The sequence below is a fragment of the Ruditapes philippinarum genome, unplaced genomic scaffold (genome assembly GCF_026571515.1).
Source record: "Ruditapes philippinarum isolate M1 unplaced genomic scaffold, ASM2657151v2 ctg1901_1_1_1_1, whole genome shotgun sequence".
NCBI classification, from domain to species: Eukaryota; Metazoa; Mollusca; class Bivalvia; order Venerida; family Veneridae; genus Ruditapes; species Ruditapes philippinarum.
In genome coordinates this window covers 1-126180 of record NW_026865272.1, presented here as the reverse complement: position 1 = coordinate 126180, position 126180 = coordinate 1, and the positions used below count along the sequence as shown (strand labels likewise).

The window sequence follows — 126180 nt, the reverse complement described above, 5'->3', positions numbered from 1 at the left end:
AGAAATGAAAATACAAATGACTTATATTTCATTGTCTATATGCCCACTATGATATAACACGAAGCAATTCTAAATAGCATTCTCAAATGTATAATGTATTATGTTTGAAGTTTATTTGCCTGGATTTATTCTAGAAATATTCGTTGACAGTTTTTTTCTATTACATATCATTTCTCAGAATAAATCGATAAGGACACTGATTTACAGGTTTAACCAGAGTTTTTAGGCATAAATTTAATTCTGTATTTAAGTGCTTAATTGAAAGTAGAAAATCTGAATTATATCAGTTTGGGACGCAAAATATTTTGCTCTACAAATCTCGAACTTGTATGGAACAAATTTTCTCTGTTATATATTTTGTGTTTTGTTTTTGTTTTGTTTTTTTTTTCTAAAAGAAGCCTTAATGTCTCTCCGGTTGCATGTCCGTCGCATTCAGTGCTGCAGCACTTTGATTATTTCTGTTTTCCTGTTAGAGATTCAGACCCTTTCTCATTGGCCTTTAGCTGAACAATCTTTTGCTACTTTAGCATTTAGTTATGTTATTGCCAATAATATTGTAAGCAAGTGAAGATACCAATTTATTTACATTTGCTAGTATACTTTTATGACAAAATTATTTCACATGCAGCGCAACACCTTTCAGGTGACCAGCATCAACATACTCTATATCTTTTATCAAAACAGTATCGCACTTATGTTTGCCTTTCCCAAATAAAGACATGTATTGTTCTCTGAGGTTTTATGTGCATGACCAACCAATCAATAGAGTCAGCCCAGCCTGTACATCTAGGAAGTCTGTCAACACTTAAAATAGTTTGCTACTCAATTATATTATTTTAATCTCTAAAACCATTAATTTAACAATGGACAGCAAAACCAGTCTATATTATTTTAATTTCTAAAAACACTAATTTCACAATCGACAACAAAACCAGTCTATAGACCCTTTCATTTAAGACCGTATTCAAGTTGTCGCCCTTGGATGACGTCATTGGGGGATACGGTGGACAATGCCGATACGATTAAGTACAATAAAAAGAGGGATATAAAGATTTTAATCCTAACTCTTGTAAGATGGGCAGATTGGAATTGCCAAAATTTTGTGTAATTGAATGAGATATTAAATAAAAAGGAAGGTCAAATGAATAAAATATTTACCATAATAACGTTAACGATTTGTTTTAATAATAGACCATATATTGCTGGGTAACTGATCATGATTACCATTTTCGTTAGATTCTTAATAATGAAAATTTTACCAGGCAGTTAAATCGTACTAACTTGCTAATACCAGAGATATAGATAATGTATCTATGTCTCTGCTAATATACAATACCCAAAAGATATTTTGAGTTTCAAAAATGTAAGGATTCTGTAGTTTCGAAACACGGCTGCGTAATAATTAATTGCAAGATACTGCATGGTAACTTATAAAAAATCATTTTGATTTAAGCATTACTAAGACAAAAAAACAACAACATAAATCTATGTAATTTCCAAAAAAAAAAAATGTAAAGGCATAAAAAGTAAAATTCTTTTGAATGTACTTGACTGTATACTATTTGTGTCTGAAAAAATGCACTCTCAAAAAAATCGTACATCACACCAATATATTTAAGCTGGTAAAGTAATATTTTCAACTGGATGTTTTTTTTTTAATTCATACTCAGCTTATCAAATATTAAAAAAAAAAAAAAAAAAAAAAAAAAACACGTTCACAGAAATTCGTTAATTCGTTATTAACTGAATTATAATTTTATGTATTTTTGACTGTGCCAGCTGGTTGGACTCTGGATCGAGTATTAAATCAGTAAGGCATGACCAATAATGTCCCTAGGATGATCCATAACAAAATTCGGACCATACATATTTTGACAACTAACAAAAGTGACGTAATCTGATGTAATGTTATAACTCTAAAAAAATGCACCCTGGTGATTTATGATATCACAGCCAATTAAGGGCCGCGTGTATATACAACATATGCACCCTGTTAATAAATATGTTACGGCCCAGTGGCGCTTATATACACATCTTTTTATCTATGAAATAAGTAACTGGGAAAAGGTGTCTATTTTTATAATCATAAGAATAGATTTTTAATATCAAAATTATCTTAATATCTTCTGGTGCGAATCTAAAATTATAAAAGTCATTGCCAGATTGTTTTCCCTCTTTCCGGAATATCTATAAAATTATATCCTTCACTGGTTCTTTGAAATATTTTTTATACGGCATAATGAAAAAGAATCAGTAAGTATTGGCAGAATGCATTCTGTTATTGTTCTATTAAAGCTTGAAAAACAATCATTTAAAGACATTGGCAATCTTATCACAAATACGCCGGAATTTTCTAAATGACTGAAAATAACACAGAAAACTAGAAAATGACCATTTAAATTTATAATAGGCAATTTCAGTGTGTATGGGTGTTTATAAAATATAAAAATTTGATTTAGTTACTAGCTTCAGAGACATAGATAGCTTCTTATCCTGGCATTAGAGCAAATCTAGATCTAATAAATATATTCACTTTGAAATTTCGCTGTTTCACTCCGTAGCGAGAATTAATCTCAATCTTTGTTTTTGTATTTTTTTCTATTGTCTTGATATTGAATTTATGTATGCATGCGTAAGTTTTACATGGTAGAATCATAATTGAACGATCAGTATTTACGTATTTAACTTTTCAATAAGCTAACATTCTATGCGGCCTACATAGTTTTATCCCCCATTTACGTCACATCCGGTAAGGGAAGTAACTCTTCCCTGACTGTTATCGCTTAAATGAAAGGGTCTATTAACTATTTAAATCTCTAAAACCACTAATTTAACAATGGATAACAAAACCAGTCTTAATTTCCCAAATTCACCAAAGTAATGATTAATGAAAGTTAAAGGGACTCTGCTGAGGTGTTATGACATGACTGGACTGAAAATATCTTTTCAAGATTAATCTACTTTTTGATGGGAATCTAGACCAATAACTTTGTTTTCAAACTTTCTGATCATTTGCTTGCTCCGTTTTTAAATTTTACGTTCTTAGAATTTTGGACCTCAGTCGAGTTTCCTTTTTTCAGAAATATGAAATGTTGGGTGCATTTGGAAGACAATAAGCAAAAGAAGTGTTCTTGCTCTTTCGAAATTTGACTGAATTATTTTCTGCTCAGTTAATACCCATAACAATGCAACCTTTTTTTAACATAATTTTTTTTCTAAAATAAGTTTAAAGTACTTTTAACAAAATCTAAAATTTATCCATGGGCCTTTTTTGGGCTGCCCGGGAACGGAAACAGCCATTTCTGAAAAACTTTTAAAAAAGACAAAAGGGGGGGTGAAACCTAGGGGTTTAAAGACGGGGGTATGTTAGGTTTCTGGGGGTTTTGAAAGGGGTTTAGAGACCTTTTTAAGGGGTTTTAAAGGTTATTTTTAAAAATTATGTTTATTATTTTTAATCTTTTAAACAAAAAAATGTAAAATATAAAAGGGATGTGTTTTAATATAAGGGCAGGGAAATCACAATTTGGTTTCTCGCATACACCAACTACTTTCGCCAGTGAAGTTTTCCCATGATTCTACACCAAAGTTAAACTAAACTTGCTGCTTTCTTAGTCCTTTGTCCTCTCTTTTTACTACCAGATTTCACTAATGGAGTATCCACTTCAAAATTTTAAAACATTGGCAAATTAAAGGCACTACTAAAAAGAAAAAAAATGCCTTTAATCCCTTTTCAAAATTTTCCCAAAATTTTTTTTCCAACGCAATTCCCACTACTTCTGGGTTTAAAGTTTAAACAAAATCTTTAAAATTTTTAATCCTTTTTTCGTTTTGAAAATTCCCTTTTTAAATATTGAAAAACTCTGAAAAGGATTTTGTAATATTCCTCAAGCACTCTGTCTTTAGTTACTTCCACACTCTGCACCTTTTGTTTCAATGTCTCAACCTCGTACCTCAAGTCCCCTATCTGTTTCTGATAAAACTCTTCTTTTTCTACTGCCACTGACCGTTCTTTGTGTAATTTTCCGAGTTTAGTTTTCAAGTTATCAATCAATTCAACCTGTTCTTTAGAGTTTGAGGCTTCTTTCAAACGTGCTTCTAAATGTGATATTTTATGTGTAAGCTCCATGTTTTTCTGAGCCATAGATTTCAAGTCTTGCGTCAAATTCTCATTTTGACTTTTAAATGATTGAAGATCCTGAAGCTGAGAAAACTGCGAGCTCTTTTCACCAGATAAATGGTCGTTTTCTGAAGACAATGCTTCTATTTCTAACTTTAGATTTGTGATTTCTCTTTGTTGATCTTCAACTTTTACATTCAATACCTGTAATAAACACATTTGGACAAGTATAAAAACGAAAGTGTAATAAAATTAACAAAATAAAATCAGTGACTACTTAAATTATAATTTCAAAGAAGGTTCAATTATTTAATTTGATAATTCAAAAATAAAAGACATTAAGACTAATGACACATGTTGAGCATGTCATACTTATAAATATTTTCCGAACCTATGTCACATTATGTATATACATAACTTTAACTATCTTAAGAAATGCTAAGGAATCCGTTTATGAGGCCAAACTTTCTTGTATATTCTGTTTAATATAATATTTTGTTAACACTTTCATAATGACAGATGGATGATGCAATGGAACAAGGAAATAATACCTCAACTTTTTCATTGGCTCCTGATAACTCATTGATACGTTCCATGAGCTCTTTGTTTGTACTCTCTAGTTGACTTACATCCTGTTTCAGCTTTAAGGGTACAATAGAAAACATTTACAAGTGTTAGCCATGATTCCTATTATTGCATCAATAGTCACTTTTTGATATTTAAATCAATGTACCAGTACATATACAAATATTAGTAATAATACAAAGGACTATAAAGTAGTCACTTTTTCAAATTATCTAGGAATTCTAAGCTTATGATCAAAGATCAAAAACAGGTCACTTTAGCAATATCTAGGTCAGCTGACATCAAAGTTCAATTTTACATCTAAAACTGTGTACATGGTCCTGATCCCATTGCTAAAATATGAGAATTAATTTGACATTGACAGTCAAGATTAATTAAAGGTCAAGGTCACATCTGAATTATTCAATGTTTGTTTGGTAGAAAGTCTTGTTTTGTCCAAGTATAAATCAAATCTGTACATGAATTACAAAATTATGACAATTTAACCAAAAGTTCAATAATCTGACCTTGGTGGCGAAGGTCATTTAAAGTTCAAGGTCAGTTTAACCTGTCAGAAGATCCTGTTCAAAAGGTTGTTTTGTCCAAATACCAAGTAACAGTCAATTATAGCAAATATCACAGACACAAAAAGAACTTGGAAAGTTATGATCACGGTTTAAGTTTGCGAACACAGCCATAACTGTTACAATACCTCTATTATTATATTTTCCAAAAAAAGTTGACCTAAAAACGGGGTGTCTGTGGCCGAGTGGTTAAGGTCGTTAACTTCAAACCATATGCCTCTCACCGCCTTGGGATCGAATCCATCAGGAAAATTTCAATTCATACATATAAGAAAGCTAGCTTATGGAACATCAGAGGTTCTACTCAGGTGCCTGTTTGTGCCTGAAATAATGCACGGAGGGGCACCTGTGGTCATTCTTCACAATTAAAGCTGTAAAGTAGCCAAATGACGTCTTCTGTGTTGTGCAACTAAACAGCCCCATCTACTCCCCCTGCAAAAATATCACAAATACACATATATAATTATAGTCAATGTTTTTAAACAATATTCTTGCTCTACCTGTACAATATATTCGCTCATTGCCTTCTCTAAATCTAATTTTTCTTGAACAACCTTCATCATCTGCAATATAAAATACAAATGAGCCGCTCCACGACAAAACCAACATAGTGGGTTTGCGACCAGCATGGATCCAGACCAGCCTGCGCATCCGCGCAGTCTGATCAGGATCCATGCTGTTCGCTTATCAACTCTATTACAAGTGGAGAAACTGACAGCGAACAGCATTGATCCTGATCAGACTGCGGGGATGCGCAGGTCGCAAACGCACTATGTTGGTTTTGTCGTGACGCGGCTCAAATGTCATTGAAGCATATAGCTTATTAATATATGTCTTAGTGTAGAAAGAACATCCAAAGGCACTGTTCTAGAATAAGTCAAAACAAATTGTCAAAGTCGAGCAAATGACATTATCAAACCAAATCAGCACGAGTAGCATGAGTTCACCCAGGAAGTCTCAGACAGAGTGTTCAAAAGGTGTCAGCTGGTATTCAAACTTTTGTGCTGTTCTTCAAAGCTGCACACCTCCAGATGAGCCAAAATAATTCAAGAACAATACTGAGAAAAATGTACTAAAATTTTAAGAAAGGTAAAAACATACAAGATCCAAGTGATATTTTTACATGTTATTTGCGGTTTAAGACTGCTTTTGAGGTATTTTATCACCATATTTCTAGTGCATTACTAACGCAGTAAGGGCTGTTTTTGCATATGTTGACCACATTTTGGTAATTTTCTTGGATTGTAAGTGCCGATTGCAATAATTATGTAAATTGCTTTATTTGTTTATCTCATAATATTTTACTTTTAAATACATTTCCATAATTACCATGAATCTGGAGGCTGATGCTGCTTAAATATTGATAAAAAAAAAATACTTACATTATATTCTAGAAAGAAGAGTTTTTACATTTTTAATTAGATATCTTCTGCATTTTTTTCCAGTAAATTACATGTATCACATTGTAGTAAGATTTATTATGATATAATTGTATACGTACCTGTAATGTCTCTGCCTTGCCTTACACACTTTCTTTCACAAACATACAATAATAAAAGCAATCTACATAATGAGCCACGTCACGACAAAACCAACATAGTGGGTTTGCGACCAGCATGGATCCAGACCAGCCTGCACATTCGCGCAGTCTGATCAGGATCCATGCTGTTCCCTATCAGTTTCTCTACTTGTAATAGAGTTGGTAAGCGAAGAGCATGGAACCGATCAGACTGCGCGGATGCGCAAGCTGGTCTGGATCCATGCTGGTCGCAAACCCACTATGTTGGTTTTGTCGTGAGGCGGCTCATATCTTCTTTCTCCCAGGACATCCATCCTTAATAAATAATACAGTTAAATAGTCATTGCTCATACTACTAGACTCCAACAAATATAACAACTTGTTAAATGATGCCATGCAGATTTATTCATGTGACAATTTGACAGTTGGACTGAATTTGGACAGAGATTATTTTCTTAGTTTGCAAACTGTTATCAGACACACGTTTTCTTCTCCCTGTTGTAACGATACAAATATTTCATTAGTCTAGACAATGATTACAATCGTGCTCCAGCTTCCACTCAACAGCCATAACATCTTTGTAGTACTCTAAATTCATTTCTCTGTTGATGTACATATCATTATGTACGCTGAAATTTTACTTTTAAATCTGCTTTTCCTTTAGACTACATTTTAAAGTTGTACTTCAAAACATGAACCTATTTTCTTCCATCAAGTATGTTTTTTTTTCTTCTATTGTGTTAAGATTTGCTTCTTGACTATATAATTTTATCGTCTTTGGAATAATGAAGATTGCTGCCATTCTCAGTGTTCAATGAGTGTGTCACTTTACAGAATACAAGGCTGGTTGTGTTCTTCATTTCATGTAACAGAAACACCCCATCTGTAAAGTAGGACAGCGATTGCAAAATATTTTTTATCAAACTTCACTGTATACAGACTGCACTTGACACATCAAATGATAAATGTCAATACAACAATTAGAAAACACTTCCTTTTAGATAAATGCAACACATACACATACACTTGGTTTTATTGGACGTCCTATAATATATATTTTGTTCTATAAGATGCTCTGTTGTCGCATTGTTTCTACGTTGCTCGACACTTGCCGTATCAGTCTGCTCAAAAATAGATAGAAATGATGTCACTTACCTCTGTCACAATACACTTTCTTTACTTTGAAACACCACAATAAATTTCATATTCCCTTTTCCATTGGTTCGAACTATTCATTAAAAACGTGAAAAAAATATTTCTTCAAAACCAAAAATGTAAAAATCAGTTGGGATGGCAAAGGGTTTCAGTAACAGTAACTTGTATATATATAAACGTATTTAGTCAAAATGAAAGTTTTGTTATCTTGACAGGTCCACTCAATGTAGCTGAAATGTATTGGTATTTAAATATAATGAAAATTAAAATCTGCTCCTGTTTATAGTCATCTTTTATATATAACAGTCATAAAGATCTTGGGTAGATGTCATTAGAAAATGGCAATATATGTGTTTCAATACCTCTTAAGAATATGCCTGAACATTTAATTATGATTCTGACCTATGTAAGTGATAAGGATTAAAACAAGAGCTGTCGGTAGGACAGCACGCTCGACTATTCTTAGTGCTTGATAGTCAGAGAGCCTTGATAATGTAAAATTTTCACAAAAGGGCTAATTTTTTTTTTATAAATCCATGTTATAGGCCTTGGAGAGAGTCCTATTATGCTTCTAAAGAAGTGTATTAAATTTCAACCTGTTTCAAAGCAAGATGTCAATGAAATATGAAAATATTTGAGGTGTTATAAAAACTTTGACATAAATTACAAGTCGAAAAAGGGGCATTTTTCTGTCAAAATGCTTGAAAGGGTTACCTCCTCCTGACTACAGGTTGGGGTCATGATGGTGAACAAGTGTGTAAAATTTCAAAGCCATATGTCAAGGACTTTGAAAATATTTTAGGTATTACAAAAACTTTAACATAAGTGGTTAAGACGACGCTCTGGTGACTAGTAAAGCTCTACTTATTCATATCAAATAGTTGAGCTGAAAAGTCCTATATGCCATGGTTCAACTTTTTCATTAATTTTCTTAGCTTAATGAGCCATGGTTGTTTATGTTTCGACTTGATAAATCAAACTTAATTATCTGCCTCGGAAAACAAACTACAGAATTTATAAAACAATATTTAAACATGCTTACCAATTAAATGTCAGCTTTCGTTTCTCGATGAGGAAAATTAAAAAGATGGATGTTTCTCAATACAAATAATATGCTTAAAAGGGCTTATATATTTCACCGGAATAAAAATGTTATGTCCATATAGACATTGTCATTTCTAAACCAAATGGCTCTTATTTAAGTTACTTTCATAGAGGACTTCTGCACAATGTTATATAAGCTTTATGCCTTTTGGAACTAGAAATCTGTCTATAGGACATGGATGCCCCTGCCATACGAATTTTTTTATATCCCAGTACATCCTTGACCTAGATGTTGCATGTGACACAATTTCTAACCCTAGTGAAGACATCTGCCAAAGTTTTTAAAAAAATTATAAGCCAAAGAGTAATGCAGACATAATGCACACTTTGACCTTCATTCTCTAACTGCAACTTTGACCTTGAAAAATATAGACATGGGTTTTAAGCAAGGCACATTGACTGGTGGAGACATATGCAAACTATTTCAATAATTCATCTAGTACCAACAAAAATATACATGTTATACAGACATGGTTTGTAGAGAATCATTAGGTAATATCACATGCAAATAAACAAACTTTTAGTGTTTAAGCTTCAGGAAAATTCTCTTTAAGTTTTATCCTTACAAGAAAGACAGCTAGCAAACTGAACCCTAGGAATATGATTTGATATGTCAAATCCTTAAGCTCTGAAAGATAAAAAATAACTCAAGCAAAATGATTTCAATGTACCAGTACTTATGTTTTCATGTTTGTCTATATAAAGAAGTAACCATAATGATGGGGCCATTGTTACCCAAGGAATGTGATTAATATACCTTTCATAGAAAATGGTTCGGAAATGCTACATACCAAATACATAAGCTTTGGGGTTCTTACAAGATTAACAAGGATCATATTTTCCAATTTTTCTTTTGGTCAGTTAAGTGACTTCTTGTGCATTAGACACTAACCATTTATAAACTGTATGTTAAGGAACACTTTATGGGTTTTTTGGGGGAAAGTTTTATATAACCTACCAAGTTGTTTGAGAGATGCTGTTTAAAAAAATTGTAAGACAGATAACAGGTAGGTTTAGACCAAAATCAGGTGATCACAAAAAGATATTTTTGCTCGGTCAGCTAAAATTTTCTGCACTTATTGATAACTGCACAAAAAGTTAACAAACAAACATGCTTTTATTAAATTTATTAAATTAAAAACTACAGTGACATTTAAATTAAAAACTATTTCCTCTTGAAGTGTTCAGTAAAGAAATGTGTATATATATATAAAATAAATATAATAGCAGTTAATAAAAGTCATTGATTGCAATTCTTAATTTAAAAAAAAAACCAAAAAACCAAAACATGTGTTCCTTTATGGTTGTAAGCTTATTTCTGTTCAACATTTTCAAATTGTGCTGCCACCCGAGAACTCACTCTATCAGCACTTCTTCTAGCATGCCCAACTTTTGTACTGCTGGTTTTTGGTCTTGCTCTCTCCTTGTATAATGAATGGTTTGAATCATTTCTATGGTCTACATGACTATTACCATTTGATATCTTACTTGAACTGCATCTTAATGGTTTATGTTCTATAAAAGCGCTCACATCCTCAGCACTGCATCTAGTTGGTTTATCTGCATTTTCAGCATTCTTTTCATTAAAGCTGCAATGCACTGGTTTGTGCTCTATATATGCACTAATCTTTTCTTCTGCACTTAATGATGTTGCTGCTGGAATATCTTCAATGTCCTGGTTATGTTTACCCTCTATATGTTCAATAATTTTGCTTGCACTGCATCTCTGTTCACTTCCTCCATTACCCATACTGTAAACATTACAGCTACCTGACATAGATCTCTTGCTAAATTTATCATTTATTAACTGATCAACTTCTGGCTGCTCAGAATCTTCTGTCTGCCTATCAACTTCTGGCTGCTCATCATCTTCTGACTGCTTCTCTGATGCATCACTCTGAGCATCATTATCATTAAGACTGTTCTGGTGTTGTCTACCCTCTATATAATCAATAATTTCTCTTGCACTGCATCTCTGTCCAATTCCTCCATCTGCATTACTCCTTCTTGACATATATGTCTTGCTATGCATATCATTTGTTAACTGATCAGCTTCTGACTTCACCTCTGATGTATCACTCTGAGAATTATTATCATTAGCTCTGTTCTGGTGTTGTCTACCCTCTATATAACCAATAATTTCTCTTGCACTGCTTCCCTGTCTAATTTGTCCCTTTGCATTAAACTTATTAGTGATATAACTTGGCAAATGCTTTAGTCTGTAATTTTTCACTGTATATGAATTAATTCTTTCCACACTATCCTTAACATATCCCAGTGATTTTGGTCTTGGTATCCCAGGTTTGCTGGCTTTAAATTCATTACTATTTCTTCTTAAAGGTACCTTTTCAATGGTTGCCCTTGCAGGTGTTAAACCACACTTATGAGTGCTAGGACTTGGCGTTTTCATTCTTCTGTCAGTGTTCACTATATGAGTGTTAAGACTTGGCGTTTTCATTCTTCTGTCATGTTCACTATAGAAGAGTTAATTTTATTCACACCACCTGTAACATGTCCCCATGATTTTGGTCTTGGAATACTTGAATTGATCTTGTTTGCAACTGGCTGTTTTTCAGACAGAAAAGGGCCATCACCCTTTAAAATAGATTCCTCTGGTATTGATTTCCTTTTCTCACCTAAAATTACTTCATCTTTCCAGTTCTTACATCTGTGTATTTCTGATATATGAGCAATCACCACAAATAACTTGTTTTTCTGTTTTGCCTCCCTTACCTGTTCAACACTTTTCTTGCTGGATGTAAAACATACAGATGCATCTACATCATTGACATCAGTGCCATAATTCTCTTTCTCCAAAAGATTGCTAATTGTTGCAGCTGTCCTTTCTTTATCATTATCACTATCTATAACATCAAGCTTTGATACAAACTCAGCATTTGTCACAGGTTGTGACTTATGATCAGACTTATGAGAGCTAGGACTTGGTGTTTGCATTCGTCTGTCAATGTTCACTACAGGTGAGTTGATTTTATCCATTCTACCTATAACATGTCCCATTGATTTTGGTCTTAGAATACTCGGTGAACTGATCTTGTTTAAAGTTGGCTGTTTTTCAGAGAGACAAGATTCATCACTCTTAAAAAAAGTTTGCTCTGGTATCGATTCTCTTTTCTCTCTTGAAATTCCATTGTCTGTCGTTTTCTTGCATCTGCGTATTTCTGCCATAAGAGCATTCACCACTAATATCATGCCTTTCAGTTTTTCATCTCTAGAAAGTTTAGCTGATTCTGGTGTTGCCTCTTCAACATTTTTCTTCCTGGAAGTTTGACATACAGATGCAGGAGCTGGCCATTCATTCATTCTTGCTCTGTTTTCTTTCACGTGCTTGATGTTGCTTCTAATTAAGCTGCTAATTTTTTTTCCATCAGACCTCAAACCATCAATTGCTTTAGTTTGAACATCTCCTCCACCTTGGAAAGATTTCCTTCTATTCTTTACATACGAGTTTTCATAAACTTTTGTTGACTGTTGGTCGGTGGCAGATATCTTGGGTGCATCTGTCTTCACATCATGTGCTCTTTGTTTGAATTCCTCCTCAAGCTCATTTTCAGACTCTCGAGGAACAGCATTGCTATTCCCAATATTTCTATGTGCAACATCAATAGATTTATATATAAGTTTTGGTGAGTTCCCTTCAGTCATTTCAGTATCAAATTTATTGATGTGATGTTTGACAATCCCCTTTGGCATGTAAATTGGAATCCTTTTTCTAGTCCCATAACTATGTTTCTTTCCTCCAAAACGATTTACTAACTCACCAATATCCTTTCTTTCTACAGATGCAACCTGCGATTGCTGCTCAATCGTTTTAATTGGTTGAATAATATCCAGTTTACCTAGTTCATATCTACTTATTTTATCTCTTCTTATCCTTCTCAATCTAGCAGGATCATACTCATTTCTAATTGCTTTAATTCTCTCCTCTTCAAAAATTAAATTCACCCTGTCTACTCCTCTCCTTACTTTCCCCTGTATAAATTGTACAGGAACATTGATTTTATTAGCAATGTCCTCTATTGCAATGTCTTTCTTACATTTAGTACTGTCAACATCTGTTCCGACCTTTACCTTTCTTACCTTTTCCCCATGTTTACCATCCTCCATACATTTAAAGGCATTTATTCTATCACTCACTCTCACTCTCATCCCATCAGTATGATCTATTCCAGTACATTTCTCAGAAGCTTTACAGCTCTGTCTTACCTCATCTCTATGTTTCTCTGCCATCATTGCATTGATTTCATCTGCTCGCTTTAAGTACTGCTCTTGAATAGTTTTGATTTTGCTCTTACTATTCTCTGCAAGAGAATGAAGTTCATCACAATTTGATGTGGATTCCTGAAAAACATAAGTATATTAGGCTTTAGCAATATGAAATTTTCTTCTGTGATTCTAAATACATGTCATATGTGGACACACATCTATACATTTACTGAGTATGTGTTATTTTTCTAGATTCTTCTCTCCCGTCTCTTAACTCTACCTCATATCTACGCGAAACAACGCACTCTCGACCCCCCCCCCCTTTTAGGCCTCAAATTGTGAAAAAATGTCCTATTTGGGTCCAAAAGATACATCAGGGGGTTGCCAGAAGGGGGATGTGCCCCTCTCTGTTTGGGGGGTTTGAAGGGGGCGTTAGTCCCCCTCATCGCCAAGAAAATTTTGGACTTGTGAGAGGCTACAAATGACCCCAGGTCGATCATAAGGTAACATGTAACCAACGCTGAAAAGCCTTTGACTCTATCTCAATCTCTTGAGAAGTTGCAGCACTTTGAAATAAATTTTGATGGAAAAAATCAAGGCAAAATAGTGATTTTTGGCAATTTTGAGATGTCCCCTCGTTGCCATGGTAACAGGAAATTTAAGACTGAGCATGTCGTTACAAAGGCAATGGTCCAGTCAAGATTTTAAAGTTACCTCTGCAGAACAAACACCTCTACAACAACATTATAATTTATGTCCTAAAGTAAGACTTTACAATAAACCTCTGTAGAGCAATCACCTCTCTACAACAACATTTTCATTACTTTCCCAAAGTAAGACTATAAATTAAATGTAATCCCTGCAATCACCTTTTTAAAACAACATTTTATTATCATTTTTCCTACATTTCTCAAGGGATTTTGTTCAAACTTCCATAGAAGCTTTGTCATTAAGTGCCAAATGACCTTGACCTTGACCCTACAGGACCCAAAAGCAGGCAGATGAGCTGGCAGGCATGCAACAACCTAGATAGTTTCTGTTTTATAACTAAATAAAGTTTGTTGTGATTAAAAGGATATATTACACTAATAATTTAATTTAATGGAAAAAAGGGCCATAATAAGGTAAAAACTTATCCCATCACAAAACCCCAACAATAGGCATCAGTGCACTTGAAGACAAAGAATCTGTGAAAGTTTAAACAAAATCCCTTGAGAAATGTAGAAGGAGTTGGGAACAGAAGAAATTGTTCACTATATACTCTACATAAGGAAGAAAAACAAAGGGCCATAATTTAGGTCAAAATTTATCCAATCACAAAAACCCAACAAAAATCATCAGGGCACTTGATGACAAAGCTTCTGGGAAAGTTTGAACTAAATCCCTTTAGAAATGTAGGAGTTGCACAATAGAAGAAATTGCTCACTATATACTCTATATAAGGGAAAAAAACAGAGGGCCATAATTAGGTAAAAAATTATTCAATCACAAAACCCGACAATAAGCACAAGGGCACTTGACAATAGGGCACTTGATGACAAAGCTTCTATGATTTAAGTTTGAACAAAATCCCTTGAGAAATGTAGGAGGTGTTGCGCACAGAAGAAATTGTTCACTATATATTCTATATAAGGAAAAAAAACAAAGGGTCATAATTAGGTCAAATATTATCTAATCACAAAACCCTGACAATATGCACAAGGGCACTTGATGTCAAAGCTTCTGTGAAAGTTTGGTCAAAATCCGTTGAAAAATGTAGGAGGAATTGCACACAGAAGAAATTGTTTACGCCCGCCCACCCGCCTGCCGATCCAACCGCCCGCCCGCTGACATACCTCAATCTAATAACCAGTTTTTTCCTTCGGAAAACATTGTTAACTAAGGTCACTAGTCCTCTGTTTTGATAAACAACAAATAGAGGGCATAGATATCATAAACAGACATTTTAAAGCAGCATGCCTCCAGATTAATGATAATTTTCATGAAAATTTAAAAAATGTCTTTAAAGTATAATTTTGATATTGTTAAGGGAACATAGAAAGTAATTTACATATGGCAACAAAACTTACAATCAGTATAAATTACTGGAAAAAGGTCAAAATATGCAAAAACAGCCTTTACTGTTAAAGTAACACAGAAGAAACATGGTGATATATATGTTACATAGTAGCAAACTAATATTTTTGCATATAAATGCATTATTGTATATTACGTATATGTGTATTTCTCACATAGCCATGTTTATATCTAAAATGTTGGTTTTTTCATATAATTATTTTTGTTTTCAATTTTTTTGTGAATATTGTTTTAATTAATACAACAAGAGCTGTCACAGGAGACAGCGAAGCTCAACTAATAAAATACTGGACACAGTAAAAAGACAAAACTATGAAAGAAAAATCAATTATGTATAATTAGATAGATAGATAGATAGATTTATTTCGGCATAAAGGTAAACATGTTACATGATAAACAAACACAATATAGATAAAACAATTACAAACTAGACCTATCACTGAAGGTGATTAATACCCCCACCAGCAACTTTTTGAAAAAAAAAAGTAGTCTGAAGAAAACTTTCAACACAAACTATCAACTGTGTACAAAGAAATATTTCAATTAATTGTAATCCCAACTGGGTCTCCAAATAAGCTTGCTTTTCACAAAGTTTGATTACAATATCTCATTCCTAACTCTAGTTATTGTCCGGTAACCATTTTTCTATTTTTAGGAATGGTGACCTTGACCTTGACCCCAGGGGGTCCAAATGCAATACCAACCCAGGTCTTCATATAAGCTTGCTATACACCAAGTTTGATAACAATATCTCATTCCTAACTCTAGTTATTGTCCGGAAACCATTTTTCTATTTTTAGTAATGTTGACCTTGACCCCAGGGGGCCAAAAACAATACCAACCCAGGTCTTCATAAAAGCTTGCTATACACCAAGTTTGATTAAGTTTGATTACAATATCTCATTCCTATCTCAAGTTATTGTCCGGAAACCATTTTTCTATTTTTAGTAACGGTGACCTTGACCATGACCCCAGGGGGTCCAAATGCAATACCAACCCAGGTCTTTATATAAGCTTGCTATACACCAAGTTTGATAACAATATCTCATTCCTAACTCTAGTTATTGTCCGGAAACAATTTTTCTATTTTTAGTAACAGTGACCTTGACCTTGACCCCAGGGGGTCCAAATACAATACCAACCCAGGTCTTCATATAAGCTTGCTATATACCAAGTTTGATTACAATATCTCATTCCTTACTCAAGTTATTGTCCGGAAACCATTTTTCTATTTTTAGTAACCATGACCTTGATCTTGACCCCAGGGGGCCTAAATGCAATACCAACCCAGGTCTTCATATAAGCTTGCTATACGCAAAGTTTGATAATAATATCTCATTCCTAACTCTAGTTATTGTCCGGAAACCATTTTTCTATTTTTAGTAACGGTGACCTTGACCTTGACCCCAGGGGGTCCAAATGCAATACCAACCAGAGTTTCCACATAAGGTTGCTATATACCAAGTTTGATTACAATACCTCGTTCCAAACTCTAGTTATCGTCTGGAAACCATGATGTGGACCGACCGACGGACGGACCGACCGACCGACCGACCAACCGACCGACAAGCTGACTCCTATATACCCCCCCTAAACTTCGTTTGTGGGGGTATAATAAATGAATAAATAAATAAATGAATAAATACTATATTATGTCAACCATGACATGTTCCCAAAACCAAGGATAACACATAAAAGAGCAAGCTCTTATTTCCATTGTGGTCCTTAGCATTTGGTGGCATGACATAGAGAGGTATTTCATAAAAGAAAAAAAAAATATCACAAATTATAAGATAAATCACATTAATGAAGGATATCATTTAAAATTATCACAATTTAAGATTGTACATGTAAGATAATGTAAATAAAAAGTCAGTATCACATTAAGAAATAATTATGTGCATATTAAGAAAAGATTACATTAAAAAAAATCATCACAGTAGTTATGAGTATGTAGGGAAAGAACATGCCATAAGATTAGGCTATTCAAAAAAAGATAAAGTTATTAAAGTCTTAATAAAAAATTTAAAACAAATTTCAAAAAATGAAACAGTAAACCTAATCCAAAAAATAATTCAATAAGAAAAATGAAAACATAAAATTTTCTTGCAAGAAATTTTAAGAAAAACACTTACATGCTACTTAAAAAGTGCATGCTTCTAAAAAAGTGACTTTTGATGGCTACCTTAAAACGATGAAATTTGTTAATTTCAGTTATACAAGTTGGAAGACTGTTCCATAGTTTAGCACCAATAAAACTAAAAGACTTTGACCCGGAACCTTTAACCTTAGGAAGACAATACCCTCCTTTTTTGCTCAGTCTGGTGCAATAAGAATGCATAGATTCCTGAGAAACAAAATAATCACTTAAGTACTCTGGGGCCCATGATTTGGTTTTTAACCTTAAAAACGTGACATAACATGATTTGTTCAACTCTTTTACAAACTGGTAACCAATTAAGGGATTTAAAATGGGAAGGGCCAATATGAACTTTGGAATCAAGGTTTAGAAAAAATCTCATCATTTTATTTTGTGTTGTCTGTAATTTATTTTTCAAGACCTGAGTTAAACCATTATACCAGACACAGCAGGCATAGTTAAAGTGGCACTGAATTAATGAATTGACAAGCAGTTTTTTGGTATGCTGTGTAAGGAAATTTTTCTTACGGTAAAGGAACTTTAACCTGGCGTTAGCCTTCTGAATTACTGAGTCTGCCATGTAATCAAAGGACAGGTACTGATCAATAGTAACCCCAAGATATTTGATGGATGTGGATGCTTCTATTGCAGTGCCATTACTATTTATGTTAAATTTGGAATGTGACCTGAGTTTCTGTTGAGACCCAAACACAATGGACTCAGTTTTACCTAAGTGCAACGATAACTTATTATCAATTAACCATTGACTTACTGAGGGCAAATCTTCAGATTCAGAAATTTCCACCTCAGAGATAATTTTTCCAGAAACAAGTATTCCAGAGTCATCAGCATATAGCAATAGTCTATTTTTACTACTGCTGACATGTCATTGACGTAAATTAAAAAGAGGAGGGGCCCAAGGATTGAACCCTGGGGAACACAACATGTTATACTTGAAGTGGAAGAAAAACTACCTGACACATCAACAAGCTGTTGCCTCTCAGAAAGATACAATGTATGACCTAAACCACCTTATGATGTCATCACCTAGACCAGAAGCTTGAAGCTTCATTTAGAGAATGGAATGGTCAACAGTGTCAAAGGCTTTCTGTAAGTCTAACAGAGCCATACCTTCCACATTACCCTTATCAATTTCATGCCTTATGTAGTCTGTCATGTAAATGAGACAAGTATCAGTGGAGAAACCATTTCTAAAACCAGATTGGAATTTATACAACAGCTTATTTTCTTTAAAATATGTTTCAACTTGGTCATAAACTACCTTTTCAAGTATCTTGGAAACTACATTTAAAATTGACACAGGCCTGTAGTTACCTACAGAAAGTTTATCATTCTTTTTAAAAAGGGGGACAACTCTAGCAGTCTTAAGATCATCAGGAACTACACCTTGGATAAGAGACAAGTTGACAATGTGGGTTATAGGACCTGCAATTATAGGTGACCCATCCCTGACAAACCGGGAAGGTATACCATCTAAGCCAGTGGCTTTGCTAGCACTTAGTGAATTTAAGTATTTAAAAACTTTGCTTTCACACAAAAGAGAAAAAGAAAAACTATTAGGATAAACACCTCTTTCCGCATAAAATGAGTTTACAGTAACCTGACCAAATCTGTTTACACAATTAGGAAGTTTTTCAACAAGTTTACAAGCAACAGTTGTATAGAAATTGTTAAAAGTCTCAGAAACAAGTTTCTTATCAAAACAAACCTTTTCATCAATTTTTAAACAAATATTAGAACTAGATGAAGAAGATCCTTTCTTTGGTGGCAGCCCAAGATTTTTGAGAGATTTCCATAAAGATTTAGAATCATTTTTGTTCTCCTCAAGTTGACTAGTAAAATAATTTGATTTTGCAGAGTGAACTTAATACTGCACCTTATTTCTGAGACCTTGAAACAAATTAAAATTGTCCAATGTTCTGTTACTTTTATAAATTTTAAAAGCTGTATATCTATCACTGATAGCCTGGCCCCATGTTCACAAAGATTTAAGGATCAGGATCAAGATCAGGATCAAATTTAAAAACTCAAATATTCTCCATTATTTATTCTCTTAGATTGAATTTTCAGTATTAACTTGATAAAACTGGACTTGAAATACCACATAGCACGTTTATGAAATTTTAGAATGAATTTATTGTGATTTTTACAAGAAATAGGTATTTTACAGTTGATCCAAATTTTGATCTTGATCCTAAAATTGATCCTCATTTTGATCCGTTTATTTTTGCATTTGTTCTCTTATTTGTTGATTTTATCCCATAATTGGATGGTTTTTTGCAAATAAGCAATTATATATATTTTGAATATGTTCCATTTAATTCTAGCATAACACTGTCAGTTTTAGTTTTATAAAACAATGAATATAAAATCAGGATCAACTGATCCTGATCCTGATATTTTCTTTGTGAACACGTGGGCCTGAAGAGTTAATCCAAGGTTCTGTTCTTTGTTTCAACCTAGTTTGTTTCACTCAGGAGCAATATTGTTTATTACTGATAAGAAAATTTCTTTAAACCTGTCTCATGCTTCATTCAAATTGATTCACTAAGTAATACGGATTCCAATCAGTAGATAATAGACTAGCTTGAAAGTCTTCCTTATTATACTTTTTTAAAGATCTTAGAGTAACATTATTGTGAGAACCAATAAAAGATTTAGAGAGCTTCCTTGTACAGTAAATCATGTTATGATCACTAAATGAAGTATTTATAACACCTGATTGAGAAATTTTATCATGGTCAGATACTAAAATTAAATCAATAGTTGTTGAACTTGTAGAACAAATTCTTGTAGGTTCACTTATTAACTGATTAATATGAAACATATGAATAAATGATTTAAAACACTTTAAAAGAGGATAAGACTTGTCACTAGACACATCTGTATTAAAATCACCAAGTAATAATGTTTCATATTCTAACAAGAGCACCGCTAGGCGGAGCATTATATGCCCGAAAGTACTCTTTTTTTTTAGTGAGGAAGACATTGGAATTAAACACAGTATTACTTCCTTCAAAAAGCAATCCTCCTTTATAGCTGAAGAACATTCATGTATATATGCAGTTGCTGTTTTCAAAGCACCACCATCAAGTTGTTATCTTGTAAGTAAAAATGCTAAAACGGATGGACACCAAGACGTCAGGGGTATAAAGCTGTTAATCCTATAAAATTTTACAGCTGTAGTTCGATTAATACTTGAGTTATTGAGTGAAAACTGTTTCCAGTTTAAAGGTGATAGTCATCCCTTGATCTTTGACCTTGTGACCCCAAAATCAATAGCGGTCTTCTACCCAATATGAACAATCATCCTATGAAGTTTGAATACTGTGGGTCAAATGGAACTTAGGTTATGCTCCAGAAACCAATTTCAGTATAAAGCTAATAGTGACCTTGACCTTTGGCCTTGTGACCCAAAATCAATAGGGGTCTTCTACCCAATATGGACAATCATCCTATGAAGTTTGAAAACTGTGGGTCAAATGGAACTTGAGTTATGCTTCGGAAACCATTTTACGTATTTAGCTAATAGTGACCTTGACCTTTAACCTTGTGACCCCAAAATCAATAGGGGTCTTCTACCCAATATGGACAATCATCCTATGAAGTTTGAATACTGTGGGCCAAATGGAACTTAAGTTATGCTCCGGAAACCATTTTCAGTATTTAGCTAATAGTGACCTTGACCTTTGACCTTGTGACCCCAAAATCAATAGGGGTCTTCTACCCAATATGGGCAATCATCCTATGCAGTTTGAATACCGTGGACCAAATGGAACTTAAGTTATGGTCCGGAAACCATTTTCAGTATTAAGCTAATAGTGACCTTTGACCTTGTGACCCTAAAATCAATAGGGGTCTTCTTCCCCATATGGACACTCATCCTATGAAGTTTGAATACTGTGGGTCAAATGGAACTTAAGTTATGCTCCGGAAACCATTTTCAGTATTAAGCTAATAGTGACCTTGACCTTTGACCTTGTGACCCCAAAATCAATAGGGGTCTTCTATCCAATATGGGCAATCATCCTTTGAAGTTTGAATACTGTGGGTCAAATAGAACTTAAGTTATGCTCCGGAAACCATTTTTCAGTATTTAGCTAATAGTGACCTTGACCTTTGACCTTGTGACCCCAAAATCAATAGGGGTCTTCTACCCAATATGGGCAATCATCCTATGAAGTTTGAATACTGTGGGCCAAATGGAACTTAAGTTATGCTCCGGAAACCAAATTGCTAACAGACGGACGGACGGACGTACGTACGGACGGACGGACGGACGGACAGACGGACGCCAGGGGGTATAACATAATATGCCCGAAATTCTTTCGGGCATATAAAAAGGCATTGTTAATAGAGCACACTGAGTCTAAAATAGAATAAAATGTTTGCTGTGATAATACACCACATAAAATAGGTTTTGATTTAGGTAAAATCAGTTCAATCCAGGTTGCTTCAAGTTCTGTATGAGATAGATCACTCCGGTTGTTGAACGACAAATCTTTCCTTATGTAAATACATACACCACCACCATGCCTGTTGCGATCTTTTCGTTGTACACAATAATTTTCAATATAAATTTCAGAAATTATAGTAAAAAATAACATTTGTTAACATAAATTCCAAGTTCAAGGGGGAAAAATTCTGGAAAAAGACATGCTAAAGTTATGAACCTTGTCACACAACATGTGTGTAATGATAAGAAATATATATTTGAAGTTTGAAGTAGATACCTTAAAAAGTAAAGAAGCTATAATATTTCTTAAAGAAAATCCTAACTTAAGTTCAAAGGGAAATAAATAAGAGTTATGAACCTTATCACATAAGATGTAATTGATCATAAGGAATAAGTATTTGAAGTTTGAGGTAGATACCTTTAAAACTAAAGAAGTTATAGTAAAAAATAACATTTTTCAAGTAAAAAAATCTAAGTTTATGGGGAGTAATTGGGAGTTTATGCAATATTGGTGCTAGATTTATGAACCTTGTTAATTAACATGTCATTAATGATAAGGAACAAATATTTGAAGTATGAAGTTGATCCCTTACGAAATAAATAAGTAACAGTAACAAAGGAAAATTCTAAGTTCAAGGGGAGATAAATCTGAAAATACTGGTGCTAGAGTTATGAACCTTGTCACATAAGATGTGGTTGATGATAAGGAACATATATTTGAAGTTGATACCTTAAGAAATTGAAAAAGTTATCGTGAACAATGTTTCTCTGCACCAAAACTTTAATCTGAAATCTGGACACGGACACCGACGCTGACACCGGGGCGAGTAGGACAGCTCTCAATATACTATGATAGTCGAGCTAAAAAACTAAAACATTTTTATTTTCAAAAAGATCAATCTTTAAACTGATAATTGTCCATTGTATACATGAAAGTTGTTACATAAACAAAATAGGTGTTTTGAAATATACTGCAAAATAGTCTTTAAATGCACATAACATGTAATTTATTACTTGAATCTTGAATCTTTTTACCTTTCTTAGAGTCTTACATTTTTCTCAAGCTTGATTTTCTTGAAATATTTTGGCTCACCTGGAGGCATGCAGCTTTTAATTTAAAGACTTAATTTAAAAAATCTTCAAAACTATAATCTAATTATCTTGCTTCTTTAACTTTTTACACAATCAGCACTATTTTCTTGACAGGTGATAAGCATCCCCACTATAACAACATTGTTAAACACATGTTTACCCTTTCTACAGAATGTAAAATTTAATCATTTCTAAGGCTTATTGTGCCTTTAACTATAAGTCTACAATTAAATTCATCAAGGTAATTCCAAACAAACAAACAAACCAATATATAAAAAAAGAACATTAATGTGTGTTTTTTTTGTTTTGTTTTTTATTCATGGAAATAAATTCTACATAATTATAGAAGTTTTATAACATTTTCAATAAATGCTATATAATAGTTTCTGTTTTGTTCAATATTTACCTCTCTTGCTAAAAATGGCGGCCATTTTGGGGCTCAATATTCTATAAAATACAATTGATAAAATATAAAATCAAAGCACTGAATGTACTGATGGGGAGGCTATGAGAGAATGTTTCAGACTTATAGTTTCTTTTCTTTTTGCTTAAAATATGCTACCAAAATAAAAAGATATGCACATTGCGCTATTTATCCTTACTGTTGTGTTCAACCATTCATATATATGGTTAATGAGGTTGACTATTCATTTTGTTAATATTCCAGAACATTTAATTAAGGTCTACATTCGGACTGTTAATCATGCAAATTTTGAAAAACCTAAACTGTCAATAATAAAATGACATACCAGCAAGTATGACGACTGTTCATTATCAGATAACAATAACATTTTACAACTGACGGTTCCTTATCAAAAATATTCTAGGACTGTTCATCATAAATATTTTATGTCATTTTAATATTATTGAATGATAATAACAACTGCAGTGATGCAACATTTTTATTGAACATAAAAATTATGCACGTTTAGATGTACCATAATTGAGATCAATAAGATACTGTCTTGTGATGAGTATTAACATTCATGCTCTACGGACAGAAGGTTGTCTTCTTCAGAAGCAAATCTCGAATAAAATCACGTTTCAGAAAATTAATCCATTTCATTACTGACGGCGTCGATAATATTAAAGCTAAATATTTCTTGAAAAAATACATCTCTGCAAAAAGCTTATTCAAAACTGAATCAACCTAAGTGAAAATTGATCAGGAAGTTATATCTTCTTTTTTTACCGCCAACACTCAACACTCACCAACTTATGGTAGTTAATCGATAGATTCTACGTGTATTTTTTAAACCTCACTAGCTTGAAATATATACTGCGGAAAAAATCTGTTGTTAACAGGGTGTGCGGTTATTACGTAGGGTTTTCCCTGTCGACCATTTCCCGCAAATAGATGAGAACATCGAAGCCGTCAGTGCTATGAATGGTGTTATAAATGGCGTGTTTTGGAAGTTTTTGTTGAAAAACTTCTCCAAATACCTCCAGAGGTGTGCACGTCGCGGAGAAGGCACACGGAAGGTCATAGTCAAGTCATCATTAAGTACAGAGGTGATTGGTTGACCCGTCGTGACTTACTCTGGAGGTTTGGCGCTAATAGATGCCGTTTTTGTTGTCGTCAGTCAGAAAGTTTGATGCCTTGCCGGTTTGTCGTCTCCTTTTACCACCAAAAAGAACGAAGAATGGGCCTTCCAGGAAGAATCTGCTTGAAAAAGACGTCCCAGATGCTATAATCTCGGACATATGGTTATTCCGGCGCCGGAGTTTAAATAAACTTAAAACACACACACTTTTGTTGAAAACAAACAACATCACATTTTCTGTAGTAATTTTTCAAGTGTTGTAAAATGAATAAGAAGTAAATTCCTCTTATGCCCGCCCATTATTTTAGTAGAACACAACCATAAAAGTTCTTTTTTATTTATTTTTCAAATAAACATTTATCACTTCAGCGCGAGCAACAAAATATCGGTTTCAAATAAAGTTTCGTAAAGATATGTTAATGACTTCCCGATGCTCGACTGTAAGTAATTTGGATATGTATGCGGTTTTTTTTGTTTTTTTTTTGTTTTTGTTTTTTAATTAAGCTTCTTATTCTTTAATATTTTTTTATGTATCTCATAATCTGTATTGAAAATTTGAATTTTATTACAAATGGACTATCAAATTATGATGTATGCCCCTAGAATTGAATAAATCTTTCTAATTACACAATACGGGTCATTTACTGATCTTGCGTCTTTCTCTGAAATACTTATTTCCTTGTTAAACATATTTGACCAATATTTCTGTCAATTCAACTGTTCACTTTACTTCCGATTTTGTTGTAGACGGAAACACATGTTTCTATTTGTGTTTTCTAATCAATTCGAATCTATAATCAGTTTAATGGGTATCACCACGGGTAAACGACTACTAGGTACTTTGGTCATGTTTTTGTACCACAAATATTTGAATGTTTCTATTGGGATTAAAATGAGCATAGTTAACTAAACAACTGTTTGTATAAATTCCTGACCTGTCTAATTCTAATTATGAGATTAGTGAATATATAAGACTTTCACTACAAAATATTCCTAAACAAAAGAGCACATGTTTAAAATTTATTCCTATACAAATAAAAGATCAGAGTAAGGGATCTGTCAATTACCAAAGAATACTTTTATGTTAAAAGTTTGATTAATGAACAGTTACTGTAAGATGAAAAATAAGTTGCATTTTTTATTTTGCTAATATAAAATGTAATATTGTGCTGGTTATTTTGTCGGAGGTCCTTAGGGGTTTTGTGTTAATAGTTTTTTTTCGGCGATAATGGTTAAAGAATAAAATGTTTTTAAACTATATGTTCATCACCATCAGTGAATTTTTTAGTTAAATGTATGCAAAATATTTACTAAACAGCTATATGATTTAGCGGTTTCATGAGCGTTTTCCGCGTACAGCCTCCTGGGGTGTACAAATAAGTTAGTTTTCACTTTAGTTATCACGCAAGCATGATCCATGTCTCTGATGTAAGCGACAGTTTACAATTATTTGTCTTTAAAAAAATATTAAGGACTATTAATAGTTTATAACAACAAAAGCACATGCATGATATTGAGAATACGTAGTTGCAACGTTTAGTTAATGACCCATCATAAACAGTTGGTCGCTGCGTAGTAATTGGAAAAATTGTTATCAAAATAATAAAGAATATTTGCCCCTGAATTAAAAGCATTTACTTATAAATTTTCATTTATGCTTTTTGTTTAAAAAATATGGATAAAGTTATTATTTTGAAGGGTTTTCATACCAGAACTATTTAATACAGACGTACGTAATATGCCTAAACCTGATTACCGCGGCAGTTCCATGTACGTACGTCACGGAGTAGTGATTTAAACAAAAATCAAGAATTTTTCAGAGAATTATTATCTTTACAAATTGCAGATATGAAATTAAAAGAATGAAAATATTTTTCATATTGTAAATGTCTGTGATGAGTGATGAGTCAGCTTAGAAGAAAAATCAAAAGTACTATTTTTTGACCTGATTACCGTGGCAGGTCATGACGTCACGGAGTAGTGATTTAAACAAAAAATGCAAGAATTTTTCAGAGAAATTATTATCTTTACAAATTGCAGATATGAAATTAAAGAATGAAAATATTTTCAATATTGTAAATGTTCTGTGATGAGTGATTGAGTCAGCTTAGAAAAAATCAAGGTACTATTTTTTGACCTGATTACCGCGGCAGTAAGATTTGACAGACAGTTATTAACATTGGGTCGGCATAGCCTCCCCAAAAAATAGTATATAAATAGCTGATTTACATGAATTATCTGATTCTTTTAATATATGAAACAAAATATTAATGTATCATAGTTTGGGGACATTTCTGTTGAAAATGTGTCAGAGTTAAAATGTATATTACAGTCATATACATGTACAGTGCGCTAACTAGAGTGCAGGTATCAGTAACCCGCACTCAAGAGTATAGTAAGTACACCCATTGATTGGCTCATTTTTTCTGGGGATTACTTATTGTGATGGCAGAGAAAGGGGTATCTAGAGAAATATCATATTCAGATGCTTGTTCATTGGTTACTTTTTTCTCAATTTTATATTGTGACAACAGGGAACGTGTTTTTATTTTTGCTTATCATACAAAACAGCAACAAAATGTAAATGATTTTTTAATCAGTTTTCATGAAGATGATCAATAATTATGAGAGAGATGACACCTTCCGCAAAATGAGTTCACCATGGGGATGAAATACCGGGTAATAATGCTATAGTGAACAGCATCTATCAATACCTAAGTCAGATGCAACAGGGTATCAATGGAAACAGAATCAAAGGATCAAATTAAAACCAAACCACGAGCAACAAATAGAGAAGCAACTCATTATTACCGGAAGTCCATCAACATACCACAATGTCATGATAGTCTGTATAAAGGGAAATACTTTAATAAATTTGTGTTGAATAAAATTATTGACTGCAGTAATGCTTTCTTGACTTCTAGACAAATGTCTTCAAACATAGCAAAAAGAGCAATCACCTGCCTATTCAAGTATACAAGTCAAGGGGAAAATTCCCCAATACAACTTTAGCGACAATTACACTACCACACATTTTAAGCTTAAAACCCTTAATTAAACCAAACTTACATGAAATCAATGCTATCTCTTTTAAACATTTAGTGAAATTGTTATTCATTATTTGATATTTTGTCTACATAAAGAACTGTTCATTAGTTTATTTTTTAAAATAATTTTTTCTTCCAGTATTTATTTGCCTAAGACATAATATGTAAGTGGAATCAACAAATAAACTTCGGCTGGTATTGCATGTTGTTTTATTGCATTATTTTTCAGTCACTTTATTAACAGAAATCTCAGGCAAGTATTTTATATTGTATTGACACCCTACAATAATGCAATTTCATATCCCTAATAAAAGATTTACTATTTTCAAACTGAGTTAGAGTTTGCTGACAGCAGCGATACAAGCAAGGAAAATATAACTGCAAAAAAAAAAAAAAAAAACAAAAAAAAAAAAAAAAAAAAAAAAAAAAAAAAAAAAAAAAAAAAACATATAACCCCCGGTAACCGTACTGGTACTGCAGTGATTTTGCAAGTACTGGTACTGATACTGAATTACTCTCACCAAATTTTGCTACTACTGCAAACTGTCTTAAAAAGTGGTACTGCTACTGCATTGCAATGCAGTACTTTTGGGTTTGCTAAAAATAGCATCAATTTTTCTCATAAAATAAAGCTGTAAATAACATTATTTTATTTTTGTGAAAAAGTAAGTTATCTTAGTTTGAAGTTTGGATATAACACATTATGTAACAAGAGGGTCATGAGAGCTCCATATTGCTTAAATCAGAGTTTATACAAAGTTTTGTGCACTAATGCAGGGCTTTTTTTCACAGGTTGGGGAAGCAGCCCAGCCCTTAATTTTGGGGAAAAATTACACGGTATATTTGCAAAAGGGGAAGAAAAAACTTGATGTAAATTCAATTTTTGGGGAAAACTGTCTGATTTTAAAGAAATTTTCTTTGGGGAAGCAGCCCTATACTGGCCCCTGTTATAGAAGGTAAAAAGGCCTTGTAATGTTAGTGTTACATTATAGGCGCATCAATGAAAATGACGTTTTTTTATTGTTAACTGTTCTTATTTTTAATATGTGATAAATAGAATATTAAATTTGTGTAGATTCAATACTAAATTTATTGAGCTTGTTGATTAAAACAATATTATGCTTGCCAACATAATATGATTTTACTCACTTGTCTGATAAATTTCAGGGATTTTTTTGGCTTATTTTATAGCTGTTATTGGGTCATTTTCCCAACTGAAAATAGTATATTATTTTCCCAATCCACAGGAAAAAATTCCCAATTAAAAGTTACAAAATAAAAATATTGAATAAAAATTCTAAGATCTTTGAAAATCAGGGCTCCTTCACTGTAATAGTGCTTAAAATGTTTGAAGATGCCATCCTAGACAGTTATTGTTTGCATCCATTTAATCATTGTAAAATTTCAGTCATGCATTTTTTCCCAATTCTTAACAAAACACTGCTAAATTCCAATTCCATGTGGGTACGGGTTCATAGTTCGTCTATTTATTACAAACAGTTCTTCAATTCCTCATATAATCCACTGTTAAACATTATTATTGTTATAAGCAATGTTTAATATTTTTGGTTTTGATACAGTGTTATTTGGGTAGATAGTCGAGATATCAAATTTGTGAATGTTTGTAAATAGTATAAACTACATGTCCTGGTTTGGAAGATAAACTCGGTACGAAAATCAGTGTTTTGGGGGCATTATTTCATTTATTTGATTTATGTATTCTGATGAATCTCTGCATATATAATAAAACTTCACCTCGATTTTCCTCATGGTATCAACATATAAAAATAGTTATATTTAGAATACTAAATTGGGTAATTTTGAACGAGGCCTGGCGACAGAGGTACGCTAAAAAGGATATTTTTAACGCGCGCGAGTAGATAATTCCGGCTCTTTGTTTTTCTTCTTAAATGAGTAAGTTAAAACGTAAAATAACATGTTAAGACATTTTTTATTATTTCTTTCCTGTTGATTCATTTCAAATAAAAAATATTTGTTACCAAAATTGTTGAGCATTACGTTAGTATAATGAATATCTATGCACATGATAACACGATATTTATATGCAACGTACTATGTAACATATAAATCATTTTTACGTAAAAACACATGCATTATCATTTATTAATGTGTAACGAAATATGTAGTTAAAGAACTCGTGATTCAAATTTATTTTTTCTTAGCTTAACAGAGTGAAGAAGAAATTAATTTATTGGTATTCAACCTACACATTAACATATAAATGGAGCATTTAACATCAGTTGCAACAACTTTTACAAATTTCTCCATAACCCACCTCTAAAGATGGAGCAAATAGTGAATCAGCCTTTATTCTGAGAAGATAGCCAAGACAAAAGTGAGAGCTGATATTTTCATCAACACAAGAATGTATACACCAATATAACGTTCTGTCATGCGCATTATACCAAGGAGTATCAGAGTCAAATGTCATATAAAAGAAAGTATCCCTGGATTGCGGGGCTCCTCAAAAAATGACCATCTGACTCAAACAAACAAATAGGAATTACAACATAACAATATATTTTATAAGCAATTGCATTTGATAAAAACAAAAAAAATAAAACAGGAAAAAAGTCCTGTGTATATATATTATAAAATAATCTTACCAAACTGACAAGCACATTTATTCCAACCATAGGTTGTCGATTATTCCAGCGGATAGGTGATGTGACCATGCCGTGAGCTTGATTACGATTTAATGAAGTACGGCATTAAACTTTGCATTTAATTATAAAAAGCCTAGTTTATCAACCAGCCGAAGTTATCTCCCCAACCAGTATACATTTCAAGTTTAAAATATGATAAACAAGATCGACAAGAAAAGGCGGCATTCAATGAACGCAGCCCCCACCCGACCCAGCAACAAGCGCCAGCGGCAAGGAGCCCAGGAGGACCCCAAAGAAAAACAGGACAGGGCATAAGGCAGAGTACGGGCAGGCAAACCACTACATCAGAATACATAATTAGTAACTTATAAGGAAATAAAACAAAACAAATAAATGATTTAATATAAGGCCCATAATGTCAAAAGGCACAGGGGAAGGGGACATGAGACACGGGGAAGGGGGGGGGAATAAATAAAAACTAGGGACAAAGGGAAGATACTTACCGTAGACGAGAAACAACAAGAGACACGAGCAAAAGTGTCACCAAAACAGTATAAAACAACATAGACATACATCTGAGGAACACAGAGGGGCGCCGTATTATTAAGAACCATACCTGATAAATACTTTAAGTTTTGAGTCAAAATGTTGCGTTTTAAATAAAACAATACATTTTTCATTTTATACTGGAGTTGACTTCTATATTCACATTTACAAACATTAAGCATTTCATAATAGACATATAAAAGTCAAAATAGAGTTCACATCTTAAGTTATGTAATGCTTGAAAATGGAGGCTTTAGGTAATAGAGTAAAGATGTTATAGCCAAAGTTTAAGTTCGCAGACAGACACAACCAATAATGTACTCTTATCTATAATGAGGTATGCATAATAAAAACATGTAGAGACCAAAAAAATTAATTGGTTATATCATAACAGATATATACAGTTGTAAATGTATTACCTCAAAATCTTCAACTTTCTTCTTAAGCACTTTGTTCTCATTGACAACCTCTTGAACAAACTGTAATGTCTGTATATGTTTATTTGCCAACCTGTCCTCCACTTCAAACTTTTTCTCACGTGGAATTCTTTCGCCTGTGTTGTAGCAATTCTGCATCTTGGTATTTGATGTGTAATACGTACAGTACCAAATAATAGAGATGGATATTGTGCACGTAGAGGGTTTGTTACAGACGGTTGTAATACAGACAGAAGTCTGCACTTTAAACCAAACAGTCAATTATATAGTTTGTCAAGTCTTTTATCCGTAATAACTAATGTGTGTCTGAAATCACACAAAAATACATTATGCTAGTTACATTTTACAACATGTTATAAATTAAATAAAGTCATAGATAAAGGAATATATAATATACATCCTGATCCATACAAATGAATCTTCTCTTGATTTAATTTTATCTTATTAAATATCACTACCATTTACCTGAAATTTTTCAGAAAAGTTATAAAAATAATCATATTTATATATATCAATACGGTTATAGATCTATTAACTTATCTTGTAATATAAAAAAACATCTTAAAATCTGTATCCAACAATTCACACTAACAGTCTTGTATCTGACACTGATGATTCTTACTATGCCATAAGGGCCAGAAGTATCTATTATCTATATATTTGGCTATACGTGGGGGGGGGGGGCAGGGTTTGACCCCAAGCGTCTGCTGCGGTTCAATCACATTTGCAACTTACAAAACAAATAAATATATTCAGTTTAAATAAAATGACAACTAATTATCTTGTTTCAATCATGCTATAAAAATACATAGTAAGTTCAAAATACAAATTCAACGTCAAATGAACCATCAATCTGAATTAAAATCGAAAGTATCTTACATAGCAACTACTCGAAATCTTTCTCCATTCGTAAACAACTGAACCTAAGAACATTAAAGTGAATATGTATGACCCTGTAAAATAGTCCTGTCATATATACCCGGTATATATAAGTATTTAGAGAAAATCATAAATATACTATGTTTTAGAACAAAAAGTCAAATATATCTAAATTATTTCAGTAGTTTAGAAAATAAGAAAATAAAAAAAAAGCAAAAGAAATTTTATTTAAACTAACCATGCGCATTAATTTCCAACAGTAAAATTAAATAACTAACGAATGATATAAATTAACGCTGTCGTCTCGAATTTCCTCATTATTTAGTAAAAACACAAATTGTATTGTAATAGTTACAAATCAATATTATCATGCAATAAATAACGATATGCATGAAATACGTTACAAAAAGATAGTGTTTCCGGAATTTTGCACAAATAGATTAAAAAGTAGAATGTGCGTTGTTATGAAAGAATGCCTTTTCATAGCCATTTTAGGCCTAGTTTAGGAAATTTAGCATTGCTTAATGGGAAAAAATATTTGGTACCTTTTGAAACCTCTTTCATGCTCTTTTGGCATAATATTTTGGATTGTGCAAAATTCAACCAATGCAAATATCATTCAAAGCAAAAATACGTTTAAATTTGACAATGAAATGTGTGGAAACATCTGTCTGATACCATAAGTAAGTTGGAATGAACTCCAGTAAATTGGTCAGTTTTGATCAATATCGATCGTGTATTTCAGTTTGATTGGGAATTTTTTTTAAAGATCGGGAAAAAATAAGCATATTTTCCATTGGGGAATTGGTCTGATAATCTAACATATGGTGACACAAGGAAAAGGCATGGTTCATGGAAACAACAAAGTATCAAAATTACTAAGTTAACAAGAATAAACAGACATAATTAATATGTAAACTAATAACACATATTAATTTACATTAAAAGAAAATTGGTAAAAGATATTTAATTAAAGAACATATTAGGCAAATAATTTGATATAGGTTAAGGTCATTTAACAAATCACAAATTTTTGAGAAAAAGAGTAGAAAGAGAAGAAGACAAAAGTTTATGATTACTTAAGATGTTTGTTTGTGTGTGCCTAGACCAATGACTAATAATTTTAAGTTGGACATTACGAGAATCTCTTTGCGTTTGTATATAAGTGTAGACATATCCAAATAGTGATAGTGTTGAATTTGCAACCGTGTTCATACTGTTGATTAATGTGTTCTTTACCTGAAAAAGAAGTGTTGTGTGGTTTCTGTATCACCATATTATGCAAATTTAAGGAGGCCGACGACTATTTTTTTTTTTTTAGAAAATATATCCATTTAACATGCCATACAGTAGTGATACCCGCTATATATAGTCGTGTATGGTAGATTTGTGTTGTTGTTTTCCTGTCGCCGTATTTGAATTCGAACCTTCTTTATATCCCAATTGGGCTTGGATTTTAAAATAATGTTTTCAGAGCTGGGGCGTGTCGTTCTTCTAGAGAGTAAAGGTTCCAATCAGATAATGTTTGATGAACAAAAGAATATAAGAATCTTACACCGGCTGCCGGTACAGACCGGCCGGAATATCTAGCTCGAGGGTAACTGTTTACAGCGGTAACGAGGCTCTGCCGAGTTTCCGCTAAACAGTTACCCGAGAGCTAGATATTCCCGTCTGTACCAACTGCCGGTGTTTGATTCTTTTTCTTGCATATTACATGTCAATTATTTTCGGAACAGAAATTATGAAAACTCATATTCTCATTACGCACTTTTTTCTTATAGTAGCGTATGAACATACAACTTCATTCATAACGGAAAAATGACGTCATCCTAAGAACGCGATTCATTCATAAAAGTCGCGCGTCAATGACGTCATTTAAAGCACGCGACTTGTCTTACATGGGGGGTGTAAGACAGAGTTTTCTAGCACCGGTGTAAACGGTAGATAATCCTGTCTGAGATGCAAGAAGAAAATAAACTTGTACAGTACGTGAACGTTTCTGGGATTATACGCATTTCTAAGATTGTAGGCCCTGCACTGTTATTTCCGACCGGATTTAGTACTTATGTTCGGATTTACCTTGTGAACACCAAAAGTTCATATTTCACTCGTGGCTGCGCCACTCGTGAAATATACCTTTTGGTGCTCACTCGGTGAAATGTATTCCGATCTTACACTGAACTAAACAAATATCCTCTATTTAATAAAAACGATATTACACTAGTGAAATAACACTTTGACGTGACGTCATTTGCGCTATATGGAAACATAGCGCTAAAGCGCGCTAATGTTAGCGTTACACTATGGGCGCGTCATTGAAAAATTACTCATTTTAACAGTTTACTGTTCTTATTTTACATATGTGATAAATAGAATATTATATTCGTGTAGATTCAAAACTAAATTTATTGAACTCGTTGAATAAAACAATATAATGCTCGCCAGAGGCTCGCATAATATGATTTAAACTACACTCATTCAATATCCTCTATTTTCTGTAGAGCGACGGTCAATCTGAATGGGATTTTTTACTGAACTTGATAGTAAAATAGGTTAACTTAAGGCACCAGGAAGTTATAATCATGAATGAAATTTTGTTTTCATTGCTGATATTAACCAATCGTAAACGTCGAGCTATTTTCTTATCATTTCGATTTTTTCAATGAATAATATACGGGGGCGACGTACACGTCACTTGATATAGGTCTCTTACTTATGTAACTGTTACATAAGTGTTACAGACAGGTCACTGACCTTTTCCTTCAGTTTTGGCAAAGTAATCGAAAAGAAAGTATATTTATGTAAAAACTTTTAGAATCAAAATTTTGTGGAGGCGTTGTTAGTACATATTAACCTTTACAATTCATAATAATGCATGGTCAAGTGCGTTCTCGGCTGATATCTTTATCTGTTTCACAAATCGACTAACAATATGTCATTCATTCAACAGCTTTTATGATAAACTTTTAAGCCCCTTACTTATTACTTTAAAGTGTGGAAAGTTTGCATGATTTACAATTTAAACTACTCAGTCAGCCTCTTGAAAGGTTTTATTTCTTCCCAAATAAGATTACATTTACTTTTTGAATATGATTTCGAATGAATGACTTTATAGATCTTTAAACGATCAACTTATAAATGCTTGATTACTAACATTCAATATGTTTTCTTTCATATTATTGCATTGGTTGTATAAAGCTCCATGTTGATTGCACGAAATGATAATATGAGCCGCGTCACGACAAAACCAACATAGTGTATTTGCGACCAGCATGGATCCAGACCAGCCTGCACATCCGCGCAGTCTGATCAGGATCCATGCTGTTCGCTTACCAACTCAGTTACAAGTAGGGAGACTGATAGCGAACAGCATGGATCCTGATCAGACTGTGCAGATGCGCAGGCTGGTCTGGATCCATGCTGGTCGCAAACGTGCTATGTTGGTTTTGTCGTAACGCGGCTCATATGTTGTATATAATGATGTTTACTATATGTACAAATTAAGGAAATAAAAATTCTGTTTTGTTCCTCTGATCACAACGCACATATATGTGCATCGTAAATGTCTATATGTGCAAATAAAATTCAGGGCCATTCAAATTCTTGTCTGAAACTGTATAAGCACTGAATTTACAATGCAAAAAAATCTACATTCTAAAATAGTAAGAGCTTTGCTTTTAATTACCAAAGATCGGTGTGTTTTCTTTCTAAATTGATATATTTTCATTCTAAATTGATGTATTTTCTTGCTAAATTGATGTATTTTCATTCTAAATTGACGTATTTTCATGCTTAATTAATTGTACATATATAGAGGATTTTCAAGTTTCTTCTATAAATACAGGATTTATTTTCATCGAGTGGTATGAAAATAAATATTTCACGAGTGGCAGTATCCATAAGTGAAATATGATAATTTTCATACCCCAAGATGAAATTTAATCCTGTATTAATAGAAAAAAAAACTTGAATTTTCTGTTTATTATATACTTTTCCTTGTTTTTTAACCTTATGAATAGGAAGAGTTCCCTTTTAATTCACCTTTTATGTATTGGCTGAATTTAGAAGAAAGTACTCCGGCAAGACACCCGTAAAAATACGGAAAATATGTTTCACTGCAGTAAAAAGAAATATTTTTTTACAATGAAAATAAGGAAAATAAAATTATGCATTTTATTTCATCAATATTTCTCAATATTTCATTTAAAAGTAAATATTATAATAAATTGACGTATTTTCATGCTATATTTATGTATTTTCGGTACTGTGCTACCTTTTTTTCTTGATAAACAGTTACATTATATGGTAAAGAGAAATAGAATTAATACTGTAGACAAAGGAATATATCATATATTTATTCTGCTGTACAAATCTATCAACATGGATTAGATATAACATACATATAATAGTGATGCAAAAAAGATGCTGTTCGGTACCGCCTTTCCGGCTTTTATTTAATAATGAAAGCCATACTTGCCGTGCTTCCGACAAGGTTAATATTGAAGTCACTATTTTGGCATTTTAGCTATCTTCACGATAATCCTGGGGTATGTAAAGGGTGAAAATGGTGGGTAGATAAAACTCGAATAAATTAAAGTCGTGCTCGATTCATTGAACTATAAAATGCATTTTATGCTTTTTTGCTTTGTTATTAATTTATTCATTTTTTAATGAAAATATTATTTTTTACAATACAGTTTAAAAAGGCCTTTTTAATTGCAAGATCATGCATATCAATATTATTTGAATTTTGAATAAATCAAGGGAAAAAACGATAAACTGATAGATTGATCCAAGACTGTTATTACAGATATAAAGCTCCATGATTGATCAACTCCAACGAATTTAATAACACAAACGCTGAAACTATATATAAAGTTGTTATTCATCTTATTTCTTATATATATTTTTTTACCTTTACAATTTGCATTTATGGGGTTTGCTTTTTCAATAAGTTAAAAGTTCCGTTTTTTTTCTTTCACCTGTTGTTTTATTTTTTTCCCTCGGACTTTTCCCTCGGACTTCATGCGACGAAATCTTACAAGGAAGTACACGTGTTATTTTATTTGTCTGTGTGATAAGTGAATGGGCTCTTTTATGATAAGATTAGCATCAATTTGTACAACGTGTAAAATATTTAATAGGGGATAAACACCGCGGGGGTTGAAGATGGTATCCTAATAAAACAAATCAACACTTTTATTCTATTATCCATCAACTTGGAACGACATATGTTTTAGTACCTCGGGGTTTAACTGACAAATAATGTTAAAAGAAAACAAAACAAAAAGTCATAAATTAGTCAGCGTCGCTTTGAAATATATTTATTGCCAGAGATCTTTATCTTTTTGAAAAATTAACACGAAATTTTAAAGGTGAAAATGTCATCCATCAACTGCACGAGAACCCTCTATACTGATATGCGGCTGATTGTATTTTTAAAATTTATTCTGGTTATCTATATTTCTATTTAACAAAGAAAAGAAAAAGATTGTTGAATATTCTATTGTGAACTGTTTAATTTTTAAATAATTTGTAATATGATTTTTTACGTGATTCCACATATAAGAATGGTTTATACAGTCATATCACCGAAATCAAAATATCAATTAAATTTAATCAATGTTAACTATGCATTCGACTGAAATCAAGTCAAGATATACGAGAGGAAAATAAGATTTTATGTTTACATATTTATCTTATAAAATCAATCCTCTAATAATACATAATTCTTACATTACAAAAGACAGAACAATTTTAAAAAGGGGAAAAAACACTTTAGGTTTTTAGGTTTTCACAAGACCTTTGAGACAGTTTAATTGTAGAAATTTATCGTTATCTTGCACATATCCCTTAGAAACATATGTACGTTTATGATAAGTATGACTACATGTATTTAATTTTGTATCGAAGACAATGCAATGTTGTTGGTGGTGTCTTTTTATTTATTTCTGTATTATTATTATTCATTATGATTATTTTCATTATTTTTTATTTATTTTCTAATTTTATTTATTTATTTATTTTATTTTATTTTTGTCTGCGGGATCTGAAAAATGAAATATTTTCTGGTACGTCAACTATTTGTTTGTAAATTATTTTGAATATTTCATACATTCCCAACCAAATTATCTATCATCTGGTTTCAAGTACGATGCTTAAGAATTTTAAAAGATTTGACATTGCGTTATTTGAGGAGTAAACCTAAAAGATAACCAGACTATTTGCAGAGTGTAGTTAAGCAGGGATTCAAACATATGCCAAGCGCAGATCTTACACATCCCCTTAACACTTGATCGCTAAAACAAACACGTGTTGCGGCTACGCATTGCAAAGCCCTTGGGGCCACTTCACTTTAGCAGTTAAGGCGATGACATTCGATTGGTTAAAGTGACATAAATGTTTATGTTACATCCCATGCACATTATAATAAAACTTCAGCAGGATGCGATTTATTTCAAGTATTATGATGCATTTGAACGGATATAGTTAACATATATCTAAAGCTCGCATATACACTCGATCGAATAAACAATTTCACTAAACTTGAACAATTTGAAGGACTAAAATATTACATTCCAAGAAGTAAAGGACTATATATTATGGAATAATAATAATAAATCAAGTGGTTAAACGAAATAAAAGTGTTCTGTGATAAATTAAAGAAAATGGCATCAGTACTTGACGAACTTATTGAGCGGATTGTGATAGCGCAGACGTCATTTAGACGCGCGTGCGGTCAAATTATGATGATGAACCGCGTTATCTCGGACATGCAGAAACGTTACGAATTAGCGATGAAGCAACATGCACGTGCGTTCCGATATTCACAGCGCGTGCGGATAGCAGTATTGGAAGGAGTCCGGAATATGTACTACGAGTATGCACGACAAAAAGCGGACTTGATTCTCCATCTACGAGATCAGATTCAGCTCGAACAGGAATATATGGCTGCACACGAAAACGATACAGAATTCGGTGACGAATATCACGACTATGGAGACGAATACGACCTGTCGGATTCAGAACTGGATTATTCAGATATTGATTTCTCAGATTATGAGGACGAAAATGAGAACGAAGCAGAAAGTGACTCGAACTTTTACTTTGAAACTGTTCAAACGGGGTCAGCGAATACAGAAGAACGGAAAATTGAGAAAATAGACAATGAAAAAGACCTAAATGGTACCGAAATTAGTATAGACAGTGCATTTCTAGATGAAAGTTTCGTGGAAGATGAGTCATTTAGTTTATAATTAAAACTGTGTTTTCAGACTGCAGATAGAAGTGTAAAATTCAAGAAAAAAATCAAAACTGTGTTTTCAGACTGCAGATATTAGTGTAAAATTCAAGAAAAAAAACATCACTCAGAATAAGTGACTTTTATGTCAAAGGCAGCTATTTTAGCTGTTTTCTCATTAATAATTGAATGTCTTTTATGTGGACAGTAAAGTATGGAAATTCAGACACGAAATCCGGATGATTTATTTATTAAGAAAAATTAGAAGTTTGTGTGATTATCATTATTGTCAACAGGTTTCTATATACATGTACATTTGCATTAGCTTTGTAAAATAGAGCAACAACAACAAAATTCTGTTGTATTGTCGTGAAAGAAATCTTCAATAATATTTCATTTAAAGATGAAAGAAAGCTATATGCATTGTATTTCCATAATGCATACACATTTTTATGATATATTTTTGGCATGTTTGAATTTGGTAGTTTCAGCTGTTATCGCCCTTGATATAAATTGGTTGCAAGGTTTAAATCATACAGTATCCTGTTTTAAAATAGAGGAAATGATTCAAGTTCGGCCTGTTATCTATTTTTTTTGTTATTACTTTTAAAGTTAAAAAGTTATCTAACATTATATAGTGAAACTACTCACTCGTATATTTTATTATTTTGCATGTGTATCTGTTATTTATAAAATAAATGTTAATTAAAGGATGTTATATGGTTCATAGTGTTATTTGCTTTATATATGTTTTATTATTGCATATCAGACTGGCGTTTCCGTGAGTTACCGCCCAATGGGCGGGTCACCTCGGGACGGATATTCCGATCCGAAAAATATTATTATAGTCTTTGTTTTAGTCCTGGTATCAACACATGATAGAAGTTCTGTCGTATTGGTTTTTCTTTTATTCTTAATTTCTTATAGCAAAGGCATATAAAAACCTATATATAGTAGTTATATACAGACTGTTTTAAACATGTTCAGATCTAAAATCTTGTTATATCGGAACCGCCCGATTAGTATTGTTTTAATGTTAGATGTTCTAAAAATGTCACTATAAATAGATTAGTATGTGCATTCAACGTGTATGCGAAAAATTAATGGCGGTCCCATTATATGAGTTGTCTTAAGTGCTGAATGAATAGTGTGTATGTTATTTAAATTTACAATATAGTATTGTTTTAAAGTAAAAGAATTCCACTAATTCTATATCTGCAAAATTGTCATAAATAATATGACAGAATAGGTATATTGAGTATAATTATATCATTTTTAGTTATATTAGCGAGCGGTGTTCTACATATCTCCACAAATAATAAAAAAACTTAAGATAAAGAAAATCTTCTTTTAAAAATAATCGTGTCTAAGATAATATTTGTCCTCCGCCTTTTGTAAAAATGGCGCTGACCCCCACATAAGTATAATAAGTTATTTGACATTCACCTAACTACCTGACAGTGCTGACCGCCCCAACAGTATAATAAGTTATTTGACATTCACCTTACTAACTGACAGTGCTGACCATTCCATCAGTAGAGTAAGTTATTTGACATTCACCTAACTACCTGACGGTACTGACCATTCCATCAGTAGAATTAGTCATTTGACATTCACCTAACTACCTGACAGTGCTGACGGTTCCATCAGTAGAATTAGTTATTTGACATTCAACTTACTAACTGACAGGGATTAACGTTCCACCAGTAGAGTAAGTTATTTGACATTCACCTAACTACACGACAGTGCTGACCATTCCATAAGTATGATAAGTTATTTGACATTCACCAAACTGCCCGACAATTCTGACCATTCCATCAATACAGTAAGTTATTTGACATTTACCTAACTACCTGACAGTGCTGACCATTCCATCAGTAGAATATATTATTTGACAATCACCTAACAACCCGACAGTGCTGACCATTCCATCTGTAGAATTAGTTATTTGACTTTCACCTAACTGCCTGACAGCACTGACCGCCCCATCAGTAGATTAAGTTATTTGACATTCAGCTAACTCCGTGACAGTGCTGACTGTCCATCAGTAGAATTAGTTATTTGACATTCAACTTACTAACTGACAGGGATTACCGTTCCATCAGTAGAGTAAGTTATTTGACATTCAGCTAACTACCTGACAGTGCTGACTGTCCATCAGAAGAATTAGTTATTTGACATTCAACTTACTAACTGGTAGGGATTACCGTTCCATCAGTAGAGTAAGTTATTTGACATTCAGCTAACTACCTGACAGTGCTGACTGTCCATCAGTAGAATTAGTTATTTGACATTCAACTTACTAACTGGTAGGGATTACCGTTCCATCAGTAGAGTAAGTTATTTGACATTCAACTAACTATCTGACAGTGCTGACCATTCCATCAGAAGGATTAGTAATTTGACATTCACCTTACTAACTGACAGGGATTACCGTTCCATCAGTAGAGAAAGTTATTTGACATTCAACTAACTACCTGACAGTGCTGACCATTCCATCAGTATGATAATTTATTTGACATTCAAATAACTACCCGACAGTGTCGACCGTTCCATAAGTAGTATCAATTATTTGACATTCACCTTACTAACTGAGAGTGCTGACCATCCCATCAGTAGAATAACTTATTTGACATTCACCTATCTACCTGTCAGCGCTGACTAGCTATTTTATTTGACCTTCACCAAACAGCATGACCTATAATGACAAATCAGAAGACCCTAATCGTAAATGAAAGACTTAAATGGCAATTTTTCAGAACATTTAACTGATTTTATAGGCCCCAAGAAGAACAAAAGATAAAGATTTGTTCACATTATAGAAAATGACCCGGCTGTCACTATCAACTTTTATATTGACACAAGGTTATAGTGCACGTACTTTTAACAAGGCAGATCTCAATATTCAATTGTCTATAGAATAGAGAAAAACAGAATCCCTCAAGAAAGCCCAACACGTTAATATTGAAAAAAAATCACCATGAATGATATTTCTTATTGAATCTTTGCCTTTAAAATTCAGATGTTTTGACTGCAGTAACGTGTAAAATTCAGAACTTTCTTGTGTTTAAAAAAAAATCTGGTTAAATGCCATTTTCTGATTGATTATGTGCATTGAAGTCGCCCGTGCTGATATAGTAATGGACGCTCCGCTAGTGTCCAGTAATATCTTGCATTTTTGAAATAACGAGACAAATTCAAATTCTAATCAGCAGGATATAGGTAAATGGTGAAATATTTCTGTAATAAATAGTGAAGTACATAATATTTTAAATTCTCAGCGGTTAGGTCATTCTGGCATTGGGCGTAAAGAGAAAGCGTTAGGAAGACATCGTAGAAGTAAAACTCTACCAATGTTAAAATATTCATAATTCAGAAAAAAAGCTCAAATTTGAAAACCATTATACGTTCTACAATATCAAGATACAAAATGTATGAAACAATCGTGTGTAAATGTGAATAGGCTGTAAAGAAAATGCTAAATAAGATCTAAGTACTTTATATTTTACAGCATTCTGAACATGGAATATGATTCGTATGTTTTAAATGACAATATTATGATGACTTTTCCCCCAACTTAGCACTGCCGCCCATGAACAGAATCAATCAAAGCGAGTCTGCAACATGGTCAGTCTTGCCGTTTTGGGCGTTCTTTAGGAATTACGTTTTTTACTACAGACGTTAAAAACCGTGTAGTTTCAGCTTCAAGGTCACATTTCGATACGTCAAATTGGATCTTTCGTTCAGAGACGTGTTGTGGCCAAGTATGAAGACTTTAGCTTATGGAAAAAAGATGTTGATGATATAGACAGTACCCGTATCTTGTTGATGAAGAGGCGTTACTGTCCACGAAGTTAATTCAATTTCATTTACTGAAATATCATCCTACTTGTATTTTACTGAACTTAATGACTAGATATAATTATATCACTACAAAACAGAAAATAAAACATATGGGATTGGTTTGGACTAAAGTTGCAAAAGGGTTGCACATCGTTAAATGTCACTAAATGCGCATTAAAGATAAGAAATCTGAAAGCAAAAGGAGCGTTGAAGTGTAGGTCAGAAAAACCGTATATTCACCTTTCGTATTTGTTTATCTGAAATTGTTAAAATAAAATACAGACCAGCTATGTTAGTATGTAATATAAAATATATATAAGCATTTGATATGCGTGTAAGATGATCCTTGCTTTCAAGTAAAGATGATCCTATAAGTGTCCCGACCTGCTTTTACAGCGAGGCTAGATATCCTTGGTTGGCTTATATCTAAAGCGTTAACACTATAAATATTGCAGATGACTATGGTTAGATCCAAATTCGTTCAGGACAAAACTATGCATGGGAGCAATATTCCTTTAGTAACATGCAAACTTCAGAATGTATGAATTACATTGTTTCCTTGAAATAGAACTTATTTAAAAGGCTACGCCAACGGTTAAAATGGTACTTGCGAGGACAGCACTCTTTCGTAGCGCAATATGGACATATAATATTATATTGATGTGAGTAGTCTCCTGTGTAGATAGATGGATATTATCTCTGGATGATATCAAATTAGAAGAAGAATGTGTGGATGAAGAGTTTTTCTAGCTTGACATGAAACATAATATTTGAAATGTCTGCACAAAATATACATTCATTGAACAACAAAACACTCTATTTAATAAACATTTTTAAGCAAATAAACTTCAACCAAAGAGCTAGAACATTGCGTTTTTTTTATTTATTTATTTTGAGGAAATAACCATAAAACGCTTGTGCTTTGAAAGTATATACTGGCTTCACGTGTGTTACATCGAACAAACATGTGTGATTTCACGAACATTAAAACCTTAAAATGCATGTATGTCACATGAAATAAATGGGTTGGAAGAAGTCTGGAAAAAATAAAATAAAAATGTTTTGTTATTAGACCTTGCATGACCGTATAAATTTACCATTCATTTTCTTTTGACGCCAACCTTAATTTGTATTAACGAAGCTTGTACTTTTTCAAAACTAATGATTTTTTGTTTTAATGTACAGTTCATTGTCACCTACAATACTGCATGTATACATCTATAAAGTCGCTTTATACATATTACTTTATTATGTATTTATAGGTAGGATGGTCCCCTATGGTACCACTGTACTTATTATTTCCAGTAAATTGTACAAATAAAAATATCTTATATTTACTATTTTATTGAATTGTGTTTAGCCCTCGCATCTTGACTTTAAAATACACATGTCTATCATAGAATAACTCAATGATTTTAATTAGAAACATCTATGGTCGGTCAGCCATGTTTAGAATGGGAGCTTATACGGAGAGCACTATGGTACCGTGGTATGTTAATTGATGGCCCTTTTTGGCTTCAGTATAATTGTTTGTAACAGAATATGCTGTCATTACAGTTTCAGCAGACAACTTTCATCTGTTGGAACATGAAATTATAAGTTTAACCGTTAAATATGGGGTAAAATAAAGAAGTTTTTTCAGCACACACAGGCAGCTTTCGATTTTCCTATCAATGACAGAATTTATTTGAAATGAAAAAAAAATTCTAACAATTTTTATCCAAATTCACAAAAGCAGCACTTCCACTTTCACTTTAATGGTGGAAACAGTATTTGGTGACATTCAATCGTCAATCAATGTGTAAAGAAACAAATTTTCTGATTACATCGGAATGGGCAAGGACGCGGTACCAGCGGGGAGTACTATATGCATAACTTCAGTACAAACATCACAAAACCACGCCATTATTTAGATATACTTTTCAGTGATGATATTTTGATCATCTTTGTACCATTTATATGTATGTATAAAAATTGTATACATTTTCATATTATACATAATAACATCAGTGCAATTGTGTTTGAAATACATGCAACATCTTCAGATCACAGATTCTACTACAGGTCATGCTCGTTCATTTTTTTCTGATCATGCTTTTTGCAAAGTCAGCATTTTTTTATCATAAATGAGAGCACCATTTATAAGTTTATAAGTTCACGAACTGATTTTCACATTATTATTTTTGACAATATGACAACACGAAGCCTTATCCTTGTGTAAGAATGTCATCTTTTAGAACGGTAACTACGGTCTGTGGCACCATATATAAGAGCATGCACATTGCAAACTAGGCATTTCGAATTTCGACGTCAAGGAATATGAGGCTACATCCAGTGGCCATCCTTGCGGTTCTTGCCGCTTTGGCAAGGGCAAACGTGTCAGGTAGGAGGTTTATACTCTAAACCCACTTCTCAAATGATATCATGTTTTATTTCAAGGGTCATACATTGTTTTGATCAGCTTTTTTTGTGTGAACATTGTATTTCCACACTTAAAATATAACTTCGAAAAAAATACAAACTAAACCTTTGACAATATATAACTCATTCATTACAGAACCGAGTTTTGGATTTGTTGAGTAGATTGTAAAGCATAACGAATTCTTTTTATAATAGAGAAGCGTTAAAGGAATTAAAACATAGTACATTGATTAAAGTTTTAGAAACAATAATGAAGTATTAATTTAAAGAGAATAATGAAATAAATTCAGGTGTTCACGCGGAATATAACCATCCGAAGACAACAACTTTGATATTGTATACGAAGGAAATACTGTTGACATTATTTGACATTGAATGTTTATGAAAGACTTTGAATCCTCTGCTGCTCTGACTTTCTTTAAAGACTTAATTAAATTGTTACAATGTACTCTTTTTATAGGAACAGTGTTCAGTCTCTTGAGATAATATTCTCTAATTATTACAACTATATAGATTATTATTATTATTATTATATATCTTATTTATTCATTTTTGAAACTCTCCGAAGCGATTTGTGTGATTTGTTTTCAATCAAGGATATGTTATGTAATGTAATCCGGAGTGGGTGATAAGCAGACGTAATATTTACATGTCGTTATCTGACGCCGTCTGTCATGAAATTGACCTGACCTTACATGACTTCGTCTGGCTAGTACCAGATTTAGACTATTTTTGATAATGAAAGTTATTAGGTCAAAAAGAATGTTTGATAAAAATTGGGAGGTAATGTTAGTTCGCTTTTGCTCGTGTGGCAATGCACATTTCTTAACAATTAGAATGGCCAACATGAAATGTTCAAACAATGCGGTTTCCTTCTGTTTAATACTTATTGACCCTGAACAAGGTATAACTCAAAGAACCGCTACTTTGTAGAATAAGCAGACGATCTCGAGACTTATCAAAGATCAAGGTTTCGAAATGTTATTTTCAATTTTGGATAGTCAAATCATAAAAGAGGCGACGAAAAAGATATACTATTTGTCATATAATTTGATGACAGTAAATGCCAGAAAGAGACACGAGATCGCTAAATTACCAAAGACTAAAACTTGGTGCTAAAACATTTAAATATGTCCCTGGATATGTATAATTTCAACAAGAAACATCAACAAAACATACAGTTTTTAATGTAGAAATTTAGAAGACATTGGTAAACCTTTGCAAAACCATGACCAGAATAAATTGTAATCGAATTTATATATTAAAAACAGTAGGCCTAGTTACGTCCCTTGTTTTCAACTACGCCATTTACAGGTGTTAACTGGTTTTAATTTGTCTACATTTCAGATAAACGACAAACAGTCAGTAAGTAATAGATAATTTCTAGTTCCTTATTTTTTAGATATTCTTTTTATATTTTGTTAAATATTTGGACGATGTTTACTACTTTGACTTTTGACAGCTCAATTAATAATTGTTGTATTCATGTAAAAATCGTACCCTCAGTCTAAAATCCATTAATATAATTATTTAGTATATACTAAATATACAGAATATATATTATATTTTCATATAAAGGTAAATTAATAGTATGTGTAGTGACTGTGTTTAAACTGTTAAAATATCTCAGCTATTTAAACTTGGATGATTAAGATAATAATATTTGTAAATTATATAAAGTAGATTAGTTGATTACACAATTTGATGATTAATATATTAATCATTATTTCTTACATATTACAGGTGCACCATGTATTCCCCAAGATATAGTGTATATGATAGATTCATCAAGCTACATTGGTTACGAACATTTTAAACAACAACTTGACTTTATAAAAAACAACATTAGATACTATAATCTTAATCCACAATGTACCCGTATAGGCATTGTAACTTACAGTTCTGGTGCATATAATCAGTTCTATCTGAACCATTATACCACCCAGACCCAGCTGTTCAATGCCATAGATGGTATCCAATACCATTCCGGAGGTTCAAATACTGCCGACGCCTTAAACTTTGTTTCAAGTCAGGCGTTTACCACCGCCAACGGTGGAAGGACAGGTGTTCCACACTATGGAATACTTGTAACTGGCAGTTCATCAACAAACTCTGCACAAACTGTGGCAGCAGCTAAGATTGCCCAGCAGTCTGGCTTAAATTTATTTGCTGTCGGTGTAGGAAATGGCTACAACTCAGCTGAGATGAGAGGAATTGCAAGTGGCTCCAAAAACTTTTTTACATCACAGAGCTATAATGCCTTAAACTCAGTAGCAGAACCTCTAGCAACTAGAATAAATGGAGGTTTGTGATTCTTGTGTAACCGAAAAATAGTGAACACACAACTTGTTTTGTAATGCTATCAAAACAATATGCATGCTCAGAGAAAAACTTAAGTAAATCAAGCAATCAAAGTTTAATTAAAAGTACTGAATTATCATATTATAGTTATAATTCTGAAGATAATTTATGCATTCTGTTGTCTCAAATTTTACAAATCTAGAAGTAAAAAAACCTAAATTTATCTTAAAGTTGTGATAATCATAATTATACTCTTATTTTTTTTAGCTGTCTCACCAACAACAACACAAGCATTGGGTACACCAAATTGTAAGTTAAAAATGTCATTTTTAGAGAAATTTTCCGTCCTTAAAACTTTTCTGATACATATACAAGAAGAGATATTTACTGTCTGATTGTAACTAATGTTAATGTGAACAGAGATCATTAAGCTTAATCAAAATATAATCTTGATTTGCCTAATTATAAAGATAAGTCTTTATCTAAAATATCAAGAATCAAATCTGCCTTGCAAACCCTTTTTGAATAACATCACATCTTGTTTGTCTAAAGGTAAGACACATGTTTGTATTCTGTAATGATTTTGTTGAAATAACTGAGGCTGATTTTACAGAGGGAAGAAATCTGACTTAAGCGTCGTTACACAATTTGTAATAAGTATTACTAAGTTTGTTATAATATAAGCAAACTAATAGCTTGGCTGATATATTTTTATTTTGTTATACTTTCAGCATGTTTACAGCAAGCTGACATTGCATTCCTTGTTGACGGATCAGGAAGTATTGGTTCTGCCAACTTCCTGAAGCTTGAGAACTTTGTCAAGGGAATTGTGAGCAAGCTAGATGTTGGCGCCAACAAAGTCCATGTTGGAATGGTACAATTCAGTAACTACCCCAAACAGGAATTCCCATTGAGCATGTATTCTTCTAGACAAGATGTTATGACAGGTCAATTTCTAAATATATGCACTTGATTATCTATTTTCTATTATATGACATAATAATGAAAATAATACTATGTATATATAAATGTGCTCAATATTTTTATGTCAGAATGAAGTTTCCTCGAATCCACTTGATGTCTTATCCAAGTGTAGTTCTGGCTTCCATAACTTTAAATGCTGCTGTTATGTAACAGGTCTAGAAATACTATAAAGCCTGTTCGCTGAAGTCTCTTTCGCTAATCCAAGTGATATATGCAATGTGATCTTTTATTATACAGCATTGTAAATAGCTTTTCGACTCTTTGTTATTAAACTCGTCTCTTATATTTTCTCTTTTATAGGTGATGAGATACTGTGTATTTTTTTTTTTTGTTAAGTTTGAATCCTTTAAATATACAATCCTCACTTGTCTTTATAAAAGGCATGCCTTACAATGTATTGCTTAATGACATTTTTTATTATTATATAAACAGGTATTGACCAGATACACTACATGGGTGGTGGAACTAACACTGCTGACGGTATCAAATACCTCAGAGAACAGGTGTTCTCCCAGAGTGGTGGTGCTAGGCCAAATGTTCCAAGGATTGCAGTGGTGATCACAGATGGCAGGAGTTCAAACCCCACACAAACTGCTGCCCAAGCTAACCTTGCTAGACAAAATAACATTGGTGAGTCTATCAATGAATAAAAATAAAATGTTGTGTTCTAAAGGATTTCTTTATTCTGTGCCATTGTTTATTACATAATGTGATCATTTTGCTATTTTATAAAGATTGTTTTAGATAATATGTTAAAGTGTAGAAGCAGTAAAACTTTATTTTTGTTGCAATCTTAGTATGGAAGTTATAAATACATGTATACAGTGTAATTTTTTTTTAATACAACAAAATAAAATAACAGTTCTGAGATTGACTTTTTTACTGCTTAAAAACCTGAAAAAGCATTTTTTAAGCAAAGTTTTATGATGAAGCCATCATGTTTTATACTTGTGCAATTCTGTATGTTAAAAGGTATGATTGCCGTTGGTGTCGGAAATGGAGTGGACATAAATGAGCTTCATCAAATTGCTGATGATCCTGATGCAGCCAATACATTTACTGTTTCAAACTACGACCAGCTGAGCAACATTGCTGCCCAAATTATCACCCGTGCATGTCATGGTACACATTTTTTAGTTGTTCATTACGCTTATTAATCTTACCTATTTGAGCAATACTGAATGTTTCACTTTCATGTTGATATAACTTAAAGTGATTTCTTAATTTGACATAAGTATGTGTAGAACAAATATTACTGCCTCAAAATTTGGCATCTTAAAAAAGTCATGAAAACTTCATTATCAAAGATGATTTATAGTCTGTGCTTTGCCTTATGCCATGTCCTATTTTTATTTGGGTCCTGCTGGACTCCTTGCTGGTGGTTCTGTGTTGCTGGGTCGTGGAATTGCATTCATTGAACGCAGCCCTTCCTTGTTGATCTTTTTTTTCCATATCTTAAAATTACTTGTAGTATCAAAGAGATCTAAACTAGATCCAACACAGTTTGAAATTTTCTTCTGTTTTATATGTTATTTTTGATATCCCATGCATATTAATAAGTTGTTTATATTGTTTGATTGCAGTAACATCAACAGCAGCTCCTCCAACACAAGGTAATATTTGTATTGTCATATTGTACTGTTATAGTGTACAGTCATATTGTACTGTAATATTGTACTGTCATGTTGTATACTGTAATATTGTACTGTCATATTACATATATGATAAAATATATACTGCCTAAAATTTGAAGAAGACTGCCACACTCTCTTTATGAAATGAAGTTTACCAATAGATTATAACGTCTATTTATGGAAATTTCTATAGGTCATGTTGGTTATTGATTTTACATGTGAAGAAGAATAGTAAAGTGAAAACAATTATGACAAAATGTTAAGTTATTTTGAATTTTATCAATACACTTAACATTTACACTTGGATGGGCATAATTTCACTTTAAGTTTTATGACTTAAATTTTCAAATTCTCTCAAAAGATATGGTTTCACACAAAAAGTATTAGTTAAGAAAAAATTGACTTTTATTTTAGCACCAGCTGTATTGAACCCCAAACCTGAAACATGTTTGGACAAGATTACAAATTGTGACACTTATCCTAAATCTGTTTGCTCCGGAGACTATTTTGGCTGGTCGAGAGACAATTGTCCGAGATATTGCGGATTCTGTACTCGTAAGTGACTCTTGGCTACTAGAATTAAGGTGGTGATAAGGGTATTATCTTAGATTTTTTTTTCTGATTATGTAGGAAAAAATGAATGCACTTATATAACAGAATGGTCAATGGTTCAAGTCTTGCATGTGCATCATACATTGTTACAGATTTGTTATTACATGGAAAGTTAGTGACTAGATGAAACCGAAAATTTATTGATAGATTGTTGTTTTCCTTCAATTTTTGTGTTAGTTTTAGTGTGCTCTTTATACAAAAACCATTATTTCTTCCTGTTTTTTTTAGAAATACAGCAATTTACAATTATAATAAGGGTTTAAACTTCCTATTTTTTTTTTTTTTCGTATAAGAATTTTCTCCAAAAATATTGATTTCAAGTTTTTACAAATTTGATGATGGTTTAGTCGATGATATGAAAACTGTTTCATTTGTTAAACAAAGATTTGAAATTATTGAACATTTCATTTTTAGCTGTATACACAACTGCCCCACCAGCTTGTGAAGATAAGTTGAGTAACTGCAACCAATATCCAAGCTCCTCTTGTGTCGGAAAATTCTTAGACTGGGCTCATGACAACTGCCGAAAATATTGTGGATATTGTGGTACATAAATCTCTGATGTACAGAAATATGATAATAAAAATATTCAAATATTTGATTACTTAAATAAGCATGGAGGTACAGTGTGGAAATATTAATCTCTATTTAAGGAAGAAATAAAATGTAAACTGCCTGAAAGACTGTTGATGATACTGTGTTAAGATAGTCATAATGTTATTAAAATGCTTTAAGAATAACCGTAAGATATATTTTCTTTTCCTGTGACTTTTCTGTGTATAATTTTCCACTCTTGACTTTCTTTCTTTCATATATATATATGAAGTACTAGTTTGAGTACTTATTACATGACTTATTTAATTATTTTAGACACTAACTTGTTAAAAGTTGAGCTGTTTTACTTATACTTCCTATATAAACTTTCTTTTCTTCTTCATTCCAGATTCCACATCCCAGTCTCTAGGATTCTGTAAGTCTTAAAATTCTTAAATGAATTGAATTGTTATCATAATTATCAACAATTAAATATAATAATTATCTAAAGATTGCTGACCGCGTGGGTTCAAACCCTGTCAGGGGCAAGCCGTTGTTTCCTTGAGCAAGAAACTTTACATTCATTAATTAGTACTGGTTGGTTCCAGGAACGGATTGGAGAGCATTTCAATAAGCTTATAGCTTCCAACACAATGGAAATTAAAATAAATTTGTATAAACTAACAATTAAAAAAAAAATCCCAAAATGATTATTGTATTATAACATTTCTTGGGTTGATCACAACCTCTTTATTTCATAAAGTTATTGCAGTTTTGTGGTCAACCTACAAGTTCTAGTTTATTCTAGTTTACTCACTCAATGGAGAAATGTTTACAATATAAGGAAACTTTTAGCTAGATTACAACAGTTTTGTGTATCTAGATGCCTACAAATGCCTGAAGTAGGATTTCACAAACTTTTCCTCCTAAACCAAAAAAAAATGCTACTTTGTCAACATTGGTCCTTGATATTTTCATTGTCAGTAAGAACATTCATGCTAATGTCTGCCTTTACAAGCAGGTAGATAACCAGTGTTAGAGATATGTACTTGAGTAACCTACACCTCTGAATTGTGTCTTTGATTTCTAGGGTTATTTATCTCTGATTTAAGGCAATTCCATTTTATCTGACTTGTAATATTTATTATCATAGATATGATTTTATCTGCTCAGCATATGACTTATGATTTATGACAGCTGTATAAAGTATAAAAAATACTGTATAAAGTATAAGAATTACTGCATATAGTATAAAAATTACTGTATAAAGTATAAAAATTACTGTATAAAGTATAAAAAAATACTGTATAAAGTATAAGAATTACTGTATAAAGTATAAAAATTACTGTATAAAGTATAAAAATTACTGTATAAAGAATAAGAATTACTGTATAAAGTATAAAAGTTACTGTATAAAGTATAAGAATTACTGTATAAAGTATAAGAATTACTGTATAAAGTATAAAAATTACTGTATAAAGTATAAAAATTACTGTATAAAGTATAAAAGTTACTGTATAAAGTGTAAGAATTACTGTATAAAGTATAAGAATTACTGTATAAAGTATAAGAATTATCTGTTTATCAGATGGCCAATGTTACTACAAGGGACAGACATATAAACAAGGTGAGAGTTGGGAAGATGGGTGTGACTACCAATGTACATGTCTCGAGGGACAGACTGGAAAATACCAGTGTTACAACAAGTAAGTGTTGTCTTACGATGACTTTAGTAATTTGTTTTTTATACATGTAGTAAACATATTTACTTTGAAAAAGCAGGTTAAGGAAACAGAAACAATGTTGTTATCAAAGTCATAATCAAATTGCCACTTCAAATTATTGGCTATCCCATTATTCTTGCTTTCCTTCAACTGACTTGAATAGTGCCAATTATATTACCAACGGAATCTAATCCATCTTCCCAGTTTGTATTAGCTTTAATCAGTTTTTAAAAGGTTGCTATGATTTCTCAGCCTTGTTTAAGGTAGCATTGATAATGCTTAATTGTCACAGTTTTAGACTTTATTTTGCTCATTTGATACCTATGGCTTATGACAACATACGTCAAAGCCAAGTTAATGTTACATTTAAAATCATACAATTTATACCAGCACTTTCTTGTTTAAAAGATGCTACAAACTAATTTTCAATGATACTAAAATAAATTTATCTTAATTACACTAATCACTTTACAACTGGATAAAACAGTAAATTATCATTGTTAATTGTATGAAACAGGTGCCCAGTCTATTACAACTTGCCTTCCCAGTGTACACTTGTGAAGAGTGAATCAACGTGCTGCCTGCAACCAGTCTGTGACTTCAACCCCAAAATCTCCTCATTTGAGACAATCAGCCCAGGAAAAACAACTGATGGCATTGGTATGAATTTCTTTATTTGTCATGTCCATCTGTTAAACTCATTAGAGAGCATAGAATATGTTATCCAGGGATTGCTGCATAGAATATGTTATCCAGGGATTGCTGCATAGAATATGTTATCCAGGGATTGCTAGGTGTGGCAAAATTTCTTTGTGACAGTTGATCATGCACATAGAGTCTAATGTTGCATTTTTTCTCTCTTGCTGTTGGTTCAGAAATCATGTGTGATAAGTAGTCAGTCACTTGTGGAGAAATTAGTAATATTTTGTTAGTTATATTGTAAAGCCAATTAGTTGGATTGATTGCAGAGATATCATTAACTATGTCATGAAAACAAAAACATTAAATTTGTCATCTTTTTTACCAATGAATATTTCTAGATGCTCTGCTGATATTTTATGCTTTGTCTTGTTTCTACAAGATAATAGATTTATTGGGATCATATATTTTTATACAGTCATACAAAAATATCATTTTTTTTCAGTAAATAGTGAATCAGATTTTACAATTCAATCATTTTATTTTATATTTACATTGTATGTGTTTTTATTATACACAGTGATATACATGTAGGTGTGTAAATTTGTGTAAGAGTTGCGATTTAAGCATGCATTTTATACTCTTTTTTTTTCAGATATTTGCTTATTCCAAGGTCATCAATATTATGAAGGTCAAACTTGGGAAGATGGCTGCAAGTACACATGTACATGTACCAATGGTAGAACAGGAACATACAAATGTCAAACTCTGTAAGTACATCTATACTAAAAATAGTCTGCTAAATATATAAAAACTACAATCAGTCTCTTTGGGAATTATTAGCCAACAATTAATGATCAATGTCAGATGAAAAACAGTTGCTAAACATCAGTGTTTATGTACATGATAAATATTCTAAATTTGAAATAAAACTGGTACTATCAATTTAAGTATCTTTTGTTTTGTTTTAAAATATTGAAATTATAATCTCAAAGGTTTTCTGTATTTTCTTTTGGAATTGGCAAAAAGTGAAAATTGTTTTGAATTTTTAATTCTGATTGTTATTTTATTGCCTGACTTGTTTGTTTGTTTAAAAAAATAAGTGTAAGCCAACCATACATTTAATATATCCAATTAGTTAGTATGACAGTGCTATCATACAATATGTATACATTTATACATTTACCTTATGTACCCTAATTGTTTTTATCATCATTTTATATCTATACATTCACCATAAAATGAGGATTTATTTGTCTCGTAATACAGGTCCATGTTATCATTTTATATCTATACATTTGTTCTGTAACCAGGGTACATGATATCATTTTATATCTATACATTTGTTCTGTAACCAGGGTACATGATATCATTTTATATCTATACATTTGTTCTGTAACCAGTGTACATGATATCATTTTATATCTATACATTTGTTCTGTAACCAGGGTTCATGTTATCATTTTATATCTATACATTAGTTCTGTAACCAGGGTACATGATATCATTTTTAGCTCGACTATTCGAAGAATATGAGAGCTATTGTAGTCGCCCCGGCGGCGGCGTCGGCGTCAGCGTCCGCGTCGGCATCTGCGTTGGTTAAAGTTTTTTGTAAAGTCAAATATCTCAATTATTACTCGAGATTATCAATTGAAACTTACAATACTTATTTATAGTAACAAGGTACATCAGATAGACAAGTTGGATAACTCTGCCTACAATATTGACAGAATTATGCCCCTTTTCAACTTAGAAATTTTGGTTAAAGTTTTTTGTAAAGTCAAATATCTCAATTATTGCTTGAGATATTCAATTGAAACTTACAATACTTATTTATAGTAACAAGGTACATCAGATTGACAAGTTGGATAACTCTGCCTACAATATTGACAGAATTATGCCCCTTTTTAACTTAGAAATTTTGGTTAAAGTTTTTTGTAAAGTCAAATATCTCAATTATTGCTTGAAATATTCAATTCAAACTTACAATACTTATTTATAGTAACAAGGTACATCAGATTGACAAGTTGGATAACTCTGCCTACAATATTGACAGAATTATGCCCCTTTGGAACTTAGAAATTTTGGTTAAAGTTTTTTTGTAAAGTCAAATATCTCAATTATTGCTCGAGATATTCAATTGAAATTTAAAACACTCTTTTATAGTAACAATGTACATCAGTTTGCAAAATTGCATAACTCTGCCTGCAATATTTGCAGAATTGTTTGCCCCTTTGAAACTTAGAAATTTTGGTTAAAGGTTAAAGGTCTTCAAAGATATTTACTACTTTACACATGCACTTAGGGTCATAATTGGACGGTCATAATTGTATGTCACTGACCAAGTTCCATAACTCTATCTTGCATTAAGGCTGATTCATATCCCCTTTTCTACTTAGTCTCTTGGTAAATGTTTACATGCAAGTTTTACATATCTCAATAACTATTAAAGATATTTATTTAAAACTTCACATATGCATTTAGGGTCATAATTGTAGGTCACTGACAAAGATCCATAATTCTATCTTGTATTTAGACTGATTTTTCTCCCCCTTTTCAACTTAGAAATTCATGGTAAAGTTTTGCTTGTAAGCTGTTATCTCAATAACTACTGAAGGGTTTGTGCCTTTTTTAGGACAATTTTATGCATTCATAATAATAAAGCAGTGATTTACTTGATAAAACATCTTAATAACAAGCCTTTGTACCTTTTCTGTCAAATTTATGTATTCATAGGTAATTAGTATTATTATACTCAATAAAACACCCTTGTGACATTACCTTCTGAATAGTCAAGCCAATACTGTATAATTAGACTCTCTCTAAGGCCTATAACATGAATTTATAAAAAAAAATTAGCCCTTTTGTGAACTTAAAAAATTTAACATTATCAAGGCTCTTTTACTATCAAGCACTTAGAATAGTCGAGCATGCTGTCCTACAGACAGCTCTTGTATATCTATACATTAGTTCTGAAACCAGGGTTCATGTTATCATTTTATATTTATACATTTGTTCTGTAACTAGGGTTCATGTTATCATTTTATATTTATACATTTGTTCTGTAACCAGGGTTCATGTTATCATTTTATATTTATACATTTGTTCTGAAACCAGGGTTCATGTTATCATTTTATATTTATACATTTGTTCTGTAACCAGGGTTCATGTTATCATTTTATATCTATACATTTGTTCTGTAACCAGGGTTCATGTTATCATTTTATATTTATACAGCTGCCCAGATTACACTGCCATTCCAAGCTTCTGCCACCTTGAAACTAAACCCGGTGAATGCTGTGCCAAACCAGTATGTGAGTTCAAGACCCAACAGGGAAGTTTTACAGGCTCTGGAACAATCAGTGGACATGGTGTTGGTAAGGATTGTATAATATGAAATTTAAAAAAAAAACAACATTGTAGGTTTTTGGGGGTCATGTTTAACCATTAACTTGCTATATTTGTGTAATGAAGTTACTCTATGTTGAATTTGAAACAGTCCATTTGAATTTTAATACATTGTTTTAACAAAATACACAAAGCTGCCAACTGTATGGTGTCTGATCAGGTTGGCCTTGCACTTTGGTCAAGCTGCCCTGGCTCTATATTGGTGGCAAAGGTTAACCACTTTCAGTTATGACAGTTTAAGGCTTTATTTGTCTCAGATTACTTTTTACTCTTCATACCTTAAAAATGTAAAGTGTCTTATCAGTGAACATAGATTCATACAGTATTGTAAGAGAGAATTTTTGTTCAATGTCAGTGTAATAAGAAAGGAAATGTGATAACAAATTAAATATTTATTTGTAGTTTTTGACTGATATGTGATTTTACACAAAATAAACAAAGAATATAATGCTAAAGACAAAGTCAAATAAAGTAAGGTATTGAAAACTTTGCAACTTTCAAAATATTATCTGGGAGAGGACATTCATAAGCTTTATAGCTTTCTGCCCATTCCCAAAATGTACTTTGTAAATATTGCCCACTTGTTAAATGTTTTGTTGAATAGATATGTTTAAACCAAAATATTATCTTAAAAAGAATAAGAAAAATGATCTGAATATAAAAGAAATCAAAATAAAGGGAGGTAATAAAATCTTAAGGGAGATAATAAAATTGAAATAAAGATGATAACTTGTATATTTGTATGTTGTAGCTGTTTCCCCAACTGCACCACCAGCTTGTGTTGATACATTGAGTGACTGTGACAGATATGGTACCAATGCTTGCCTTAACTTTAAACCATGGGCCAGAGATAACTGTAGAAAAACCTGCAATCTATGTGGTATGTTTATATCTTACCTCAAATAATGCATGGAAGATCATCTTGTCACCTTAGTGCTGTAACGTAATAAGTAACTCTAAATTTTAAAGGAGTTAATCAGTTATTGCACTAAGGTGTCGATCTATGGTCACAATATGACCATAACAGTGTCTGTATAATGCATACAAAATTAGAAAAAAAAAGATAATTATTTGTTTTTTGAAGTTGACAGGTATTTTGAGTAGGAAACTTGAATTCGAGCCTTTCCTTCCCAGTGTACTCTTGAAAAGAGTGACTGACTTATTTTTACAACAGAATTTCTACAAAACATTATATAAATGTCATGTTTTTCTGTATTAATGTACCTGTTGTTTTTATACGAAAGCTAAATTTTTATAATTATTGATAATGTTGTTGTTCTTGTTTCTGTTGTTACTTTGTTTTCGCTATCCAAAAATGTACATTTAAAAGATAGAAGGACAGAATTTTTTACGAAATAGAAAAATTTGTATTTGTGTATATATTATGACTGATTTAAATATAACTTCAACTTCAACTTAATTTAATTTATTTTAATTTATTATATCTTAACCTTTTTTTGTATGAAAATGCAAATATGTAATTATATTGTTTGATTTCTTTTATTACAGTTAATAATGCTCCAAACCCAGAACCAACTGGTGAGTTTTGTGAATTTTTAGCATGTCATATTTTAAACAGTTATTGCCCTTTTTATATATGTTGAAGTTTTGTTGTTACAGCATATATAGTATATTATTTTGCCATAGTTTGATCTGTATCAGTCTGAAATTTTCGGAGTAACATATAGCCAATTCTGTCAGTTTAAAGAGAACTTTAGTCTTTCCTCCAGCTATTAGTTAGAGTTTGAATATTTTACTATATTTTTATTACTAGATGTGTGTATATATGATGGAAGGGCATTCCACCAGGGTGATACATGGAAAGTAGGTTGTGATACAACATGCACATGTGAGAATGCCGTATACGGATATTACAGATGTGTTAACTCGTAAGTTAGATAGTTTGTTCCGGAAACCAATAAGGGTTCGAGAATTCAATTTCACAACTCATTCTGTTTAAAGCTGCACTCCTCCAGATGAGCAAAAATATTTTGATAAAATCAATCCTGAGAAAAATGTACTAAGATTTTAGGAAAGGTATAAAGAATAAAAATTCTAGTGAAAAATTACATGTTGTGTTCGATTAAAGACTGAATTTTTCAGTAATTATAACTATATTTCTACTGCATTACTAACACAGTAAGGGCTATTTTTGCATATTTTGACCTCTTAATAGTAATTTGAATAGATTGTAAGTGCCATTTATAATGTGTAAATTACATTATTTTGGTAACTTTACAATATTATACTGTTAAATACATTTTCAAATTTTCATGAAAATTAGCATGAATCTGGAGGTGTGCTGCTTTAATGAATAATTTGCAATAGTGTAGCGAAAATAGTGGTTAACTGTTTAAATGTACATTTTATATAGCACTTTTTGTAAATCTGGCACATTTTATACTTTTTCTTGTTACCATATTATTTTGTGATCAAGGGTTCCTGCAAGTTGTTGAAAGTTAACATAATGGGTTGTAGTAATGTTTGAATAAAGATGAATTTAACTATTTCAGATGTCCAACATATAACAACCTCCCATCAACCTGTCAGACCGTCAAGAAGGCCGGAGACTGTTGTGCCACGGTACAATGTAGCACTGGAACATTTATCTCATCAACTGGAAACCTCGCTACTATCGGTGGCGGTGGATTGATTCAGACACCAGGATATGTGGCTCCCACTCTACCATCTGGTGGTACCCCAATGCCTGGAACTGGTGGCACCAGCTTTGTAGCTCCATCACTGAGTTAGTAAACACTATTGATAAATAACGGATTTTTTGCAAAGGGAAGTAACCTCTTTTTGCCATTAAAGGGAAGTAGAAATTGATCCCTTTCTTTAGAAAGATGTCATTACAAGGGGGATACATCAATTTATGTAATATCATTTCTTGAAGTATGGATTGCTATATAAAAATCTGGAAGAATTTGGTAATCCACGGGAAGCATTAATCGCAACAAAATTACATGAAAGTTGCAAACTCGGTTCCATTGAGTCTGTACATTAGGAAAGATAATAAACAAACAAAACATGTAGTAGTTATTTAATGCGAATGTTTCAGCTAGATACCTTCATCAACTAGATACCTTTATTAGTGCATAATATATAAATATGTATATAGAGAAATACTTATTGCCTTTGAATCATTTATGTCTTAATGTATAAATAGAGGGATGTAATAATCCAAGGTCACTTTATGTCTTAATGTATACATTAATGTATACTAAATATCTTTTAGACAGATGTAATAATCAAAGATCACTTAATGTGTTATGTATATTTTAGACAGATGTAATAATCAAAGATCACTTAATGTGTTATGTATATTTTAGACAGATGTAATAATCAAAGATCACTTAATGTGTTATGTATATTTTAGACAGATGTAATAATCAAAGATCACTTTATATGTTATGTATATTTTAGAGGGATGTCTATACAAAGGAGATGTTTACATTTCCGGCCAGACCTGGGAGGACGGATGTCAATATTCATGTACTTGTGAAAATGCTGAACAAGGCTTATACAGCTGTAGGCAAAAGTAGGCGGTTTTATAAATAAATATATTTTACACTTTATAAAAATAGTGCATAATGTTAAGCTGTTTTGATGGAAAATTCTGAACAGAATTGGTATATATTTTTTCAGGTAATTATCAGATTGTCCTGTGCAAGTAAATACATGTAGTTATTTTTTTCCAAAAGTATTTTTAAGTATTCAGTAACCAAGACAACTATACCTATGTAGAGAAAGAGATATTTAAATTATCATTTTTAGTTTATCATCATTATATTAGCATCTTTTAAAATCATTTCAGGTGCCCAGAATTCCCAACTCTTCCAGCTGAATGCCACCTTGAGGTTGACGCAAGTGACCCCTGCTGCCAAAGGCCAAAATGTACATTCACTGGTACCCCAACTCCAGTTATCCCAGTATACAAGCCAAGTACCACAGGCCATAATGTTGTAGCCCCACCCAAACCAGGAGAGCTGTTCCAGGGTACCCAGACTATTGTAGCCGTCATCACTCTGCCAGGAAACAACCCCAATCCACCCACTGCTGACCCAAGTGCACACCCAGGTGGAATTGGTAAGAATAAAATAAATATGTGTTTGGGTTTGTTTATCCTCGCCTCTTGAAAGAGACCATGTGGGCAAGCATATACTTCATTTATAACCTAAATATAGGGAATCTGATGTTTAATAAAATAAATAACTACTGAAATGGAAATATATGGTTGTGTTTGCATAGATTTGCCACTCAATCTTAACACCCACTTAATATTTTTTGTGATAGACACTGTGCCTGTTGTTCATTTAATGGTTTTAGAGTTTAATAATTCTAAATCAGTATAGAGTCTGGTTATTGTGGTCAGATTGTAACATTTTGTGTGTCTCTAACAGTGTAAAATTAGATTGTTATATATATATGTATACTATATACACAGTAACCTCTATGGTACTGAAAATGATGGACTTATTCAATTAACTCTCTAAACTTCGATTGACTGCTTTAATTAGTATTGGGCATCATACTAATGATCCATGAGTTAGGTTTAGACTTAGTGTCACAATATTGCAGACTCCTGATATATGAGCCGTGTCACGACAAAACCAACATAATGGGTTTGCGACCAGCATGGATCCAGACCAGCCTGCGCATCGGCGCTGTCTGATTAGGATCCATGCTGTTCGCTTACAAATCCTATTACAAGTAGAGAAACTGATAGCGAACAGCATGCATCCATGCTGGTCACAAACCCACTATGTTGGTTTTGTCATGACGCGGCTCATTTAAAGGTCTAGGACTGTACTTAAAGAATTTACAATAAAGGAAAATGAACCATATTTAAGTTTATATTGAAAATGTATATATAAAATGGATTTACAAAAAGAAGTGAAATCTAATTTATAAAACATATGTGTTATCAGATTTAGCAAGGTTTTAGAAGACTAAATTAATATATTTATGATCAGGTTACTGTGAGTATAAAGGACATACATACAAACAAGGTGTATCATGGGAAGATGGCTGCTCATACAACTGTGTGTGTGAAGATGCCTCAATTGGATTCTACAGATGTAGAGAAAAGTTAGATTTGTCATTATGAACCTTTGTAAACTATGTTAAAGAAATGCAAACGGTTATTTACTAGTGTATGAAATTTATTTCTTTATCGTTTGATTAAAATGTATGACCTTTCATTAACCTGTAATGTAAAATATGAATATTTCAGACCACTTTTTCAATTTGCTGATTGTATATTATTTAAATTAAAAGTTGCTTTAAATAAGAATAGAGTAGTGGCCAATGATTAAAACCATATATAAAAATCTCCAGGAAGACAATTTAGACATCTTTGTCGATTATTTAATATTCTCTAAAAATTAATCTTTTTCCAGGTGTCCCAAGTATCCACCTCTACCTGCTCAGTGCCAACTTGTCCAGGACCCTAACAACCGATGCTGCAAAGTCCCAAAATGCTCATTTACAGGTCAGGTGACCTCCATCAGTGGACATGGTCAAGCGACTACACCCAAACCAGTTCTAACCACATCTAGGCCATTTATTCCCCAGACACAAGCTCCAAGTAAGACCATTGTTTGTTTTTTCATTACTCTCAGTCTTTATTAACCAGATATTCCGGTAAATTTTGTATTGATAGAATTGACAGAATCAGACATTTAGAAAATTGGCTCAAGTCAAAAATTTAAAGAAGACAAAACAATTCTTATTTTCCAAGCACACACATTTATGTTTTTTTTAAAGGTTTCTTGAAATTAACATTAATAGGTACATTATTATCATTTTGTATAAGCAAATTTTGTAGGTTTATTTTTTCAGGCAACAGAATAAGTGTTATCATTTGTTTATTACAAAATGTCACCATCTGCCTGAGAATAAAATCAGGAATACTATAGAAATCATGGTCATATTAATAAATTTGTGGTATAAAGGAAAGACATTACATGTTTTATTTTGTTTTATATAAGAGTGTTGCATTTGCTAAGAGTGTTGCATTTGCTTATACATGTATGTGCATTAATAAAATGTGATGCCATGCATTATTTACAAGATAGTATGCTACTTGTTTATCAGTATAGTTGAATATAGTATGGTATATGTAAATGGTAATTTTTTCAGGTAGTATGGTGCATGTATATAGGATGGTTGTATATATATTGATATGGTCAATGTATGTTAAAAAATCTGTAAGAAATAATAAAAAACTCTATTTTTTCGAAAATGTTTTCTATGCTGGAGCATAAAAATTATCATCAGTCAAATACTTATTGATCAATGACATTGACATATATATGATATATAGACAAGGAGCAAAGAGTCTACAAATAAAGACTTTGTTATGTTTTGTTCTATGACATATATATTTATCAGATTAAAATGAGAATTTTTATATATGTACAGAGATGTGTGTATACAAGGGTAACCAGTATGGACAAGGTCAGGTCTGGTTTGACGGGTGCGACTATAAATGTTCTTGTGATGATGCCAACAGTGGATTCTTCAGATGTACAAGAAGGTTTGTTTAAATAGTCAAACCTGTCCGTAAATTTACACATCGTTAAGGTCTATGTATTTCTAACTACAAATACCTTGTTGATTTTGATGGTTTTTAAGTTACTTTTACAAATGTATTGTTTTATGAAAAGATCCTATCTGTAGTCCTAGAGACATTTTAATGGATATAAGCTGAATAGAGAGAATCTGCCTTCTTGTCACTCAGATTGGAAGTAGAAAGGAGAAAATTGTTCAAAAACAAATATATTAGTCATAGGTTATTTATAGCATTTCTTTATAGAATAAACAATTGTTAAGGACCAAACATACTACTTGTTGAAATACACATGTAATATATGTGATTTTTGTTTTATCCTTTAATATATTTTTATGAACATTTTTGACATTCTTATAACATATATGAACAGATGTCCAGAATTCTTCAATGTACCGAGTGGATGTGTATATGTACAGGATCCTAATGATCCTGCCTGTTGTAAGGTACCACAGTGTACTCCAACACCACCACCAGGTGCAACCCTGTCACCCAATGCCATTGCAACAATCCCACCAGGAACTTTCGTAGGCCAGCCCAATGCCACAGCAACCCGTGTTGGTATGTAAAAATATACAAGTTGCCTCATTTTCCAACTATTTATCTTGGAATGGCAAAATGTCTTCTTGCTTGACCAGTATTTGTTATGAGATAGTGGTGCTTGATTGATGGGTAATTACTAAATAGTTTTAATACTGAGTAAATGAATGTTTAATGCTGGGTCAATGTGAATCATGCTAGACCAAGGTGCTTCATACTTGGTCAGTGTTTGTCATGCTAGGCCAAGTTGGTTCATTATTGGCTAAGGTACATCATGCTAGGCCCATGTGTGTCATTCTTGGTCAATTTGTGTCATGCTAGGTTAATTTGTGTCCTGCTGAGTCAAATTGTGTCATCCTTGGCCAAGGGTGTGTCATTATTTTCCAAGATGTATCATGCTAGGCCAATTGTGCCTTGCAAGCCCATTGTGTGCCATGCTAGGCCAATACTTGCCATATAAACATTTTTAATTGTAGTAATGAACCAATATTTGCCACATACTATATAATCATACTTTGTCAATATTGTCTATTATATGTAAATATTTATTATTTAAGGCCAGTTTTTAACATTGGTTGAAGATATTATGTAACAGATGGTGTGATCATTTATTTCAGGATATTGTGAGTACAAAGGAATGCATTACAAACAGAATGAACAATGGATGGATGGTTGTGACTACTCATGCATCTGTGAAGATGAAAACACTGTAAATATTTTCCTTCTTCCTCCAGCATTTAATCCCTTTTTAAGTTGACTTTCTGCATGTCCATTGTTAATTTTATAGGTTTTGATATAGTAACACTATGTAATAACCTTTACTAGTATAATACTATTTGATGATACCACTAGAGGAATGTATAACCTTACAGAACTCATTTATGTTATTTCAATCACAATTATATCTTAATATATCTTTTGAACAGAAAAAGCTTTTTTTGTTTTTATGCAACTATAATGTATTTCATACAAATGTAAATTAAAGGTACAAGCATTTAGATCTTTTTCCTAAAAGTTTGAAATAAGTGAGTGGATAGACCTATTTAAAAAATAATGTGACTTTCACATCATAATCTGTTTTTAAAGGTTAATAAAGGAATGTTTTCTTGTCTTTTTAAGGGACGTTACAAGTGTGTTGATCGTTGCCCAAGCTTTGGTGCCCTTCCTCCACAATGTAGAATGGTTCCCGACTTCACAAATCCTTGCTGCCAGAAACCAGACTGCCAGTTCAATGGAAACTTTGGTGAAATTACTGGTACCCTTACACCAGCTCCACAACCAGGACATTCTGTAGCTCCTAATTTACAGCCAACAAATGCTCCAACACCATGTATGTTATATCTCAATATATACATGTATATCTGTATCATAGAAACACTTTGATTTTCTTAATGTTTCCATCCTTGAATGTCATTTTTTATTGTTTTTCATAAAGTATTTGACAAAGTACTGTATAAGTGGTTAAGTTAGTGATGTGAAAATATTGGTCATTACAGTATTGACGAAAATTACTAAAATTTCCTCTAGCGTTAATAACAACCAACCTGTCATGTAATTCTACACTTGCACGATTACGCTTATATTTTCTCAAGCGAAATGTCAGGAATTTTTAATTCCCTAACTTTTTGACACACGGAAATCTCCACTTACAAAGTATGTTATCTTGGACTTCCATGCTTTTCTGAAAATTAAAAAAAAAATTTTATTTAGACAATGGTAATTATGGTGATTTAAAAGTTTTATAGAAGTCACTATCAATAAAATTGATAAGTAATATAAAAAAGTGATGTTTGTGAACTCAATATTATTCACTGTAATTGATAAACAAAAACAGGGAGACTTACATGTAGCTATAAATAACATGTTTTTATGAAGTCAATGTTTGGATCTTGTCTTTACCATTAAAATTTTGCTTGATTGTGAAATAATTTGGATAGATTCTTTCAAAGCAGTATCAACAAGCAAAAGAGTGAAGGCATTACCAAGTAGTAAATATATATTATTATTATAGGTATTATCCTGATGAAGGTCATTATATGATCGAAACCGGTAGATAGATAAATTAACGTAAACCCACTCTGGTGTTCCTGACGTGTTGTTCTTCATCCCCTCCTTGATTACTTAAGTAGTAAATATGTCAGACTAGTAATCTAAGGATCGCTGGCTGCATTTGTTCAAACCCCATCATTGGCAAGCTGTTGTTTCTGTGAGCAAGAAACTGTACACTCATTGCTTAGTACTGGTTAGTTCCAGGAATGGATTGAAGAGTGTTTCAATAAGCTTATAGCTTCCAACACAATTAAACTAAAATAAATTCATATAAACTAGGATAACAAGCAAAAAGAATAATTATGTATACAGGTTCTTTATTTAAACTACTGTTGTTTTATTAGTTATCATACCAAAATGCTCCCTCTTTCTTGTAACAATGTACTATGTAATCTTTATTGTATTACAGCATATTGTGTATACAAGAATGCTAAATACAGTCAAGGACAGACATGGAATGACGGCTGTCAGTATAAATGTAGATGTGATGATGCTAGCCGAGGACTATATGTCTGTAATGATAGGTATTATACACTGACATACTTAACCTGTAACTTGCTTGATGCAAATAAGCTTTTGCCACCAGTATAGAGATAGGTCAATACACACTTTAATGCTGTCTGACTAAGCTATTTATGCAGATTTGCCAAATTATTTTGTAACAACCAACATTAGCCAAAATCATATTTCCTGTTCCGTTGCCATATAACCAAAATTGTGTTGGTGCCACAAACAAATTACGAAATCATAACTTACTGTTTTCTTAAGAAATTTGAAAACAACAATGTATAAGTGTCTGTTTATATAATTTGAATACATGTATTTCTTTGTTGTAGATGTCCACAGTACCCGAACATACCACCTCAATGCACCATGATAACAGATCCACGTGACTCATGCTGTAGAATGCCACAGTGTAACTTTACACCAACACAAGGACAGATCACTGGCACCTTGGCTCCTAATGTTATACCTACCAAAGTACCAAGTCAGATTACTGGCCAGGCTAACACACCAGCACCCACACCATTCCCAGATGGACACACACAAGCCCCTCAACCACTCAGTAAGTAGTTTTGATATTAGATATATACCCTTAAGACTTTTTAATAAAAAAACTGTAAATTAAATATATAAAGATATGTTATTCTATTACATACAGAGTCATTTATATCATATTGAACATGTTTTTAAAAATGTGAAAACTGAAAATTTTGGATGTAACTGCCAAAGTGACATTCTGACATTAATACATTATGTATTTAGTTTAATAATAAAAAGATAGATATGAAAAAAAAAACAACTACATTTTCTTTTGTAAAAATTAGTTTCTGACTGAATTAAACCCTAAAATGTTTATCTCGGCATTTCGTTATCTTGATATTTTTTTGATAGTCCGGTCAGTCCCAATGACTTTGAAATACAGAGAGTTGACTGTATAAATATACCAGTTTTTATAAAAAAATAAAGAACAATGCCAGCATTTTATGTATTTTCTGGTTAAGGAAATGACAGGTGATCTGACAATATAACAGTTAAGATTGTATATTTTACACCCAACTCTCTTCCTTTGAACCATGATTTTTCAGTGAGATACACATTTAGAAACCATGTTACTGATTTTTTGCTCTCCAGATTTCTGTATATACAAGGGACAACAGTACAGCCAAGGACAGACTTGGGATGATGGCTGTGACTACAAATGTAGATGTACTGATGCTACTCTAGGAAGATACGTTTGTGATGAGATGTAAGACCTTATTATCATGTGCCATCATCATTATGCTATCCATTGTGAGCATAGAGATGATTCATAATATAGGACATTGATTTAATTACCATATTTGACCATCATATACTTTCCAGTCATAATCATGATTCATATAGTAATTTTTTTTCTCATTTTTAATATGCAACCAACTTGAACTCAGCAACTTTTTTTCTTTTTCTAAGTTTTGATTGTTTGGGTTTCGTCTTTTAATTTCATCTGCATAACACTTGCCTTAAGTTATACTTGTAAGTTGATTTCCCTTCTGTAGCTGTTTTTGTAACCATGACCTAACCTTAAAGTGTGAAATGTTTCTTCTAGGTGTCCAAAATATGGAAGTATGCCAGCAGAATGCCACATGATAAAGGATGCAGCAAATCCATGCTGCTTCAAACCAGTGTGCAACTTTGTACCAACCAGTGGTCAGATCACAGGCCAGGGCAGCACACCAGTTCCAGTACCAGGGGTGTCCACAATAGCACCAGTACCAAATCCAAACCCATTCCCCAACCCGAACCCAACATTGGCTCCTCTACCAAAATGTAAGTCTCATGCATAATTCTTTATCCTATTTTATACATAATATGTAACTATGGATTAAATAGTGCTGGGTTATTTAATATAGATATTGTATAATTGTGAGGATACATTTTAGATTAATATATTCACTGAAACAATATTGTAAATTTACCTAAAACAATGATTGTATTATTTCTGTGTTTGCTATATAAGTTCTCTGTATATTTAATACATAATTATATATGTTAAACTTGTGGGTGTGTAATATATGTATCTATCTATGCACAATGTATTCTGTGTAATGTCTATGTATGCTATATGTATTCTATGTGTATTACAGCTGTTTGTGTGTACAGAACTGATCAATATACACAAGGACAGCAGTGGTATGATGGCTGTAATTTCAAGTGTACTTGTGAGGATGCCATGCAAGGAATCTACAGATGTGATAAGAGGTAAACATTGTGTTTTTATTGGGTCATACATGCATTGCCATAAAATGTCTGACTTTTCAGTTTAACCAATGACTCTTAGACTGTCCAATCCTACAGATAATAAATATTCTGTGATAGTTGGCATAATGGAGATAATGAACCATTTACCAGGTTTTGAAAGAATACTTCCATATTACATTATGACAATGACTATTATAAGATGGTTGGCATTAAAATATTATGTTTATTTTATAGTATAGAGAATGATTATCTATCTGTTTTGTTTCTAGATGTGCTGATTACACGAGTGTTCCAGCTGGCTGCACCTTGGTTGCTGACCCCGCTGATCCTCTCTGCTGCAAGGTACCATACTGCCCACCAGTAACCAACAGCACAAACCCGAACCCATACCCAACTCTACCAACAGGACACATCAGTGGAGGCAGTGTCACCAAGGCACCAACACCTGCCCCACAACCTCAGCCTGGTGTCTCTACACCAGCTCCACAACCAGGAGTCAACCCAACACCAGCACCACAACCACAACCTAAAGGTGAATAAGGAATTGATTGTTAATACTTTTAATTTATTCAACACAGGTCCAAAATCTTGTCCCCAGTTTCTACATCTAAATTTGATTTAGGGAGTGACAAAGTACATGTATAAAATATGCTACCTATTGATGGGTAGTATACTGAAAGTGGTATCAGCCGCATTAATATTTTAAAGTTTTGTTGTAACTATGTACACTGATTTAAGAAAACATATTCAGTATTATTTAGGTGTCTATAGTTAATGTGAAATGGTAAATTTATTAAACCTTTATACTATATATTACAGCTGCATGTATCTACAAGGGCAAACAGTACAGTCAAGGACAAAGATGGAGAGATGGATGTACTTACAACTGTGTATGCATGAATGCTATGACTGGTGTTTATGACTGTACTGAAATGTATGTACCCATATAACCTTGACACTTCCTACCTTATTTTACACATCTGGATAGTATTTTTGAAAAGGACTTAACGCATTCAGCTCTATACTTTAGGATATCCTATATAATTAGAGTTCAAGAGTTCCTCTCAAAATTACAATCAGTTATTCAATAAACAGACAAGCCACACAAACACGAACATTCAGTAATTATTTATTGCATGCATTTCGGCTATATGCCTTTATCAGTGCAAAACATAATAAAATTACCGGAAGTGACGTCATAACATCTGGGAAGTATTTTTGAAAAGGTTTTTTTTTTCTTTTTTTTTCAATCATTTATTCACTCACTTTATTTCATTACAACTTTTTCTTTGAACTGTCAATTTTCCTTGTGTCGCAGAAAAAGTCATCATATTAAGAATTTAGTCCTAATTGCCTCCCTTTAAAAGGTCCCTTAAGTCCTTAATTTATTTGTGATTATAAGATATAAGGTAAAAAGAATATTTTAATCTTAATAACATACATTGTTTCTTTCAGCTGTCCAAAATACCCACAACTTCCACCTCAGTGCCAGATGGTTCAGGATTACAACCAGCCTTGCTGTAAGAAACCTTACTGTAACTTCTCCGGTACAACCGGTGAGGTCACAGGTCAAGGTACAACATTGGCTCCAGTCCCTGGTGTCTCAACATTAGCACCTCAACCTGGAACCTTCAACACACCTGCTCCAACACCCAAAAGTAAGAATAAAACCTTAAATATTTCAGATGTTGAAGTTCTTAAAGAATATAACATTATCTAACATACTAGGTAATTTAGGCATGTCTTGATCTCAATAACTTGTGAATCAGTATCCACTGATTACATTTACATTTATATATCTATGCCAACATAAAAAGATAAAATACATTTTTTTGTGTGGATAAAGTAGAATCAGATACTAGTATACCAACATAGATAGAAAGAAATGATACAATCTAAAGTATCCCAGTAGAAAATCAGATTCCAGTAGACAGAACAAGTGTATACAGTATTTATTTTGTGGTATTGAAAATATTATTATAATAAAACTGTGTAAAATGCATTAAACTGTTATGAAATACTTTTATATGATTTTGTAAGGAACTTAATTATATAACTTTTGCAAATTTTGAATCAGTAGAATGAACGTTTATAACCTTATGTTACAGAACTGTGTAGCTACAATGGTGTATTGTTCAAGCAAGGAGACAGATGGGATGATGGCTGTGACCTTAAATGTGTGTGTGAAAATGAAATGACAGGATACTACAGATGTAATCAGAGGTAAGTTAAAGTGTATAAAGTGTGTCAGGAACCACCTGCAACCAAATCTGATCATTTGCCGTCAATATAGAGCCAGGCTAGCCTGCACATCCATGCAGTCTGACCAGGTTCTTGTTCGTAGCTTCATTTATTTTACATTGAAATTACTTAACTTTCAATGGACTGTTTCATATTTAACACTGGGCAAATCAAAATTCTTTATTAGACTACAAAAGCTAATTATAAAGAGATTTTGCCCCTTTTTTTACTTTATTTAAATATATATAAGTTTCAACAGATGTTAATTGAATAGCTTAGTTATGTCTTTTGTTTCAAAGTTTTGAATATTACAGTTTACTTCCTAAATTTCTGTGTTTCTTTCTTTTGAATGGTAAGCTTTTGTTGTGAAAAATAAAAGTTAAATTGAAATTGTGTAGATGTGCCCAGTACCAGAGTGTGCCAGCTGGATGTACTTTAGAGACCGACCCCAACGACCCATGTTGCCGAGTACCAGTCTGCAAGAGCCTGCCAACACTGGCACCAAACCCAAACCCAAATCCAAATCCAACTCTCTCACCAAATCCTAATCCAAATGTAACTCCGGCACCAGGTGTGAACCCCACACCTGCACCAAACATGACACCAGCGCCATCTGTGAACCCAATTCCATACATACCAACACTGGCTCCACCTATAATCAATGGACAAGGTAAATAAGTGATATTTTTTTCAGGGATAGTTTTTACTTTCTTTAACCAGTATGTTTTCTATATAACAAGAATGCATCGTTATATTTCAGTACTGCTTATTATCATAAAATGTTTTACAATAACATATACGTACATTGTATGAAGTTAAAATGTGTAATTATATCATTTACATTCTAAGTTATAAATCTGAAGAGTTGTATCATATCAATTTATATGGGGAAATAAACATAAACACATACTATATTGTGTATCCAAATACTTTGAATATCTAATTCAGGAGTTACACCAACACCCCAACCTGGCGTTACTACAGACAAGCCACCACTTCCTGTGTGTGTATACAATGGAAAGTCGTACATGGAGGGACAGAAATGGCAAGATGGCTGCCAGTATAATTGTGAATGTGTTGATGGTATGACTGGTCAGTACAGATGTACTGAAAGGTAGATTGTTTATTTCTGTGGTTAGATTTAGTGTTTTCATTTGAAATAGAGATCTTTTCATATGCATGTATATGTATTTAATTATGAAGTCTGCATAACGCATGCCACGCTAAATAATTAAATGGACTTTAACACCTGTCAATACATACAGAACCATGATCATTTTTAGGGATTTTTTTTCAAAATATATAATGACTGAATAGCAAACAGTGCAGACTATAAACTGACAGGACATCTGATCTTGGTCTGCGCTGGTCACATGGTTGATTCCTTTGCGGTCAGCACGCTGAAGGTTAACACCCCCTCATGTTTGTCAGAGTTTGAAAATGAAAAATATTTTCTTTTTTTTAGAATGAACGTAATAATTTAAAATGTATGAGATATCATATTTGCTCACTATTCAATAATTACACAAATATTTGTTTTTGTATGACAACAGATGTGCTGTATATCCAGCGTTACCTAGCAATTGTAGAATGGTAACCAGCCAGTCAGACCAGTGCTGCAAGGAACCAGAATGCCAACAAGTACAGCCAACACCACAACCAACACCATACTACACACCACAACCTCAACCAGGTAAAACTGTCAACATGTTTATAAATACTAGCATTTGTACAATCATAAATGTTGTAAGTTTTATTGATGGCCTGTATTTAGAGGGCTAAATGTATTACTGCAAATATTACAACTAGAAATGATAATTGATCTCTTTACCTCAAATCTGTGTAAGTTAAATTTAAAAGTTGAAATAATTAGCTCAATTCTATGATTACTTCATTAATAGGTTGCCATTTTCGATAACAAAATGCTCAAGGCAAGGTGCAACAAAACACTACATGCAAAAATAAAGTATAAAATATGGAAAATGAGAACTATGACACAATTTATAAGCTGATGTATGGACTATCTGAAATGTAACTTTGTGTAACAGTTACTGTCTGATTGATTTGAATAGCACAAGTTTGTTATGTTGCATTAGCTCTCAGAAGAATTCAAGCTTTAATCTTAATCTGACTTGATTTTAGGAGTGTCCACCATTAAACCACCAATTGGACCCATAGTGACACTGGCACCTAATCCAAATAACACACCAGCACCCAATCCAATCGCGACCCCAGCTCCACAGCCAATGCCAAAACGTAAGTTCTCAGTTAAATTAGACGGTTATTTCCTTTTAAAGTTGTATTTTTATTTTGCAGATATTCACTTCATAAGTGAAATCATTATATTTTACTAGCATTGAATAACTTTAAAATTTCTACATTTTTCTTACTTTTTGTGAAGATTTTACCATATCTTACCATACTTTATTTGTCTTATTGAGCTTTTTTAAAGATCCTGTAACACAATTTATTTATGCTTTTATATCATAAATATAATGCTGAAATGAAGATTTATCAATATTGTTAGTTCCGAAAAGCATTATTTATAAAGATATTTCCAAATTTACATTCCATGCTAATAAAGGGTGGTTATTAGAATTTTTTTTCTGTAAAGCCTGATTCAAATTTTTCAATAAGAAATGAATGCATATATTTTAATGTTTACATATAATGTGGACAAATATTTGCAGTACATATTTTACATATTCTTTGATGTTTGAAAATTGTTTTAGAAGTCTATGTTATTGTATGTTTAGAATTCTGTGTAATGAGTGGTGTACAGTACACACAAGGACAGCAGTGGAACCAGGGCTGTGACAAGATATGCGTGTGTGATGATGCCTCAACTGGTCATTACACATGTTCTGACAGGTAAACTTGGCATATGAGTAATTGAATGACATAGTGTAACTACTGGAAATGTGTAATTAACCTAGTTTTGTGCAACTGCATCATTATATTTTGATTACAATTGAACAGTTGATACTAACTTTTTAGGTTAACAATATGTTAAACAAAGTTAATCATTTATATACAAATTCTTATGTTCTGTAGCTATTTTAGTGAAAAAAAAACAACATATATTATGTTTAGTGAAAAGACATATATTATGTTCTTTAGCTATTTTGGTGAAAAGACATATATTAACAACTTTTTGTGTAACATATGACATTTTATTACCAAACTATTACAAACAGAAACTTGTATATTAAAATATACCCAGTAAAATAAACTCAATGCTTTTATTGCAGATGTAAAATTTATCCAAATGTGCCAAACACATGCACAATGGTTCCCGACCCCAACGATCCAATATGTTGCCAGGTACCACAATGTATTCCAGTGCCAGGTACCAACGGTCAGCCAACACCTGGACCTACAGATAAACCACAGATCTACACCGATGCTCCCCATGCCGTTGTCACAGGAACCGGTACCCCACCCACTCCATTACCAAGAACAACTGTTGCCCCACAACCTGGTGTATCCCAGCAACCAACACCAGCTCCACAGCCTGTTCCAAGTATGTGTAATACAATAGTAACATTCATACTTTTAGCTCTATGTCTTATGTAAATAAATATTGTGTTTATTATTTTAGTCACAATTTTTTAGGTTGTGATTTCATTGCATAATTACATTAACTATATATACTTTGAAATATAGTCAACATAGATGCCTCAGCATTATATAATCTAACATGATGTATATTAATATAATTATTATAATGACAGAGGTTTGAAAATATAGTGGACAATGATATGTAATGTGCGTTTGAGTTTGTTTACCCTCGCCACTGGATACAGGCCATATGGGCAAGCATCAATGATATGTAATACAACTTGTTGTCTATTTATAACAGAGGTGTGTGTATACAAGGGACAACAATACAACCAGGGACAAAGATGGCAAGATGGCTGTGATTTCAACTGTGTCTGTGATGATGCTATGACAGGAAAATATACATGTACTGCCAGGTAAGATATCACATTCACATAGGTAATACATGTATTCTGTTAAGACATTTATTTAAAGTTACCTTTGAGATGAAGCTCACAGCCTGTTAACTTTCAGAAGTTAAGAACCTGACTTTTTATTGTAATGTTGATTGATCCACAATATTTAAAGCCATTTAATTTACCATTTATCTCAATGCCTATGGGTATGCATTATATATTGATGACTTTTAGTCACTATAGCATAAAGTGTTGATGACAATATTTCTATAACATTCATTTGTGTAAGACATGAAGAGAGATGAGTTATGATACAAGAAAAACAGGTGCTGTTGTAGGAAATAGAATAAGTATCATCTTAGCCATACTTATTGTAGGTATTTTTGCTTATAATTGGACTATTTTGTCCATGTAGAAATGCAAAAAAAAAAAAAAAAACATGCACAAGGTTTCTCTCCCACAAGAAAAACTTAGTAATTCACGATGTCAATGTGTGATTTAATAACCAAGTAAAATAGGCCAATGTACTGGAATAAGACTAACAAAGACTTGAAATAAATTTCTTTGTTAATTTCAAGATGTGGAGATTACCCGAACTTGCCAAGACAGTGTCGACTTCAGAGAGACACCAGAGATTACTGCTGCTATGTTCCAGTATGTGATTGGTCAGCCACAACACCAGCTCCCATCTTCACACCAGCTCCTGTACCAGGTACCACACAGGTTCCTATCCCAGGAGTCTCCACTATAGCCCCACAACCAGGAGTCAATCCCACTCTAGCTCCTCAACCTAAATGTAAGTATGATATTGGATTGTGCCACAATCTCACTTAAAAACTATTGATATGTTTTTTTTTAAAAGATCATGTGTTGTTGAAAAGCAGGAATGTTCTTATCCAGAAAAAGCCAGATTTTATCAGAATTAAGATGTATATAGTTTTTGTTAATATGTAGAGTATTTAGATATATTTTGAAAGATCATGGTCTAATAATTAATTTAAGATTATTCAGTATATTAACTAATTAAGAAATGTTGATTAGTCATAATTTGTCAGTAACCCATTTGTTTGTACTCAATTATAACCAATAATTTTTATGTATTACAAGTTAAGTTTTTTCTGTCAATTACCTTTACTTCCTTTAATCAACATACCTTTATTTCCTCAGCAAGAACATGTACATGAATGAAAATCAAATTTGGTTTATATTTAGCATTCTGTGTAATGAATGGAGTGACATTTGGCCAAGGACAGGTTCTTAATGATGGATGTTCACAGAGATGTAGATGTGATGATGCTAGTAAAAACTATTACAACTGTTATGACAGGTAATATTACAAAAAAGGGCAATAACTCAGTTTAGTAATAACTCTTGTTGAAATGATTAACTCACTCATCTGAGAGTAAATTATTTCTAGAGATGATAACAATAGATATTCAAAATTTCTGAACGTGGTATTCCTTCTTAGGGAAGATATCTGTATGGTGTTGAAGCTATCAGGGGAGACAACTGTATAAACAGTGTTTTAAGTATCAGGGAAGACTTCTGTATAACTGATGTTCAATATATAAGGTCAATTAGCATAATAAAAATGCAACAGTCGCTGTGGTGTAGTGGGTAGCATACTGGACAACCAATCCAGAGACCTGTGGTTCTAGTACCAGCTGCTGAGTGCCGATTTTTCGTTTGGCTTTTCTGTGTGTATACCAAAATATATTTAATTTTGTTAGTTATATTATTAACTGATCATTGTAGTTATACTGTGAACAGTAATGTGGGGCGGAGTCATACAATCATTTTGATATTTCAGATGTGCTAACTACCCACAAGTACCTTCAGGCTGTATTATGGTAACAGATCCAAGTGATGCTTGTTGCCAGATACCACAATGTAACATTATGCCAACACCTAGACCAAATGTAGGTTAATCTCTTATCATGAGTATTTTATGATCTTTAATTAAATTGTAACATAATTAAAAAAAAAAATTACAAACAATTTCTTCTTTTTGTAAAAAATCAAGTAGAATGTTGAGAGGTCCATTAAAAGCCACATATATTCAAAAGAAAGTTTAGCGCTTATTTTTCTATTATAATATATATGATGCATTGTATATCAATAAGAACTTATAGTGGTATCATTATCTAAAGAAAAAATGGGAAATGATATGTTTCACAGTTTGTATTTCGTTATTGAAGAAAGTTTTTTTTAAGTTATATTGAAAGGTTCAGAACTTGTCATTTTAGGTTTATAATTGTAATAATTTTAGATGACCCCTGCACCAAACCCACTTGGATCAACAATTGCACCACACCTGGCACCAGGGCAGACACCAGTGCCAACACCAAAGGTTGTGCCAACACCTGCACCATCCCCAATACCAACAGCTGTACCAGGACAAATCATCAGTAAACCTGACCCAACCAGACCCCCACAACAGAGAGGTAACTTTCAATACAAACTTATTTTATGCTTGATTTGTATCAATTGTATCTAATCATTTCTGTGATGTCATATGACAATCCCTTGTTGTATTCTTGGTTTGGTTGAAATCCATGGTTTCAGTATTTAGAGATATGTAAATTAAACAGTAGCTACTACTCCCTTTAGCTGATATTGTATAGAAGATTTATTTACACACATGTTTAAGGTGTCTTATATATATGAGACTTTCATTTGCAACCTCTATACATAATTACAGTCCATTAATGGATGGAAATTATTTCATGTTTCAAGCATAAAAACATGGATTAAATATAAAGATTATACTAGAAATTTACAAAATATCATATAAATATTTTGTATTTGGTGGTGCATGTTTGCCAACTCTTCGAATTTGTTATTTAGTAGTCAATAAGGACTATTTGTTTCATGTTATAGGATTCTGTGTATACAAGGGAATTAACTACAAACAAGGACAGACATGGAATGATGGTTGTCTATACAACTGTGTATGTCTAGATGATATGACAGGTCAATATAAATGTACTGAGAGGTAATTTAACATGTTATGGTTAATATCAACTTGTTTTTAAAGTTATTTATTTTAACATGACAATGATAAAAGCTGTATATTCAAATCATTATATTACTTTGACTCAACAGTTTTAGTACCATATGATGAAACATTGTCTTCAGCATTTGAGTTAAACAGCAGACCTTCTATATCACTGTTAAACTAACAGATTGTTTTGTTTTTAGCCAAAAACACCTGAACCACTAGGCCAGTGTTCCCCTAATTTCTCTACATGTATTTTTCATTTAAAAAAATAACTTTAAGATTTTGTTAACATATTTGCACTTTATTTGGTTAGTAAGGCTGTGTTTGTATGGTAATTCATGTTTAAACCATTGACTTTGTAAAAGTTATTTAAAATTAATATGTATTATGTCATTTAGATGTCCAAGATATCCAAACATACCAACATACTGTGTGATGGTTCAAGATCCTAACGACCAGTGCTGCAAGAAACCATTCTGTCCAAATGTTGTGCCAACACCAGCACCAAACATGACACCAGCCCCAACACCAAGCATTTTCAACCCATCACCGATACCAGGCATGATCACACCAGCACCGATACCAGGAGTGTCAACACTCGCACCAAAACCAGGACTGCCTACAAATGCACCAAAGCCTGGCACAGTGGCACCCGACCCGTTCCTACACCCAACACCATCAACACCTAAACCTCAACCACTACCAAAGAGTAAATAACTTGGTCACTATAAAATTCAGAAAGTTATTGCATCATATATAAGATGTATATAAAGCCATTTTATTCATAACTTCATGACAAATATCAATAACACTTGAATTTAATTCATTGTAAATATTGGTCATAGATGAGTGTTAAGTAAATATATTATAAAAATCAATCAAATCAGCTTTCAGTATTTGCCTGACTAAACACACATGTATATATATACATGTATATAGAGAATAACATGCTACTGTCTTTTGATATCAATTTTATCAGGCGAGGCTGATATGGGCTAGAAAGGGCGAGGCTTGCCGAGCCCTTTCTGCCCATATCAGCCGAGCCTGATAAAATTGATATCAAAAGACAGTAGCATGTTTTTCTATTTATCATGTAACACATAATAACTGTCAAAATAACAAAATAATCTACTTTTAAATAGCGAATTTCGTTAAAAAGGGGGATTTTTATTCAAAGAAATAATTCTTGAAAACAAATTCCTCCGCCCCTGAAACTTAGAATTTGTAATTGGCGGCCATTTTGTTTTTCGACTCGGATAAAATACAACAGAATGTAGGCCTAATACGATAACATTCTTACCTTTAATTTAAACATCGATCCAAAAATCCGCTTAGAATCACATAAACTAAACTTTACTGCAATTTTTGTCTTGAATTGTCAAATTCAAAAGTTCACGATAATTTCAATCAAAGAAAAGTCATTTGAATCGGCAATCAAACACAAGCTACACAAACATGCGTCTTATTTTTTAAACGAAACAATTTGTTCACTTATTAAATAATAATCCGGCGAAATAAAGTAAACATTTACAAGTTCTCAAAGAAAATCGTCTAGCCTGTTTGTTATGATTACATGTATAGTATGACGTGAACATCGATGATGTCATTTGCAATATAAATTATGACGTCACTTCAAACTATTCGCTATCTAATTTATTCGTAATTGAAATCGAAATAATAAATAAATAAATTTCGCATATTGATTCAAGACTTGTAAGGGTATGAGATTACATTGTAGAATTCACATGCTGATGAAAATGAGAATATAAGCAATTGAAAAAAAGTCCGTTAAAATGGGCGGGGCTAATTTTTGATATCAGGTTACTGACGTGATAACAAAAATAATTATCAGGCAAGTGTTATCGGGCAGTTACCATAGCAGTTGCATGATAAATATAAATCAGTTTGTCCGTAAATCTGGGCATATTTCTTTCTCTTTTGATACCATTAGTCTGCTCAGATATGCACTGCCAAAACAAGGGATCTTTCCTATTTTACGGTTTACGGAATAAATAATATTGAATTGCATACATCAAATGTATAGCTGCCCACTTCTATGGATGATTCTATGTATTTATATATATCTATATATATTTGAGCTATGTTTTTTTTTCTTCCAGATGTTTGCATTATGAGTGGTAAGGCTTACACTCAAGGACAGACTTGGTATGATGGCTGTAAACAAATATGTGTATGTGATGATGGCATGACCGGACATTACACATGTAACCAGAGGTATACCTAAACATTTATAGCTCGTTAAGTTTCAAAATTACGCTATATGACTTTATATTACGTTATATTGTGCAATCATTATAATTATTGTGTAAACAGTTGTAAACTTTACTAAAAATAACAACATTTGTAAACAAAGGGTACATTGACAGAACATTACACATTACAGACTGCATTGTTTGTACACATGCAACCAATGTTCGTACTGATTTGACAAGACACATGAAATAAGCATATATGAGTATTATTATATAAATAAGTAATCTAAATTAATACACATATGTAATTAAAAAGACCATTTGGTGAACAACTGAATATAGTACACTCTTGTACAATTTATCCATGATTATTGTTCTGAAACCAAATTTCAGAAAAAAATGATTTTAAAATGTATTATGAAATTGTTTCCTTGAAACATATTTGAAAAAAGTACAATATGTTTTAAATGTGCATGGTACTTGAATGTAGTTGAAATATATCATTTATCCATGATAAAAGGATAAAGAGTTGATTCCTTCATTGATGAAAATTTTGCATGTACCCGTAGCTTTCAAAGTATAGGCATCTCACTCTGAGCAGCATTAAAAAGTCTTCCTCTGTTAGGGAGAAAGGGGAAGTCACTCTGACTTTTAACATTTGTAACCTACTCTTCATTTACTGACACTATAAAGGTCACATGGAACCTAACAACATTCTGGCATGAGCAGGCATCATTTAATATACAGCTACCCTTTTCTATAAAGCCGAGTTATTGTATTAATACATCATGGTTATTTTTTTTGTTATGAAATAGATGTGCAACATACACAGGCTACCAGTCTGCCTCATGTATATATGTACCTGACCCTAAAGATCCAGTCTGTTGCCAGATTCCACAATGTAACCAAGTCAACAGTACTGTACCAGCACCTGTCACAGGTAAATATCCTAATATTTGTTATTACCTAAATTTTGTCACATGTTATACATGTATATTCTGATCGTTATTATCTTAATTATGTCACATGTTATTTATTCTGTTTGTTAATACAAAATGTATATTAATTTTGTCACATGTTATTATCCTATTTGTTTTTAGTCCCCTACCGGTTTACCGGAGGGGACTTTAGGTTTACCCTCCGTCCGTCTGTCCGTCCGTCCATCTGTCTGTCAGTCCGTCAGTCCGTCCGTCCACAAAACTGGATCCCGCAATAACTTGAAAAGTACTGAAAATATTTTTATGAAACTTGGTATATGGATAGATGGCAGTATGGAGATTATGCACATCTTTTTTTTTTCTTCCTATGTTGAAAATTCTGGTTGCTATGGCAACAAATAGGCTAAAAATATGGCAAATTTTACACATAAACTGGATCCAGTGATAACGCAAAAAGTACTGGAAATATTTTTATGAAACTTGACATATGGGTAGATGGCAGTCTTGGAATTATGCACGTCTTTTTCTTTTCTTCCTATGTTGAAAATTCTGGTTGCTATGGCAACAAATAGGCTGAAAATATGGCAAATTTTACACATAAACTGGATCCAGTGATAAAGCAAAAAGTACTGGAAATATTTTTATGAAACTTGACATATGGGTAGATGGCAGTCTTGAGATTATGCACATGTTTTTTCTTTTCTTCCTATGTTGAAAATTCTGGTTGCTATGGCAACACATATACTGAAAATATGGCAAATTTTACACATATACTGAATCCAGTGATAACTCAAAAAGTACTGGAAATATTTTTATGAAACTTGACATATGGGTAGATAGCAGTCTTGATATTATGCATGTCTTATCTGTTCTTCCTAATTTGAAAAAATATCAGTTGCCTTGGCAACAAATAGGCTTAAAACATGGCAAATATAACAATATTTGTGATAAGTCAAAAAGAGCTGAAAATTTTTATGAAATTGCATCTTTAATTCAAGACTTATCTCCTCTTTAAGAATTTTGCTTTTAAAATGTTATATTTTGGTAACAGGGATGTTTCAAATATTAACTTTAGAGTGTCCTTCAGTCCGTCTGTCTGTCTGTTCATAAAAACTGTTTCCTGTGATCACTTTTAAAGAACTTTTCCAACAAGTTTACTTAAAATAGAGAAAAATTGAAACATAAGTGAATGGCCAATAGCCCTTCAGAATGTTGATGGGGTTCTAACCGGTAGGGGACTTATGGATTGCTTGCAATACTATGATAATTGCTTGTTATTTTAATTACGTCACATAGAATTAACAGTGTTATTAGTTTTTGCATTTATTTCCGGAATGTGGCTGGTAATTTACATTATAATATCTATTTTTACTTGTCTTGATAAAATTACAGGTAATTGTGATGATAATTTATATAATTTATTATGTTACTTCATGTATCTATATAGTTACAAAACTAAGTGTGGTAATTGGCATATGTTGTTGGTAAATATTATATCTTTAGTTGGTAAATATTATATGTCTTTATTTTACAGGAGTACATACTGGTGGTGGACCAGTCCCAACACCACGTCCAATCATGACACCAGCACCAGGTAAGTGAGGAAGTTGTTGTATTATCTTGTTGCATGTTTAAAATTCTATTATAAAAAGTTATTGTTCAAGTTGAGCTTTTGTATATAAAATAACATTTTAGGATAAAAAGAAATGAGCTGCGTCATGACAAAACCAACATAATGGGTTTGCGACCAGCATGGATCCAGACCAGCCTGCATCTCTGCGCATTCTGATCAGGATCCATCAGTTTCTCTAGTTGTAATAGGGTTTGTAAGCGAACAGCATGGATCCTGATCAGACTGCGCGGATGCGCAGGCTGGTTTGGATCCATGCTGGTCGCAAACCCATTATGTTGGTTTTGTCATGACGGGGCTCAAATATCTTAGCTTGGTGGGTGTTATTTGCTTTTATTGTAAAGGGAAAATACAGTATGTTTTGGTTTAAACTGAAGATGATATTTTGACTACATTTTCTGTATGACTTCCCTTTATTTATATTCAGGCACATACAGCACCCTTGCTCCTATACCAGGGGTAAGCACATTGGCTCCTATACCAGGTGTAAGCACATTGGCTCCAAACCCCAACATCAACAATACCCCTGCACCAACACCTGCTCCAAGTAAGTCACCCAAAGTACATGTGTAAAAGTTTTTATTTTATTTTTACACATCAATTTTATATGTTCTATGATTCACTCTAGCGTGACAGAAAATATAACATACAATTAACTCCCTTGGTTCGTATTCAGTATTTAAAAGAGTTCTGGCCCCTTCTCAAATACATTTAAACTGACTGGGTCGTTCAGTAATGAAATGTAGATTGTAATTTATTTTATATTAGGTGTTGATTTTCATATGTTTCATCATTTAGATTTTTATGAGGTTGAAGATTTACTCAGACACCAAATAGAATATCCTTTGTTTAGAAACTGATAATAAGTTGTAATAAATATTTTTATTATTTTCAACTTACTGAAAGTTATATTGTTCAAAATACGTTTTGCATTTAGACATTGTCTTCATTACATGTTGTTACATGAATGCAATAAAGAATTGCATAAATTTTGTGTTTAAGAAATATGCGTGTACAAAGGCAGCGTGTATACACAAGGTCAAACATGGAGAGATGGATGTCAGTATGACTGCACATGCTATGATGCTGAACATGGAAAATACAGATGTACCGATGTGTAAGCAGAATTTTGAATTTTAAATTAGTGAAATAACTGAACATTTTAATTTTGTAATACATAATGAATATAATGTAGTTATGCTGACGAAATTTCAGTTGTTCAGTAATTTCATTACATTTTTGTATGTGAGGGAAAAACAAACAATCTTTTATGATTTATCATAAATGTTTTGACAAATCATAAAGTTGAATATTTGCATTATGTTAAATCTATCTGTTTAAAGCAACAGGGATGTCAGTAAATAATTCTTTAAGACATTGTGACTATTTCCAGTTCTTAAAAGTTTTAACATGTCATGTTTAACTGGTTTTAGATATAGGTAGTCGGGCACCAAACACAATAAAAATAGTGAATAATTATATTACTTAAAAATAGCAAGGACAATAAATACATAATTTGAGTTTTTGTTTATTCACCTGAAGGTAAAATCATGTGTTTCTTAAATTATTTTTTTTAAATGAATAAAACTGTATATGCATAGCTGACAAAGTTTAACATATATGTGTGGTCAATTTTAGAGAGAGAAAATGCTTAATACAATATTGTGAGCAAGTTTGTTGTATATATTTGTTTAAAGTTTAAATACGTTACATTATCTTATTCTTAATATACATGTTATTGCGTTATATAACTTATATTGTTTTCTTGTCCAGCTGCCCAAGATATCCAGGTCTTCCACCTCAGTGCAGACTTGTGAGAGATCCAATGAACCCATGTTGCCAGAAACCAGACTGCTCCACCCCTGCACCCCAGGTCACATTGGCTCCAGTACCAGGTGTCAGCACCCCAGCACCAAACCCATTTGTAACACCTACCACAAGTAAGTTTCTTTATTTAGAAGATTATTTGTACAAAAGTTACATCGCCAAAAAGGGTAATCATCCCGTAGCTTTAGTTTACATTAGATATCTGTGGATTTAGTTTTATGTAGGGTGGTATCATACCAAGATTCAAAAGGCTTGATATGAAAATGTCACATTTTAAGTCAATCAGCAACACAGGTTTATACAGAATCTGAAACAGTTTCAGAGCTGTGCCTTATTCAATTAGTGCAATGTCAGGAAATTGTTACAATTTGTTTATGAACAAGATAGTATTTCAAACTAGATATATTTTCACAGTTATGGCAAAATTCAACATTTGATATATAGGAAATTAAGATGTTGCACATGTTTGTCATAGATATTTTATAATATAGTTTATAACTTATTATGTTTGATGTTGGAACAATTCTAGTTTGAATGAGAAGTGTGCTTATAAGAAGAAATTCTTAAATCTGTATTGCTGTAGTTTATATTATAAACTAATTACAATTTTTGTAAAATTTAGGTTTCTGCGTGTACAAGGGTGTCCCATTGAGAAAGGGACAAACATTTGATGATGCCTGTGACAAGGTTTGTAGATGTGAGGACACCATGTTGAATGATGTTGTGTGTGACGACAGGTATGTTGTTATATCTGATTTCTAAATTGAATCTTTAATTGAGCCGCGACATGACAAAACCAACATAATGGGTTTGCGACTAGCATGGATCCAGACCAGCCTGCGCATTCGCGCAGTCTGTTCAGGATCCATGCTGTTCGCTTACAAACCCTATAACAAGTAGAGAAACTGATAGCCGGCAGCATAGATCCTGATCAGACTGCGCAGATGCGCAGGCTGGTCTGGATCCATGCTGGTCGCAAACCCATTATGTTGCTTTGTCATGACGCGGCTCAATTATGTTTAGCTTATGAACTTTCAATGCCGTATTAGTGTAAATCCTTTCTTTACTAAATATCTGAAATTGACTTGTCCATCTTTCTAACTGGGCAGAACCATTCATGGCTTTTAGGGAAAATTTTTGAATGGTAAACTGTCTAGACCATGATCAGATGGCACAGATGTGCTGGCTTATTTTGGTCTACAATTGTTGCACAGGTAGAATATGTTGCTGCCAGCAGGCTAAGTGTTAAACTAGTTGTATAGAAATTGATTTTCATTCCAGATGTCCAACCTACCCAGCCCTTCAATCCGGCTGCACAATGGTAACAGATCCAAGAGATTCATGTTGCCGTGTACCACAGTGCCAACCAACAAACTCAGTCACAAATCCAAACACCACAATCCTTACTGGAGTACCTGGCACAATTACTGGACATACACAACCTAACCCATCTAATCCATTCACTGGATCTAGAGGTAATAATATATTACTTCATTAATAACTTGTATCTCAAACTATAATCATATCATATGTAGATTAAAATGTTCATATTTACATACTAATCTACGCTGTTATATATTCTTTGAAAAAAGAAAAAAGTTTGATTATCCTTATGTATTATAAGATTCTATCAAATAGATCAAGTTTCTAATTTCTTTTAACCCAAAGTTTTCTTACTTACAAATTGGAATTGTAACAAATAGTCAGTATTTAATAAGCCTATCAGATAATTAGTTTATTTTATACATATGTAATAATATAATTGTGCCTAAATAAAAAGACTGCATATATTTTGATAAATGAAAATAGAAATTTTTAATTGACATTATCAAGATAAGTCCTTATACTCCATGATTATTGAGCCAGTGTACTCAGTGATGAATAACTTCAACATGTGATCATTTGTTGCATATAAAAATGTAAAATATTATATTTTTACAGATGTGTGCTTGTACCAGGGTAAGGCATATAAGACCGGAGATAAGTGGGATGATGGATGCACCTACACGTGTGTGTGTATTGATGGAACAACTGGTCAATACAGATGTACTGAGAGGTAGATTATGTATATCTGTGATAGATAAATGAGCCAAGTCATGACAAAACCAACATAATGGGTTTGCGACCAGCATGGATCCAGACCAGCCTGCGCATCCGCGCAGTCTGATCAGGATCCATGCTGTTCGCTTACCAACCCTATTACAAGTAGAGAAACTGTTAGCAAACAGCATGGATCCTGATTAGACTGCGCAGATGCACAGGCTGGTCTGGATCCATGCTGGTCGCAAACCCACTATGTTGGTTTTGTCGTGACGCGGCTCAAATGACTTTAGATTTAGACCTGTGTTAATCAGTTTTAGAGATGTCAAGCATGCATTGCTAAGACAATCTGAAAGTCAAACTGCACTGATGTTGTTGACTGGCTTGACTCTATACTGGGAGCATAGACATGCTTTTTATCATGTTTGTTGTGTTTAGAGAGTTTTGATAAGTAGATGATTACATGATGTGTAAAAATAATAGTAATGTTAAGATAAGATTAAAACAGTATTCATGTACATTTAAGGTTGTTTAATGTATAAGTAAAGTCAGATTTTTTGAGTGAAGTAAGTAATGTCTCAATGGTGAACAAAAAATATATGAATACAAAAAATAATTGAAAAACACCCTTGTCAAAGATTGGATAGCTGACATGTAGAACAGAAAACATTTTGGAAAATTACATTCAAGTCTTTTTTTGTGTTTGCCAGTTTCATCATTTGAGAAACATGATGTGTGTTTCAGAGAATTGTTCATTATTATGCCAAAATTAATGTAGAAACAATAGAATTAAGATTACTGAATTGTTGAAATGCCTCGATGTGAGTAAATTGTATTATTACATGTGTCATACATTGTTTCTTGTTACATATATATTACATATATTTTAAACATTTTTTTCTCCACTGTTTATTTTTCTGAAGATGTGCGAGATACCCCAATGTACCAGCTCAGTGTAGTATGGTAGCCGACCCCAGGGACAATTGTTGCCAGAAACCTTACTGCCAGTTCATCGCTCCAACACCAGCACCAAACCCGAACCTTACACCTAGCCCATACCTGACACCACAGCCAGGTGTTTCAACCATTGCCCCACTACCAGGTGTTTCCACTATTGCACCAAACCCAGTGAACACACTAGCACCACAGCCGGGAGTTCAGCCAACCCCAGCTCCAAGAAGTAAGACACTTTTAGATATATCCTTAAAATATGATTTACATGACTTGTATAATTTTTAATTTTATGACTTGTGAGAATCTAGGAATTTTATTATGGTCTTTAAAGCTTGAAGTATAGACCATTTAAATAAGCACACATTTCTTATTCATATGTTTGTGTGTACAGTGTACACATATTGGATTGTGTACTTGTACATATGTATTAGAAAATTTCTTTCATCATATGACCATGAAAATTGAACATTTTTTACTACATTCTGATGTCATGTTATTGTCAACAATGAGAAACAGCTTGCAGCGGAGTAAATTAGATTTTAATAGTATGAATTGACAGTGGTAAATCTTGTATATACCCTGCTTTGAATTTGGAACAGTTCATTTAAAGTACAATGGATTTCATTATCAAGACAAAAGTTAAGTCTTGTCAAACTGTACTGAAGAACAGGCTGGCCTAGGTCTATACTTGTGGCAAAGTTTACTAGGGTTAGAGTTAATTTAACAAATGAATGTATTGTATAAAGCTGGTGCCCTGTATAAAGGGAGATAATTTGTATATTTCAGTGGTATGCCAGTACAAGAACCAGCTATACAGACAAGACCAGGTCTGGTATGATGATTGTAATGCTGTTTGTAGATGTGAAGATGCCAATACTGGTTATTACAGATGTCAAGAAAGGTCAGTGAATATATCCTATATCAATAAACAGACGGTATATTTTAAGGACTATCTACTTTTTTTCTGAATTCTAATTTCAGTTCCTACAATGTACTATATTTCTTTTACTTTGATATCACATATGATGTGGAGTGGTTATATTGTTTGTTTCAAATTATCAAAGACTTTGTGTGTCCAAAGAATATTTACTTGGAAAAAAAGTCCTGCTTACAGATATACATGGTCTTTCCATAGTATATGTAGATAATTTTGGAAATATTATGCTTCTTGATATTCTAGAATACCTAGGATGTTCTTATTACCAAAGTCAGATGTCCTTGAGTAATTAGATATGTACAGTGAGTTTGTATTCACCTTAAAGGTGACAGATGATTAAAATAATAAAAGACAATAAGAAAAATTTGGATGCTCACAACAAATTACACTTATAATCAGACTTCCCACAGTTGATAATTTAATTTACTTTATGTGCTTTGACAATCACAATAAGTATATACATGTACATGCATTGTTCTATTTAGATGTGCAAAATATCCAAATCTACCTCCAACTTGTACCCTGGTACCAGACCCGAAGGATCCAACTTGCTGCAAAGTTGCTTCATGCCCAACACCACCAACCAGTGTGCCACCAACACCAGGATACCTGATACCAAACCCCAACACACCAGCACCACCAATGGTAACTGGTGTAGCTCCAGTACCAACACAACCATCTCCATACCCAAATCCAAACCCACAGAACACTCCAGCCCCACAACCTGGTGTATCTACTTTAGCACCACAGCCAGGTGTGAACCCCACACAAGCACCACAGCCTAAACAACAAGGTGAGTGTTGAAGAAAACAAATTTTAATAAGTGTAATATCCACATATTATATAAGATTTTTTTTAAAGTAAGTTTAATGGTAAAAGACAAACAGTTTAGACTGTTTTAAAAATGTGTTTTATTTGTGTTACTCTTCTCTTGTATGACAATAGTATGGTGTACAATAATGGACATTCATATATTTCAGGATGTTTCTTCAATGGTAAGGTGTACACAAAGGGTCAGAAATTTGATGATGGCTGTGACTACCATTGTATCTGTGTGGATGATATGACTGGACAGTATTCATGCACAAAACGGTAAATTCTCTCTCCAATTTCTAGCTTCAAAGTCAAGTCATTTCTGTATATTTTATTAATTTGTAACTTACTGAATTTGCATAATAGATTTGTCTTTGTTTTTTCAATTTGGTCAGCCAGGAATCTTTTTGAAGGGACCTAAAACACGATATTGATAAATAGAAGAGTGCTAAAATGTATGTTTAAGAAGAAGTTACAGAAAGACTTTGCCATACAGGGTATTCCATTAAAGTGGATCGAATCTTATTTAACCAACAGAGATATGAAAGTTGTCATTGAACAGTCCTCATCGGATACTGAACCACTGAGGTTCGGGGTTCCCCAGGGTTCTTGTGCTGGACCGGTGATATTTACTCTCTATATAGCTGCCCTTAACAAAATAGTCCAGAAATATCCGGCGGATTTGTATGGATATGCAGACGATCATAAAGTGGCATTTAAAATTAGAGCTGGTGACCATCACAGCGAAGAAATCGTTCGCCAAAAACTCACTGACTGTCTTAATGATATTGTGTCATGGATGACTAGATTTAAGTTAAAAATGAACAATAGCAAAACAGAAATCATCATTTATGGTACAAGACATCAGCTGAAGAAATTGAACATTTCCAGTGTCAATGTTGGTGGGGTCGAAGTCAACTGTGTTGACAATGTGAGAGTTGGAGTACAGAAGACCAGCACTTTAAGTTTTGACATCCATATTCAAAAGAAGTGTCAGATTGCACACATGCAGTTAAGAAATTTGAAAGCAATCAGAAAACATCTCACTCAGAAATCTGCAGAAATCCTTGTTCACGGTTTGATTCATTCACATTTAGACATTTGCAATGGATTATTCGCTGATATTCCAGCCTATCAACTTGATAAATTACAACGTGTGCAGAATTATGCTGCTAGAATTGTCACTGGAGCTGCTTACTATCAATCCAGTTCTGAAATTCTTAAATCACTCCACTGGCTTCCAATTCGAGCAAGAATCATGTACAAAGTTATTGTGGCTGTGTTTCGTGTTGCAAATGGCACCGCTCCATTGTATCTTCGTAAATTGTTCACTAAATGCCAGAGTCAGTACAGGAAAAGACTGAGATCCTCATCATCTAGCCACATTCGGTTTGATAAACCATCAACAAATTCAAAACTTGCTGATAGATCCTTGGCCATTGTGGGACCTAAATGGTGGAATTCATTGCCAGACTATCTGAAGGACATTACCAATGAAAATCAGTTTAAGGCCAAACTTAAAACATACTTGTTTGGACTGTTTTTCAACTAGAGTTGTAGATTGGCTGTGCCATCGAGACTGGGTTTGGGAGTGTCTTGATCAAGCATATGTGTATATAGTCTTTATAATGTACAGCGCAATCGAATATTTAATACATTTTTGCGCTATATAAATGTCTTGTATTTGTATTTAACAACTTGGTAACATAATTTAACAAACATTTTTATCACTAATTAAGAAAACATTAATTAGAAAAATGCATGATTGTTGTAAATTAATTTATCATTTCAGTTGTACTGATTATCCACAAGTACCAACACAGTGTGTGATGGTTCAAGATCCAAAGGATGCTTGTTGCCAGGTACCATATTGTGACTATGTGAACCCATCTCCATTCCCACATGGTATTCCTACACCAGCACCAAATCCGTTCCAGACACCACTGCCAGGACAAGTTACAGTAGCCCCACAACCTGTCACCAGACCACCTCCAGGTAAACTTCATGAAATCTATAAAACAAAAATGATAAAGAACATATTCTATATTACAAAATTTAAAAAAAAGACAAGCATAGATAGTTCTACATCAAAAATGATTGGCATAGATAATGATAAAGTACATATTCTTTTATTACAATTAACATTATCTGTTTGGTTATACATGTATATGTATATAGCATGATGACATTATATTTTTTGTAGATATATATCATTGTGACATAATTTTGGTGATATATAGCATTATGACATTTTAATATCTGTGATATATAGCATTATGACATTATAATATTGGTGATATATATAGCATATTGACATTACAATGTATATTTTGGTGATATATAGAATTATGACATTATAATATTGCTGATATATAGCATTTTGACATTACAATGTATATTTTGGTGATATATAGCATTAAGACATGATATTGCTGATATATAGCATTATGACATTATAAAATTGGATATATTTAGCATTATAACATTGTATGTTTGGTGATATATAGCATTATGACATTATAATATTGCTGATATATAGCATTATCACATAATTTATTCTTGGTAATATATATCATTATGACATTAAAGTATTGCTGACATATAGCATTATGAAATTATAATATTGGTGATACATGTATATAGCATTATGACATTATATTTGTGTATATGTCAGGTTATTGTGTGTACAAAGGAGTATACTACCAGCAAGGACAGACCTGGGATGATGGCTGTGATAAACGTTGCAGATGTGACGATGTTTCTACTGGCTACTACTCATGCTCAGAAAGGTGCTGTGTCTGTTTGTTTGTTTGTATCATTTGAGTTAGGCAAGTGCTACCCTATTTAAATCATGGTCTTTCCAACATTTAACTTGATCAGTTTTTCATTTATTCTGTTTTTAGTAACTATGTATATAGATGCTGATTTGTTTGCACAGAAAGTACATATAGGCACTGAAAGGTGCATCCCTTTTATACATGTTAATTCAAATATTATGATTAGAAACAAGCTATTTGTCATGCCCATTGTCTGAGAGAATACAAAATATAGGATTTATGAGTAGGCTGAGAAAATGTATTTATCTATAATGTTACATGGTATATTAAATATGCATTTTAGTCAAAGATTATCAATATTTACTGAAATACACCACTCCTGACATAGATATGTATTTTTTAATGAGTCAATTTTTTTTCTTCAATTTTCATACATTGTTTCCTGTGTTTTGCAGATGTCCAAGCTATACCGGTCTCCCATCTAGCTGTAGACTGGTAACCGATCCTAATGACAGTTGTTGTGTGGTACCCGATTGCAACACCTTTACACCAGCTCCTACACCATTGATCTTTAACCCAGGAACCAACCCACCAATCAGTGGAGTAAATCCATCTACCACACCTAAACCAATCATTGTGGCACCAACATATGTACCAGCTGTATTCTCTGGTTCCAGCAGTAACAACCCTGGCAGTTATGGAACCGGCCCCTCAGGAAATGGCAGTAAGATTCTTATTTCATAGAAAAACCAACAAAATAATTTTAGTGATTAAAGTGTTGTTGAAGTTATTAGGGCTTAGGATGATGACTGTTTTTGATGTAATAGCAAATTTCTGTGTGAAAGACTTAATCTTGCTATAAATTCCAATCTAGATTCTTAAAGTACTGAATTCTGAAATACTGAAAAATTTAGGTAAGAAAAAATTCAACCTCCCAACAATTTGTATTTTAATTATCGTACAAAATATATGTTTATTTCAGAGATGTGTGTATACAAGGGTAAACCTTATACTCAGGGACAAACATGGGATGATGGTTGCCAGTTCAGATGTACATGTTTCGACCAGAACAGAGGCCAGTACAGATGTACCGAGAGGTAGTGTATATAACAATTCCATTGAGGTCCATGTCACTAAAATACTTCTTATAAGAAAAATAATAAATTAATAGATATAACAATTAACGATTTAAAAGAATAGTTACGTGCAAAATTAGAAATATTTGTAATGATTGTTAATTGATCATTATGTCTTCTTGTCAGTTATTGCATAGAGCAAATCTCTTTTTCCTACAATTATAATAAGGATGTGTTGAGACATTTGTAGCAGTTTGTTAAAGAACTTATTTATGAAAAATATTTCATAAACCATTACATTACATTTATTTCTCTTGACAAGCTTATTGAGGATAATATGTTATATGCTTTCTCCAGATGCCCAAGATATATCAATTTACCCGCCTTCTGCACATACAAACAAGATCCAAATGACGCCTGCTGCAAGATAGCATCATGTGATGTGTCCCAGGTGCCAACCCCAGGTGTATTTGTACCAACACCTAACCCACAGTATACTGGTGTACCTGGTGTCAACACAGGACCATCAGGCTCAAACCCACCAAATACCTACCAGCCAGGTTTCAACACTGGACCCTCAGGCTCAAACCCACCAATTACCTACCAGCCAGGTTTCAACACCGGACCCGCAGGCTCAAACCCACCAATTACCTACCAGCCAGGATTTAACACCGGACCATCTGGCTCACAGCTTCCAATCAACCCAACATCAGGGACAGGCACTTCTGGCAATAGAAGTAAATATCAGAACTTATTGAGTTCCTTTCATATTACCCAGTTTTAGATATTTCCTAATATTCTCTAAGAGAAGAAACTCATGTGTATTATACTCGATAGATTAGAGACAATATGCCAAAACTATGCTGTCAGATGTGTATTAATATGATATATTAGAGACAATATGCCAAAACTATGCTGTCAGATGTGTATTAATATGATATATTAGAGACAATATGCCAAAACTATGCTGTCAGATGTGTATTTATATGATATATTAGAGACAATATGCCAAAACTATGCTGTCAGATGTGTATTTTTATGATATTTTAGAGACAATATGTCAAAACTATGCATTCAGACATGTGTATTTATATAATAGATTAGAGACTATATGCCAAAACTAAACATTCAGACACGTGTATTTATATGATATATTAGAGACTATATATGCCAAAACTATGCTTTTCAGACATGTGTATTTACAAAGATATGACAACACATCCACTTGGCTCCACATGGCAAGATAATTGTAAGAGCTGTGTATGCGAAAACCCACTCACTAATTCCTACAGATGTACTGACAGGTAAAATAATGTCAACCCTAGATTTAATATGTCTTTAAGAAGATGTTGGCTGCTCAAGTGTAAAAGTAACCTTAGATACATAAGTCCATAAAACAGTTATTATTGCTAAGACTTTGATAGTTAGGTACATGTATGATCGAGCAATTCAATATAGCTTTACATTTCTTGACCATATTATTTTATAGTAAATGATATTTGCAGGTACATAAAGAGTTATAACTTTTAAAAAAAACATATTTTTTTATTTTTAGATGCCCAGTTTACTCAGACCTTCCAAGCACCTGTTATCTGATTAAGGACCCTAAGGATAATTGCTGTTCCCTACCTCAATGTTCAGGTTCTCTTTCACCCGTAACTGTTACTGGTTCCCAAACTCCAGGAACATCTGGATCCAATATTGTACCAGTTGGTACCCATACTCAATTCACTGGTAGCTACAACCCACAACCTGGAACCGGCACCATTTCTGGAAGTAGAAGTATGATTTTCTTTTGCTTCTTTTTATTTTTTACACTGTTGAAGTAAGGTCAATGAGAGATAATTGTAATTACTTGATATTAAAACCATCATGCCTGAAATATAGTTATATTGGTTTTCTGAAAAATAGAGTGATTTTGATTTTGAACATGTTAAAGTGTAACTATTTATGTATGTTAATGCAGAGACAAAGAGATGTTATCTACATCTCTGGTTTATGTAATATGTCCATTACTTTAAGCATTGAAAAAGTAATTACTAATTTTGTATTATTTTACAGCTGATTGTGTATACAAAGGAACTACCCATAAACAGGGTGAGTCTTGGGATGATGGATGTGCCTACACATGTACCTGTACCGATGCTTCAACTGGTCTTTATACATGTACTTCAAAGTAAGTTCTGAATATGTATGCACAGTATATATACTTTTTTTTAAATAAAAGAACATTGTGCATTGTATAATTGAATATTTATTGAATTTTGTCAAGGGTATTGTCTGGGTCATAGTATTTTCCATTTTTTGTGCATAGATTATGAAGAAATGTTTTTTTTCCATTTAATAAATGTGCAAAGATTATGAAGAAATGTATATGAATTTGTTTTTAGATACATAATTGTATTTCAGCCATAATGCATAACCCTTACTTTTGTTTTTTAAGCTTTAAGGTTTCTTAAGCAATATTTTACAATGTATATATACATGTACATCTTATTCTGATTTTGCTGTGCTGTGAAAAATGTGCTTGTTAAACTTGTAATTGCTTATTTGCAAAACTTATAATTACTTATTTGCAAAACTTATAATAACTTATTTGCAAAACTTATAATTACTTATTTGCAATGCTTATAATAACTTATTTGCAATAACAGATGCCCACAATACCCAAGCAGTATTCCATCTTACTGTAAGATGAACACAGTACCTGGCATGTGCTGTAAATCATTGAGCTGCAATATCCCACAAGTAGGAAACTACGTACCATCTCCTATGCTTATACCAACCCCTGCTCCACAACTTCTACCTGGCCAGACACCAGCACCAAACACAGGAAGTTCACAGGTCATTTACCCATCTGGTACCCAGCCTGTCATTGGAGGACAGAGCCTGTATCCAGGCAGTGGTTATGCTCTTCCACCAGGTGTCTCCAGCGGAAGCATCAGAAGTAAGTATTTTTATATAATGCACGCTTAATGGGCTTAAAACTAGATTATCAGACATTTAATAGGTCATTTTGTAAATAATGAATTGAAATAATAATTGACAGAAGTTATAAGTAGTTTATTCACTATGTTAATACATACATTGATTCACTTTTAAAGACCAATGTGTGTACAAGAACAGACTGTACAACCAAGGAGAGACTTGGGACGATGGATGTGATTATGTTTGTGAATGTATGGAAGCCAAGACTGGTTATTACCAGTGTAAACCACAGTAAGTTATAGCCATTTCTTACTAGAGAAATATGTGCTACTTCTTGCAAACGCCTTATCTTTGATTTTACATGACAGACAAGCATCACTTTATATTTCAAAGTCTTTGATTTGTGATTTTTTTTTAATTTGATACATATCTTCCTTAAAATGATAAACAAGCATTAGCTATATTCCTTTTACTTGGTATGCATTTTATTACTAATTAACTGTTCGCCCATTCAGCTGAGGAGAGCATCAAATATATTATATTAGTGTCACTGGTCTGTCATTGAACAAGGCAAAATTTCTCCATGACATATGATCTCAAACATTGAGTCTAATGGTCATTTGTCTCTCATCATTGGTTCTATAATCAGTCAATTGCTGAGAAGTTTGTAATTACTGGTTATTTATTTAGTAATTTTGGTAAGAAGAACTTACTGCAAAGATATGACCATTATGTGTTTAAGTCAGCATCAAAATAAGAAAATTAATCAAACAGTTAGTTTTTAGCTCTATTGAATATTGTTTATAATGACTCCCATCTACACTTTAAAAATAAAAAACAGAGACAAATGGGAATATGCATTTATTTAACAGGTGTCCAAAATACCAGCTCCCACAGGGATGTTATACAGTAAAGGCTGCTGGCAAGTGCTGCGATGACCCTGTCTGTATGAAACCAGATGGTTCCAAGTTCAATCCTGTTACCAACCCACAGACTGGATACCCAGTGTATGGCTCATACCAACCAGGCACAGGAGGATTCAGACCCGGCTACAACCCAAGCACCGGAACATATGGCACAACAGCTGTAACTGGATATAACCGTAAGTGTTTTTTTTAAAGTATTCTGACAAAAATTGTTCAATTATTTTTTAATCATTATTTCAAAATGAATAATATTCCAAAGCGAGCATCACAGACTTTTATTGTAATTAAAGTTCGTGCTAGCATTTATGAATTTTAGTCCCTCATATTAGCAAATTATTGAATAAGCAATGATTATGTCAACCACAACATATATGTATCTATGTTGATACTAACATAGGATATGAGGCTATTTTATGGGTACTTTTACACAATTTGTGACAATTAATGTTAAATATTCATGTAAGCATAAAGTAATTTATTTGTTCACCACTTCACAGCATTTTTAATATTAACTAGTAAAATTTTGATAAACATTATCAAGAATCTGGAGGTGAGATGCTTTAATGCAACATTGTTTGTGATGGTTATTATATATAATAAAATTTTTTCTTCTCTTACAGATCAGTGTATATACAAGGGAAGAATCCATACACAGGGACAACGTTGGGATGATGGATGTGACTATTCTTGTCAATGTACAGATGCTCAGAATGGAATGTACTCATGCTCTCCAAAGTATGTACATGTACATTTACCTGTATGTTTTATATATTATGATATGTTAAAATAGATACAGTGAAACCCCTCAATTAAGACCACCATTTGGACTGGTCCATAAGGTTATTATATAAGGTATTATTCAGAACTTGCCAATTGTGAATTTTCCCCGACTTATTCCTGGATGCAAACAAACTTTGACTGTTACAGCTTCATGGTGAACTACTATTTACTATAGAGTAGTAAACATGTTGCTGTAATTATCAATATATTTACCAAGTTGTAACTGGAAAGTTTGTTTGTACCAGGGGATTAGACAGGGAAAACCCTCATTTGCCAAGTTATGGAGTATCTGTATTAAGAAGACATTTGATTAGCAGTTGGTGTGAAATAATTTTATAGATATATATTGTTTATTATTATAAATATTATCAGCAGTTAACTCATCATTGAATTGTTTGTTAATTTTATCATGTTTAGAAACATCATCACTATTGTATTTTCAATAAAAGATTCTTTTGATTTTGTTCAAATTTATCATGAAATAAACAATTTTTTATTATTTTTACAAACATTTAATTGATATCTTATTTATTTATAGATGCCCAACTTACACATCAATGCCATCTGCCTGCCGCATGGTAACAATTCCCGGCCAGTGTTGTCAAGAACCACGCTGTAACTATCCAGCAGTGACAACGATCGCAACACCTATCATCCACACGGTGGCGCCACATATCTCGGGCTGTGTCGATGCTATTCCCAACTGTGCTGCTTATGGACAACAGAGTTGCAGAGCACCATACGACAAATGGGCAGAACAAAACTGTAAAGCTTACTGTAACCTATGCCGTAAGTATTGAAAATAGGATTTAACTCTATAGTGTTGGAGTGTTAGAGCAGTACCTCTAGATTCTTGCAGAAATCATGATCTGATCAGATCACAAAGTAGACAAATATTACATTTTTCGCCGATTCTTACACTATTTCATTCATGATCATACATTTATTGGTTTAAAGAGATGAATTAGTCATCTTAAAGTGCATTTCGGCAGGTAAAAAAAGCAAGATTTTAGCAGTTAATCATTCAAGTGTCTTGTCTGGTATACACTGGAATACGGTATAATTAGTGTGGTGCTTCAACACTTTATTCTAGTTTCACTCTTTAAAATATCATGTAGGATGACGGATTTTATGAAAAATTTATCAAAATTTATGTTTTTTTTTCTTTGCAGCCCATACCCAGAGTCCACTCTCAAACCAATGTGTTGACAAACTACAGAATTGTGATGCATATGATACAACATCATGTACAGGTGTTTATGAACCATGGGCGAGAGAAAACTGCAGGAAGACTTGCAACCTCTGTAGTATGTATTTATAACTCTTATTATTTTTTGTTTCGTTTATTTGTGATTGAACTGCTGCCAAATTAAGTAACTTGGACATTTTGTTGCGTTACTAGTGACTACAGAAAACATGTTTAATAGATATGTGATTTTTATTTTGTAGTTATAAAAAAATATAATTTTTATTATAAACTTTAAGCTGTATCAATTTATCCACAGACAAAACCTGAAAAATGGAAAAGAAATGGTCTAAATTGACATCTTGACTATCTGCATAAATTTTCCATACTATTTTAATTAAAATTGCTAAAAGTTTTTTGTTTTTGCTTATGAAATTGATGAAGGAATTCGATACAAATGTATCATGATCTTTAAAGGACTTCAGTTGGAAAAAGTGACTGTATATTTGTACACTATAATTGTCTTCATTATTTTCCCCAGCAACATCACCTCCAGCTATTGTGACTCACTACCCAGCACAGACTCTGCAGCCATGCTCCGACAAATTGCCTAACTGCGATTCATATGACAAGAGTACTGCTTGCGAGGGCGTGTACGAACAGTGGGCCATTGATAACTGTCAGAAATACTGCAACAAGTGTAGTAAGTTATCATTTATATTTTAAAAGTGAATATATGAGAACTGCAACCTTAAACTTTCTGTAAATAGACAGTATGGTTAGGTATCAAAATCTGAATATAATTATACTGAAAACGTTTTTTTATGAATATTGCCAAATATAATAAATACCATAAAAAGAAATAATTTTTGGTTGAATTTCGGTATAATTGCTAATTTCATCCAAGTAAGCTTATTGGCTTAAGGAATATCAGGTTTTTAATTGTGTAAATTTGTTTGAAAACAATTGTTTTATATTAGTGAGTTTAGTTATGAATGAACAAGTAACTTAAAACTGTTTAGGTGTAACAAAGTACATATGAGAGGTCTACAAATAAGGTAGATCTAAACAGTATTAAAGGGTTTTGTCATTTATACTGCTGTATTGATTTTATACTACATGAAATTGCTTTTGATCTTCATCTTTTTTTCTGAAAAAGGTAAAGGTTTTATTCAGGAATGTATTTAGGAATACTGACTTATACACATGTATAATGAAAACCTTTGACTGAAATTTATCATTTTTTTATAAAATGTGACGCAATTTTCAACCTTTTAACATTCTTGTTGCAGTGTAAATTAGCATGTAGATTTTCTATGTTTCAAAGTTTCCCTTATTGTAGAATTTTAAAATCATATTTTATAAAACTTTCAGATGCACAAGGCAACTATGGAACCACAATGACTGTACAATTACCTAGCAGCAGTAAGTTCATGATTTCTTCTCTATGTATAGATATTAATATCATTTAAAAAAAACAAAAAAAACAACTTTTTGTCCAGAGGTTGACTGTTTTTTGTACTGACAGGTTTGAATAATGATAATGTTTGACGGTTAAACTTTATCCTGCTGGTGGCAATAGGCCGTATTCTTGAAGTCTATGCAGACCAAGATCAGACAGCACATCTGTGCCATCGGGTGATAATGATGCTCTGCATTGTCCGCTATCAACTCCTTATATATTTTTAAATATTCCCTCAAAAAGATAAATTGGTTTTGTCCAGATAGAAACGCATACACGTCTATTTAAGTCCATTTAAGATATGTAGTTGGGAAAGGGTTCATAAGTAAACACAGTACAATATTTGATATCATGCTTATTTACTTATACAGAAATAAACTGTGTTATACATAACACTGTCAACTTATCATTGTATTCAAGTCTTATTGATCATATGGTATAAATGTCTATCTGTCATGCAAGATATAATAGTTTGAGCCATACATTGATATCTCGACATATAACCGCAGGCAGTGCAGGCTACTACTACAGGGAACAAGCTTATCAAATAAAAAAGAATATGTTTGACAATCAAGATAACGTAAGTATATTGAAGTTAATTTATTTTCATTTTTTTTTGTCTAGACTGGATGATAATGATGAAGGGAGTGGCCGGTGTACCAGGTGATCTCTACAACCTGTGGCACGGAACTGGAACCATGAACCCCAACGTACCAGAAGCCATGTACCTAACTAGCACCTACCCCGGACATTACAAACCTGATCTGTCCAATTACTGGAACAGTCTTTGCATTGACAAGGTATATATGTTTTGTATAGGTAATATAGGCAAAGTTAACTTGTTAAAAATGGCCTTTTAGTGTTAGTAATACAAGTAAAGTTAACTGTTTATTAAAGGTATAGGTAATACAGACAATGTGAACTACTTGTTAAAAGAACTGTCATGGGAAATATAAAATAGTAATGTCAAATTGCATAACTATTTATAGACAAATCTGTTAAATTAATATAAACTAATGGTACATGTATACCTTATTGTTTTTGAAAAAAAAAATCTAAACAAATCCGCGCAGTCTGATCAGGATCCATGCTGTTCGCTTTTGGTTTCTCTACTTGTTATAGTGTCTGTAAGCGAACAGCATGGATCTTGATCAGACTGCGCGGATGCGCAGGCTGGTCTGGATCAATGCTGGTCGCAGACACATTATGTTGGTTTTGTCGTGACACGGCTCAAATTGTGTAACACATATAAAAATAACCTTACAAAATTACTTGACAGGTTAAAGTTGCTATCTTCAACAAAGGAGTAGAGAAGGCCAACATTATCTTTGATGCCACTGGATCAGACAAAGAAAGCTGGTTTGATCCAAGTAGGATCATCTCATCAACATGGACTGATATCAGATATGCACCAAAGAACATCTTCAGTTTGATGGGGTAGGTGTTGTTGTTTTTTTTGGTCTCAGCAAAAGTTATAGTTATATGCTCATGGTCAGTGTTTGTTTGCTTGTAAACTCGGGGATAATGGGTTCAACATTTACTATAATTCTAAGGGACACAGCCATGTTTTGTTATTATTATATCTTTACTGACTATGCATCATATAATGTCTCATTTGGTTCTACTTGGGTGCCCATTTGTGCCTGAAATGGTTTTCCTCCACCATAAAGTTGGAAATTAAGCATATGACCTATACTGTGCTGGTGTGACGTATAACCCAAATATAAAAAAATGGCTCTTTTGTTTGTTTTGTAAAAGTACTGAATATATATATACTTTTAAAGTATGTAATACTTAAAAAATGTTGTTAAAAGAACAGGAAACAATCATGAGTGACAGAAAGTCTTTAATTTGCTTTCATCGGTCTTAATTTGCTTTGATCAGTCTTAATTTGCTTACATCGGTCTTAGATAAAAGTATAACATGTATTTTTGATTTTAAAGAAACCAGTTTGATTGTCATAATTTGTGTTTTATTGCAGTGATCAAGCAACAGGACATGAATTCCTGGCCAGCAGCTCAGGCAGTGGATGTAATTCTCAGGGCTGGATCATGGTATCAACAAAGAATAATTGTCCATTTGAACAAGGATCTCAGAAACCTGCTTTCTATTATGCTCCCGGCCAATCTGTTACCAGCTGGGGATCTAGTAAGTTGATTATTATATACAATGAGTGGTTAATTTGCTCCGAGGATACTGAATGTTTTCTTGAATGGAAGTTATCCAGCAAACTTACATAAAACAATTAAATTGATCACTTAGCGAGGCAAAAATAATCTGTAGCTATTGTTCTCAGACTGCGAGGCTAATGGTCATACGTCGCTCACTGCTGATTCAGAAACCTTGTGGGAGATTAGTAGTTAGTCACTTATGGAGTAATTTGTTAATTACTGGTTAGTTATCCAGTAAAGCTTGTTAGGTTAACAAACTGCTGAGATATGACAAAGTCACTGTACAGACCAAACAAAAGAAAAGTTGGTTCAAATTTGTTATGCTTCACAGATTTATATTTTATGCCACAGTATTGAATGACACAAGTAAAAACAAAGGTAGCGTTGAATACAATATTTCATCCTTATATATTACAGCTCAGCCAGGAACGGGTGATGTCTTTGCTATTTTGGCTCATCCTAACTGTAAGTGTAACCTCGGTGCTATATATTTAAATTTAAGTCAGAGCTTTTCAAATAACAAAATTCTGATAAGACTTTTTTAATATCCTCCACAAACATGGCAAATAATTCACATTACATGCTTTGAATGCGGAAATTGACAAGTTGTTTGTAGTTGATAGTCATGTCAATGAAATAAGCTAAACTGTTACAAGAATGAGGCAAATGTTTTACCTGTAGCTTGATTCCTTACGACTGATGTAATTGAAACAGCATATTAATGTTGAATTTGAAAATAATAATGGAATAGTCAATTTGTTAGATGGTAATAAAGATGGTGTTAAGCTGTTTAATTAACACATATTGATATAAAGCATTTTGGATAATTACAAAATGTATAGTAACAAACATTTTCTTAAATTACCTTTATATTTTATAGGTAATGGTACTGGACCAACCATTCCATCCCAGACAATTGTAGCAACATGTAAGTATATATACTCACTATACTCAACATCACTAATTCCGCGTCATCATTTATCTCACGGTAATGGCATATTTTCATGTGACCAGTGTTGTAATTGGTCAGAATTGACATATTTTATTCAAACACCTTAACAACAAAGGTTTTGTGCAAAATAATTTAAATCTATAGAATTTTACGTAAAACTGAACAACATTTTACAAACTTCTGCAAAAAACAACAATAGTCCATTAAAATTGTGCATACGTCTGAAACAATCATCATTTTCTAAATGTTCTTGTTTGTTGAAAAAATAAATTTTGAGTTACAATGTAAAAATACTTTTAATATTTAAAATTATGCAAAATAACTTAAAGAAATTTTAACTGAAACATGAAAAAACTGAAATAAAACACCATTACCGTGAGGTAAATGATGACATAATGTTTTCAAAACGGCCGACACACTGTTTACATCTGACAAATTAAAACTAATTTTGATTGAATATATTGTTGTTTCCTTGTGTCATATAGCAGAAAAATGACTAAATGATACAGTTTATGACAGTTTTTGTAGTGTAAGTTTATTGTTTGTGTTCTTTACTGTTTTAAAGTGTTAAGTACCGTGAACTAAGAGAAGCACAGTATACTTATTCTAATGCTAGAAGTGACATATTATAACATTTCTTTCAGTCCAAAATATATCTCACAATATCGCTATATCTCCATATACATATATGCTAGGCTATATTATTAAATCTTTCCCTCAGAAATTTTTGTCCAGCGCCGTTTCAAAGAGAACATGGATAAGTTATTGCTAATTATTGGTAGATCGCAATATAAAAACTAGTAAGGTACTGGTACATAAATGTGGAGCACACTACCCTCTCATATCATGAATGAAATATTTTTTTAAGATGTATGAAGCTCAAATTTGATACATGAAAATATAAATAATTGTTACATAGTCCCTTTGTAAAGGTGACACAAACATGTTTTGAGTACACACATAGTATATGTACTACGATTTAAACTGTACACACTACAGGTGGACACAGAATGACTACATAGTGTTTTAAAAATCTGGTAGTATTTTTTTAATTGCCATCTTCACTTGATTTGTAATTGGGAATGCAGCTTCCCATACATAGTGTTTAGTTTGAACATATTTTATTGCATTAAATACATGTTTACAAACATATTATACAAATAATGAGTATATATCAAAATGCAAATGGGTTGGGCAACAAGTTCCTAAAACATTAGATTAAGCCCTTCCCAGGGCACTATACATAGTGTTTGCATTCTTTAATGCAACTTAGACATGTTCAATTAGAATGTGATGGATTTTTAGTTTCTGCAATATAAGTATTTTACATAAAGATGAGCCTTGTACTGGATTTTAAGTTTCTGCAACATAAGTATTTTACTTAAAGATGAGCCTTGTACTGGTATATCTTAAAAAGAAACTAACAAATTTGAAGAATAGGAAGTAAAATTATTGGTTCATTATATGTGTTTTTGTATGTTTATAGCAAGTTTCTGTATATACAAGAGCAAGATTTACAACCAGGGAGAGGTCTGGCAAGATGGTTGCCAGTATAATTGTACATGTGAAGATGCTAGAACTGGATTCTACAGATGCCAAGATTTGTAAGAGACTTCTTGAAAATTCATTATTTATAACAATGTAATAAGTTACGATACAATTGAATTTTACACCATATAAGAAATCACGGTATTAATTTGCCAAACCCTCTGGATTTTGTATTAAGATATTTTAAATTAGAGAACTGATACATTTAACATATGTCAGCAGTACACATTCAAGTTTTAATTCAGTCTTGGTTAATAAACTGAAAAGTAATCTAATTGTGACCGATTGTTAAGTTTTCTTTTTATAAAAATAAGTAAGTCAGTTAGTAACGACTTTATTTAACGAGGCTTACACATTCGGTTTCATGATCTTCCATGTGGGTCTCAGCAGAATAATAAAATTGTCTTTTTATAGATCATTCAAACTTACGTAAATTTTCTCATTTGACATATACAATGCACCATTAACAGAAGAAATGTGCGTATAAACTGAATGATGTTTTAATTACAGATGCCCAGTATGGAACAATCTTCCAGCTGGCTGTACATTAGAAAAGAAACCAGGAGAATGTTGCTCTCAGCCTAGCTGTGGAGGTATGACTAATGATAACAATTTGAGTTTGTCTTTGTATTTCATTGTACTTTTGTTTTGATAAATTGTCAGTGTCACATCTACATCATCACCTTTGAAGGAGCTATATTAAACATTCATGGTACCTTCTTTATAATATAAGGTCTTTTAGCAGGATTTAGGTAGATTTCCGTCCGTCCGTATTAAATATTCAACATCATTAGTGAGGTAATAACCTGCTAGTATCAAATATTTCAAAGCAAACACGGCACACTAGAAGTTTCACGAATAATGTTTACACTGCAACATATTTTACCATTTGGTTTTCTATTCTTTAATGAATTTAACAAGCTTAGTGGTCTGTTAATCTCTAACAATTCTAATGATTTTTATTTAATTTTACCTCTTTTAAACAGTTACTGCAAACACTTGTTATTACGGTGGCAAATATTACCATGAAGGAGAGAAGTGGAGGGATGGTTGTAAATATAAATGTACATGCCAAGATGGAAAGACTGGGTTCTACCAATGTCAAACACTGTAAGTAGCGTTTGTAAGGCTTACACTCATGACTGGCTTGTTTAAGGATTTTTATTATTATTTTCAAATAACTACTGAGTATTTTGATTGCTGAATGACAAAATACCTGTGAAAATAAGTGTCTTTCCTGACTAATACATGTACTAATGTAACCTGCTTTTTTGATATAAATTATTATTTTATTATGTTTCGTTTGGAATGTATTAAAATTTGTTACAAAATATCATTTAAGATATCAATTTCTTCGTTTACATCATTTGTATCAACACCTTCTTTTTTTCTGTTGTAGATGTCTTAACTGGACATTACCACCAACCTGCCGCCTAGACCCAGCTCCTGCCGGTAAATGTTGCCAAGTACCCGTTTGTCCAAGCAACGTCCAAATTCAATATCCACCTGGTTTTGTACAAGAATAAAACCATTAATGAATTGTGCCATCTTTTGTTTGTATTTATTTCTGTTATATTAATTCTAAAGTAATAAACATTTGTTTAAAAGTACTCAGTTTTGGTTTTGTGTGCAAATATTTTTTATTTTGTTCATAATTTCTGCTTTTGAGTGTTATCATCAAATCAGCGTCCTGCACAGGTTAACTATGAGATAACGTGGTGACCCCGTGACTTTGACCTCATTCATAGGGATACTGCATTCAATATCTTCATCATGACAAATCATAATTTTATTTTCGAAATTATTTAACTGTTGTCTACAAATAATTGTTCTGACCACTAGAAAAATTTCAGTGCATTCTGTTGATATTGAAAACTTAATAGATATCCAATTAACGACATCCTGGACAACATAAAGGGATATAAAAGATATATAGTTGCGGCAGTAATTTACATTTTCAAAGTTAATATTTTTATTTTATTTTACAAATCGAGACAAAAGAAAAAATTGCTAGAAAATCAACTGATAAATATTCCGATTAAAAATGTTTACGTAATTTTTACGGTGCAAAATAAAAGAATTGAGATACAAATAAATAGTATTGTTTTCAGGCGGACAAGGGTCATATATAGAAGTTCTATAATATGGCTAGGGCATCTTGGCTTTCAACGCCAAATTCAATAGAAACTATAGCTACTAAATTTTGTCGTCTCAATTCCAGAATGTTCTAGCTAACATTTTGACAAAAATTAGAGTTTTTACCAAATCATCGCCGCTTATTGATGGTTCTGCAAAGAAACGGGACAATAGCACTATGTTATATTTATGCCAGAAATAGATAGTTCTGAGCGATAATAAAGTTCAATATAGACACACTCATTAAATAGCCAAAACTCCTCAAGATGCAACAGTTAGCTATAATGTCTTTCAAACACAAAATGTGAATTGTTAATTGAATTGCAATTCATACTGACCCGTTTAGGTTTCTGATAACAGTTATCAATGACTTTATTCCTTTTGTTCAAATTATTAATTTTATGTAATTACATTAACCACAGTTAAGTTACCTATATTTTCTAACAATCCAAACCTACGTAGAAGAACTTTGATGTTTAAGAAATATCCATTTTTTTTCTTAACGAACATCTGCCAAGATTGAAAAAAAATGTGAATGAGACACTTATCGAAATCTCATTTTCTATTAGATGCATCGACCAGAGGAATAATTTAGACGAAAACATAGTCCTCATTGATAGCAATTTGACTTTTAAAACTCAACCTGACCGGAGCTTGCACAGTAAAAGATTTGATATCAGTGTCATTTTTTTTACTGTTAATGAGGTACAGGAGAAGCCTATAAGCCATTTTGGCTTCAATGCTCAGATGAAGAAGAAGAAGAACGTAAAATAAAATGATGTTGACTCTAAGACAAGAACAAATGAAGAAAAGCTGATGAGAATTGCTAATATGTTGAACATCATTAAGTTGTGTTTTATTTTTACCAAAGTTACAAGACTACCAAACATGGCAAAATATTTAACCTGAATAATGTAATATATTCATGCATTCATCTTAGTGCAGGGCGTTTTGTCAGATAATAATAAGTGTAGTAAAAGTTACAAACTCGTACACAAATGTAACATAAAAACCTCTTCAAGAATATGTACAAAAATTAGTAATTTGATAACACAACTCATCTCTTGCTAAGTCATTCAAATTAACCGAGAGTTAAATTAAAATAATTTCATTATCTTTTAACTGAAAGAGTCTTCTGCCTATAGGTAAGAACAGTTACTGCAAAATACCTTATGAAAAATGAAAAAAAAAATATGTTTGAACATTTCCTTAAAAGCGAATGACGCTTTAAACATCAGCCCGTACAATATTATACTCACGGAATCGACCATAAGATTACGGAAACAACTTAAGTTTAACGTTTGTTAGTATGCTTTCTAAATGTATCTATTAAATCTGGAAGAAATCGGAAAAGTAGTTTCAGAGCTATAGTGGTAAGAGTAAGATTCTGATAATAAACTTTTGTCAGAGAACATTCATGGACAAAAAAACATCGACTGAGTTACTAAAGGCCCTGTCACACTAGACTGCGCTTTCACTGCGCTTTCACTGCGTTTGCACGGCGTTGTTAAACAAAGCGCCGCGAGATCGCAAAACAAACACAAAAATCTGATATTTTTTATGACATGGAGTCTCCATGGCTTTCTTACAGCGATCATGGCGTTGCTGCGGAGCTTCCAAGGCGATGAAATGTGTTCAGTGGCAATTGACTGCGTTCGGACTTCGCTTACACTGCGCCGTCACGTCTCCGAATAAGCAATCAATTCGACATTCCTTTTGCGCTTTCACTGCGCTCCTGTTGCGCTGAAGGAGATGTTACTGAGTTGCTACAGAGTCCTTACTGCGATCCCACTGCGCTCTTATCAGAACGCCGCATAACAGCGTTTGTTTTGTATGTTTTGAGCATGCTCAAAATGCGCGCCGTCGGTCGGCGATCTATGCAATGCGACAGCGATGCTGAGGCGATGTTTGCGATCGTACTGCGCTCACCTCGGCTATATGAATGTGCTTTGGATGCCGTGAGATTGCCGCCCTAGTGTGACAGGGGTTTTACATAGTAAACCTTAATATTTAACGCATGATATAGTTAAAGACGTTTTCGGTAGTTTTCTGTGCGCATCGTTATGCGCTTCCAAGAAAGATAATCACGGATAATTACTCTTCAAATGAAGGTTAAGTTGAATAGTATTCGGATAAGTGTTTAAATTTCGGCTATAAGCAAATAATGAGTAAATAATACAGAATAGATATTTCTAAATGTTCAAAAGGAGATCGGTTCAAAAGAATAAGAGGTCGTTTAGACAACATCACATAAAGGATTTCTCCAAGCATTAGTAAGACAGCATTGATGATAATTCTGCGCGAGTTACCCCACCCACTTGTGGTATAGTGACGAAAGTGCGTCGCGACTTGATTACTGGCAGACAACTGGGCAAAGAAGTTTAAAATGATATATTTTAAAAGTGTTGATTAAAAAAAACAAAATTAACATCTAAGAAATGTTCCGAATTTCATTATTTTCTTTGCAAATTTCTGAATACTTGCTTACTGTTCGGGTATGTTAGTCGAGTGAAAAAAATAATATGGCCCTAGATATGTTTTAAAAAGATATTCAGTATCATTTACTTAATATTACATCAAAAGAAAAAGAAATTTTTCTTACAACATGTTTTTGTTGTATATTTGACAATACATTTAGTATAACACTGATATTTCTTAAGAAAGCGTGGTAATTTTGACAGTTGGCATATGCGGTAACCATGGAAACTGCCCGTTTACAAAAAACTAACACGTCAACATATATATTTTATTTCTATTTTTGAATCCACCATCAAATGTTACTTAATATATCAATAATGTAGAAAATTATATGAAAGAAATTTCTTGGTAGCTTTAATTTTTTACAGAATTCATGTTTATTTTTCTCATTTTTTGTTTAGTTAAAAAGCATGAAAACTCATTTTTTAAAGAAATATGTTTCAATTATCGTTTGTTTTATACAGAACCCTAAGATAAAGCAAGCTTTGTATAAAATTATGTTTATTGTGAGTGTAATAAGCTATTTTATACATTATTATAACACAGTTTGGCTATTTTGACAATTTTGAGATATACGGTTACCATGGAAACTGCCATTTTTCAAAAAATCCAACACGCCAACATATATTTTTCTTTTTCTTTTTGAATTTGTCATTAAATTTTACACAACATACAAAAAAATTAGAAAATCCTATGAAACACTTTTTTCAATATCTCTTATTATTCTCAGAATTCATGTTTATTTTTCTCATTTTTTGTTCGGTTGAGGAACATGGAAAACTCATTTTTTAAAGAAATATGTTCAGATTATCATTTGTTTCATACAGAATCATTAGATAAGGTTATCTTTGCATAAAACAATGCTCGTTGTGTGTTTTAAGCTATCTTATACATTTTCTATTCGTTATAACACAGTTAGGCTATTTTGACAGTTTTTAGATATACGGTTACCATGGAAACTGCCATTTTACAAGAAATCCAACACGTCAACATATATTTTTCTTTTTATTTTTAAATTCGTCATTAAATTTTACTCATCATACAAAAAAATTAGAAAATTCTATGAAAGGATTAATTTTTCATAAAACTGTAGAAAATGTCTTTAAACGATAGTAGTTAATGCTCTTACATTTGTGTCAGGTTACAAATTCATAGGAATGTCCTGCTCTGTACTCATAGCCCATAAAATGAAGAAAAAAAAAACAACATATATAGCTCAACAATGAGTTATAAACCCATTCTATTAGTAAGCAATGCAATACTTATACGAATGTGAAAGATGATTTCTTAAAATAGACTGAAAAGAATGTAGCAGTAATAAAACATAAATTTGTGGTATTTTTAAAAAATAAATTTCAAATTAAACACGTTAATGAATATCTCAAAGAAAAAATTACAAATTTTATAATGTAGTTTATCAAATGGGGAAAAGAATTGTAAAAAAGGTTGGTCAATCTAAAATAATAAATAAGTCTTTGTCATCGCAACCCCATATGAGACATATTCTTTAGAATATGGACTATACTTGACCATATGAGCTAACCTCAATAGCCTTCGAACTGAAGATAAGACTATTCTAAAAATACATTTTACCCACTAACCACTGAGAAAAATGATATAATGAGTCAAGCCCCGCTTTGACTAAATTTAGCTACTCTCGACGAAAAGGCATAACATGATATCATTTGCTGAATTTTCACCGGTTTGGGTTATTCTCATTTATATACAAATAGAAAAAGGAACCGCATTTTTCTGGCTAAAATTTTATGCAAATTCGTTTGTAAAAACTGGGAAGAATGTTCTTCCATGCATAAATATGCCAGGTACCAGTCAAGCTCATCCGAAGGACAGCAATACCTTATTTTCATCCATGATGCAAACAATGGTGTCAATGGCCTCCCCCGTATCAGAATAGTTAACATCACAAAAAAGACTTGCAGCTGTAAAAAGTTGCCCCGTGCTTCACAGTGTTGTTATATTTTGCTGGTCTTTCGGGATCATTGATGCCAGTACTATTAAGTGTTGAGAATTGAGTACCACTCTTGAATACCGCTCAAGCCGGTGCTAGGTGGCGTGAGGGATGTTGCACGTATTCATTATTCCCTGCGGTCTGGAGACCGCAGGGTATTGGTACGCGTTTAACTTTTGAGGCATGGAGGAGCACGTGACCTGTTTTCGGTACATGGAGGAGCATGTGATCTGTAAACCGTACATGATTGGTTAATTGATCTTTTCGAAAACCTGGCTAAATACCGTTTGCCGGTACGTTACGGATAATCCTCTAGGGAATAAGTCAGAATTACACCTAATTAAGAACAAAAAAACTATTACGTGATATTTTTAATTTTCTATAATTATGTTACCGTTTAAGGTGGAAAAACTTGATTGATGTGTTTGAAAATTATCAATGTTTATTTAATATGTATCTCAAAATGTTACAAACAATATATTGTTTATACTGAAAATCGACAAAATTAAAATATTCGTAGTGGCATCTGCCATAATAGATAGAGATATTTTCTGCGAAAACTTATGTGTTTACTTTATTTTATTTTTTTTATTTATTTATTTTTTTTGCTCGGAATTATTCATTAAATGGTAAGGCCTATTTAATCATTTTCTTGAAAAGAAATAATTGTTTGACCTTCTGCGGTCATCAACGAATACCAGTTTCCAAAGACCTTCTTCTATATTGATCGATTATTGTCAACTATATTCCTGATACAAACGTTTATTTATCCCCCCAAACAATGTTGAAAATAGTTAAATGAAATATCTTTATATCATTAAAAATGTTCACCGCAGGAAACCATTTTACTTGTTTCTTATGTACAGACTCAATCAAACCGAGTCTGCAATTCTCTTGTAATTTTGTTGTGATTATTGCTTCCTAGGGATCACTTTGTTTTGAGATTATTTTTTTGCATACATATTTATTATCATTCAGTGAATTACTGAATTCAGAATTTATACCACCTATTGGCAGATCTATGATAACCTTTCAGGACATGAATGCTGACATGTCCGGGGTCCATACTCACAATGCCTGAAAGGTCGGATGGACCGTCATTAAGCGCTGAACAAACATACACACGCGCGCGCACGAGCGCTCGCACACACAGACGCACGCATACACACACACAGACACACACACACACAGACACGCACGCGCATACACACACACACGCACACACACACACAAAGAAAGAGAGAAAGAATTGGTTTTATAACATGTATGCCTCCAACCGATCATGTAGATACGAAATAGGATTTTTTGCTATATATTATAATATTTCTGTTTCAAAAAGCATATTTATAAATGCAGTTAATTAACCATGAATGTATTGAATTTGTATGGTATTTGTATTGTATTGACATATTTGAACATCGAATTCAGAAGCTAACGCTACTAGGTTCTCCTGCTTCTCATATACTACTCAATTTTTGCGAAGCATCATATGTTTGAGTGCGAATATTTTTGGGGGTAATTTTATTAACGCCGTACGAAAGGTTTTAATTGTTGAATCACTGTTTTATTAATTCAGCTGAAGGGCGAATTTAACTCTATAAATGAGTTTTACCCTATTAATGAGATTTTGTGCAAAAAAAGAGGAGGACCCCTCTTTCAGAAATGCAGTGTGTTTTTTCAAATTTGTTTTTTTATGCCACCGTAGCATCTGCGATGCGGTGGCATATAGCGATTCATCTGTGTGTGTGTGTGTGTTTGTGTGTGTGTGTGTGTGTGTGTGTGTTTTATATAGATTATATAGTGAACTTAAAAAATCTTCTTGTGTAAAACCACTAATCCAATTCCAACCAAACTTGGCAGGATTGATCCTTGGGTGAAGGGCTTCCAAAGTTGTTCAAAGAATTTTATTCCATGCAAAAATCTGGTTGCCATGGCAACCAAAAGGAATTATAAGAATGAATTAAAAAATCTTCTTGTAAAGACCCAAAAGGCCTAGAGCTTAGATATTTTGCATAAGGCATTGTCTGGTAGACCTCTACCAATATTGTTCAAATTAAAGCCCTGGGGTCAAAATGGGCCCCGCCCCGGGTGTCATTGATTTTCAGTATATGTACATATAGCAAAAACTTAAAATACCTTCTAGTAAAGACCAAAAAACCCTAGAGCTAAGATATTTTGCATAAGGATTTGTCTGGTAGACCTCTACCAAGACTGTTCAAATTATAGCCCTGGGGTCAAAATCGGCCCCGCCTCGGGGGTCATTGGTTTTCCTTATATGTATAAAGTAAAAACTTATAGTAAAAACTAAAAAAAAATCTTCTAGCAATTGACAAATCCTAGAGGTTAGATATTTTGCATGAAACATTGTGAAGTGAACTTCTAGCAAGATTGTTCAAATTATAGCCCTGGGGTCAAAATTGCCGCCGCCCAGGGGGTCATTGATTTTCAATATATACATATAGTAAAAATCAAAAAAATCTTATTGTCTGAAGGTACAAGGCTTAGAGCTTTAATATTGTTTAAATGATATCATCTATAGGTACTCTACCAAAGTTGTTCAAATTTTGCCTCTTGTGTCAAACTTAGCCCCGCCCCGGGGGCCATAGGTTTTTCTTATATGTATATAGTAAAAACTTAAAAAATCATCTCCTCTAAATTTACAAAGGCTAGAGTTAAGATATTATGCATGAAACATCATGTAGTGAACCTCTAGCAAGATTGTACAAATTACAGCCCTGGAGTCAAAATTGGCCCCACCCCCAGGGGTCATTGATTTTCACTATGTACATATAGTTAAAAATTAAAAAATCTTCTGGTATGAAGGTACAAGGCTTAGAGCTTTGATATTTGGTATATAATATCATCTATGGGTCCTCTACTGATGTTGTTTTAATTATGCCCCTAGTGTTAAAAATGCCCTGCCTCAGAGGCGATAGTTTTCCTTTTATGTATAAAGTAAAATTTTGAAAAATCTTCTTCTCTGAATTGAAAAATCTTCTTCTTTGAATTGACGAAGGCTAGAGATTAATTATATGGCATTAGACTTTTCGAAGTGAACTTTTACCAAGATTGTTCAAATTATAGCACTGGGGTCAAAATTGACCCCGCCCCGGGAGCCATTGATTTTCATTATGTACATATAGTAAAAAAATAAAATATATTTTTGTCTGACAGTACAAGGCATAGAGCTTTGATGTTTGCTATATAATATCATCTATAGGTCCTCTACCAAAGTTGTTCAAATTGTTCCCCTAGTGTTATAATTGGCCCTGCCCGGGCATTGATTCTCATTATGAACACAGTCATAGTAAAAAAGAAAATAAAACAAATGTTTTCTGAATGGGAGAAAGCTACAGCTTAGATATTTGACTTGAAATGTTGTTTGGTGGACCTGTATCAAGATTGTTTTGAATTAAACACTTGGGTCCAAAATTTTGCCTTGCCCAAGGGGACAGTGACCTACTTTCTTGTCATTTGATGTACAGCAATGAAATTTTGACCATGTGCACAGTTTTAGTTGTAAAATTGAACTTTGATATCAGCTGACCTAGATTTTGACAAAGTGTCTTAATGTGTTGTCCTTTGATGTAGTCATGAAATTTAGTCTGTGTGAAATATGACCTTCACCACCAAATTCACTGGACTCGAGTGCATTGATATATTCCTACTCTGATCTTTTATTGAGTTAACAACAGATTTAACCACTAATCTGATAATAAGAATTAGATAGGTCAGGGATCTATGCATTATGACAATCTTCAAAATTGTATAGAAACAAAGAAAATATGTTCCTACACTACTATTTAGTGTTGTATTAATGCGGTGGCATAGCATTTTTCTCAAATGCAATCTTGTTTTGTTAAGTTTTAGACTTAATACCGTGTTTGTGACCACTGACTATCTATGACAGCTTGGCAGCGCCTTCTCATACTCCCTATTAGGTTTCTGATCGTTCTAACGGGTATGGCTGCCCATTCTTGGACCAACATGGCTCCAAGCTCCTGGATGGTTCTGGGTTGCAGCTGACGAGCTTAAATTCTAACCTGCAGCTCATTCCACACGTGTTTTATTGGATTTAAGTCAGGTGAGCGAGCTTGCCAGTCCATGGCCCTATGGGGCGAGCACTATCGTACATTAGAATGAACTGATCGCCGATTGATCCAGCATACAACCTAACCTGGTTGTCTAAGATGTCGTCTATGTATCGCTGACCTGTCAATGTGCCTCTATTTAGCACAACCAGGTCGGTTCGTCCATCCCAGCTGATGCCTCCCCACACCATAACTGACCCACCTCCGTAGCGGTCATGCTCAGCAATATTTGCAGCCTGAAACCGTTCACCTCGTCTTCTCCAGACTCTAGCACGCCTATCTGTGAAGTCTAGGCAGAACCTGGAGTCATCAGTGAACAGAACGTGTCTCCGGTGATGCATGGTCCACTGTGTATGCTCCACGGTCTATTCCAAATTGGCCTGTCGGTGGCGACGCGTCAAGGGGATACGTATACCGCAAATTACCTTCATGCAGCCTTCTACGTACCGTCTGCGTGAGCGAGTTCATTTCGAAGAGAAGTAGCTGTCGAAAACCTTGCACGATGTCCCTGAACGACCAAAAACCGATCCTGAGCTGGTGTTGTGACCCTTTGCCTCCTGGCGGGTGTAACATGTAGCCGATATCTCTCCCAGGCTCTGATGATGACCGTATAGTGTACACCAAGCGCCGCACCAACCTGGCAAAAGGTGGCCCCCTACTGCACCATCACTACAGCCCTCCATAACTCTGCTTCTCTCATTGCGTATTTGAATTTATTTATACTCGCCACCTGCTGCACATATGGGCGAGTCCTCCAGAAGAGTATAAGTCATTTTATATTTTTGGAGGATAGTGCAAGATACAGAAAGATTCCCTAATTCCAGAAACTTCTCCTGGTTATTTAACGTGCCAAGTGTTATAGCACTCATACATGGGACCTCGATTTAAAATCTCACCCGACTGATTAGTAATTTTAGTTGGCCAGCCCGGGAATCGAACTCACAATGTCGAGATTACAAGTCTCGCGCTCTAACCGGTTGAGCTATGCAGGCTGGCTTCTCTCAAATGCCGCTTAATGTTAGCATTCGCCATATCGAAGTGACAGATGTAAGAAATGTCGCCGTATAACAAGTACACCTTTCAAAAACATGAAAATAATGGGGTGCATGCTTTCCATGCTACCTAGACGAGTTCGGCTCAGTAACGGCTCAGTCAACACGGATTCATGTCAGGGAACTATTTCAAAACATTGTTGAATCAGAATTTTGAAAAACTGGAAAGCAATATGTTGTATACTTGTGATATTATAGAAATTAACTTATGGTGTTTAGCAAAAGTTGAGTAGTTTATAACAGTATATATATACATATCTTTGTTTCTAGATTTTTTCCTTATAGTATAAGACGTAACGTCATGCTCTTTCACACTGTAAATTAAGTATCCAGTCCTCTCGTTTACATTGTTTTTTTTTCATTTTATGTTGTACGAGTATACATGTATATCACTTGTTCTTAAAGCATTTAATAGGTCATTAAAATGTGACACTCTTAATCAAAATTATGGACGAATTAGCATCACTGTGACATTGTTATCTATAACCTTATCTTATCAGGTCGAGGCACAAGAAAAACATGTAATTTGCGATCTAAAGTAACGAATACTTTTTAAATACACGTAAAAAATTGCGTATTTGACAATAGAATTACATTTAGAATAATTTCAGAACTAGCGTGGTTGGTATTTAAATGAGTTAATCGGGATAGTAATTTTTTGAAGTAATACAAACACGTGCGTAATAAGTATATATAACACGAGCATTATTCGTTGATGTGAGTGAGTAAACATCTTTTTTATGTATACATTTTTACAACAATTTTCTAAAGTGCCTAAAAACATGTTTTACAAGGATTCCCCTGATGTTCTAAGTTTAGACATGAAGGGACTTGAGATATTTTTACGAGTTTTCTATACCTTTGAGGAAGGTCTAGATGTGCAAAATGTCAGATCAATTGTGATTGCTTTTAATTTTAAACATTTTCATTCCAGAACTATGTTGCTTAAAGTTTTACTAGCTATTTCGTTACTGGAAACCACAACAGGTTTGTTATATCATTATCATTGGTAATACAAAAATAAAACATTTTCAAAAAGCAAAAAAAAAAAAATATTTGAAGTTTGCTAAAGATAACCCTTCGTGCAGGTTATGAGAAAAAAGAATAGCTGTAGCTTCTAAGAACAAATTAGTGATAATAAATAACTTCCATGACAATGTTGTCAAGTTATAATTTAATGTCAAGTCAAGTCAAATAGTTTATTGGCATAAACGTTTTACACGTTCATCGCCAAGTTATATGAATGGCGGTTTATAATTTAACATAAAACATTGCATATACAAATACAAATTTTGTAATAAATACATGTACAAAACATACATAATATTTAAGTACAGAAAAGTATGGTGATGGATTTAACATAGCTATATAATTACAGGCAAATAACAGTGAAACACAAAAAAACAACATTGATGTTCATATTAATATTGTTTGTAAATAAAGAAAAAAATATTAACAGAAAACTAGACAGTATTTCTTTTTTCAAATGATAAGTGAATATATTTAGCATTTGTTATAATACTAAGATATTTTTCATAACCAAAATCAGTTTTAATTTCTTTATAAACTTCTAATTTTCTAGATACACGCAGTTTAGCATACCAATTTTGCATATTTTGATCTTTAATACGTTGTATAATACTATTTAATTGAGAATTATTTAATACTAAGTTTGGATCCCACAAATATTGTAAACCAAGCGAATTTAACAAACGTTTTACATTTAATGTCCAGGCATTGACTAAATTATCATTCTGGTCTTTTAAATACATAATTTTATACATAAGTGTACCTGGGGTTTTCCTAATTCTAGACCAAAATTTTATTATTCTGATATTACGAATGACTGATAATGGAAATTTACCCAATTCTCCATAAACGGCAATATTTGTTGCTTGTTGACGAACTCCTAAAATCTGTTTTAGGAACTTAAGATAAACGCGCTCTATGTCTGGGCTATTATGAAAACCCCAGATTTCACATCCATATGTCAATAGTGGTAAAACCATTGATTTCAAAAAGTTTAATTTTTTCAGTAAACATCAAGATTAACTACATCAAAAAGGAGAATTCAGTGAATACAATGCCTTTGTCGGGCTTTGATGAACAATACCTTTTGAGTTTTGATAGTAGCTTCCATTTTGCTGATAATGTGACACACCTAATATATGTAAATTTTAGTACAACCTTAATTTTTTTATTATTATAAAGGAACTCAACAATTATCATTCCTGTTACCGGTTTTAAAAAACCATTGTGACAGTTTTTATCAACATTAACAGTAAGTTCCCATTCAGTACAGTATTGGTTTAATTTGTTAAGAAGTAATTGTAAACCTTCCTGTGTATAAGAAATAAAACAGTATCATCGGCAAATAATAACAAAAATATCTGCAATTCATCTAGAGTAAAAACATCAATTGCTTCATTCTCCATAAAATCATTCATATCATTGACGAAGAATATAAATATAGAAGAGGAGAAAGGGTTCTCCCTGTTTAACGCCCATAAAGCTATCAAAATAATCATTAGTGACCCAGAAGCCCGAACACATAATTTTTAAAACATTTTTCATCTTTTTAATTTTGATAATCTTAAAAAAATTCCATAATTTTTATTTTATACCCCAAAAACCATTTTGTAGACAAGGCCAAAAAGCCTTTTTAAAATCAACAAAGCTGAATAAACCTTTTAATGAGTTTTTATTTCCTCTTCTTTTATTAAAAGTTTTTCTTCAGAAAAATATATATTTATAAAAATTATCTTTTTTTAGATTCCAATTGCACATATTTTAAAAAAATATTTTTCCCTCTTCTTTGGGGACAAAAAATTTTAGGTACAGGGTTATTTTATATTTTTTAATTTTTTAAGGAAATCGAATATTTTTTCTTTTTTTCTCTTTTAAAACAACGCTTTCCAAAATTACACACTTTACAATTATTCTTTGACTTTCTGGACACTAAGACGTATCAGAAAAAAGTTTTATATTGGCAGAATTTTTCAACGCCAAATATACAAATTAGTGCATATTTCGGCGACAAAAGTTTAACAAGTGCGACTCATAAAATTCAATTTCATTTATATGTTGATATAAAAATATAAAATAATTAATTTCTAATAAATTTTCATATACAATAATGTAGTTTGGTATAATTCATAGATCCCTATGTGAATGCTTTATAATTATGTCTTTTTCGGATATTCAAGATTCAATTAAAACTTTTCAGCAATTTCTAGTGTGTTTATACTGACTGACGCTGTCTTGCCTGCTGATTGCGATACTTTATAAGATGTGGATCTCACGAGGTAAATATATTGATGTTTTACTAAAGTAATTAATCATTTTTGTAATATCTAGTTTAATGATTTATTTCATTTCATTTAATTGCTTTATTACTGTAATTTTCTTTTCTTAGGTAATTCTAAAAACTGTTATGGTCAGCATGGCAACTTTCAGGTTTGTTGGAATGCCTTAGATGTTTCCACCATGCATTGTGTCGTGTACGAAGTTTTTGGCACATTGGTTTTTCTTGTAAATTTGTTTGTATAACTCATTCTCTTGGCTTTGAATTTTAGTTAATTAATCAAACTTTAAATGCCATCAACATATAGTAAATACGGTAATCATATATTCCATTGTTTCACCTCTGTAAAAGCGCGATTAATTGGGCGCTTTGTCTTTTATTTTTGGTCTTGTAATTATTTTTTTTTCTTTTCACCATGGAAAACAAATATGCAACGTGAACAGCTATCTTAAATTAATTTGGTTTTTATGTGCCAAATGATGGCCATTATTTTCTACAATTTTGTTGTTTTTTCTTCAGCGTTGGTTATGTTGAAACGCATCTTGTGAGTGCTGCAGGAAAGTATAAGATATAACCTCGGGGCAGAAGACGAAAAAGTAAGTTTTCAATTTATATTTGTACAAGTACAGTTTAACAAATAAACACTTTTCAATAGTCACTATAATGGCACTTATTGGTGGGATATGATTGGATCCATAACTGTGACTAGTAGAGCATTTTGATTAAAGTAATAAAAAAAAAAAATTTAACATATACTAGTAACTAAATCATTAAATTGTTTACATTTAAATGTATAATTTTTTGGACATCCTCGATGTAAATGCATAGGTTTCTAAAATTTTAGAGCTCCCCTCTATAAATTCCTTACGGATTCCAAAGGATCAGTTTAAACAATATTTTTATTCACATAACATTTATATACGCAATTATATAATTTTACTTAATAATTTCAGCAATGCATTGGTTCACAAATATTGGTAAACTCAGCTATTCCAACCTTGACAGACTGGGTGTTGAAAGAATAGTAATCACCCCCCATAAAAGAAGGGTTCAAAGTTTGTATGAGATTGCAAGGGAGCATCTAATAAAGGGGGGACGGTTTTTTTGTGTTAGTGAATTTTGCAATGGAAATTTTTATGAGTAACAATGGTTGGGAATTTATGGTAATACCAAATATAAAAAAACAATGTTTTTTTCCCTATTAATTTTAATTTTTTGAATGGGCAGTTTTTAAATATTAAAATTAAATTAAACAGTAATTAAATATTTATGCCCATTTCACTGAAGTGTTTATATAAATTATTATTAAAAAACAAAAATTTTGCCAAAACAACAAAGGAAAATTTTAAACAGATTCAACATATTTAAATATAGAGCTTTAATTACCCACGATTTTTTAAAAAAATTTAATTTTTTACTGTATATTTTAACACAAGTTTTTGATAGAATTTAAAATGATTTTTTTGGGCAATCGTCTCGAAACACTGAATTTTTTAATGCCCCAAATTTTAGGGAAATTTTCTTTTTTTCATTGTTGTTAAAAGCTTTGAATTTTTCCAATTATCTACAAATTGGGGAAATCCAAAATGGTTAAGAGTTTTTCGTTAAGGTTACAATCAATCCAGAGGTCCCGTTTGTTTCCAATTTTAAACAAAGCAGCTCGAAAATGCAGAAAATACACTTGTTGGTCGGGGAAAGGTGATTTGAAAAATTTAATCTATTTAAAACTTTGGGAATTAAAAAACAATCTACATTTTGCATTAAAATAAGCAGCGGATGTAAAAAAACCCAAAAAAAAGGGAAAATATCAAAAATTATATGTTTTAAGGGTAATTATTTATTTCAAAATCTAATAAAAAAATGTTTATACTTTGTTTTAGGGAATTTACTAGTATTTTCGCCAACCTTTCACAGTCAAATAATGTTTTATTGCTAAATGTTAAATGAATCACACATAAGCATAATTATTTTTATCAAGATGTCTAGGGAAAAAAAAATAAAAAACAATACTTGTATCCTTTATTGGGTGTGTTTGCTACAAAGATTGTTGAATTCCATGACACATCAGTGAGATATCAACAAAATGTATCGGAGAAAAATGTAATTTTAAATTGGGAATAAGTCATTTACACCATTTCCCTTTTTGGCTTGCAAATTTTCTTAAACGTACTGTGGCCAGTTTTCTATTTAAAGAAAACTTCTCAAATTATCAATAGGGGATATCGAGATAAAATATTTAAAGTCCGTCGGTCATAGGTAGGCCCTATAGAGCGTGGGTCCGACAGGCAGAAACTTGTCACTGTTTTTACAGCACGATAGAGGTTTAGTTAAATTTTTAAATGAATATTTCACAACAGATTACTGCGGGTCAAAGAACAACTTATTTGTTCATATGAAATTGTGATAAAAGAAGATAAAAAAATATAATTTTTGCTAGTAAAGAAGCATTTAGTACACATATAAATGTAGAAAGGAGACCAAGGATCTTCCAGAAAATTATTGGTGGGAATAACATTGGGGCTTAGTAATATTAGGACAAACTATACACAGCGTATTTTTAAACACCAGATTAACTAAATGGGCAGAATTGATTATCAATGTATACATTGAGGCCAAGTCGGGGTTCAGAACCAATATGGGAAACCACCGATAAACATTTTTCGTATTACTCATATGCTGACGAAAAATAAACAGTTGTTTTATATGTTATATTGATTTCACAAAATCCTTTGATTTTGTTGTAAGAGAAAATTTATGGTTGAAATTGATTAAACTTGGGATTCGAGGGAAACTTTTACAAACACTTAAGTCAATGTATAAATCTATAAAATAAAAAAATAAGATAAATAATACGTTAAGTAATGATTTTTCTTGTAAATTGGGGGTCCGTCAAAGGGGACTGTCTGTCACCTTTCCTCTTTGCAATGTATTTGAATGATTTGGAAGAAACTTTCATATTAAACGGATTTAAAGGTGTAGATATAGAAATGTTTAAATTGTCTTTACTGTTATATGGAGATGACATAGGGATACTTTCTTAAACTGAAATGGAACTTCAAAAAGGGCTTGACATCTTGAAAGATAATTGCGAAAATGTGAAGACTTACAGTTAACTCTAGTAAAACAAAAGTAATGATATTCAAAAAAGGTGGCAGAAAAGAATGAATTAATCTTTAAGTATGGTGGAACAGACTTAGAAATTGTTCACATGTTTTCTTATTTAGGCATTGTTTTTTCTACAGGAGGGTCTTTTTTTAAACATATGATGCGTTAGCTGGCCAGCCACTGAAATCAAATCTTAAAACTTTAAATTTGAAATTTTTACAAAAATTACAACATTTAAAATAAAATTTGTTTTTAAATTTTGATAAACTTATCGTTCCAAATTTTTAATTACGGAGTAAAATTTATTTTATAGTGAATTAGGCATAATAAACTTAGAAAAAATTTTTAATAAGAAAAATTAAATTTTTGGCTCAAAATATAAAGAATGTTTAAAAAATATTTAAAGAAAATTCATACTTGATGCAAATACATTAAAAAAAATTTAATAAAAATTGTTGGGGTCTTTAAAATTTTTTAAAAAAATATATTTTTTCCCCCTTTTTGGGGTTTATGCGGGGTTATAATTAAAAAATTTTTTTATTAAATTTGTTTAAACAGAGACTAAAAATACTTTTTAAAAACCCTTATATTTTCAACTGAAAACTCAAACGTCATACTCAGATTTTTGGTTTCATGAAATTTAAAAAAATAATGTGGTTAATTTAAAATTGCTTTAAAACAAGTTTTCGATTGTCACACACAGATTACAAAACTTTTTGAAGACGAGTTTAATTTTTATTGGAGTGTATTGTATATAAAAATTATAAATAAATACATTTTTACAAACATTTTTTGGAAAAAACCTAATACATGTATATTAAATTTAAAATTTAAATTGTGAAAAAAAAAACCAACTTTTCTCCTTACCATGTCAAAACGTACAATGTTATATTTTTTTCCCCTTTTTTTTATATGGTTTGCTGTATTATGTAAAATGGTTACATTTTTTATTTTTTTTTTGTTGAAAAGCATCCCTTGGCTTATTTTTTTGTAAAAGTAAAGATAAAAAACCATGGGGTTTTTAAACCTTTTTTTTTAAAAACTACTATTCTATCTTTTATGGGAACATTTACCCAAAAATTAAAAAAAACCGAACCTAAATGTTAATTGGGAAAGCGACAGACAGTTCAAAAAAAAAATAACCCTTGAAATAGGTAGGGAATAAGCATAAATTTCTAAAAAATGTTACAATAAGTTCTTCATCAATAAATTTTTTTTCATATCCAAAACCAGAAAATTTTGTACTGAACTATCTTTAGGATTTTCAAAATTTTTTTTGTGTCTAGGTTTCGCTTTTTTTTCCTGTCAAGACCATTTTATAAAACTGTTGTTTTTAAAAAAATTTAATTAATTACATACTTGTCCTTTGGATATCATTACCCCAATCCAATTAAATTTTAAATGAAAGTTTATGTTTAACCAGGAAAAAAGCTGTTAAATCTTAAGTATTTACTTCAAATGAGAGTTAATTTTATGAAAACTTCCCCTTTCCGGCTTTGTCTCAATCCCACCAACAGAAATGGGGCGGGGTTTTATCAGTTTAACTTATAACTTTTGGGTTCGACATAACCCCTTCCCCCAACTTTCCCCACTACAACCCCCCCAAAAGAAAAACAATTCTCAAAGGGGGTTTTCATACATTAAAATTTTCATTCCCCAAAAAAAATGCTATTTTTGCAATTTTTTGTAGATAAAATTTGGATTAATTTGTTCGTTAAATGTTAACCCCTCATTTTTTTCTGGCTTTTTCTAAAATTTAAAAAAGAACAATTTCTGTTTTAAATTTAGGAGGACCGCTGTCAGTGTGGGAAATCCGATTTGTTAAAAAAATTGAAAGAAAAGTGACACTGAATTCACAGCCGCAAAATTGCAAGTTCAATTTACCAACATCAACATGGAATCAAGCCACAATTTTTTCCTACTGGGGCCCCCCGCCTTGGGATCAGCAACATACAAATATTTATCTTCCCTTCCCAAACGAAAACGAATGGATACCAAACACATCATTTTTTTTCAAATTATCCTTGACAAAAGTGGGAGGTAGGGGACTGGCGTTTTTAAAATAAAGATTGCTTTGTATTTCATAAAATTTATTCGACTAGAATTAACTTTCCGACTTTTTTTTATTTGTTGTCCACACTGGTTTTAAAGAGTATTGGGAAAAAGTTATTGAAGATATTGATGAACAAAAATATTAAACTATAGGCTAATACGTAGACTAGAACGTAATAGTCATTGCCCCCCCTCAAACACGAAAGTCAATTTTTAAAACAAACAAAAAATCTGAAGAAAAGAACAAAAATATGGGTTTT

The 126180-nt window shown here is 32.6% G+C and overlaps 2 protein-coding genes across 4 annotated transcripts; one reads left to right on the top strand and one right to left on the bottom strand.

The window, feature by feature from the left end:
* Positions 1-11347: 11347 nt before the first annotated feature.
* Positions 11348-32186, bottom strand: LOC132728462 (uncharacterized). Its single transcript, XM_060714108.1, has 3 exons — positions 32133-32186; positions 31236-31559; positions 11348-13402 (listed from the first exon to the last, which is right to left on the bottom strand). The coding sequence occupies exons 2-3, from the start codon at positions 31389-31391 to the stop codon at positions 11498-11500; spliced, it is 2061 nt and encodes a 686-aa protein (XP_060570091.1). The 5' UTR covers positions 31392-31559; positions 32133-32186; the 3' UTR covers positions 11348-11497.
* A 13285-nt stretch (positions 32187-45471) lies between these two features.
* LOC132728460 (uncharacterized) lies at positions 45472-107343 on the top strand. 3 transcript variants are annotated; one of them, XM_060714106.1, is made up of 88 exons: positions 45472-45598; positions 46984-47001; positions 47380-47940; positions 48205-48246; positions 48669-48884; positions 49354-49551; positions 49894-50043; positions 50505-50534; positions 50970-51110; positions 51582-51713; positions 52111-52137; positions 53290-53407; positions 53943-54085; positions 54720-54834; positions 57302-57441; positions 58224-58352; positions 58982-59011; positions 59247-59361; positions 59986-60218; positions 60899-61013; positions 61290-61561; positions 62449-62563; positions 62875-63062; positions 63899-64013; positions 64420-64607; positions 65204-65295; positions 65706-65916; positions 67045-67159; positions 67472-67701; positions 68271-68385; positions 68725-68945; positions 69263-69377; positions 69647-69909; positions 70197-70311; positions 70833-71035; positions 71486-71600; positions 72017-72288; positions 72567-72732; positions 73172-73311; positions 73761-73874; positions 74375-74489; positions 74870-75141; positions 75481-75595; positions 76153-76370; positions 76787-76901; positions 77385-77493; positions 77844-78018; positions 78455-78569; positions 78974-79284; positions 80696-80810; positions 81604-81728; positions 83261-83320; positions 83784-83903; positions 84359-84473; positions 85130-85296; positions 85806-85920; positions 86465-86658; positions 87125-87239; positions 88147-88403; positions 88964-89078; positions 89600-89907; positions 90095-90206; positions 91720-91922; positions 92602-92716; positions 93160-93428; positions 93687-93801; positions 94138-94391; positions 94443-94517; positions 94970-95084; positions 95336-95562; positions 95842-95956; positions 96435-96727; positions 96885-96999; positions 97581-97810; positions 98255-98369; positions 98953-99203; positions 99587-99721; positions 100142-100303; positions 100975-101025; positions 101687-101862; positions 102342-102499; positions 103044-103210; positions 103651-103698; positions 104114-104161; positions 105672-105789; positions 106244-106326; positions 106720-106843; positions 107133-107343. In XM_060714106.1, the coding sequence occupies exons 1-88, from the start codon at positions 45535-45537 to the stop codon at positions 107257-107259; spliced, it is 13434 nt and encodes a 4477-aa protein (XP_060570089.1). In that variant the 5' UTR covers positions 45472-45534; the 3' UTR covers positions 107260-107343. The 3 variants fall into 3 exon arrangements, with proteins under 3 accessions (XP_060570089.1, XP_060570088.1, XP_060570090.1); XM_060714105.1 differs by having other exon boundaries at positions 94138-94517; XM_060714107.1 differs by lacking the exons at positions 88147-88403; positions 88964-89078; positions 89600-89907; ... (3 more) ...; positions 93160-93428; positions 93687-93801 and having other exon boundaries at positions 94138-94517.
* Positions 107344-126180: the final 18837 nt, after the last annotated feature.

What these genes read in the sequence shown, in the direction of transcription:
- LOC132728462 (XM_060714108.1), bottom strand. Translation starts at nt 31,391, where the DNA reads ATGCAGAATTGCTACAACACAGGCGAAAGAATTCCACGTGAGAAAAAG. An exon ending in AGAAAGTTGAAGATTTTGAG is followed by an intron (nt 13,403 to 31,235) that starts GTAATACATTTA and finishes TATGTTTTTCAG; the next exon opens with GAATCCACATCAAATTGTGA.
- LOC132728460 (XM_060714105.1), top strand. Translation starts at nt 45,535, where the DNA reads ATGAGGCTACATCCAGTGGCCATCCTTGCGGTTCTTGCCGCTTTGGCA. An exon ending in AACAAATGCTCCAACACCAT is followed by an intron (nt 65,917 to 67,044) that starts GTATGTTATATC and finishes ATTGTATTACAG; the next exon opens with CATATTGTGTATACAAGAAT. An exon ending in CTTTATACATGTACTTCAAA is followed by an intron (nt 95,957 to 96,434) that starts GTAAGTTCTGAA and finishes TTGCAATAACAG; the next exon opens with ATGCCCACAATACCCAAGCA.